The sequence below is a fragment of the Nycticebus coucang genome, chromosome 18 (assembly GCF_027406575.1).
Source record: "Nycticebus coucang isolate mNycCou1 chromosome 18, mNycCou1.pri, whole genome shotgun sequence".
In the NCBI taxonomy this organism is placed as follows: Eukaryota; Metazoa; Chordata; class Mammalia; order Primates; family Lorisidae; genus Nycticebus; species Nycticebus coucang.
This window is the reverse complement of record NC_069797.1, coordinates 40096120-40237981: the sequence shown is the minus strand read 5'-3', so window position 1 is coordinate 40237981 and position 141862 is coordinate 40096120. Positions and strand designations below refer to the sequence as shown.

Here is a 141862-nt window from a genome sequence, read left to right as displayed (position 1 = left end):
CTCCCCTCCTGTCCCCCCGGTGGATTATGTTGTTAAGAGCTTGTGGTTTGTGAACTACTATGATAAGCAGAGCAACTCCTGATGGAAAAGGTGGACAGCAGAGGACAGGGAGGCGGGTATTGCTATGAGTTGAGCACAGAAGGTTGATCATTGGGCTTTCTCTGGAGCCTTGGCGACTGCCCCACGTCTTCTCTGCCCCTCTCTCCCCTCTCTCTCCCATCTGCCTATCCCATTGCTGATACCCACTTTGTCTTCCTCTTGGGGTCACTGTGATGCCCAGGGTGACACTCGTTATTAATCTATTGCCATTGAGGCCATAGTGTGGGCTGATGAGGAGGGTGAATTAGGTTTTCTCACCCCATGGTTGATTGTTCACTCCCGCCCCACACAGGGGTGTCCCCTCAGTGGGCTGAGCAGCACTGTCTGTCTTAGACGTGCACCCAGGGTGCACGTCTAAGACAGACAGTGTACCCAGGGCAGGCTTCGATAAAGCGGAGGGCAGGCTTCAAGAGTCAAGCAACATAATTCTGTTTGCAGCACAGTAAGTTTAAGAATCCTCATTCTAGGACAGTTTAGCCGCCCTGAGACCACCAGCTGTTCTTCCCCATGGTGCGAACTCAGCCCTGCAATAATAGTGCCTGGTCCCCTGGGGCCCTGCAAACCAGGTCTAGCCAGAATCTCTCAAATTGGACCTGCGGTGGTAGGCACTGCACCTGTGTCCCTGAATACATCTCCTAGAACAAGGATATGCAAAGCCCAGGACATGACATTTGCATCACTAAATGAGTGCTGGCCACAGGCTCTGCTCCTCCAGAACAACCTCTTCAAACAGTTTTCCTTTACTATTACTTCATCTCTTTCCCTATCTGCACTGATTCTTTGCTGACTGTAAGAAGGCATCCATGGGGGCCTGGGGTGAACCAAAGCGTAGTCTGGGTGCTAGTGGGTCTATCTGGCTACTCCTTCTGGTCTCCTACTGGCCCCTCTTTGCCAGGAGCTGTATACAGCTTTTTCATGCTGCTCAACATCACTGCCGTCATGATCACACTTATCCGGGCAGCTGTGTCATGTACCCTTTCAAGGGCAAGATTCTAGACCCCAAGTTGCAGAGCCCTTCACTGGGAATGATTTCAGTGAACCACCATCCTCAGTCCTTGTATTTGGAGTTGAAACCAAACACCAAAGTGAAAGAAATTTTTTAAGCAGATACACCTCCATGGAAGGGGGGGGGGTGTCAAGAAAAATTAGCAAGCGACGATATACTCCAGATGTCGGGGTAGGCGTGGGCACACATCCAAGTAGACAGTGGCAAGGAATCTCTTTGGGTCTCTCCTTTTCTTTCCCCTTTCTTGCACTGTTGTCCCCCAGGGGACTGAGAATGTTGCCTCCTCCCCTCTGTCAGGTGGGGGAGTTGTTTACTCGTATTTGTTCAGACCTGGATGTGTCATAGTTTCCAAACCTCATTCGGGGGGGGCAATAACTTATGGTAGTGATGGTATAATGAAGTCAGAGTCACGTGAGGACACTCTTGCCTTCCTTGTGGGCAGATGTCTTCTAAGGGGTTTTCCCCAAACCAGAGCAAGCAAGGTGTTTCTATAATGGTTAAAATCACAGTCGACCGTGGCTTTTGTTCTCATTGATCTGTGAATCTAATTTTGTTCCTACTGTTCCACCCCACCTGTGTTCCCTATTCTGACAGCCTGCCTCAGGGATCCCTGATCTTTCCTGTCTGCATGGAGGGGAGAAGTTACGGTCATACATCCAAGTTGTGGAGAGGAGCATCCATCCAATGCAAATGTCCCTTTCTCCTCTCTGGATGCCACATTTGCATTTCAGTGGCATGTGTCTGGGAGGAATTCCAGGGATTGTCTCTCCACTCCAGGCCCCCTCCCAGGTATGTAGCTGGACTTAGAAGCAGGTAGGAAGAATCGAGTTCCTGGGAAAGTGAGTGGACCCTCTTCTGGGCTCAGTCTCCCCACACAACTCATAAGACAGGTCTAGAGTGAGAAGTGGCAATGTTCGAAGTATGCAAATTGCCTATGGGTTTTAGGATAGAGCACAGGAATCAAGTTGTGCCCACTCTGCCAAACCTCCTTGCCCCTGGACAAGCATTGACAATGGACCTCAGGGCCATTCCAGTTTGTGTCAAGGCAGATAAGCATCCTCACAGATCTTCAGCCCGTGTAGATGTAACCTGAGTCCACCGGGTCAGTCTGGCTGCAGGCGACAGTAGCTCTTTGTTCCCTGAGGGCAGGGCCCAGAACAATTCAGCACCTCTGGCTGGACAGCGCCTTCGGAGCAGGCTGGCGGAGCCTACCTAAGGGAACAACTATCCTCACTCTCTTTAAGCCAGAACTTCTCATTTAGGGGACAGGGCGGTGTTGCCAGGGTGGGCTGTGAGGCCGGAGAGTGGGGGCAGGGGATGCCGGACACAGAGCAGGTGGTATTTGGAGACGGTGGCAGTTTATGGCTCTGGGAGGGCAAGCGTACATGGCCTAGGAACCCTCATCAGGTTGAGATCCCTCTTGGGGTCCTGATTAGGCACAGGGCTTCCAGTAAAGCCCCATCTCCTAAACCTGCCAAGACCAGTCACACCTCCCCTGTGGGGCTCGTGTTGGGCCAGTCCACAGCCACAGCTCCAGCACTCCTGGGCCTGCCTGGCTGGGCCCCTCACCCTCCTGGGCTACGCTCTTTTGGAGCAGAATCACTTGGCCTGTCCCTGGTCTATGCCCACTAGGTCTCGCCAGCCCCCAGCCCAGGCCTACCCCACCTCCTGCACCTCTGCCCCCACGGCTGCAGCACCTGTTCAGTGCCCCCCACACGGTAACAGCAGCTCCATAATTAATCCTTGCCTTTCTTCCCTCACTTAGGAAGGCCTGCAGCTGGAAAGCAGGGCCCAGGGCAGGGTCCTGTGCGAAGGGTGATTCCCGGGATCCAACTGGTGGCTCCAGTCTCAGTCATCAGGCACTTCCCCTGTATCTGCCACCCCTGGTGTGCAAATGACACAGGCTGGGAGAGCCAGGAGCTGGATGTCTGTGTAAGCCACCCTTTCTCCCCTAGCAAATACCGTCTACCTGGGTTACAGGCCCAGAGAGGGGCTGCGAATTGTCCTAAGCCACCCAGTGAGGTAGGGGAAGGCCAGAGCAAGGCAGAACCTGAAGGCGGCAGGGACCTTTTCCCACCTCCAAAAACCTATGGGGAACCCGCCAGCAGCTCAGAACTTAGCTTCTGCTCCGGCTCTGTCCTCCGGGCAGGCATGTGGGCTCTCTGTGACTTCTTTCCCCTTCCTGGCTTTGATCAGGTTATGCAAGGAGCTTCCCTAGAACCTCCAAACAAATTCTCAAGTCTGTCAAAAGAACAAAAATCACAACAAATTTAGTTTAAAGATCTAATGGGCTTTTATTACCCTGTTTACCCGAAAATAAGACAGTGTCTTATTTTAAGGTGTGCTCCCAAAGATGCGCTAGGTCTTATTTTCAGGGGACGTCTTATCTTTCCTGTAAGTAGGTCTTATTTTCGGAGGATGTCTTATTTTCGGGGAAACAGGGTAGTGATGCATCTTATCTAAAGATTTAGAAAAGGGGCTCCCAGGAACTGAGCAGGGGAGGTTGGCTTTATAGGCAGAAAAAGGCTGAAGAGAGTTCAGATAAGGAACAAAAAGAGGATTGGTCTTGTTGCAAATCCCAAGAGCAGCAGCTGAAACAGCCAGATAGAAACCTGGGCTGCAAAGAACAATTTTTCTACAAATTTTCAAATACAGACTCTGGAAGCCAAAGCAGGTAAAAGAGGATTAAGTGACTCCAGGGAGAGCCAGGCAGTGGGAATTTGTAGAATGATATGAAATACTCAGGAAGATCTTTCTACTCCCTGCCCCTGCCCTCTTCTCTCTGCTAGTGAGGGAAAGCCCGTTTGTTAGATATTCAGCCATCCAAGGTTCAGCCAGGCCAGTGCTAGGGGATAGGTGCTCGGAAGTGAATAAAACACAGCCCTATCCTTGTGGTTCTCAGTTCAGTGAGGGAAACAGGTCAAACAGGAAATTATAGCACAGTGTGGGAAGGGGAAAGGCAGGGCTTTGAACAGGATGCTATGTGTGGTACTGGGGAAGCATTAATAGACTCAGGAGTTGGGTGGTGCCTGTGGCTCAAGGAGTAGGGCGCCGGTCCCATATGCCGGAGGTGGAGGGTTCAAACCCAGCCCCGGCCAAAAACCGCAAAAAAAAAAAAGACTCAGGAGAGGCTTGCTGGAGGAAGGATATGTTGAAATTATTCATTGAAGGGCATTATAAGAGACACTAGCTGTCTCCTGGGAAGAGAGGAGGTCAGACAGTAAGTGCCAGGCAGATGCTTCAGGAAGCAGCCAAGTAATTCCAGGAAGCCACGTCCTAGGGTGTTTTGACAGATCTCAATAGCAGTCCGCAAGCTCCACAGATGAAGGCCCATGAGTGTAGCCTTTCTTGAGCTTTGCTTTGCTGTCATCTTATCTAGGAGGATCATCAATTCTGTAGTGCTGGTTGATCAGTAAGCTTCTTTTTTTTTTTTTGAGACAGAGTCTCACTACGTTGTCCTCTGTAGAGTGCTGTCGCATCACAGCTCACAGCAACCTGCAACTCTTGGGCATAAGTGATTCTCCTGCATCAGCCTCCCAAGCAGCAGGGACTATAGGTGCCTGCCTGGTTATTTTTTGGTTGTAGTTGTCATTGTTGTTTAGCAGGCCTGGGCCTGGTTTGAACCTGCTGGCTCCAGTATATGTGATTGGTGCCCTAACCACTGAGCAATGGGCACTGAGCCCTCTTATTTTTTGATTTGTTAAATTCTCTTAAAATTAAGCTTCTTAATCTCACACATTTCTCTTAAATAGTAACAGCAGTTGGCAGTTCATTTCTCCATCAACCAGGAAGGATGTGTCGAGGTTGGCATACTCATCAAGAGCAGTGACTACCATGGCTTCCAGTGTATTGACCAAATCTCAGATATGTGGCCTCCTGGCCAGGCACCTGCAGATTCATGTTGTTGGAGCATTTGCTGTATCCATGGGGGTTGCAGCTTTCTGTAAATTTTCTGTCGCAGATCCACAAAAGAAGGCATATGCAGATTTCTACAGAAATTATGATTCTATGAAAGGTTTTGAGGAGATGAGGAAGGCTGGTGTCTTTCAGAGCACAAAGTGATGCTGGAATATAAAGAATTTCTTTGGCCAGCAGCAGTGGCTCATGCCCATAATCCTAGCACGCTGGCAGGCCAAGGCAAGAGAATTGCCTAAGCTCAGAAGTTTGAGAACTGCCTGAGCAAAGTGAGACCCCCCATCTCTATTGATAATAGAAAAACTAGCTGGGCATGGTGACAGGTGCCTATAGTCCCAGCTACTCAGGAGGCTGAGACAAGACAAGAATTTGGGTTGCTGTGAGCTATGATGCCATAGCACTCAACCCCAGGGTAACTGAGTGAGAGTCCGTCTCAAAAAAAGAAATTTCTTTGGGTTGATGTACACAGAAGTTTGTCACGGACCTGTGTTCCTGAGCTATGATTGTGAGTGATAAATAATCAATTAACAAATAAAAAAATTAGCAGTTAATAAACCAATCTGAATTAATAGGGTAAAAGCTGACTGCCCCCCCCCATAAACGAATAAACAGCTGTCAAGGATGTTACAATCCCTTAACATTTTAGATCATGTTGGCATAAGGCAACGTCAAGAGAAGGCTATTTCCATGTTAAATGCAATTCCCCACCTTGTTCTTCATTCCTTTCTAATTATTATGCCTTTATGCCTTTGCAGCTGAGGATAAATATTTAATTACATTCAACCATTTATATGTCTACATACACAGACAGAACAAAGAGCATTCAATTGCCTGCATACTGTGTTTTCTTTTTATAGATTAAATAAAAGTCCTCTGTGCAGAGGACAGTCCACCCACGTGGGTTGAATGATGTAAATAATCAAGTCTTAGGCACGGCTGGTAGCAATGAACTAAAAGTAGAATTTGTACAGTGCTTTACAGTTTTCACAAATTTTTATACTTCTTACTATATGTCTCAAACTAAAAAAGTACAGCTCAGCTCCAGACTCAGCTGATCAGTAACCACGACCAGAGGGTGGGGCAAAGCACTACCTTTCGGCACATTTCTGTGAAATGCACAGCATGAAAGTCATGCCCACCTTTACCAACTACCTCAGATCACTGAGTAGACATAAAACAGAACTGTTAGAAAGGCAAAATGAGCTACACAAGCATTAAGCGTTTTCATCCTGGCCTCCAGCTAAAAACGCGAATCCCGTGATGACCAGTCTCAGTTGCTGGCATAGCCGAGTTGAGCACTGGGAGCCCAGGGATAGTTGTACGGCTAGTGGGGGAGACAGAAACACACCACCATAGGGTGGCACCTGTAGGCCACATACACTGGGACTAAGGGGTTGGAACCCAGCCGGGGCCTGCTAAAGCAACAACGACAACTGCAATAACAACAAAAATAGCCAGGGGTTGTGGCAGGCACCTGTAATCCCAGGTACTTGGGAGGCTAAGGCAAGGGGATCGCTTGAACCCAAGAGTTTGAGGTTGCTGTGAGCTGTGACGCCACGGCACTCTAGTAATGCATGCATGAGAACCCATGGACTTGATTCTCTTTGAGAGAACGGAAAAGCTGTAGAAAGCGTCACTGATAAATGAAACTTGAACCAAGACTTAAAGGAGGAGCAGACATTTGCCAAGGAGAGTAAAAGGATTCCAGGAAGAGGAAACAGGGCAATGAATGGGTGGGAAGATTGTAAAAGCCCCACAGGGCCAAATGTGTGACTAGGAGGGAACACCCCAAGGTGGACTCTGTGTGACATGCCAGGTACATGACAACTTAAAAAAAAAATCACATCCTTTATGACAAATTGAATGTAACTCAGAGGCTGACATGATAAAAATAAAATGCACAGCAAAGATTTAGATTCTTTACATTCTGCAGGGAAACTCTGTCCTCTTCCTTTTTATTATGATTATTGTTTTGTTTTGAGAGAGTCTCAAGCTGTTGCCCTGGATACAATGCCATGATGTCACAGCTCACAGCAACCTCAAACTTTTGGGCTTAAGCGATTCTCTTGCCTCAGCCACCTAAGTAGCTGGGACTACAGGCGCCCACCACAATGCCCAGCTATTTTTTGGTTGTAGTTGTCATTGTTGTTTGGCAGGCCTAGGCTGGATTTGAACCCACCAGTTCCAGTGTATGTGGCTGGTGCTCTAGCTGCTGAGCTACAGGTGCCAAGCCTATAATAATAATAATAAAATTATTATTATTTTGAGACAGAGTCTCAAGTAGTCACCCGGGGTAGAGTGCCGTGGTGTCCTAGCTCACAGCAACCTCCAACTCTTGGGCTCAAGCGATCCTCTTGCCTCAGTTTTTCTATTTTCAGTAGAGACTGGGTCTAGCTTTTGTTCAGGCTGGTCTTGAACTCATGAGGTCAAACAATCCATCCACCTCAGGCTCCCAGAGTCCCAGGATTACAGGTGTGAGCCACTGTGTCTGGCCCTCTTCCTTAATATTATTGAGAAAATCAGTTAGAAATGAGTCCTTCATCCTTTATCCCTTCATCCCTTTATCCCTTTATCCCTTCCTTCATCCTTTATCCCTTCATCCTTGAAGGGAAATGGCATAAATGACTAACTACCTACCTAACTAACTAACAAGCCTTGCCTAGGATAAAAAACAATGATACATCCAACTGGGCCCCTGTGGTTCCAGCTACTTGGGAGACTGAGGAAAGAGGATGGCTCGAGCCCAGGAGTTTAAGGCTAGCCTGGGCAAGATAGCAAGACCCCTTTCTCAAAATAACAAAAACAAACTAGGTTTGTACATTCAGACAATGGAATATTATTCATCACTAAAACAAAATGTACTAGGAAGCCATGAAAAGACAGAAGAAACTTAAATTCCTATTACTCAGTGAAAGAAGCCAGTCTAGAAAGGCTACATACTGAAGGGTTCAAATTATGTGACATTCTGAAAAAGGCAAACTATAGAGATAGGATGAAGATCAGCCACGGGTGAGCAGGGGGAGGGATGACTAGGTGCAGCACAGGGGATTTGTAGGGCATTGGAAATTGTCCGCATGATGCCATAATGGTGGATACAATACACTTGTCCAGACCCATAGAATGGACAGCACACAGCGCAAACCCTAATGTCAACGGTGGAATTTGAGTAGTGACATGTCAATGTAGGCTCACACTTGTAACAAGTATACTACTGTGGTGGGGGTTGGTAATGCTGAGACTAATCACACGTGGAGGCAGTAGGTACATGGGACATTTCTGTACCTTCTGCTCAATTTTGCTGTAAACCTAAAACTGTTCTACAAAGTAAAGTCTGGGGTGGAGAAGCTTAGCCGACCATTCTACCACTTAGGACTGGGAAGGAGGCCTGAGCGGCAGATTTTATTGTCCTCCAGTAGGTGAAAGGTTTGTGTGCCCACGTGCCATCACCATGTGATGGTGATAGGATCTATACAGGGAAGGACAGACTAAGAAACACCCTTTCTGCCCTGAAATTTGGGGGTTGTACTCATACAGATGGTTCCTGACTTAACGACAATTTAAATGTTTTTTTTTTTTTTACTTAATGATGGTGTGAACCCATTCGTCTTTTCACTTTCAGTACTACTGTCAATAAATGACGTAAGATATTCAACACTTAATTATAAAGTAGGCTTCGTGCTAGATGATTTTGTCTAGCGGTAGTCTAAAGTGTTTTGTGCACATCTGAGGTAGGGGAGGATAAGCCGTGACGTTTTGTATGGTAGGTGTAGTGAATGCATTCTCAATTTATAATATTTTTGGATGGGTTTATTGGGACATAACCCCATCATAAGTTGAGGAGCATCTTTAGTCCTTTTATAGGAAAGGGAAAGTTGATTTGATAATTTCAATTTAATGTGCGTCCTAGAATTTGAACACTATGTTTCTACCTGGCCTCTGGGAATGAAGCCTGAGTTTTTACAATGTTTCTCCTGCTCATCCCTTCAAGTCTCCAACTCTGTCATGGGCCAATCAATTAGGTGCTCAGTAAAAAATTGACAAATAGAATCCCCTGTGCTTTCCACGTGGACGGAAGTTGTTGGTATTGCCTGAATCCAATCTGGAAGTTCCTCCAGGGGCAGAAATGTGCAATCCCTTTGCTCTGAACCTTTAACACCCTTTGTTGGCACCAAAGGAGGGTGCTTGCAGAGCCTGCCACAGTGTAGGACACCCGAGAGGTATTAAAGAACAACTGGATGGATGGATGGATGGGCTGACAGCTCGCTATTGCTGTAAGCTCTGAGGAGCCCCCAGCAGCAGTGAGGTGATCTAGGACAAGGAAGCTCCCACCTGGGCCAAGCTCAGTGTGAACCGACAGCCCAGCCACACTCATGGAGGGAGGCCCAGAGCTGTGAGTGGACATGGCTCCTGCCAGTAGGACCCACCACAATGCCCCACCCTTGGCCATGGCCTTTCTCCTGCCCGTTTTTCTACTAAATAATGTTCTCAGGCTGCCCTCTCACCTCACCTGTGATGACAGGGCCCCCGCTCCCAGAGATCAGGGCTCAGGAAGCTGTTGTTCCTCCATGAAGCATCATTCTGGACTCCCTGCCCAGCCCAGTCTCCCCCTTCCCTTCCTCTTAACTCTGTTTGAAACTCCTTAGGTGGGACGTAGGGGCTCAAAATGATAATACCGGGCGCAGTGGCTCATGCCTGTAATCTTAGCACTCTGGGAGGCCAAGGCAGGTGGATTGCTTGAGCTCACAAGTTCGAGACCAGCCTGAGCAAAAAGCAAGACCCCTCTGTTGCTACTTAAAAATAGAAAAACTGAGGCAAGATGATTGATTGAGCCCGAGTTGGAGCTTGCTGTAAGGTATGACACCAGGGCACTCTACCCAGGGTGACAGCTTGAGACTCTGTCTCTAAAGAAAAAAAAAAAAAGGAAAGAAACTCATCAAAGCAAGAAAGTGTCAGAGGCTGACTGTGAAGCCCGGTCTGATTCTAAGGCTGTGCCTTACATGCAGTAAATCAGGAAGAAAATCAGGAAGGAGGAACCTAATCTCCAAATGTGGACATGCAGTTCTAGGGCTAAGCCTATGGACTTGAGAGGCCTCATCATAAAAACATTCAAGCCTCGCAGCACTAGATAATCATTAAGCCAAATAAACGTGTGCTTAGGGCACCAAAGGAGAGGACACTGCAGAGTCCCTCCTCCCACTTTGCCTTCAGCCATCAGAAAAAGAAAAATCCCTAACTTTTTCTTTTTCTTTTTGTAGAGACACTTTATTGCCCTTGGTAGAGTGCTGTGCCATCACAACTCACAGCAACCTCCAGCTCCTTGGGCGCTGGCCCCATATGCCAGAGGTGGTGGGTTCAAACCCAGCCCCAGCCAAAAACTGGGAGAAAAAAAAAAAAAAAACCTCCACCTCCTGGGCTTAGGCCATTCTCTTGCCTCAGCCTCCCCAGTAGCTGGGACCACAGGCGCCTGCCACAACGCCTGGCTATTTTTTATTGCAGTTTGGCAGGGGCTGGATTTGAACCTGCCACCCTTGGTATACGGGGTCGGTGCCCTACTCACTGAGCCACAGGCGCTGCCCCATGTCCCTAACTTTTTCATTGCTATACTTGGCTTTAGTTGGAGTTTTATTTTTTAATTGTCTTTATCTGCCACGTTCAACTTACATCTGCAAATGATTAAAAAGAATTTTCTTTGGTGTGGTGAATGATTAAAGTTTAAAACTTAAGTGTCATTAGGTATCACCTTTGTTTCTGTCTCAAGAAGACAGTTTTACTTCCATTCATTGCAAATGCAGTTGCCTGATCTGGCTAGTGTTTACTCAGTTGTCCAATAAGAGAACCTTATACTCTTTATTTTAAGCAGTGGAAGGGCCAAGGGGGGTATCACTGTTGTGTTTAGGGTATTACTTGGCATTTTTCCAGCCTTAAAGCCATCACAGAACATGATGAAAATATCCTCTGAAAATATCCTCATACTTCTCAGCCATCAACCTTCCGCCACCTCCTTTTGTTATCAGACGAATAGGGTCCAGCCACCTGTTACTGTCCAGCCAATATGCCAAGCCAGTGTTTAGGTTCAAATAAGCTTTATTATCAGAAGGGCAGCGATTCTAGAGAACAGCAAGAGTAGCCTCTCAATTCTGTTCTGCCCCAGTTATAGTTCTGATAATTTTTATAATGGAAATACCAGGAAATAAACCTAGACAATTTTAACCTTATCTGACAGAAAACAACATCAAAGTAGTCTTCGCTCTAACAATGAAAAGTGTTCAAACAAAATAAAGGTAATTTTCACTTTAACAAAATATCTAAGATAATTGTCAAAGGAAACATTATATTATCAAAGTAACCTTTACTCTACCAGTATCACAACATCTATTGTCTATGTGTGACTATTCCTCAAGTCTCCTTGTTGACAGTCCTGGATGTTAGAGATTTGAAGAATGAATCCATGGACCACACAGATCAGTGATAGGAGAGAATTTATTAGACAGAAAGGAATATAGAAGGAATGAAAGGCAACAGAATCTCTGGCAGTAGAGGGGGAGACCCAAGTGGGAAGTCACACGTGGGTCTTTTGTCTAGGGGTTTATATGCTGTTTGTAAACAGGGAAGTCAGGTGTCCCAAGACAGGCAGTTAGGGGATCTTCAGAGGACAGTGACCCGGGCCTCCACAATAGAAGAGGGTCTTGGACCGGAACCATTATTGTTTGTGGCCTGATAACTGTCATCTCTGGAAAACATAAATTTGGTTAGCAAGGGCAAAAGAGTGAGAGGAGGTGGGTGATTACAGTGTCAATAGAATTTAAAGGAGCAGTTAAAGACAAAGGATTATTGGTGCCAGGTTGGAAACAACAAAGCTAGCAATTCCAAGAAAAAGAATGTTAACACGTTTCTTTCTGGTTTCTAAACAATAACTTCAAATTTTCTGTAGGCTCAGAAGTGTAGGTAGACTGTAATTGATTTTCTTCATTGATTGTTTCTGTAGGAAGTAGTGAGTTCCAGGGCTTTACTCGTGAATGATGTATCCAGGAATCTATTCCAGTAACTTTAACAGCTATAGGAGAAGATAAAATTACTGGGAAAGGACCCTCCCAACTTGGGGTGAAGGAAGGTGAATTGGAGGGAAGAGCTTTGATCGTAACCAGATTTCCAGGAGAGTAGATTTCTTTAAGTGTTGAATGTGAAAATGTAGTTGGGAGATTCTTAAGGATATGTTGAAATTTAGCCAGAGAAGTAAAAGGTTTTACTAATTCTGTAGTCTCTTGGTCATATAATAATTGTTAGTTAAAAAAGGCCACCTGGGTGGCTCCTGTGACTCAAAGGAGTAAGGCACTGGCCCCATATACCGGAGGTGGCGGGGTCAAACCCAGCCCTGGCCAAAAACTGCAAACAAAAAAAATCCACCTATATAATAAGTCAATTAGGCTACAACCAAATCTCTGAGGTATTAACAAATATCCCTGATATTTAAGGAGGCGGCTGTCTGACAGCCGAAGATTGCCTTTTGAATTTTAAAAGTCCAGTGAGGTCATGAGAAGTATAAATAATTAGGTCTCTTTCTAAAGTTAGCTTAGTTGCCTCCAGGGTTAAGAGGGCCTCAGTTGCTACAACTCAAAAGCAGTGTGGTCATCCCTTGGCCACAGTGTCTATTTCTTTACTAAGATAAGCTACAGGTTGTAAAAATGGGCTCTGGTGTTGGGTCAAGACCCCTAGGGCAATTCCACTCCATTCTGTAACATACAGATTAAATTGTTGTCCAGTAGGAAAAGCAGGGGCCCATAAAAGACCATTTTTCAACTGTTGGAATGCCTTATCTCTTTCTGGTTTCCATTCCAGAGTGATCAAGCACTCCTTTTGAGCATTTTAAATTAAAGAATAGTGTGGACTAGCTATTTTACTATATCAAGGAATTCAAAGTCTGAGAAAGCCTGTAATTCCTAAGAAGCCTTGAAGCTGTCTGAGAGTTTAAAGTTGACGGTGAGCCAATATTGGCTCTATTCTTTCTTTGATTAAGGCCTCCCTGTGAAAGCTGGAGACGCAAATAGTGCACTTCAGGCACACATAATTGGGCTTTAGCCTTGGAAACTTTATATCTACAATTAGCCAGAAAGTTTGATAGAGTTTGGGTAGCTTTGTGGCATTCCTCTGGATGTGGAGTTCACAACAAAAGGCCTGCATATTGAATGAGAGTTGCTGTGGGATATGAGAAGTGACTCAAGTCCTGGGCTAAGGGTTGTCCAAACAAGTGAGGGCTGTCCCTAAATCTCTGAGGGACCAAGGTCCAGGTAAGCTGGGTGTTGGAGTCAGAGAGGTCTTCAAAAGCAAAAGGTATTGGGTATTCTGATGAAGAGGAATACAGAAAAATGCATCTTTTAAATCTAGGACTGTGAAACAGGTGGCTTTCAGGGATTTGAGATAATAAAGTATACAGATTGGGAAAGGAATGACTGCTTCATTTATTATGGGGAGGTCTTGCACTAGCCTCCAAGTCCTGTTTGAATTTGGCGCTCCTAGAATAGGAGTGTTATATGGATTGTTGCAGGGTATTAATGATTTCTGTCGCTTTAGATTCTGTATTATGGATATTAGCCCAGTCTTAGCTTCTGCTTTTATGCATGTATGTATGTATTTTGAGAGTCTCACTTTGTCACCCTAGGTAGACTGCCTTGGTGTCACAGCTCATAGCAACCTCGAACTCTTGGGCTCAAAGTCTTGGGCTCTTGCCTCAGCCTCCAAAGTAGCTGGGACTACAGGCACCTGCCATAGCTAGTTTTTTTTTGTAGAGACAGAGTCTCACTTTATGGCCCTCGGTAGAGTGCCGTGGCATCACACAGTTCACAGCAACCTCCAACTCCTGGGTTTAAGCGATTCTCTTGCCTCAGCCTCCCAAGCAGCTGGGACTACAGGTACCCGCCACAACGCCCGGCTATTTTTTTGTTGCAGTTTGGCCCGGGCTGGGTTTAAACCCGCCACCCTCAGTATATGGGGCCGGCGCCTTACCGACTGAGCCACAGGCGCCGCCCTTTTTTCCTATTTTTAATAGAGACAGGGTCTTGCTCTGGCTCAAGCTGGTCTCAAACTCCTAAGCTCAGACAATCTACCCACCTCGGCCTCCCAGAGTGCTAGGGTTATATGTGTGAGCCACTGAGCTGGCTATTAGTTTTTGCTCTTAGAGCAGTGGTTCTCAAACTTTCTAGTGCTGCGGCCCTTTAATACAGTTCCTGTGGGTCATGACCCACAGATTGAGAACTGCTGTTTTAGAGGATATTGTCTTTAATGTAGATAGATGGTGGGATTCTTTAACTTAATTAGGACTGACTGAGCATATTTTGCTCTTCTCACCTGTCCACCAGTAGCCCAGACTTCTGGGTTAATATCTGTCTCTAATAAGGGATCATGTCTCGTATTTATATAATTGGTTGTTTCTGCTTTAATCAGTATCTCTCTTCCCAAAAGAGGAATAGGACTTTTAGACATGATTAGGCAGGAATTAGGGAAGTCAGTCTCCCCAGTTGCAGCTTAAAGGGTGAGACAAAAATTTGTTAACCAGCTTTCCAGACACTCCCTGTATAGTCACAGATTTGAGGATAGAAGACCAGGGTTAGAGGGGAGTACAGAAAAGGTGGCTTTAGTATGCAGGAGAAATTTTATCTTCTGGCCCTCCACAATTAGATAGATACAGGAGTGATGGCATAAGTTGGAGTCATGAAAGACTGCCCTGGGCATCCTTAGTCCAGCCGGGGGAGGGGGAAATGATGTCACTGTTCCCGGAGGCCTCTGCCTCTAGGGACAGGCTGCCCTCCAGTGGTCACCCTTACATTCCGGACAGGTGCCTGGCAGGCAGTGCTGCCTGGGGCAATCTTTCTTAGAGTGGCCGGTTTGGCCACATTGAAAGCATTTGTTCTTAGCTCCTCTGGCTTCCCCTGCCCCTGAATGGTGCCTGTCAGAGAGCCACTACTAGAGCTGTCATCCTTTTCTTATCCCTTGTTTCTTCCTTTTCCTTCTGATCTTGATAATAAAAGACCACTGTGGCTGTTTTAAGGAAGTTTTCCAGATTATGATTAAGGCCTAGAACCAATTTTTGAAGTTTGCTCCTAATGCCTGGGGCTGCTTGAATGATAAATTTATCTTTTAAAATAGTTTGGCCCTCTGAGGAGTCAGGTGTCAACTGACTGTGTTTCTTCAGTGGCTCCCTAAGCTTTTCAAGAAAGGCTAAGGGACTTTCATTCTGTTTCTGGTAAATAGAAGACTTAATTTATAGGGCTTTTTCCTGGATTAGCATAAACCTTCCAGGATACACATTAGAAAATGTTTACACTGCCAATCGCCTTGTTTCTTAGGGTCCCATCCAGGATCCTCAAAGAGAAATGCTCGTCTTCCTGTGGGATATCTGTCTCTTTCTTCAGAAGACATACTACTGTCAGTATTGGGCGTGAACCACAAATCACCCCTCTTTTTAGCCTCATCTAAGACTACATTCTTCTCATTTAAAGTTTGACCTAGCAGTAGCATCACATCTTTCCAAGAGAGGTCAAAGCTCTATCCTAACCCTTGGAGAACATCTATATACTTATCTGGGTCATCAGAGAATTTTCCTAAGTCAACCTTCATTTGTTTTAAAATCAGCCAGAGAAAATGGAGTGAATACTTGCAAATTTCCCCTCTTACCAACCACAGTCTCGACCAGAGGTCACAAAGAAGGATACAGTTGCTTTTTGGGGGTCTCAATGGGACAAGAGGAAACTCCTAGAATAGTCTCCTTGGGTTTTTCTAGAGGCACTGAGGAAGCTATGGGAGGAGTGACTGGCAGGCCTGAATTAGGTGGTGACACGTCTCTCCCGGGAATCCCTGGCCATTTGGAGCAGCTACTGTGGCCAAGACAGTTGGATCTATCTTACAGGTTTTACACAGCTGGGGGTTGTCTCTGAGATAAAAGAAAGCTTGTACCATTTTCTCTCTTTTATAGCAAAGATCTAACCAAAAAATGGGGTGATAACTTAGGGTGCCCTTGAGTGACCATTATTCACCATTGGAGTTGATACTGAGGCCAGGCCTGGGTGTAGAAGAAAATCCTATGTTCTTTTCTCAGCATCCTGTGGTCAAATATACCCCAATGCTTCAGGATACAGCTCAGCAGGGCATTTTCTTGGTGAGACACTATGTTACCCATCGTGGGAAAGAACAGACGTCTAGCCTTAATGAGTCCCACCCTCTGTGTTCCTGGGTCATCAAAGTGAGCCCTTGACTAACCCAGGAAGCCTTCTGCCAAACAAAAGGAAACATCCTTCCAATGTCTGGGGAAAATTCCTAAAGAGCGTGGTTGTGTGGTCTCCCCAGCCCACACACTTGTCTGGATTCAACCACAAATTACCAGTGTAGTGCTCTGCACCCTTGGGCTCTTCTGTGCTTATTACAGCTGGCAGCATGGACTGCTAATCAGGTATGTGGGAGCCTTTGCTCAGAACCTGGAGTTGGTCCCACCTGATGAAAGTGCCGCCCCTTTCTGCACCTGCCATTGAGTATACACCTGTCAATCAAAGAGGACATAAGCCCTGCCTTGGAGATTACTTGAATATGATTGGGCTGGGTGCTCTTTTTTTTTTTTTTTTTAAAGCCTGTATTGTGCCTCTGGGTACATGTAATCTTTAAGCTTTAATTGACAATCTTTATAGGCTTTTTCAAAATTCCCAGTTACAAAGGAAGATAAACATTTTCTTTTCATCTTGGGCAGGTCTTAAGAGCTATGTTTTCTGTCCACCTGTCTTCCTGCAAGGTCAGCCAGGCAGCAATAGTCAAACTCAGTAAAAATCAGGGTGGAGAGAAATGGGTTTGAGAAACATTTAAAAATTTTTGCATTAGGGCGGTGCCTGTGGCTCGAGGAGTAGGGCACCAGTCCCATATGCCGGAGGTGGCGGGTTCAAACCCAGCCCTGGCCAAAAAAAAAACAAACAAAAGAAATTTTGCATTAGAATTAGTCACAACTAGCTGAAGTCTTAGAAAAGCCTGGCATGCCTTTGAACTATTCTGTGTACAAGACAAACAAATTATCATTATTATTTTTTGAGGCAAAGTCTCACAGCGTTGCCCTCGGTAGAGTGCCATGGCATCATAGCTTACAGAAAACTCAAACTCTTAGACTCAAGTCATTCTCTTGCCTCAGTTTTTCATTTTTAGTAGAGACAGGGTCTCGCTCTTGCTCAGGCTGGTCTCAAACTGGTGAGCTCAAGCAATCCTCCTGCCTCAGCCTCCCAGAATGGTAGGATTATAGATGTGAGCCACCTCTCCTGGCCTATGACAGACAAATGAAACTGGATAGAAGAACACCCAGGGTCATTTTCTTTGCCTTTCTTTATTCTTATTTTTTTTTAATTTTCTGTTTTATAAGAAGGGGCTTCAGTGTAACTTAGGGTTTAAGATGTGATGTTTATGGGAACAGCTTCTCCGGGTATTGCCCACTGAGCTGGTTCCACCATCTTTTGTATCCCAGCTTCTCTCTCTGGAAATCTAAAACTTCTGAGAGGGCTCAGAACACTGAGTGATTAGCTTTTATATGTGTTTCCAGGATGAGCATCTTTTAATTAATTTGTGGGGTTATTACCTACAGGTTCACTCCTGCCTCAGGCAGTTTCCCCAGGCTACCCCATGCAGGGTCCTGGTCCCCACGGAAGCCTTGTGGGGGAGTCATTTGCCCTTTGTCTTCAGATCTGATTCTTCTTTTTTTTTTTTTTTTTTTTTTCAATTTTTGGCCAGAGCCAGGTTTGAACCCACCACCTCCGGTATATGGTGCCAGCCCCTACCCCTTGAGCCACAGATGCTGCCCTAGATCTAAGTTTGTTTTTTTTTTTTTTTTTGTAGAGACAGAGTTTCACTTTATTGCCCTTGGTAGAGTGCCGTGGCGTCACACAGCTCACAGCAACCTCCAACTCCTGGGCTTAGGCGATTCTCCTGCCTCAGCCTCCCGAGCAGCTGGGACTACAGGCGCCCGCCACAACACCCGGCTATTTTTTTGTTGCAGTTTGGCCGGGGCTGGGTTTGAACCTACCACCCTCCGTATATGGGGCCGGCACCCTGCTCACTGAGCCACAGGAGCTGCCCTAGATCTAAGTTTTTAAGTCTCTCATTTTTCTAACCATAAGACAGTTCAGCTTCTTTTGCAAACACCCAGAAAAGCCAATTGAATTTAACTTGGGAAGAAAAGGCAACAAAAAGGACCCCTTAAAACACATTTATAGCATCTGAAAAACATTATAAAGAGCCAGTACAAACTTAACCAAATACACAAAGTGGTCTCTTACTGACACTACTGACATGCAGTCATTACCAGATGAAGCATATAAACCACAAGGAGAGAGTAGAGGTCTCTAGAGATAAGCAGAAGAGGTTTATAGGCCGGCAGTAAAGGAGCTGGGAGTACACAATTAGAGGAATTTTTCCAGAGGGCTCTCCAGTGCCATAGGGTCACAACCATTGCTGGAGATGCCAGGACCACTCCATACTGCTTCTGCTTACTCTTTGGCTCTCAACCAGAGAAAGACAGTGGAAAGAGAATGGGTTCAGAAGCCTTCCAACATTCCCTCGAGCTTCTCTGCCTGCTCCCTTCACAGAGAGAGCTTCAACCTTCCCAGGAGTTGTACTCCCTGTTGGAGCCAAGGGGGAATTCAAAGGTTCCTCTCCCAGTAGCCTGTGACCTGTGACCTAAAGCTCAGCAGCTGCTGTAAGAGCTTTAGGGGCTGATGGATGCGAAAATTTTAAGTCTCCATTATCATGACTATGGAAAAAAACAGGATAGAGTTAAGCAGTGGTAGGTACCATCGCTTACCACAGATCTCCAATCCTGGACGAGCACCCCAAAACTATGTTGGCAGAATTTCTTTCTGCAGCCAGTCATTGATCTTGGAGATTATCAAAGCATGAATCCACGGACCCCACACAGATCAGTGATAGGACAGGATTTATTAGACAGAAATGAATATAGAGAGAATGAAAGGTGACGGGGTGGGGTGGGGGGGGAGACCCAAGTGGGAAGTCCTAAGTGAGTTTTTATCTAGGGGGTTATATGCTGTTTGTAAACAGGGCATCTTGGGAGTAAAAACCACATCTGGACAGGAGCTGGCAGACAAAAAACATCTTCCCAGTGTAGATTAGTGAATAAGCATACTAACAAACGGAGGCAGCTCTTCTAGCTCCAGGCAAAGCAGCAGGGGGTGAGCTTCCCACCTCAGGAGGGACCTGCCTACGTGAAACACTGACCAACTGCTTTTCTCCTAAATTTCTTGTATTCAGAGAGTACAGTTTGGAAAAAAAAAAAACAACACCTGGGCAGTGCCTGTGGCTCAGTGAGCAGGGCGCCGGCCTCATATGCCGAGGGTGACGGGTTCAAACTCAGCCCTGGCCAAACTGCAACAAAAAAATAGCCGGGCGTTGTGGCGGGCACCTGTAGTCCCAGCTGCTCGGGAGGCTGAGGCAAGAGAATCGCGTAAGCCCAAGAGTTAGAGGTTGCTGTGAGCCGTGTGACGCCACGGCACTCTACTCAAGGGCGGTACAGTGAGACTCTGTCTCTACAAAAAAAAAAAAAAAAAAAACACCTGCTTACTCAGGCCTAGAAAATGGGGGTCCCTGTTTGGCTCTTAACAGGGTAACCCTGTACCACTATGACTGGCATAGAGAAGGCCAATTTTTCAATCATCTTTTGTTGAAGCGACTATCGAATTACCTTGGCTTCTTTGTTGAAAAGAATTGACCATACAGGTGAGAGTCTACTTCTGTGTTCCACTCTGTTTCATTTTTCTATTATGTCTATTCATACAACAATAAAATGCTGTCTTAGGCCAGGTGTGGTGGCTCATGCCAGTAATTGTAGCACTCTAGGAGGCCAAGGCTGGTGGATGGCTTGAACTCAGGAGTCTGAGTCCAACCTAAGTAAGAGTGAGACCCTGTCTCTACTAAAAATGAAAAACTGAGGCATAGAGGGTCACTTGAGCCCAGTAGTTTGAGATTGCTGTGAGCTATAACACTAGGGCACTCTACCAAGGGTGACAAAGTGAGACTCCATCTCAAAAAAAAAGAAATACTATCTTATTCATTTTACTCTATTGAAAGTCTTGAGAGCTGGGAGTAGTGGCTTACTCCTATAATCCGAGCACTCTGGGAGGCTGAGGCGAGTGGCTTGCTTGAGCTTGGTAGTTCAAGACCAGCCTAAGCAAGAGCGAGAGCAAGAGCCCATCTCTACTAAAGAAATAGAAAGCATAGCTGGGCATGGTGGCAGGCACCTATAGTCCCAGTTACTGGGGAAGCTAAGGCAGGAGGATCACTTGAGCCCAGGAATTTGAAGTTTCTGTGAGCTAGGATGCCAGGGGACTGACTTACTCTGTGGCAACAGGATAAGACTCTGTGGAAAGTAGGAAGGGAGGGAGGGAAGGGGGAGGAAGGGGAAGGGAAGGAAGGCAAGGCAGGAAAGAAGAGAGAGAGAGAAAGATTGATTCTTGAAATCAGATAGTGTTAATTCTCCAGCTTTCCCTTAAAAAAATTTTTTTTATTATTCTAGAAACTTTGCATTTCCTTTAAATTTTATAGTCATCTGGCCAGTTTCAACAGAGAAGCTTTCTGGGAATTTGATATGGATTGCATTTTTCTATGTGTCAATTTGGACAAAACAGACATCTTAATACTGAATCGTTTGATCCATATTCCTTCTTCGTCTTTCTCCTCTCCTCTCCTCACTTTCTTCTTCATCAGCCTGGCTAGAGATTCCTCAACTTTACTGATTTTTTTTCCCCAAAGAATTCGTTTTTGGTTTTATTTATTTTCTGTATTTTCTGTTTCATTGATTTCTGCTTTCGGTTGTATTTTTTTCTCCCTTTGGCTTACTTTGCGTTTAATTTGTTTTTGTTTTGCCAGTCTCTTAATGAGGAAGCTTAAATCATTTATGTGAGATTTAAAATTTTTTTCTGTCAATAATTTAGCATGTTTCTCAACATCAGCACTGTTGATCCTTGAGGCTAGACAGTTCTTTGCTGTGGAGGCTGTTGTTTGTATTATAGGCTGTCTACCAGCATCCCTGGGCTGTAACCATTAGATATCAGTGGTGACAACCCCTGTGACAACCCAAACTGACTTCAGACAGTGCCAAATGTCTTGGGGTGGGCTTGTTCCTGGTCGAGAACAACTGCTATGTTAGGCACTTAATGCTATAAACTTCATCTGTGTCCCACAAATTTTGACATTTTTCTCAGTTAAATAGTATTTTTTAAATTTCCTTTGCAATTTCCTCCTTGGTCTATACTTTATTTATTTATTTATTTTGAGACAGAGTCTCATTATGTCACCCTGGGTAGAGTGCCATGGTGTCACAGCTTTCATCAACCTCAAATTCTTGGGCTTAAGCAATTCTCTTGCCTCAGCCTCCCAAGTAGCTGGGACTACAAGGCATCCGCCACAACGCCCGGCTATTTTTTGGTTGCAGCTGTCATTGTTGATTTTAGCTGGCCTGGGCTGGGTTTGAACCCGCCAGCCTTGGTGTATGTGGCTGATGCCCTACCCACTGAGCTATGGGTGCTGCCATTATTATTATTTTTTTGAGATAGAGTCTTAAGCTATCACCCTTAGTAGAGTGCTATGGCATCATAGCTCACAGCAACCTCAAACTCTTGGGCTCAAGTGATCCTCTTGCCTCAGATTTTCTATTTTTAGTAGAGATTAGGTCTCACTTTTGCTCAGGCTGGTCTCAAACTCATGAGCTCAAGCAATCCACCCACCTCAGACTCCCAGAGTGCTAGGATTACAGGCATGAGCCACCATGCCCAGCCTTATTTTATTGTTTTTAATTTTTATTTTGTTGCTTTTTTAAAAGATAGGGTCTCATTATATTGCCCAGCTTGGCCTCAGATTCTTGGGCTCAAGCAATCCTCACTTCAATCTCCACAGTAGCTTGGATTACAGGTGTGCACCATCATGCCTTGCTGAGCCTATCTATTTTTTTTTTTTTTTTTTTTGGAGACAGAGCCTCAAGCTGTCGCCCTGAGTAGAGTGCCTTGGCATCACAGCTCACAGCAACCTCCAACTCCTGGGCTCAAGTGATTCTCCTGCCTCCACCTCCCAAGTAGCTGGGACTACAGGCGCCCACCACAACGCCTGGCTATTTTTTGGTTGAAGCCATCATTGTAGTTTGGCGGGCCTGGGCTGGATTCGAACCCGTCAGCTCAGGTGTATATGGCTGGCACCTTAGCTGCTTGAGCCACAGGCGCCGAGCTGAGCCTATCTATTTTTTGAAGCATATTTTTTCAAGTATTTGGGTATTTCCAGAACTATTTCTTACATTGATTTCTAATTTAATTTTTTGTATGTAAAGAATATACTCTGTATGGTTTCAATCTTTGTTGAAATTTTGTTATGTTTTATGGTCCTATTTATAGTCTATTTGGGGGAATGTTCAGCATGTACTTGAAAATAATGTATTTCCTCATATTCTTGGGTGGAGTTGTCTATAAATGTTAACTGGTTCACATGAGTTGATTTATGACATGAGTCATTTATGTTCTTATTCATTTTCCCTCTACCATTTCCCTCAAGTACTGAGAGAGGAATCTCCAACCATAATTGTGGATTTATCTATCCCTCCCTTTAGGTCTACCTGTTTTATGTGTTTTAAAATTGTTACTGACACCTACATATTTGGGATAGTTATGCTTACTTGATGAACTGATACTTTTATCTTTACAAATTGTTCCTCTTCATCTTCATAATGTTCCTTGTTTTGAAATCTTTTGTCTTCGGGTAATGTAACTACTCCAGCTTTCTTTTGATTATCATTTGCCTGGTATATATTTTCCCATATTTTAACTTTTAACCTGCCTATTTCTTTATTCTTAACATGGATTTCTTGCATATAGAAGCTGGTTTTCTTGCTTTTTCATACAATATGACAATACCTATCTTTTAATTAGGTGTTTAGAAACCATTTACATTTAATTTGTTGATATAGATGAGTTTAAGTGTATCATCTTGCTATTTCTTTTCATTTATCTCCTTTTCTTGTTCTTTCCCCCTCTTTTCCTGTCTTCTTTGGGCGCGAGTATCTTCTGACACCATTTTACCTTCATTATCATTATTATTATTATTTTTGAAACAGAGTCTCACTTTGTCACTCTTGGTAGAGTGCCATGGCGTCATAGCTCACAGCAACCTCAAACTCTTGGGCCTAAGGGATTCTCTTGCCTCAGCCTCCCAAGTAGTTGGGACTACAGGCACCTGCCACAACGCCTGGCTGTTTTTAGAGACAAAGTCTCACTCTGGCTCAGGCTGGTCTCGAACCTGTGAGCTCACTCAATCCACCCACCTCAGCCCTCCAGAGTGTTAGGATTACAGGCATGAGCCACCACATGCCTGCCTTCCACTATTATTATTGTTTTCTTTTTTTTTTGAAACAGAGTTTCACTTTGTCACCTTTGGTAGAGTACCATGGCTTAGTAGCTCACAGAAACCTCAAACTCTTTTCAAGTGATTCTCTGCCTCGGTCTCCTGAGTAGCTGGGACTACAGGCACCCACCACAATGCCTGGCTAATTTTAGAGATGGGATCTTGCTCTTGCTCAGGCTGGTCTCCAACTCCTGACCTCAAGGATTCCACCTGCCTCAGCCTCCCAGAGTACTGGGATTACAACGATGAGCCACTGCACCCAGCCTTATTATTTTCATATGTACTACAAACCCCACGATGTACTGTTATGTTTGCTTTAAACAATTATCACTTAAAGAGATTGAAAAATGGAATTTTTTTTCCTAATTTGCCTATGCGATCATAATTTCCGGTGCTCTTTTGTGTAGATGCAAATTTCCATCTCATATCATTTTCCTTTTGTCTTAACAACTTTCTTTAACATTCCTTGTAGTATATAGATCTGATAGTGAAGAATTCTCATGGTTTTTGCTTGTCTAAAAAGTCTTTATTTTGTCTTCATTTTTAAGGGATAGCAAAGTAAAAAGTTGGGCAGAGCAGAGTTCCTATAGGTCTTTGCCTTGTGGGAGGTGGAGATGAATTAAGAGGTTTGTGAAAAGCCTACTTGGCTCATTGGGGATCATTAGCGGCTTCTTGGAGAATCTAAAAGGCAGTCTGATGCCTTTGATTTCTGTGTGCCCTGGGGAATGTGAGGTGGAAAGTCTGTGTGGGTTTGCAAGCAGGAGAGGGTGTGAGAAAAACAAAACTGTGGGGTTGTGGGTGGTGGGGTGTGTTCAGAAAACAGTGATGACTCTATTGTCTGTGCTCTCCCAACATTTCTGGGACTGTGGAGAATGCAATCACTCTCTACACCTTTTATAGTTTAGAAGTTCTTCCTGACTGTAGATCATACTGTCATTGTCTAGAGTTGGCAGATGGATATAATTTCACGACTATCAAATAAACTGCAGAGAGTTGAAAACTTGGAACCTTAGGCCTCCTTCCTTTGACTACCACTTGCAACCTCACTTTAACATTTGAACTATTCTCTCTTAGACACCAGAGGGGGAATGGAGGCAAGCTGGTGAAAACGTGGCAGTAGTCCCCTAAAGAGCCCATCGTGGCCATTTAACTTCTTCCATTGCTGGCCCTGGCTCCCTCATGACCTGGGGAGGAATCAAGGCGTTAAGCTTCAGAAAGAAGCTGAGATATAGCAGGGCTCAACCTTATCCATCCCAGGCCTGATGAGGGCAACAGGTGGCGCGTGTGGGGGTATTACATTGATTTGCTCGCTCCATCACAGCAGGAGAGGAAGGTACGAGGAAGTGGATCTTGCCCAAGTTTGTAACCCAAAAGCTCTCGAAGTAGAGTTAAACTTTCATCAAGCTGCAGGTGACCAGCTTCCAGCGGGAACTCCACCCTCCCAGGGCGGTAGCATTTGGAGCCCCCGGTAGGTACCCATCCAGCCGCCCATTGCGCCCTCCCACTCAACACGCTCTTTTCCATCACCTGGGGATGTCCGAGATGCCGGCCAGTGCCTGTACTTGCCCTTCCTCTCCGGGACGGACAGCTTAGCCTCTGGTGCAAGGTGGGCTGTGGGCTGGGCTGGAATCCAGCCACAGTGCGCGCCGCACCGGGGCCGGTCTCGATCTGGAGCGCCCTCTGGCGGCGCTGGGCGCAGCCCTGGGACTCGGGCACGTCTCTAGACGCGGCTCGGCTAGACTCAAATGCGCTGGACAGCGCCTGCCAGGGTTACTTCCTCAACTCTATCCAGGTCCCGCACTGCGCCTCAGGATGACGATGAGAAGGCGCGAGGCAGCCCTAGGTGGCTGCTAGGAAGGGTCTCGTCGGAGTCCAGAGAGACCCAAAGTTCTGCTAAGGGCGGCCGCATGAGTGTGGACATCTAGTTGCTGGGCTTGGAGTCCTATCCATCTTTCTATTCTGCCAGGAGGCGTAAGCTTCCTAAAAAAACATGACTTTGTGTATACCTAAAGTCTGTGGTGGCGTTCAAGGCCAGTAATAGGACATCTATCCAATCTCAACTGCCCAGTGCCCCTGTCTTTGGACCAGAGGTCACTCTTCTGCTTCCCGGTCGATCTACTCCTCCAGGTCTGGGACTAGAGGGAGGCAAGCAAGAAGCCTAGAGGGCAAAATTTAAGGAGCACTCACCCTGAGGGTCCTGCAAGTGCAGGCCAGCACCAGCTCCACCCTAAGAGCAAATTTCCTGCCTCCCCAGTTCCTTTTCTTGTCTTCACTCTAAGCCGTAGGCTCCCAGAGGAGGAGACCAAGTCTACTATTCTATGGGGACCTGGGCACTACAGGGTTCTCAGTTGCAGTTCAACAAACATTTGTCGATGGTCAAGCCTCGTCCTTCTTTCCTCTATGAAAAATGGCCGAGGCTGTTAGTCAGGTGTGGTGGCGCGTGCCTGTAGCCCCAGCTACTCTGGAGGATGAGGAAGAGGATCGCTTGCCCCCAGGTGGTTGAGGCTGCAGTACGCTATGATCGCACCTGTGAATAGTCACTGCACTCCAGCCTGGCGACACAGAAAGACTCCCTCTCTTAAAAAAAAAAAAAAAAGAAAAGAAAAGTCTAGTCTGGGAAGGGCAGGGTCCTGTGTGCCACGTGAGCCAGCAGGTTCTGCTTGGGCCAGTGTCCGGACTTCTCATTTAACAGAGGTAAGCAGATGAGAAGTTCATGCAAGATTCAGAAACTCAGAGCTGGAAAGTAATGTAGCCTCACACATTCTTTTTACACGGGAGGCAACATACATGGGGAGTGGTGATAACCTTCCCCAAGTCACACAGTCAGGTAAAGGTAGGGACAAGTTTACATAACAAGTTTTATAAAGACATGACCAAGGCAGCGAAGGACGCAGGTAACTGATGCTCATCGAGTGAATCGACGCTCTTCTTATGAGGACTGGAACAATGAACAGGATTAATCAATTGCTTTTGTCTGCCAGTAAGTGCTGAGCGCTGATTGGTCGTGGTTTAGGAAACGGAAATAGAACGTGCCTCCGGGCCCCGCGGCTAGAGGCGTGCTCTTGGGGGCGGGCTGGGGACCTGCCGGATGCGAGACATGGCTTCGCTCAATTGCTGCGCGGTAGTCTGCGTCATCTGCTTGGATAAGCCCAAATACCGTTGCCCAGCCTGCCGCGTGCCCTAGTGAGTGAGGAGGTTATGGAGGCTGGGGGAGCGCGAGTATCCGGGCTGGGGGGCCAGGCGGGAGCTGGAGGGCTGCAGGAGGGTCTGCTCGGCCTCGGGCTGACGCTGTCTGTTGTCTGTGTTGTTACAGTTGCTCAGTGACCTGCTTCCGGAAGCACAAAGGTAAGGCCCGGGCTTCTCTGCCTCAGCTCTCGGCCCCGTTTTAGCGCTGCCCGCACTCCTCGCTTGCTGTCTTGGGGTGTGGACACCTTAGGCTGCTGTTCCTCTGAGTCTTGTCGCACTCGACCAGTCCGAACCCCTCGTCCCTCTTGGCTTTCCTGTCACTCGTTCACCGGGAATCTTGTTTCCTGGTGCTTAGTCCCAGGTGTCCCAGACCTCTCCCTTTGCGCGCAACTTTTGCCTGTAAATGCCTCTCCGGATTTTGAACAATCAAAGGCCTTACTTGTTTGCCCTTCCTTTCCTTCTGCGTGCCCCTCTCGTTCTTTAAAAGTAGTCGACTGGGCCGGGCGCACGCAGTCTGTGACTCACCCCTGTAATCCCAGCACTTTCTGAGCCCTGGAGTTCAAGGTTATAATGAACTATGATCAAGTCACTAAACTACAGTTTAGGTGACAGAGCCGAGACCCTGTCTTGAAAAAAAAAAAAAAGAAAAGAAAAGAAACCTACTGCTTTCTCACAAAAGTTGACCTCAGTTGTTAATTCCTCTTAGCATTCTGGTATAGCCTTTCCTTGTTTGGCGGAAAGTGCGCTGGTTAAGGTGAACTAGAGCACTTTCTCTCTTAAATACTGTCTTGTTAGAAATAGGACTGTAGCTCTTTTTATAATAGAGAATTCCTTAATGTATTGAAATAAAAAAAGTAAGTTCTGTGTAAAAAGTAACTGCGTATATGTATCCTCAAATACATGGTTATATACACTTTCAAATCTTTAAGTACTGTTATCTTTAAGTGTGTAATTAAATTATGAAATATGTGCCCCCAGAAGATTCCGTTCTCTCTCTGCTTCTTTATATTTGGATGATTTTCTGTTTTTAACATTAATTATGCATATAATTTTTTTTACATATACCACAATTTATTGATCCATTCATGAGTTGATGGGTAATTATGTATATTTTTGAAGGTGAAATACGTTTCTGCATTTAATTTTTAGAAAGTCCCCGTCTTAGAGAGTAAAACTGATTAGAGAATTCTATCATCCAACAAAGTTTATGATTAAAAGTTTGATGTAGAATCTTTCACATTGTTTCCATTCTTCTACCAGTATATAGAATTAATTTTCTTTTCTTTTTTTTTTTTTTTTGGTCGAGACACAGTTCTACCCTATGCCCTGAGCAGAGGGCAATGGCGTCGTAGCTCACTGCAACCTCAGACTCCGGCTGTGGGCATCCTGCTGCCTCAGCCTCCGAAGCCGCTGGGATTACAGATGCTCGCTGCGGCGCCTGGAGCCGCATTTTTTTTCATGAGTTGGGGTCTCACTCTCGCTCAGACAAGCTTCGAACTCCTGAGCTCAAGCAATCCTCCCGCCTCAGCCTCCCACAGTGCTGGGATTACAGGCGTGAGCCACCGCGCCCGGCTAATTTTCTTTTCAGTTCTCAGAATCTCCGTAATGAAATTATACTCAACAACATCCTTATTTGATTTTATAGTGTAACTTGGTTACTTTTAAAAACCAGTGCCTCTGCGGGGTGTGGTGGCTCACAGCTGTAATCCTACCACTGGGAGGCTGAGGTTGGTGGATTGCTTGAGCTCATGGGTTTGAGACCAGCCAGAGCAAAAGCAAGACCTTGTCTCTACTGAAAATAGAAAAACTGAGGCAAGAGGATTGCTTCAGCTCATAGGTTGGAGGTTGCTGTGGGCTGTGACGCCACGCACTCTACCCAGGGCAGCAGCTTGAGACTCTGTCTGAAAATAAATAAATAAATAATACCAGTGCCTAATACAGTTCTAGACCATTTACTTAAAGAACTGTATGCTATTTCATTATATGGCTGTTATGACCATTATTTATATACTCTCATTGCTAAATCTTTTTAATTTTTAATTGATACATAATAATTATACACATTTATGGTTCACAGTGTGATATTTCAATATGTTTATGTAATGTATAATGGTCAAATTAGGATAATTAGTATACCCATCACTGCAAACAATTTATCATTTCTTGATATCATTTTTGAATGTTAGGAATGTTAAAAATCTTCTCCTAGCTATTGAAAGTATAAAATTATTGTTATCTGTAGTTACGCTATAGTGTGATAGAACACTAGAACTTATTTTTCCTATCTAAATGTAATTCTGTAGCTATTAACCAACCTCTCACCCATCTTTCCTAGTCTCTAGTTACCACTAGACTATTATCTACTTATAAAAGATCAGCTTACTTAGTTTCCACATATGAGTGAGGACATTTTTTTGTGCATACTTTATTTCACTTAACAAAATATCCTCCAGGTTTATCTGTGTTGCGCAAATGACTGGATTTCGTTCTTTTTCATGGCTGAATGCATAGTTTGCCATGGCATATACACCACATTTTGTTTTTCCATTCATCTCTTTTTTAAAAAATTTTATTTATATATTTTTTCGAGACAGAGTCTGACTTTGTCACCCATGGTAGAGTGTTGTGGCATCGTAGCTCACAGCAACCTCAAACTATTGAGCTGAAGCAATTCTCTTACCTTAGCCTCTCAGGTAGCTGGGACTACAGGTGCCCGCCACAATGCTTGGCTGTTTTTAGAGATGGAGGTCTTGCTCTTACTTAGGCTGGTCTCAAATCCGTGTGCTCAGGCAGTCCACCCACCTCAGCCTCCTAGAGTCCTAGGATTATAGGTGTAAGCCAGAGAGCCCTAACTGGCCTTTCCATTCATCTTTTGATGGACCCTTAGGTTGATTCTATATCTTGGCTACTGTGCTGCAGATATCTCTTTGATAATACTAATCTCCTTTCCTTTGGATATTTACTCAGTAGTGGAATTGTTGGATCACATGATAGTTCTATTTTTAGTTTTTTGAGGAACTTCCATACTATTTTTTGTATGGCTGTACTAATTTACATTCCCACCCAAAGTGTATAACAATTCCCTTCTTTTAATACTTGCCAGCCTGTTTTTTTTTGTTGTTCTTTTGATAATAGCCATTCTAACTAGGATGAGATGGTATCTCATTAATGTTTTGATTTGTATTTCCATGGTGATTAGTGATGTTGAACATTTTCATATACTTTTTGTCCGTTTGTGTGTCTTCTTTTGAGAATTGTCCATTCAGATCACTTGCGCAATTATTTTTGGGTGAGACTGTTGATTTGAGATCCTTGTATATTCTGGGTATTAATCCCTTGTCCTATGAATTTGTTTGCAGATATTTTCTCCCATTTTGTAGATTCTCTTCACTGTGCTGTTTCCTGTGCAGAAGCTCTTTTTTTAGTTTGATACAATCCCATTAGTGCTGTGGTTGTCTGTGCTTTTGAGATTTTATTCATAAAACTTTTGTCCAGACCAATGTCTGGAAGTGTTTCCCTTATGTATTCTTCTATTAGTTTCATAGTTTCGGACCTTAAACATTTATATCTTCAGTCCATTTTTCTTTTTTTAAAGAGCACTTCTTATTTATTTATTTATTTATTTATTTTTTGTGACAGAGTCTCACTATTTTTTTGTTGCAGTTGCCATTTGTTTAGCACCCCGGGCTGTCTGTGCATGTGGCTGGCGCCTTAACCACTGTGCTATGGATGCAGAGCCTTTGATAGGGATTTCATTAAATCTGTAGATCACTTTCGGTAGTATGGTCATTTTAACAATATTCCTGGGCAGCGCCTGCGGCTCAGTGAGTAGGGCGCTGGCCCCATATGCCGAGGGTGGCGGGTTCAAACCCAGTCCTGACCAAACTGCAACAAAAAAATAGCTGGGCGTTGTGGCGGGCGCCTGTAGTCCCAGCTACTCAGGAGGCTGAGGCAAGAGAATCGCGTAAGCCCAAGAATTAGAGGTTGCTGTGAGCCGTGTAACGCCACAGCACTCTACCTGAGGGCGGTACAGTGAGACTCTGTCTCTACAAAAAAAAAAAAACAATATCTATTCCTTTTTTTTTTTTTTTTTTTTGTCGCCCTGGGTGGGGTGCTGTGGCATCACAGCTCATAGCAACCTCTAATACTTGGGCTTAAGCGATTCTCTTGCCTCAGCCTCCCAAGTAGCTGGGACTACAGGCACCCGCCACAACACCTGGGGGCTATTTTTTGTTGTTGCAGTTGTCATTGTTGTTTTAGCAGGCCTGGGTTGGGTTCAAACCTGCCAGCCTTGATATATGTGGCCGGTGCTCTACCCACTGAGCTAAGGGCGCCACCCAACAATATTTATTCTTTTTTTTTTTTTCTTTTGAGACAGAGCCTCAAGATGTTGCCCTGGGTAGAGTGCTGTGGCATCACAGCTCACAGCAAAATCCAACTCCTGGGCTCAAGTGATTCTCCTGCCTCTGCCTCCTAAGTAGCTGGGACTACAGGCACCTGCCACAGTGCTTGGCTATTTTTTGGTTGCAGCCGTCATTGTTGTTTGGCGGGCCCAGGCTGGATTCAAATTCGCCAGCTTAGGTGTATGTGGCTGGTGCCTTAGCCACTTGAGCCACAGGGGCCGAGCCAACAATATTTATTCTTATGCCACGTATTTTAGTTTTGCTTTAGTTGCTGCAGTGTTGCAGTGGTATTTAATAAAGAATTGCTTTTATCAGGAATTTTTTTTTTTTTTGAGGCAGACTCTGACTCATTAGGATGCTGTGACATCATTAGTCACAGCAATCTCAAACTCTAGGGCTTGAACAATCCTCTTGCCTCAACTTCCCAGTAGCTGTAACTACAGGTGACTGCCACCATACCCATTTATTTCTACAGACGGGGTTTTGCTCTTGCTCAGACTGGTTTCTAACTCCTGAGCTCAGGTAATCCACTTGCCTCAGCCTCACAGAGTGCTGGGATTACAGGTGTGAGCCATTGCACCTGGCCATCAGGAATTTCTAATAGCCACATCTGTGGGACACTTTTCATTTGTCATCTTTCTTGATTCCTATGAATGTCTATTGTGCTTAACTTTTTTTTTTTTTTTTTGAGACAGTCTCACTCTTGCCCAGGTGAGTGCCCTGGCATCAACCTAGCTAACAGCAACCTCAAACTCTTGGGTTGAAGGGATACTCCTGGACTTAGCCTCCTGAGTAGGACAGTAGAGAGATGGGACTACAGGCGCCCGCCTCAACACCCAGCTAGTATTTCTCTTTTTAGTAGAGATGGGGTGTTGCTCTTATTCAGGCTGCTCTCAGAACTTCTCAGTTCAAGTGATTCGCCCACCTCAGCTCCCAAAGTGCTAGGGTTACAGGCATGAGACACAGCACCTGGCTTAATTGTTCCCTTCTTGATATTTTCCTCTGTTGATCCGGGAGATACTGCTGCCTGGGATGCTCTCCTCCCTTTCTCCCATCCAAGTACTAGCCAGCCCTGACCTTTAGCTTCTGAGATCAGATAAGATTTGGGGTGTTTGGTGTGGGATGGACAATGACTCTCTTCCCTTTGTGAATGGTGTTTCTCAGAATCTTTTGATGGATTCTCTCCCTTTACCTGCCTACTGAACTTGTTCTTGGAATGCTGTCCTTGATTGCATTCCTGGTTTATTTCTTTCACATCTTTTTTTTTTTTTATACAGAGTCTCACTGTGTCACCCTTGGTAGAGTGCTTTGGTGTCACAGCTCACAGCAACCTCCAACTCTTGGGCTTAAGCGATTCTCTTGCCTCAGCCTCCCAAGGAGCTGGGACTACAGGTGCCCGCCACAACGCCTGGCTTTTTTGTTGTTGTTGCTGTTGTTGTTGCAGTTGTCATTGTTTAGCAGGCCCAGGCCGGCTTCGAACCCACCTGCCTCAGTGTATGTGGCTGGCACCCTAACCGCTGAGTTACAGGCTCCAAGCCTCTTTCACATCTTTTAAGTCTTTTTTTTTCCTTTCTGACACCCAAATCTATAGCTCCAACCTCTTTTGGGGCCCCTAGAAACAAATGTTGCTGTTTTGTGCTCAAGTACAACTAACCCTGAAAATGCACCTCTCTTTTAGTCCCTTTTGCTATATTCTTTACATTTATAGCACAGTTTTAGAGGTAGACCTCAATTTAAATTCTCCCTCTGCCACTTACTAGCTATGGACCTTTGACAGATTTCTTTATTACAAGAAAACTTAATCCTTTCTGCTTTTCACCTGTTAAGTGGAATTAGGTGTCTCCATGTAGGCTAAGTGGAGTGGCTCACACCTGTAATCCTAGCACTCTGGGAGGCAGAGGTGAGTGGATAGCCTGAGCTCACACATTTGAGACCAGCCTGAGCAAGTGTGACAACCCCCCATCCCCCCAACCCATCTCTACTAAAGATAGAAAAACTAGCTGGGCGTTGCGGCAGGTGCCTGTAGTCCTAGCTGCTCAAAAGACTGAGGCAAGAGGATTGCCCAAGCCCAAAAGTTTGAGGTTGCTATGAGCTATGATGCTATAGCACTCTATCCAGGGCAACAGAGTGAGACTCCGTCTAAAAAAAAAAAAGTTTGAGGTTGCTGTGAGCTATGGCAACACCATAGCACTCTACCCAGAGCCACAGAGTGAGTCTCTGTCTCAAAAAAAAAAAAAAAGGTGGGGGAGAGTCTCCATGTCATGGGGCTTGCAGTGAGATTCTATATATCTCACTGTTTACCTGGCACAGAGAGAAATGGAATTGCCTTGCTAGAAGCAGGGTTAGGAATCTGGGGTTCTGAATACTTCCCTTTTACCCTGCAGCCCTGTTGGATCCCTCCAGGAACCATAGCAATTTTTCTGGAAAAGCAAATTGGAGCAATACACTCCCTAGTTGAAAATTTTATGGCTCTCTAGCATGAAGGACCAGTGTTCTTAACCTGGGTATTACTGTCCCTAGGGAGACAAATTGTCACTATGTGTTTGTTCTTATAGTAATTAAGGAGAGATAAGTTGTACAGGCACACCTCAGAGATATTTCGGGACCCCTGCAGTAAAGCGAATATTACAATAAAACTAGTCACACGCATTTTTGGTTTCCCAGTGCATATAAAAGTTATTTTTACACTATACTATAGCCTATTAAGTGAGCAATAGTATTATGTCTTTTTAAAAAAGTGCTTATGTAAAAATACTTTATTACACTGAATTCAGTGGCTCATGCCTGTAATTGTAGCACTCTAGGAGGCCAAGGCAGGTGGATTGCTTGAGTTCAGGAATTCAAGACCAGCCTGAGCAAGAGTGAGACACTGTCTCTACTAAAAATAGAAAAGAAAAAACTAGCCAGGCATGGTGATGAATGCCTGTAGTCTCAGCTATTAGAGAGGTTGAGGCAAGAGGATCACTTGAACTAGGAGTTTGAGGTTGTTAGGAGCTACAGTGACACCACGGCACTCTACCCAGGGTGGCAGAGTGTTTAAAAAAAAAACAAAAAACACCCAAACTTTATTGCTTAAAAAGTGCTGTCATCTGAGGGCAGCGCCCGTAGCTCGGTGGTTGGGTGCCAGCCACATACACCAAGGCTAGCGGGTTTGAACCCGACCCAGGCCAGCTAAAACAATAAAGACAACTGCAACAACAAAAAAATAGCCGGGCATTGTGGCAGGCACCTGTAGTCCCAGCTACTTGGGAGGCTGAGGGAGGAGAATCTCGTAAGCCCAAGAGTTTGAGGTTTCTGTGAGCTGTGATGCCGCAACATTCAAGAGGATTGCTCAAGGAGTGCCAGGGCAACAGCTTGAGATTCTGTCTCAAAAGAAAAAAAAAGTGCTATCATCTGAGCCTTCACCAAGTTGTAATCTTTTTGCGGGTAGAAGGTCTTGCCTCAGTGTTGATGGCTGCTGATTGATCAGGATGGTAGGTCCTGAAGGTTGTGTAGCTGTGACAATTTCTTAAAATAAGGTTATAGTGAAGTTTGCTGCATCATTTGACTCCTTTCGTGAAAGATTTTTTTTGTAGCATGCAGTGTTGTGTGGTAGCATTTTACCTACAGTAGAACTACTCTCAAAATTGGAGTCAATTTTCTAGAACCGTACTGCTGGCTTATCAACTAAGTTTATGTAATACTCTTCTTTATTTTTTTCAGACAGAGTCTTACTTTGTTACCCTTTATAGAATACCGTGGCATCATAGCTCACAGCAACCTCAAACTCTTGGACTCAAGCAATTCTCTTGCCTCAGCCTCCAAGTAGCTGAGAGTACAGGTGCCCACCACAACACCCATTTTTTAAATTAATTTTAATTTTAATTTTTATTTATTTATTTACTTTGAGACAGTCTCAAGCTGTCGCTCTGGATAGAGTGCTATGAGCTCCAATTCTTGGGCTTAAGCAATTCTCTTGCCTCAGCCTCCCAAGAAGCTAGGCCATTTTTTTTAGAGACCAAGTCTCACTCTGGCTCAGGCTGGTCTTGAAACTGTGAGCTCAGGCAGTCCACTCACCTTGGCCTCCCAAAGTGCTAGGATTACAGGCATGAGCCACCACGCCTGGACTATGTAATATTCTAAATCCTTTGTTATCTGTTCAATAACATTCACAGCATTTTCACCAGAAGTAGATTCCGTATCAAGAAAACACTTTTGCCTAGCTGTAGTGGCTCATACCTGCAATCCTAGCACTTTGGGAGGCTGGTGGGAGGATTGCTTGAGGCCAGGAGTTTTATTAAAAAAGTATAATCACAAAAATATAAAAAAAATTAAGCAAGTGCATCCTTGTCCCAGCTGCTTGGGAGGCCAAAGCAGGACTGCTTGAGCCCAGGACTTGGAGGCTGCAGTGAGCTCTGGTGATGCCACTGTACTCTAGCCCTGGTAACAGATCAAGACCCTGCCTTAAAAAAAGAAAAGAAACCATCTTTGCTCCTCCATAAGATTGCTGTGATGTCATAGCTCACAGCAACCTTAAATTCCTGGGCTTAAATAATCTTGGCTCAGCCTCCCTGAGTAGCTGAGACTCCACGTCTGGGTAGTTTTTCTACTTTTTAGTAGAGATGAGGTCTTGCTCTTGGTCAGGCTAGTCTCAACCTCCTTAGCTCAAGCTACCAGCCTCAGCCTCCCAGAGTGTGAGGATTATGGGCGTTGAGTCACCACTCCTGGCCATCTGTTCAAGTTTTGTCGTGAGATTGCAGCAAATTGGTCACATCTTCAGGCTCCGCTTCTACTTTTAGTTATCTTATGGTTTGCACAGTAAGATATCTGCAGTTACTTCCTCCAATGAAGTCTTCAACCCCTCAAAGTCACCCATGAGGACTAGAATCTACTTCTTTCAAACTATTGTTGACCTCCCCTCATGAATTATAAATGTTCTTTATGGTATCTGAAATGGTGAATCCTTGCCAGAAGGTTTTCAGTTTACTTTGCCCAGATCCATCAGAGGAATCACTATGTATGGCAGCTGTAGTCTTATTAAATATGTATTTCTTAAATATAATAATAAAATTTAAAAGTTGAAATTTCTAATTTTTTCCTTATTTTTAAGAGATAGGCTATTGCTCTGTTGCCCAGGCTGGAGAGCAGTGCCATGATCATAACTACTGGGCTTAAGCAATCTTCCCACCTTAACCTTCTGAGTAGCTTGGACTATAGGTGTGCATCACTGCACCCAACTAATTTTTTTTTTTTTTTTTTTGTAGAGACAGAGTCTCACTGTACCGCCCTCGGGTAGAGTGCCATGGCGTCACACGGCTCACAGCAACCTCCAACTCCTGGGCTTAAGCGATTCTCTTGACTCAGCCTCCAGAGTAGCTGGGACTACAGGCGCCCGCCACAACGCCCGGCTATTTTTTGGTTGCAGTTTGGCCGGGGCTGAGGTTTGAACCCGCCACCCTCGGCATATGGGGCCGGCGCCCTACTCACTGAGCCACAGGCGCTGCCCACCACCCAACTAATTTTTAAAATTATTTGTAGAAATGGGGGTCTCACTATATTGCTCCAGCTGGTCTTGAACTGTAGGCCTCAAGTTAGCCTCCCACCTTGGCCTCCCAATGTGCTGGGATTATAGGCAAGAGGAGCCAGTACACCCAGGCTGAAATTATTTCTTGGTCTGTGGGCTGTAGAATGTATGTTTTGTTAGTAGGCGTGAAAACACTGTTAATCTTGTACATCTCTATTAGAGGTTTTGAGGGACTAGCTGCATTGCCAATGAGCAATAATATTTTGAAAGGAATTGTTTTTTTCTGAGCAGTAGATATCAACAGAGGGCTTAAAATGTTCAGTAAACCATGCTGTAAACAGATGTACTGTCATTCAGACTTTGTTGTTCCATTTATAGAGCACAGGCAGAGTAGATTTGGCATAATTGTTAAGGGCCCTAGGATTTTAGGAATGGTAAATGCATGTTGGCTTCAACTTAAAGTCACCGGGTACATTAGCATCTAACAAGAGAGTCAGCTTGTCCACCAAGTATTCTGAAGCTTTGAATCCAGACACTGCTTTCTCCTGTTTAGCTAGGAAAGTCCTGGATGGCATTTTCTAGCAGTAGAAGGCTGTTTTCTCAGCCTGGAAAATATGTTTAGTGTAGTCCCTATATCAGTTGATTTTAGCTGGATCTTCTGGAAAACTTGCTGCACCTTCTACATCATCATTTGCTGCTTCAACTCCCATTTCTGTGTGATGCTAAGATGACTTCTTTTCTTAAACCTCATGAACCAGCTCTGCTAGCTTCCAGCTTTTCCTCAGCAGTTTCTTCACCTCTCTCAGCCTTCATGTAATTGAAGGATTAGGCTTTGGCTTAAGGAGTATTGTGTCTGGTTCTGTCTTCTTTCTGGACCACTAAAACGTTCCCCTTGTCAGTAATGAGGCTGTTTTGCTTTCTTTTCTTTCATGTGTTTATTGGAGTAGCACTTTTAATTTCTTTCAAGAACATTACCTTTGCATTTGCAGCCTGACTAACTGGCTCAGCTTTCCATATGCCTTCCTCACTTTCTAGCTTTGATCCAAAAAGAGAAACATATGACTCTTCCTTTCAGTAGGAACACTTAGAGGGCGTCATAGAGTTATTAATTGGCCTAATTTCAATCTTGTTTTGTCTCAGTAAATAGGGAGGCTTAAAGAGAGGGAGAGAGATGGGAAAACACAGTCAGTGGAACAGTCAGAACACATACATTTGTTTATATTTAGCTGTCTTACATGGGTGTGATTCATGGTACTCCAAAATAATGATAGTAACATCAAAAATCACTGATCACAGATCACCATGTAATAATAATGAAAATTTGTGAAATATTGCGAGAATCCTGAAAATGTGCTACAAAGTGAGCTTATGCTATTGGAACAGTGGTGCTGATAGACTTTCTTAATGCAGTGTTGCCACTGCATTTGTAAAAAACACAGTATTGGCTAAGGCGCCGGCCACATACACCAGAGCTGGCAGGTTCAAATCTGGCCCAGGCCTGCCAAACAGCAATGACAATTACAACCAAAAAATAGCCGGGCGTTGGGGCGGGCGCCTGTAGTCCCAGCTCCTTGGGAGGCTGAGGCAGGAGAATCACTTAAGCCCAAGAGTTGGAGGTTGCTGTGAGCTGTGGTGCCATCACACTCTACCCAGGGCGACAGCTTGAGGCTCTGTTCTAAAAAAAAAAAACAACAAGAAACGAAAAACACATATATCTGTGAAGTGTAGTAAAATAAAAAAAGTTCAGCTGGGCACAGTGGCTCTCGCCTGTAATCCCAGTACTTGGGAGGCTGAGGCGGGTGGATTGCCTGAGCTCACAGGTTTGAGACCACCCTGAGCCAAAGCAAGACCTCGTCTCTAAAAATAGCCAGGTATTGTGGCAGGTGTGCTATAGTCCCAGCTACTTGGGAGGCTGAGGCAAGAGAATCGCTTAAGCCTAGTAGTTTGAGGTTGCTGTGAGCTATGATGTCACAGCACTCTACCGAGGGTGACAAAGTGAGACTCTGTCTCAAAAACATAAAAACATTTCAATAAAATGTGGTATACCTGGTAATGGGTGCTGGGGTCAAATATACGTTCTGCAATGTGTAAGACTGTTTACACCACTGAAGGCTTTCCTGCCCTGAATACCAACAGTGAGTGCCCTTGTTGAAAGACATTGGTTTTTTTTGAGACTCTCATTATGTCACTCTCTGTAGAGTGCTGTAATGTCTCAGCTCACAGCAACCTCAAACTCTTGGACTTAAGTGATTCTCTTGCCTCAGATTCCCAAGTAGCTGGGACTACAAGTGCCCTCCCCAGTGCCTAGCTATTTTTTGGTTGCAGTTGTCATTGCTGATTTTAGCTGGTCCAGGCTGGGTTTGAACCCGCCAGCCTCGGTGTATGTGGCTGGCACCTACCCACTGAGCTATAGGCATTGCCTGAGACGCTGGTCTTAAGAAAAAAGATGAACCTCCTGGATTTGCCATTCTTTTGCTCTGGCTTTCTCTTGTGCCTCTGCCACCTGCCAGGCCTGCCCTACAGATCAACTGCAGTTGTTCAACATCATCTCCTTGAACCTGACCTTATTCGTTCAAGTATCCAGTCCAGGCATAGACCTTTCCTCCACCAGGAGTGCTTTTCCTTCCATCTGGCAAAGCCTCGTCCTCTGAGTCCTCTTGGTCTTGCCTCTTGCCCCTCTGGATAGACTTAGATCAGATCTTTCTTGCCTTATCCATATCTTTAGCAGTCATCCATTAGCCTAAACCATGGGTCCTCAAACTTTTCAAACAGAGGGCCAGTTCACTGTCCCTCAGACTGTTAGAGGGCCGGACTAGAGTTTAAAAAAAATCTATGAACCAATTCCTGTGCACAGTGCACATATCTTATTTTGAAGTATAAAAACAAAACGGGAACAAATACAATCACACCGCCACATGTGGCCCGTGGGCCATCGTTTGAGGACCCTGGAAGGTAGTCATGGTGACGTGCTTTTGTGCACAGTCATGCATTGCTTAATAGGGATATGGTCTGAGAAATGCATTGCTAGGAGATTTTTGTCCTGCAGACATTGTAGTGTGTTTATACAAGCTTAGATGTTACAGCGTACTACATGCCTAGACTGTTTGATATAGCCTATTTCTCCTAGGCTGCAAACTGTATTGAATACTGTAGGCAGTTGGAAAATATTAACAAGTATTTATATATCTAAACATAAAAAACATGCAGTGAAAGTACAGTGTTATACTCTTTTTTTTTTTTTTGCAGTTTTTGGCTGGGGCCGGGTTTGAACCCACCACCTCCGGTATACGGGGCCTGTGTCCTACTCCTTTGAGCCACAGGCACTGCCCTACATTGTTATACTCTTATATGACCGTGTCATATATGCTGTCTATGGTTGACTGAAATGTCATTATACAGCACATAACTGTATTCTCAGTGGCTTATAGTACATGCAAATTTGGTATCTGAAACTGCTGAGAAAATCATTTGTACCACTTAATCACAGTGAGAGTCCTATGGGATTAGGCAGGGCAGAGATGATGGAGACAGGCCCTTGGGGTACATGAGCCCTGCTTCCGCAACCCTTCTGCCAATCTCAGCCTGCTTGTGATTTTCCTTATACGGGTCCCTGATTTGATCTCTCACTTCTCCAAACCACCTCTACCTCATTCACTCCCTTACACCCCTATAGGCTTCTCTAGATGCTGGCTTGGTGGGGAGGTGTGTCCCTGTGACTGAGATACAGGAGATGGGGGTCTAAGATTTGTGTCTCTTTCAGAGCAGTGCAACCCTGAAACTCATCCTGCTGAGAGAAAAATAAGATCAGCTGTTCCTGCAAAAACTAGTAGGCCTGTGGAAAATAAAGGTGGGTTGATCGACTTCAAACAAAGCTAGAAGGTAGTGAACGATGCCCCATGATCATATCAATGTACACAGCTATGATTTAATAATAAAAAAAAAAAAACAAAGCTAGAGGAGTTTCAAATAAAGTCAAAAGGAAGGGAAAGGGGAGACTGGGCTGGGCAGGGAGTCCAGAATGATGCTTCATGGAGGAACAACAACAGCTTCCTGAGCCCTGATCTCTGGGAGTGGGGGTCCTGTCATCACAGGTGAAGTGAGAGGGCAGCCTGAGAACATTGTTTAGTAGAAAAATGGGCAGGAGGCAAGAGAAAGGCCATGGCCAAGAGTGGGGCATTGTGGTGGGCTCTACTGGCAGGAGCCATCTCTACTCACAGCTCTGGGCCTCCCTCCGTGGGTGTGGCTGGGCTGTCAGTTCACACTGAGCTTGGCCCAGGTAGGAGCTTCCTTGTCCTAGATCACCTACTGCTGCTGGGGGCCCCTCAGAGCTTACAGCAATAGCAAGTTGTCAGCCCATCCATCTATCCAGTTCTTTAATATCTCCTGGGTGTCCTGCACTGTGGCAGCTTCTGAAAGTACCACCAAAGGGTGTTGAATGTTCACAGCAAAGAGATGGCTCCTTTCTGCCCCTGGAGAAACTTCCAGGTTGGATTCAGCCAATACCAGCATTTTCTGTCCATGTGGAAAGGCGATTCTATTTGGAAGGTTCGAACAGAGAACCCAGTTTATTGACCCGTGATAGGGCTAGAGCCATGAAGAGGGGAGAAAGGGTAATAAGCATCACAAAACCAAGCTCTATCCCATAGACCACAAGGAAACATATAAAGTATGTGAACACTAGGATGCATTTGTTAACATTTCCAATTCTTCTTTCACTTACCTTCCTTTTTCTTAAAGAGGAGTGTTAATCACAAACTCCAGAGAAGAGAGAGGATTTTGGTTTGTCTATACCTGCATGTATACACCACCCACTGTCACAGATCTGTGCATGTACATAGTCTTGTCTGTTGGCGTAGTTGCTAAAGTCTGCCCAGGCCTCGAAGTTGACTGTACTATGTATCCCTAGATGATGATTCCTTGGTAGCTGATTTTCTCAATAGTGATGAGGAAGAAGACAGAGTTTCTTTGCGGCATTTAAAGAATTTAGGTAAGTCTTTGCTGTGCTTGTTCATCTCAGTAAAAACTGAGATGTTTTTACTGTTATATGGAATGTGATTTTTAAAAAGTTATTAAATCCTTCAGTGTGGCATGCAGGGCCCTTCTTCTCAACCAACTGATGCTGGAAACAGACAGGATTTGACACCTCCCAACATGCCCACAATTCTATTCCTTCTGCCTGGAATCCTACTGGTTGGCAAAATTCTGCTCCTACTTTAATGCTTGATTCAAGGTTTCTTTTCTCAGGTGTTTCTGGACCTTTTGGCTTTCAAAACTAGGTAGGTGCTTTTTGGCTTTGCAAATGCCTTGGACTTAATATACCACTCTCATTTTATGGTAGTTTGTCTCACATACCAATTTGTATGGCAGGGACCTGTATTTCTACAACCTTAGGGCTCAGTTAACAGTCCAGCCACTAATGCAGACTAGTAATCACACAGCTTGATTTTTTCTTTAGGGGGAAGTGGGTGTTGATAATGCCCAGCATTTTGTACCACTGCTTATTCAATCTTTATAATGGTTGTTACATATCTATAATGAATGGGCTAATGTAGTTCCTAGAGCATTGCATTATCTTCATTCTTCCATTTCATAGAATCAGGCTGAAAAGGCTGTGCTTTGTACTGAGTCCTATGCTTATGATTAGTTAGGCTGGGTTGGACTTGAGCCAGTAATAGGTGTGAAAAATTTTACAAAGTACCATACAGGTCTATGTGTTCACTGCCAGTTCTGGTGCACACTGGATCACCTGCTTGGACACTGTTCAGATTTGGTATAACTCTTCAGCACTGAGAACCTTCATGCTTATAAAGAAAGAAAGTACACCGACAACTTAATGCTATTATTCTATGTATTTGTGCCGATGAGGTATTCTTAGTTGAAATGGTATGAAGGTAATTACAAGATACCAACAGTAATCTGTTACTGTATTTAACTTGGAAATCATTTGATATGCTGATCCCCCTTTGTGTGTGAAGCTGTGAGACACTGGGGTTTCTCTGTAAGTTTAAAGGTTAAGGGGTGTAGTCTCTTCAAAGTTCTGTTTGAAACTTGGCTTTCCGCCATCTCCATGTGTTCTCACTTGACTAAGCCTGTTCTTTTTTTCTTGATTTTTAAGAGGAATCAGCAGCATTAAGAAGCTTATTGCTTAATCCACACCTCAGACAACTGATGGTCAGCCTTGATCAGGGGAACGACAAAGCAAAGCTCATGAGAGCCTACATGCAAGAGCCCTTGTTTATGGAGTTTGCAGACTGCTGTTTAGGAATTGTTGAGCCATCCCAGAATGAGGATTCTTAACATGGATTATTGTGCTGCTTGCTCAAGCTTGCCTCCCAGAGCTTACCCACTTCTCCTAGGAGACCGCTGGTGTGGGGGCCCTGAGGAGGAGAGGTGACTTCCAAGACATAGACTGGCTGATGGAAGTTATGCAGATCCTCCACCTCTGGGCTCATGTTTCAGGCCCATATCACAAACCTTGACATTCAGATGGTTGTTTTTAAATGTTTTATTTTTGGTATAGTTATGATAGACAATCATAAATGATACCAGTTTTATACCCATTTAAGTTAAAAACTTTATCAGTGTTAATGAAATGTGCTGATTCTCGTACGTTGCATTGTTCATCTTTGTTCATAATTTCGAAATTACATTAAATAAATAATTTACTAAATACTAAGGTTTCATCCCTTTAAAGAACTAAATGCAACCAAATTCCAGAGCCAGTTTTAGGGTTGGCCCAAAAGTGTTTATGGGGGAATCAGGGCCCCCACTGGAGTGACAGACAACACTTTAGGATGGACATTCACATCTGCTGCCAAGTTTGGAGTTCGGAGTCTAAAGGCAATAAAGTATGGCAAAGTTCTCTGTGGCCCTGATGGTTTTTAATCCTGGTTTAGTAACTACCAGCCTGATGTCCTGTCTGTGCCTGATGTAGACCAGAGTGCCCCAAGCCCACCGGTGGCCTGGACACACAGCCCTGGCTTGTAGGCTGTGAAACCACTGCTGTCACGTGTGTGGGGTCGCTGTGCTATGGTAATAGTTTGGCAGCTATATGTTTGTTAAATGTCTTTGGCAAGGCAGCTGGCAAGAAAAGGCCTTGTGAGGATCAAAGGCACCAAGGATCACCCAGCCAGATGAAAGCAGAGGGTGAGAAGAGGTCACACATGGGTCAACCTGTGTCTTTCCAGCAGAATCTGATTAAAACCAGTAACATTGTAGGGTGAAGATTCAGGGCAGATGTCGGCATAGCGCAGTGGAGACTTTCTGTAGTGAAACTTTATTGAGCCCTAGGGAAAAAGAGAGATGCAGTTTAGCCTCAGTTCTCAGGAGTCCCAGGGCCTAAAAGGTACCTTACAGAGTGCATGACAGAATTGTAAGGAGTTGTGGACAAGTATTGTTCTCCTTATTCTAAAATAGTGGCAAAAGCCCAGGAGTGGTGACTCACACCTGGAGTTCTAGCTATTCAGGAGGCTGGGGCAGGAGGATCACTTGAGCCCATGAGTTGGAGGCTGCAATGAACTATGATTGTGCCACTGCACACCAGCCTGGGCAACAAAGAGAGAGACTGTCAATCAAAATAAAAAATAGTGGCAAAGTCCAAGGCAATAAAACATAAAATTTCAGATCCATTCAGTGCAAGACAGATGAGGAAACACTTGTGTACCCAGCAAGGTTAGGGATGGACCTCATTTCAACCTCAGTCCTGCTTCCCCTGGGTACTCTAAGGCTTTGCTTCCTGCCTTCTACAGTGGGGCAGTGGAATATGAAGAACCCAAAGCCGTCATGAGACAGAACGGCCAACTGTCATATACAACCTACCTGAGGCAGTGCTCGGATAGATGTGACACCAGCCTGGTCTTGTTGTGCTGTCTGGATGGTGTAGTTACTGGAGCTATCCCTGGGAAGCTGAAGGCAAGCCCAGAATACCAGTTTCCTCTGAAAGCCATGTACTCCTGTAGCAGCATTGGCCAGGACCAGTCCCAGCGGCCAGAGGCGGATTATTGCCCTCAAGAGCCTAGTCTCTACCAGGGGCAAGGAGTTTGAGCAATGGGGAGCTTGAGGGAAGTCTTTTTCTTCTATACCGTCCAGTTCTTTAGAAGCAAGGAAGGCCATTCTGCTCTTAAAAATGGAAATTGAAACTATCTTTAATACATTAGATAAGTAAACATCTGGCTGCAAATAGATGATGCCCTATACTAAAATGTTTCCAAGTGGAAGAAGTCTGTACACCCTAGGCAACTGGGCCTATACCTTACATATGCTAGTTTATAACAAAATTAAGTCTTATTGAGATGAAACCAATGTGCCATAAAATTCACTCTTTCAAATAGACTACTTCATGATGGGTGTATTCCCGGAGTTGCTTCTTCTACTCTTTACCTTCACAACCTTGCTGCAGTGTAGACAGTGTCATGCCCATTGCATACATGAGGAACACAAGGCTCAGAGAGTCTGAACCACCTGCCTGTCCTTGGGGCCACCCTTACTCCACCCAGGTCTGTCAGGTTCCAGACTCTATCCATTGCCCACGCCGACTCCTTCGGGCACACTTACTCTCCACTTCTGCCATGCACGCTTGATGGCTGTGGCAGCAATGTGTAGCCTCTGGATGTGTTTCCGAGCTAACCAGGAACGAATGGCTAAGAGGTTTGTCCAAAAACAGGAAAGAGATAATAAAATGGTCATTAGAGCTATCAGTTGCCTTTCATTCTGTGGATGTAAATGAAAAATAGAAAAAGAAAATACAGCTTTCTGTAACATGGCTCTGCAGCAACACCAGAGTTGCTGTAAAAGTTTGAAATAGGCTGGGTGTGGTGACTCATGCCTGTAATCCTAACACTCTGGGAGTCTGAGGCAGGTGTTGCTTGAGCTCAGGAGTTCCAGACCAGCCTGAGAAAAGGTAAGACCTGGGAGGCTGAGCAGGTGGATTACTTGAGCTCAGTTCAGCCTGAGAAAAAATGAGACCCTGTTTCTACTAAAAATAGAACAAAAACAAAAACTGGGCACTGTACCAGATGCCTGTAGTCCCAGCTTCCTGGGAGACTGAAGTAAGAGGATTACTTAAACCCAAGAGTCTGAGGTTGCTGTGAGCTATGATGCCTTGGCACTCAACCAAGGGTGACAAAGTGAGACTTGTCTCAACAACAATACAAAGTTTGAAACTGTGTTTTTTTCAGAATGGCTATTTTGTGCTATGACATAAGTAAGGTTCTAAAGTCAATACATAAAGCAAAAGTTGGTTTTAAAGACATTCCTCAAATTGCCCCCACACTTGGAAATAGCTATACTTGGAAGGGCCGGTGAAAAGCTGGGACTGGCTGAGGCCCAGCAGTAACCTCCCATCTCAGGTGCAACTCAGGGAACAGGAGGGGGTCTGGATGGTCTGTACCTCTTAGAACTGTCTTTGATTTGAAAATCCTCAGACGAATTTGCTCACTTTATGAGTCTGTAATGTGACACTAATATGTAACCATTGATAAAATTATTGGATGGGGAGCTCGGTGCCTGCGGCTCAAGCGGCTACAGCGCCAGCCACATACACCTGAGCTGGCGGGTTCATATCCAGCCCGGGCCCGCCAAAACAATGACGGCTACAACCAAAAAATAGCTGGGTGTTGTGGTAGGCGCCTGTAGTGCCAGCTATTTGGGAGGCGGAGGCAGGAGAATTGCTAAAGCCCAAGAGTTGGAGGTTGCTGTGAGCTGTGACGCCATGGCACAGGGCAACTGCGATACTCTGTCTCAAAAAATAAAAATAAATAAATAAATTTATTGGATGGTAGGAATTTGTATTCTCTTAAAACCTTACTATATTCTGATTATGTTATAGTCATGTTCAGAAAAGTGATTATTCTATTAAACACTGCTTATACATTTTGATTCTAGAAAATTAAAAAATTTAGAAACAGGTTCAGTGCCTGTAGCTCAGTGGTTAGGGTGTCGGCCACATACACCGGGGCTGGCAGGTTCGAATCCAGCCTGGCTCTGCTGAACAACGACAACTACAAAAAAAGAAAAATAGCCAGGCATTGTGGTGGGCGCTTGTAGTCCCAGCTACTTGAGAGGCTGAGGCAAGAGAACAGCTTAAGCCCAAGAGTTTGAGGTTGCTGTGAGCTGTGATGCCATAGCACTCTACTGAGGGCAACATTGTGAGACTCTCAAAAAAAAAAAAAAAAAAAAACTCATAGATACATAAAAATCACCTGTTACATGAACCTGGATGGTTTTACAGTATTATAGAATTTTTTTAATCCCTATACCCATAGAAATACACCCTTGACATGTAGTTTGACGACCAGGTATGAACATACTGAAAGTTATTTTGTGTTAAATTCATAATGATTGTTAGAAAATACCTAGCTGCGTAATTTAGCCATGATTCCACTGCTATTAGATATCTGGATTGTTTCTAATATTTTTAGTTTTTAATAAGACTGCTGTGAACATGTTGGTTCATACATCTTTTCCTCTGATGAAATCCTGTTGGCTTTTATGTTACCCTTAAACTCATCACAAGCCCTAGAGACCAGCAGGTAATAATCTGAGTTGTAATAAAGGGAAAAGAAATCTTGGAATAAAAAAAAAAAAAAAGAAATCTTGGAATAAACAGCTATTTAGGTCTGAGAAACTCACAGCCTGCACTACCTACAGAGTCCCTATTTGTGGTGTGACTTGGTTTCCAATGAAATGGTGAGATATTATGGCTGAGGTGGACAAGAAGTTCTAATACTAGGGCACCACAAAGACCTGTAACTACCTCTTCAGGCTAGGACAGTCAGCGTCAATAGATGGGGACTCAATCTGTTGCAACTGCTGACAGTAGCCCTGCCCACCTACCTGCCTGGATGAGCACTGCGGCCCTCCTCTGCCTCTGTTGCTTTCTGCGCTGGTGTCGCCTCCAGCCACCCTGAATGCAACGGGCACACTGTTCCAGCACCTGGGCACGCCCACACTCCAGAAGCTCCAGCTGGGACAAAGGGCATCCACTGAGGTCCTCAGGCTCTCCTCCCCCTTCCCTGAGGAGGACCCAGTCCCTGTCCTGTTGAGGAAAATATACAGCTGGCTTCTATAATCTCATCCCCAAATCAGCTTACCACAGAGTCAGTCATGAACACCTTGGTCCTGCCACAGTGCACTTGGGCTGGCATGGCTGCATGTGAGTCACCAGGTGTAGCTGCTGCCCGAGTTAGAGCTGGCAGAGTATGGAGAATGTCCTGGAGAAGAGACTGAAGTGTGGCCTCCTCACTGTGTGGAGAATGTCCTGGGGGAGGAGAGACGGGCCTCATCAGTACCTGGTCATCTCTACATGCCTCTGTGGTCTTAAGAAACTGGCTTTGGCCTCCTTACCACTCTCTAGACCTCTTTTCTGTTCTTGGCTCTAGCCATTTCCTTCTCCTTCCCTTTTTGGGCAAGGCTACAGGTAGCCCCTCTATTGTCCCTCAGGGCCTTGGCTGTTCTGAGGGGTCCTGGAATCCCCACTTTCTGCTGTGCCATAGGGTGTCCTTCAGCCTCCATCACCATGAGTTCCTTTGGACAGGCTGGCGAAGGGTATCTAAAGCTACTCCTTTGGACCTGGAATCCAAGGCTGCTCAGCTAGCAGTAGTTTCCAAGGCCCCAAACATCCTGAAGGCCAAACAGGGCAGCCAGGCACTCCCAAAGCCTCTCACCCTTCATCCCACCAGGTATGGGAAAAGGGAGAACAAATCTCAGCCCTGTGACGGCCCAGCAGGTCCCACTGCCTGCCCTCCCACACCGTGCAGGGCTGACTCCTGCACAGGGAAGATTTACCTGACGGCTCTGACCACCTTTAGCTGCCCAGTGCCTCTGTGGAGAAAGAGGCTGCCAAAGGAGATGCCGAAGATGAGAAACAGCAGCAAAACAACCAAGGGCCAGAGGGGCTTTGGGGAAGAGACACGGAACAGAAGAGCAAACCGTGAAGAGAGGGGAAAGAAAGAAGAGCGAAAGGAAAGTGATAAAACTCTGCCCAAGAGGGGGAAAAACCAAAGCAGAACTGTCTCAACAGGGTCTTAGGAGCCTCGGCGTATGCTGGGTGGGACAAGGGGAACAGCTGCCTCTTCTCCCTCCACCTGTCCTTGGAGCCTCAGTTATTCCTACATGCCAATAACCCCCAATTGGGGCCACAGCCCAGACCCTCCCCTTAAGATTAAAGCTTGCACAGGTGCCTTACAGACGCCTCCAATGGACAACTCCAGGGACTTGGAGATTGTCAGCCATGGCAGGGCTTATCAGCTTTCCCAAACCTGCCTTCCTCTTGCCTTCCCACCCCACAACTACCCCTGAGCCAGGCCAAGTTAATTTTCTTCTTTCCTCCCCCTCTGTATCTAATCAAGTGCCTATCAAGGCTGACCAGTTTCTGCCTGGGCACAATGGTTCACATCTATAATTGAAAAGGTGGGAAGACTGCTTGAAGCCAGGAGTTTGAGACCAGCCTGGGCAATATAGCAAGACCTCATCTCTATAATAAATAAAACAATCCAAAAGGCTGACCAGTTTCTTCCAAATGTTTCCTACCCGTGCCCACATCTTTGGCTTCTCTCTACTGGGGCAACTTCCCGGCCTCATTCCTACAGCCCTCCATGGGTTTCCAATAAGCAGAAGGTGACTTGACAGAGTCACTTTCTCTCTCTCCTGCAGTGCCCCATTTGCACAGAGAATAAAGTCTGGCGTCTGAGAGTGGGCCCTACCTGTCACCCTAGCCTCACCGCCACCATTCTCTGCCCTAATGAGCCAGCAACACTGAATGGACAGGCTCCTCACCCACTCTGCTGTCTCAAGCCTCCAGGTCTCTGTTTAAATTACCTTAGTCATGTGGAACGTCCTTTTCCTGGCTGATCCAATTTATCCTAAGAAACTACTTCCTTCAGGAAGCCTTCCCCAATTCACACCTCACCAGCACCACCCATAGCATCCTCTTCATAGTTCTCCCTTTCCAATTTCCATGCTATTTTTCAGTCTGCTTTCTCTACTGAACCAGGACTGTAAGGGCAGAATTGTTTTATTCACCTCTGAACCCCCAGCCCCTTGGCCCTGAGGGTAGGTGCTCAGTAAACTATGATTGAACAAATGACTAATGAATGGGCCCCACTCACCAGAGCACCCTACAGCAGCATATGGACTATGGGGGCCAGAGGATGTGCGAGGATGGAGCCTTCTCAGTAACTCATATCTTCCCACAAAATTCTGGTGAGAGACCCTAGAAGCCAAAGCAGGTGGAGGAAGAGAATGACTTCATCTGTGGGCCAAGCACATCTGCTTAGCAATGCAGTAAGGTGCTACCCTGACTACCTCACTGAATAGATAAGGATGTGGTTCTAGAGGGATTACTAGAGTCCCTTTCTGGGAAGCCCACAGAGACCATTTTAAATTGGGTCTGCTCTTCCTGCTGCCTTGGTCTACCAAAACAAAGCACCTTATTCTTTTAATAGGGGATTTGCAGCCTGCCTTCTTCCAAAGGGGCTGACAGGCTCTCCCAGGCAACCAGGACATTCATGCTTGGCCATATCTCCCATCTGACCTCTGACTCCAAAGCCTCGGCTATATCCTCCTGATTTCTCTGCTGTCCTTCAAGGCAAATATTTCTCTAAACAGCTGCCGACACCTGCCACTTGCACTTCCTCCTCCCAGTTGCCTGTCAGCCCTCCCAAGAGTCTGGCTTCTGCCCCCAACACTATGCGAACATGGCTCTTATCACGGCATCAGCAAACCACCAAACCCAGAAGTCTGTATTCTACCTGGCCCTTGGGCAGCAGTGGCCCTCTCCCTTGTACAGCACTGTCTCTCAGCCTCCAGGACACCAAGACCTGGGCTTCCTCCTGCATCCACGACTCCTTCCAAGTTGTCCTTGCTGGCTTCTTGCCATCCACCATCTCTAAATGTGAGCATTCCTCAGAATGGCCTCAGACTCTCTCTTCCTTGCTCATGGTGCTTAAAACCCATTGAGGACAGACCCCATGTGCCCTTCCAATTATTATTATTATTTTTTTTAACCCTAGCCATTAGAATACCAGGGAGTCTGCTGAGCCCTGAGACTATCTCGCAGGCATCTCAAACCTGACAAGCCATAAGAATTCCTTCCCCACTGACCCTCCAACCTAGGCCTTGCCCAGAACAACCCATTTCAGTAAACTTGTCCCCTGATGCATCCACTTACCTTAGATAGAAACCTGCAAGTTCCTTCTGCAACCTGGAAGTTGACTGCTCTCCTGTCTAACACCCTGTAGTCAGTCACTGTCTGCTCTTTCTATTGTGAACCATACGCCAATTTAACCCACTTTTCTTCATTTTTTACGCTCTTTCATACGCCATTACTCTGTTCATAGGCCTGGGACAGCCTCCTCACTCCCTTTTATCCTGATCCTACATCCAATCTCCACACAGCAGCCAAAGGGATCTTCTTAGAATATGAAGGAGATGGCACCACTCCAACCTTGCATCATCCATTGCTCCCATTGCATTCAGGACAAGCTGCAAAGACCTCTAAGGCCCTGTTGAGCCCTCCTCTCTCCTACTCCAAGTTCTCTGTGCTTCAGTCCCTTTAGCATCTCTCAGTTCCTAACCTGGGAGCTTTATGCTTGCTGTTCCCTCAGTCTGGACTATTCTTCCCTCTTCCAGATCTCCCCACGCTGACCCTCGCCTTCCCCCAGGTCCGAGGTGCTTAGAGGGGCTCCTCCCTGACCAGCCCAAAAATCCCCTTCCCTATTAGTCTAAGAGCACTTTTTATTTCTTTCCTAGCACCAATAATAACTTTATACTAATTTATCTAAGGAATGTATACCCCTTCCAGGTTGCAGAAGGAACTTGCAGGTTTCTATCTATTCACTCCAAAGGTGTACAGATTCACCTTTCTTATTCACTGACATACTCCCACTGACACGTTGCTGGGTACAGAACAGTGCACGGTAAGTCAATGGGAGCTGCTCCTTGAGCTGCAGGTCGGTGCCTACAGACATGCCTCTTTCTCTTCATCTCTACATCCCACTCTGAGTTGGGCAGGCTCTTGTTTGGCTTGAGTCCTGAGCACTACCCTGGAAGTGGCCCTGCTCCCAGTAATGATCAGCCCCATTTACCGGATGGGAAAGCCAGCAGCACTGATATGGATGGTCTCCACGAGGCCACAGGCTTCAAGCTGGCTCAGGACCTGCAAGGTGGGGAGACATCTGTAACTCCGGGCCAGCAGGCCAGAAATGCCATTCCTTCTGTCTTTCTGAGGCCGTGGGCAGCATGGACCTGCAGGCTCTCCTGAGGCTCAGCTAATGGGGCTATCTCCTTGGGGTGGTTAGATATCACGGGACCTTGGAAAAAAAATCTCAGCTAGGCATGGTGACTCACGCCTGTAATCCTAGCACTGTGAGAGGACCAGCCTGAGCAAAAGCGAGACCCCCATCTCTACTAAAAATAGAAAAACTGAGGCAAAAGGATCACTTGAGCCAGAGTTGGAGGTTGCTGTGAGCTATGACACCACAGAACTCTATCCAGGGCAACAGCTTGAGACTGTCTCAAAAAACAAAATAAACAAAAAACTCTGCTAGAGGGGCGGCACCTGTGGCTCAAAGGAGTAGGGCGCTGGTCCCATAAGCTGGAGGTGGCAGGTTCAAACCTGGCCTTGGCCAAAAACTGCAAAAAAATAAAACAAACAAACAAAAAAACCTCTGCTAGAAAGGGCCCTGGAGGTCCCAAGTCCCCTTCAACTAATGTATGGCATGTGGTACAGCTAGGGCAAGGCATGGTCCTGGCTCTGTCTCATCACTTCACTCCATGTGGTAGGGATTCACTACTACACACTGCAGTCCAAGCACATTTCTAGACTTGTTTTAAAAATTTGCAGGCATTAGAGTGGTTCATAACAGAGGAGCAGGGGAGGTTATACTGTGAAAATTCTGTGACCTGAACTCAGGTCTTGACTGCACAGCCAAGTGGCCCTAGCAACAAACCCTAAGGCCACATCTAACATGTGACTGTGGGACACTCTCCATCACTGTCCAGCACTCATACCTCATACACATCCCTTAGAGCCTAATATCCCAAGAAAAAGGCAGCTGCTGGGCCAGAGTGCTTTTGTGCAATACCTCCAGTCAGAAAAGGCTGCAGTGTGCTTGGACTGTAAGGTGACACAGACTTTTGGCTAATCACAAAAGATCCCCATTCCTCTGGGTGGTTTCAGTCCGTCAGGGCACATGGCTTGGTGAGTGGAGAGCAAGATGCACTGGAGCCCCTACTTGCCTCCCTGACTAGGCCGCTGTGCATGGTCCACCCAACCACACGCGACTGCTCTGCCACAGTAGAGGAGATGAACCCTCCCTAATGTCAGGTGCAGAATGAGAGATCCTCTGAATATTCCCTTTGGAGTGATGTCCTGCCCTTCATCCCTCCAGGGTCTTGGCCAAATGGGGCTTGGTCAAAGCAGCTCTGGTCCAGTGTTAGTTACCTCTTCCCGGAAGAAGGTCTGTGCCTGGCCTTGGCTGTTGGGCTTGATGCAGCGAATGTAGTGGGGTGTGGTGCTGTGCAGGACCTGCAGGAGCTGCTCCAGGGAGGCCTGCAGATGGGAGAGACCACAGGGTCAGGCAGAGATAGGGGCTGCGAGAGCCTTCAGCTGGGCCCTGGCTAGTGACTATATCAAGCACCTCCGGCTGCCCTCCCCAGGATCCTGGACCATGGGTACTGGGGATGACTACTGGAGGCTTTGGCTTCACGGAGCCAAAGCATACCCCTCTCCTCCCCTTCCACCTATCCACCTCTGCCTCCTGGGAGCCTTTTGGAACTGTGACCCTCACTTAACTGGTCTCCCTCAATCTGATCCTCCCCTCCATCCCCAGAGCCATCTTCTTAGAAGAGAACAATCTCATAGCCATATGCCATTCATACAAGCAAAAGCTCTTGTTACAAAAGCCCATCCTGTGTGCTGGGGGCTGGGCAGGCAGTCTGCTGGGTCAGAGCTCGGTCTAATGGGCAACACACACACACTGATGGCTACCCTCAGTGGTGTGTCTGAGGCTGGGGCAGGAAAGTGGTAATTAAAGCTGGTTTCCCAGGGTGCCTTCTCAAGGAGATGATGTTAAGGCTGAAATCTGATGGGTGAGGAAGACTACTCTATGAGTCCTGGTGTAGAGGGTAGGAGAGAGATGGAGTTGCAGGGCCAGTGGCCAAGAGCATCCCAGGAAGGTGGAGCTAAGGGCTGAGGGATGGTAGGAGACAGATAATGGTGGACAACGTTGAGAGAAGTGAAAAATATGCTCCACCTGAGAACAGGGTTTGAGCAGGAAGCTAAAGTTGGGAATGGGCCAAGTCACAAAGGTTCCTGTAACTGCTGTTCTCCTGTGACGACCCTATCAGCACCCCACTGTGTCCCCACAGGCCCCTAGGCTTCCCATCATATCATTATTCCTGATAGTCGATTTGTCTGCTTCCTGTCTCTGTCTTCCACACTTAAATTCCATGGGGACTGGGACCACATCTACTTGACTTACCATTGCTCCCAGGCTAACGGCACCAATCCTGGGAGGTGCTCAATAAATATTTGGAACTAAGCACCTCAGTGAATGCTACCAGACCCACCTTGAACTTGGATACCACGGTTAACACAGGGACTCTGCTCTGGACAGAGGACTCCTCCTGGGTCTTCTCTTTGGGGTTAGTAGGAAAAAGCATCATGAGCAGGGGATCCTGGGATTGCTGCAGAAGCACTGTCAGCTCAGGGGGCACAGGGTCCTATTGGGAAAGGGCAAGGGCAGCAGGTGAGGCCATGTGGAGTGGCTGCACAGGCCTGCTTGTGGGCTGGCCTCCACTGCCCACCCCAGCTGCAGAAGAAAGGGAGAGGGCAAAACCTGAGTCCAAGAAAAGAGCTAGTCTACTGCATGACCAGAGACCTGGAGACCTAGCCTAATACAGGTCATTTTCAGGAAGGTCATGCTTGATTAGTGGAGACCACAGGCTGGTGGACCCAAGATGGTGATCCTGGATTCTGTGACATGTTCGGCCGAGAGCAGATGCGTGGTGAGAAACTACCATGTATTTGTGACAATGACTCAGCATATTTTTTCCCCAGACCCCCCACCCCCCCGACAGAGGTCCAGTCCTCACCTTGTTCTTCTCCACCAGGCCTGCTGTGTGGTACCGCACAGGCCCTGCGTAATGCACCACAATAAAGCTGGGCTCCCGGCTGAGCTTATTGTGGCCCAGGCATGGGCTGCCTGCCAGGGCACTCTCAATGCGTGTCTGGAGCTGGGCTGCACTGCTTGGCCGATTAAGGCGGCATTCCTGTGGGGGTGGGAGTGGGCAGTAAGCCACAAAAACAAGAGGGTCTCACCACAACCCTCACTGTCCTCACCTGTGGCCCCCCCTGGCAGCAGAGTTGTCATAGGCATCATAGTGACCCCAAGGGGAGGAGACAGAGAACTAGCAAACCCATTTAGCAGACTGGAAGAGAGGAGCAGAAGATGGCAGGTGAGTCATCAGGGCCCCAGAAAAACCAAAGACCAACTATGGTGCTCAGTTCACTAGCTAGACCCCCACCTCATTTATGAGGGCACAGATGCTGATGGGGTTCCCCTCGATGAGATCCAAACAGGACTGGTTGTCCTGATAGTTGACAAATGACCACTCCAGGCCTTCAACTGCATATTCCTCCTAGAGAACAAAGTGGGGGTAGGGTGGGAGAAGACAGATGTGGTCTGAGGTCTAGACGGGCCATCCAAAGCTGGCCATAATGCATTCCAGAATAGCATCAAAGAAGGAACAAAAGCATATCAAAACATTACACTCCGTACATACGGTTATTAGTCAATTAGAAATAAAATATAGGCTAGGTGGTGGATGTCTGTAATCCCAGCACTTTAGGAGGCTGAGCTGCAAAGATTGCTTGAGGCCTAGAGCTTGAGACCAGCCTGAGCAACATAGTAGACCCCACCTCTACCCTAAAACCCCTAAAACTTAGCCAGGTATGGTGGCACATGCCTATAGTCCCAGCTACTCTGGAGACTGAGGTGGGAGGATCACTTGAGATAGGAGTTCAAGATCACAGTGAGCTATGATTGTGCCACTGCACTCTAACCTGTGGCACAGTGAGACTCTGTCTCAAATAAACAGATCAAATAAGAAGTAACAAAAAAGCTTCTAATCAGAACCTAGGCTGGGGCTGCAGGGGTAAGAAGAGAAATTAGACCGAGAAGGACCACCCCACCCTACCCCATTCTCACCTGCTGCGCCTGTAGGTAGTGAGCCACAAAGTGCTGCTGCAGCTTCTCATTAGCGTAGTTGATGCACAATTGTTCCAGACTATTGTCAGGAAATGATTCAAATCCATATACATCCAGCAGGCCTGGAAGGATAGCAGAGGACCCACGGGGCTATTGCAGGGAACAGATAGGGCATGGGAACCACAGGAACCCAGAGTGGCTGGGGGCTGGGCCCCTGCTCATGCCTCGTACTTGGCAGCCTAGGATGAGGTTGAGTGAACATGACAGCCAGGAGTGAGCAGAACATACCTTCTCTGCCCCCTTACCCAGGGTATTTCTCTTCTCCTCCTACCCACTCAGAGCTCACAGCAGACAGAAAACCCAAATGAGGTGTAAGATATAGCCCAAAACATCAAACCTACTTTGAGTCTGAATTCTCTGGTCCTGACCAGGCCTCTCCTGTGAGGAAACCATATTCCAGGGAACATTTTCTGGGTCAAATCTAGTATGAAGGGCCTTGGTTTCACCAGCCTAGTTGGTGCCGAGAATTCCACCATCCCATAAACAAACTGCACTGGTGTTTTTAAGCTGTACTTCCTACCTTACCTGACTGTCCCATCCAGGATTACAATGATGTTGACCTTGGTCATGTTTTCCAGGACCCTTCTAATCTGGCTCTTTTCCCTATCCTCTACTACTCTCTTGTGATTGGAACTGGGTCTCTGAGGGAGAAAGGGACCTTTACAGACAACGCACTCTCTGAGTCTATCTGTAGAGCTATGGACAGGTCAGATGTGGGTACTGGAGAGCAGAGATCTTACCCAAACACTGGTGGACAGATGGGAGAGGAGACAGGAACAAAGACGGGCAAGGAGCTTTCCCCAGTCAGAGTGGACCTAGGGCTCTACTGTTCTTTTCTGGAGTGTTCCAAGCATGCTGGGCCCTTATTACCTATGAAAGTGGTCCATGAGCCTGGGTCTGCACAGATGCTGCTGTTGATCACTGATACCAGCCAGTCAAACAGCCTGTTGGGGAGAAGAGAGTGAACTCTGATGAGAGAGGGTCAGGCTGAGCCAGAGAGTAATAAAATTGCTCCCCAAGCAAGGGTGCTACACTGGAGGTCCCTGTATTCTGAGCGTGATGGGTTAAATGCTAAATCTTCTCTAGCTTCCCTGCCCATCTTGTCTTCCCCTACTACAGATGCAGGCTATGTGTACGCATATTCCCAAGTACACATAAACCTGGCCTATCCTCTGGGCAAGACTAAACACAGGACCAGCTCAGCTCCTGAGTGAGGCAAGAAAGGGGTCTACATCAGTCACATGGACTCTTGACTGTAAGGGGCTGAAAAGCAGGTCTGGATGTGGGTCAGAGTTCACTGATCTCTTTTGCAAAACCACTTGTGGAGCCCAGAGCTCAAGGCCCTGCTACATCCCTGACTCCATCCTGCACAGGGGGATCCCAAATCACCACAATGGCACCTTCCACTCTGGAACCACCCCCAACCCAGAGAAGATGATGTCACTACACAAGGTGGTGACATGTACACCACTCAGGAATTTCTTCCTTTCAATTCTTGTTAAATTGCTCTACAACTTTTTTCTATTTAGTAAATAAAATGACTCTCCTTTTGCCAAGGAGCTTCAAATGCCCATTTGAAGTACCAAAATGAATGACTTAGCCTTACAATGACTTGATGATTTCCATGTGTAAAATACTCTGTCACCCTTGGTAGAGTGCTATGGCATCATCATAGCTCAGAGCAACCTCAAACTCTTGGGCTCAAGTGATCCTCCTGCTCAGTCTCCCAAGTACCCGAGACTACAGGCACCTGCCATGATGTCCTGCTAGTTTTTCTATTTTTAGTAAAGACAGAGTCTCACTCTCAGGCTGGTCTTGAACTCCTGAGCTTAAGCAATCCACCCACCTTGGCCTCCCAGAGTGCTAGGATTATAGGCATGAGCCACTGCACCCAGCTTTCCATGTATAAAATGTTCTATGGGTAGAAACTGACCAACACTTTATCTACTTTTTGTTTGTTTGTTTGAGACAGAGTCTCACTTTATCACTCCTGGTAGAGTGCCATGGAGTCATAGCTCACAGCAACCTCTAACCCTTGGGCTCCAGCAATTCTCTTGCCTCAGCCTCCCAAGTAGCTGGGACTGCAGGCGCCCACCACATACCTGGCTATGTTTTTTTAGAGGCAACGTCTTGCTCTAGCTCAGGCTGATCTCGAACTCATAAGCTCAGGCGATCTGCTCACCCTGGACTCCCAAAGCGCTGGGATTACAGGTGTGAGCAAGATATGGCCCAGCCTTTATCTACTATTTTGTACTAACTTGTAGGCAAAGGACTTAAAAACCTTTGACCTGAAAAAAATTTTTTTTGTTTCTTTTTAGCCTTGAGTAGCTAACAATGATTTTTGTGTGTGTGTGTGATCAAAGAAGGCAAAGAGTTGGGCGGCGCCTGTGGCTCAAGGAGTAGGGCACCAGCCCCATATACTGGAGTGGTGGGTTCAAGCCTGGCCCCAACCAAAAAAAAAAGAAAGAAAGAAATTGCAAAGTAGGCAAAGAGCCAAGATTTTTTTAAAATTTCATGTAACTTCAAACTCCTGGGCTCAAGAAATCCTTCTGTTTCAGCCTCCCAAGTAGCTGGGACTATAGGTGTGTGCCACCATACCCAGCTTATTTTTCTAGTTTTTGTAGAAACAAGGTCTATGTTACTCAAGCTGGTCTTCAACTCCTGCCCTCAAGTGACCTTTCCACCTCAGTTTCCCAAAGTGCCAGGATTATACCCAATGCAATTAGCTTGACCTGAAATTCTGATCTGAAATTAACTTTGAGGCAGTGGTAACTAGTGTCTTGCTGAAATGGTTTCAGTGTGGGCCAGCTATCCTGGGCCATTTTCAACTCAGAGGATCTTGTTCACTCAGCAGTTTGAGAAGGTTATCAAAGCAGGGACGCTCTTCCTAGAAAGGTGCTCAAAGTCCCATATGTACATGCTTACACACACATTTTCATAGTTTGTCCCATAATTTCAGAGACTTCTGGGCTTTTTGAACCCTTACAAGGTCCCCTGAATATTCTTAGAACCTAACCACATGGCCAGAGGGCAAAGGTACCCATGTAACCCTAGCAGAAAAAGGGAGCCCCACCTTCACCACCATGCTGGGCTCCCACTTGCCACATGCTGTGTTACTCAAGACTGCCGGGTAAGCCTCTGGCTCTACCATCATCTATCACATTTCCCACGTTTCTACATAAGGCCTAAGTACCAGGGTACAGGAAGACAGAAGAGCCTATTCACCTAAAGGTCTGAAGCTGGAACTGCCAAGGCCCCAGATCCCTTTGGGGCTTGCCTTGCCAATGGAGAGCTGAGCAGGCTTTCCCTATCTAATGCCAAGGTCAAAGCAGGTACTTGTACTTTAATAATGAGCGGAATCATTGCCAAGAATGTGGCAACTTCCCCACTCAATACTCTGAAACAGAGGCTTAGGGAAAACCTGGGAGCCATGCCCTGCTGTCCCCAGGTGTCTGAGAAGCAGGGAGAGGAACCCCTTTGCTTCATCTGGCATCCCCCACCTTGGGCCTGTGCCTATGGCCTTATGGTATATGGCCCAACTCCAGACAGGGAAAGAACCTGTGGGTAGGGTAGAGTACCAGAGTAACTGCTCACCGTGCATAGACCAGTTTGGCTACACAGTCTCTGCGGGTGTCACACTCTGTTTGGGAGCAGGGCTTCCGGAATACCTGCTGCTGCCTGCCTGCCCTGATGGTTCTAATCTGCAGTGTCTCCAGCAGCATGTCCTCTGGGAGCTGCAGCAGTGAGGCCGAAGTCCTGACAGAGCCTGAGAGGGGCAAATCCTCCTTAAGCAAATCCCCCTCCTTTGAAACAGTCCTCTTCATGTGGCACTGTGAACTCATCACAGTGGACCCAGGACTTGCTCAACTGGACAGTGGAAACACAGGTTTTCATGGGCAAAGAGACTCACCAGATGAGTCTTAGTGGACTCCACTAAGTGGCAGAGTCAAGACTTGAACTCAGGTCTTCTATGTTCCAGTCCATACTGCCTGCCACATGTGTGACAAAAATCACTTTATAAACCCAGTGACTCTTGTGTTCTCATTAAGATGGGGCCCATACCATCTGCATCAGCAGAGATGGCCTGGGGGCATAAATCATCCAGGGCAGGGCCCTATAGTGGATGGCTTAATTAAGGCATCAGATTCAAAATCTCACCCTCTGGCCTCACATTAATCCTACCAGTGCAGCCTTCCAGGCTACTTCCCTGACAAGACCTGCCCTACTTCCCACCCCTGCCCCTCACACTTGGCACTGTCCATCAGTTGGCAGGGCTGGGCTTCATTCTCTGAGTCAGCGAACTGGATATCGCCAAGGTGCAGCAGCCCAGCTAGGACCTGAGGGGCAGAAAAGCTCAGTCAGGAACAGAGGGGGACACTAGAGGGCCTACTGTGGGAAGGGCCTCTCCTGCTGAATGTCATCATGGCAATGGAAGGATGAAAGCTCCTAAACATTGCCTAGTTGTGCCTACCTCTGCCAGGCACAATTCTTTACAAATTACATGCATCACCTCATTCAACTTTTTTGACAACCTGAGGTAGGTGGTATGATGACATCCATGACAAATGTGACCAGGAGAGGTTCACAAGTAAAGACACATTCTTTCTGAGGAGAGGTGCTTAGAACCCAGTCTGACTACAGACGCCTCCCAGGGCAGCCAGTGGGGCCCCCATCCCACCTACCATATGTCTCTCTGCCTCCCACTCTCTAAGAATAGACTGTGTGGGAACACCACTCCTCTGGTAGACGCCAGCCAGGGTTACTCCTGTGCATCTGCAAGGAACTTCACTCTGGCTCCCTTTAGCCCTTCTCAGCCCTGTTGGGATTCTGACAGCCCAGCCTGGGGGAGGAACTGTGTCATTGGTCTGTATACAGTAGGTGCCTTTTTGCCTTTTCTTTCAATGATCCACAGAGATAAACCCTCAGGGTCTATAGAAAAGAGACCTCTGGCTGGTCGCCCATAGCTCAATGGTTAGGGTGCCAGCTACATGCACCGGGGCTGGTGGGTTCTAAACTGGCCAGGGCCTGCTAAACAAACAAAAAAACATAGCCAGGCATTGTGGCGGGTACCTGTAGTCCCAGCTTCTAGGGATGCTGAGGCAAGAGATCACTTAAGCCCGAGAGTTTGAGGTTGCTGTGAGCTATGACGTTACGGCACCCTATAGAGGGTGACAAAGTGAGACTGTCTCAAAAAAAAAAAAGAGACCTCCCACCCTCAGGCCCAGCAACTCTGAAACCCTTGGGCCTGGGTGCTCAGGGAAAGAGTCATAAGTCTAGGGAAGGGCTTTATGAAAGGGGCTACCTATTGTCTTTGCCAAATATAAGTGGCAGAGCTTTTCTTCTGACCTTAAAGATGTTGTTCTGGGTGGGTATATCAACGCCCAAATGGAGCATGGCCTCTCTGGTCACCTCAAAACAATCCTCTGAAAAAGAATCCAAGTCACAGTCCAGGGTCAGGGCCAGAGGTCAGCAGAAGAGGTAAGGCAGGCTCTGTAGAGTGGGTGGATATGCTGGGCCAGCCAGGGAGTGGGAATCCCCCTACCTTCCAAGGTCCTCTCTGGGTTGGGTAGCCAGGAGAAGACAGCTCCCTTGGGGAGGTGCCACTGGAGCCTCTCATCCGCGCTGGCTCCTTTGCAGATCTGTAGGGAGACATGGGTGGTGGCTGAGTGAGGGTGTGGGGGAAGCCCTGGCCTGCATAGTCCTAGGAACAGGATGAGTGAGAAATGGTAGCAACACTACAAGGCTAAGAGGTCCCTGCAGAGTCCAGGGCAGGCAGGGGGCAAAAGAAGCCACACACCTCTGGATATCTCCAACTTGATGCAAAAAAACTCCCCTGTCTGGGAAAACCTGCAGCCTGATGAAGAAAGCACAGCTCCTGCCCAGGGAGCCTCTAGTCTTGACCTGGGAGACATACTCTTTACCTAAGTATGCTCCCAATCTGACAGCAAGGGAGCAAAGACTATCTTTGCCTTTGGAGACCTCCAGTCTGATGGAAGAGGCATAAGTCTAGGGAACTCTCATTCTGTTGGAGGAACACTGTTAAAGGAGCAGTAGCCACTCTATGAAAATCTTAGTCTGATAAGGGTGACATGGTCCCCACCCTTTGAGGCTAGTCCCAGCCTCAAAGACCTTTTGGTTTGATTGGAGGAAGCAAAACACCCTCAAAGGCAAAACTGTGCTGGGAGCCAAGATGCAGCGTGAGGCAGAGCTGTTGCGTATAGTTTGAAGGACTAAGAGGTGGCAGCGCTGAAAGCCAAATGAAGGGGCCAGGCATGAAGCATCCTGAGGGTTGGCAGGTCAGAGACGCAGACCCATCCTTGCCCTGCATCTGGGGCCTAGAGACCTCTTCTGGCACTAACCTGGTAGAAGATGTGGAAGTTCCTCTCACTGGAGGCCTGGCAGGCCACTCTAGTTTTCTCCAGGAGGTAGGTCTGGACTGCAGCTCCAGTCATCTGCTGGGCCCTGAGCACACACAGGCCAGAGCCTGTTAGCTGCTCATTAATCCCCCAGCCATTTATTCAGCATTTACTGTGTGTCCATCTGCTGTCACCTAGCAACTTCCTGCCAAGCTCTTCCATTTAGCCAATGGTGTCATGAGGGCTGGGGACCACTAGGAATGTCCATGGTGTCCTAGAACATTGCACTGCAGCCAGCTGAGATGGCCAGGGCCAAAGCCTTGTGTATCACTTTGCCCCATCCCAAGACAGGAGCAGAATCCCCCGTCTCTAGCTCAGGGATGTGGCCCAAGGAGATAGTCATTTATGTAGAAGTCCCTGTGCACGCAGGGTAGCCAGGACAAGCACACTACCTCAGGGTCCCTAAGATGGGAGTAGTTGTAGTTCTTCAGTTTAAAGTTCACCCTTAGGGGTCATGGATCCTAAAGAATCCCATAAACATACATGCCAAGAAGAGCAGGCTTTATCTCATAGAGGTGGCCCAGGGTAGACTATTTTGTTGTTACAGTTGTCACTGTTTGGCAGGCCCAGGCCACTTTCAAACCTCCCTGACCCCAATCCTCCCACTAGCCAGGGTGACACAGTAGCTATTACCTGTTCAGCTGGAGCTGGATGAACTTCCCAAAGCGACTGCTGTTGTTATTCCTCAGTGTACACGCATTCCCTGCAGATCACAGCTATGTTTATACCACTCCCTTGCTGGTATAAACGGAATTCTCATGGGTCAAAGTGGCTGCAGGTATGCTGGGGATCATGCCTTATCTTCAAGTCACCTAAAAGGCCCCTTTGTTGGTTTTCATGTTGCAGGGGACAGGTGTAGGGAATGGGCACTCAGGCTTGAGTAAGTGGGATTCAGGAGAATTAGAAGAAATTCCTGACAAGGGACTGGAATGAGCAAGCCTAAGCAGTCAGGGACTATCTTCTGTGAAGGGAAGAGTCAAAACCAAGCTGTCACTATTGGCTGTAGATAGTAAGGCACATCTGGGCTCCACTGCCAACATCAACACTAATTGCTGTGCATCCTTGGACAAGTGCCCTTCTTTGAACCCTAAAGAAACTGGATAGATAGAAGCCACAAGGTACTCTCCAGCACAATGGTCACGTGTGTCTAGGCTGGAGGAAGATAATCAGTGCACCACCCCTATTAGAAGGTCACTGAAGGGCACCTGGGGGTAGGTTGAGGATCCGACAGTGGAAGATATAATGATCCTACAACCCCAAAGAGAGGGTCTCAAAACATTGTCCTAGAGGAAATGGGACCAACGTAGTATGCAGAGGACACTGAACTCACCAAAAGCTTCCATGACAGGGTTGGAGTTCAGGATCCTCTGTTCAATCCTCTCTGCAATCTTGTGGCTCTCGCAAGATGTCGGCGAGGAGGCCACTACAGCGTAGAACTTCATCAGGCAGCGGGATGTCCATGTCTGCAGCAGAAACAGCCCCATGGGAGCCATTACTGACGTCCCTTCCCTCTTCCAAGCCTGTCTGAGGGAATGGTGACCACCAGAGCTCTCTTCTCCACCATGCATGTTGCTGACCACATGAGTGAATGCTGAATTCAACTGTGGCCTTAGGCAAGGCACTTCTCCTGCATCTGTAAGTTGGGGGCCCACATCTCTGCTTCTCCCAGCTCCAACTCGGTATCCTTTGAAGTCTCACAGCTAATGCTGATTACTCTGTGGCAGCACTGAGTTGTAGAGACTTTCTTTGCATTTTCTTGAAAACCTTACAGATGTAGTAATAATTATATAATTTTCCTTTTTTTTGCCGTTTTTGGCCAGGGCTGGATTTGAACCTGCCACCTCTGGCATATGGGGCTGGCGCCCTACTCCTTTTAGCTACAGGCACTGCCCTGTTCTTTTTTTTATTATTATTTATTAATTTTTGTTGTTGAGACAGAGTCCCACCCTATGCTCTGAGCAGAATACCATGGCATCAGAGCTCACTGCAACCTCAGATTCAAGCTGTGGGCATCCCCCTGCCTCGGCCTCCAGAAGCTCCTGGGATTACAGGCGCTCACTGTGGTGCCCAGCTGGGTTTTTCCATTTTTTAGGAGTTAGGATCTCACTCTCGCTTATGCAAGTCTCAGACTCCTGAGCTCAAGCAATTCTCCCTCCTCAGCCTCCCACAGTGCTGGGATTACAGGCATGAGCCACCGTGCCCAGCAATATACAATTGTTTTTAAAATGATGAAACCAAACCACAGAAAAACTTCAAAATTTATTGAAGATCACACATCTAGTTGATGACAGGGCCCTGATTTATAGCCATACTTGATTAAATTCTTACTCTTTTGTGCTTGATCAGCTGAAATCAGGTATATGAAATCAGGTATATTTTCATTCGTATTTTCAGCTGTTTGAGGCTAGGACACAGAAACATTTGTTGCTAGGGCATGAGATACAATTTTTTTTTTTGGGACAGAGTCTCACTATGTCACACTTGGTAGAGTGCCATGGCATCACAGCTCACAGCAACCTCAAACCCTTGGGCTTAACCAATTCTCTTGCCTCAGCCTCCCAAGTAGCTTGGGAGTAGCTGGCAAAGAACTGGAATGAGCAAGCCTAAGCAGTCAGGGACTGTCTTCTGTGAAGGGAAGAGTCAAAACCAAGCTGTCACTATGGGCTGTAGACGGTAAGGCATATCTGGGCTCCACTGCCAACATCAACACTAACTGCTGTGCATCCTTGGACAAGTGCCCTTCTTTGAACCATAGGTGCCTGGCACAACGCCCGGCTATTTCGTTGTAGTTGTCACTGTTGTTTGACAGACCGGGGCTGGGTTTGAACCCGCCAGCTCCAGAGTCTCACTTTGTCGCCCTCAGTAGAGTGCCATGGTGTCACAGCTCACAGCAACTTCAAACTCTTGGGCTTAAGTGATTCTCTTGCCTCAGCCTCCCAAGTAGTTGGGACTACAGGTGCCTACCACAACACCCAGCTATTTTCAGAGATGAGGTCTTGCTCTGGCTCAGGTTGGTCTCAAACTCATAAGCTCAGGCAATCCACCTGCCTCAGCCTCCCAGAGTGCTAGGATTACCGGTGTAAGCCACCACACCTGACCTCTTATGATTTTCTTAGTAACATTTTCTTTTCTCTAGCTTACTTTATATAATGCAAATAACATACAAAATATGTGTTAATCAACTGTTTATGCTATCAGTGAGCCTTCTGGTCCACAGTAAGCTATTAAATTTCTGAAGTATTAAAAGCTGTAAGTAGATCTTCAACTGGGTGTGCAGTAGGCATCCCAGCCTCCATGTTGTTCAAGGGCCAAGTGTACAGCCAACCATTTGATATTGTACTATAGCTCTTGGATGCACGTCTCTGTTTTACCCTTTGCATAATCCCTGTTTACCAATTGTCAAGTTCACTAATGTATTCTTCTGCGTCTAGTCTGTGTGGCAGCAACCCTAAGCAGCCACCTATCCAGAAGGGAGAAAGAGACCAGAGAGCACTAGGAAGGGCATCTCCAAGGGGGGGAAAAAACGACCTAATTAGTGTGCCAGTTTGATAGTTGTTTTTCAGCTCTGGTGACAAGTCTGATAGTAAATTAATAACATGCATATAGTAATTAAGTGAAAAAAATGGGGAATTTATTAAGTAGAAGGAAAATAAAAATTATATAAGAAAGGAAATATATGGTTTTGCTATCAACAATAAGTACATCATATAATAATGTAAATAAATGTGAATACTACGTTTTAATAAGAAATTGTGATATTATTACAGAGTATTTACTTGGCAACAAGGAAATAAGAGGTAAGTCCTTATCAAAATTGAAAGTGAACAGATAAGGTCCAAGCCCAAAAAGTCAGTTAACAATTTAAGCACGTGGTTTAGAAATATAAATGTAAACAAATAAATAAATAAATATAAATGTGAACAGCCAAATAAATTGATAAAACATGTGAAAGCAGCTGCCTCCAGAGAGAAGAAATTAGGTTGAGAGATAAGAGGCAAGTTTGCTATTTTTCTTGGTAAGCCTTGTAGTATTGTTTGATTTTTTGAGTTAGATAACTACATTACTATTAAAAAGAAATTTTAAAGGGCCAGACATGGTGGCTCATGCCTGTAATCCTACCTCGGCGAGAGGCCAAGTTGGGTGGATTGTTTTGAGCTCAGGAGTTGGAGATCAGCCTGACCAAGATTGAGACTCCATTTCTACTCAAAAATACAAAAACTGGCTCAGCGCCCATAGCTCACTGTTTAGGGCGTCAGCCACATACGCCAAGGCTGGTGGGTTCAAACCAGGCCCAGGCCTACTAAACAACAATGACAACTGCAACAAAAAAATAGCCGGATGTTGTGGCGGGCTCCTGTAGTCCCAGCTATTTGGGAGGCTGAGGCAAGAGAATCGCTTAAGCCCAAGGTTTAGAGGTTGCTGTGAGCTGTGACGCCATAGCACTTTACCAAGGGCAACATAATGAGACTCTGTCTCAAATATAAAACAAAAAACAAAAACTAAAGCAAGATCACTTGGGCCCAAGAATTTGAGGCTGCTGTGAGCCATGATGACACCATGGAGCTCTATTCAGGGTGACAGAGTGAGACTCTGTCTCAAAAATAAAAATAATTATAAATTTTAAAAATATACCAGGCCCAGCCCATGGCTGCTCAATAGAGGGTTACATCAAGTTCTGCTTTACTGGGTCTTGGTCAGGTTCAGTTTCAGTTCCCCAAGGCAATTCTAGGTAACGATCAGCTCTGCTAAGAGCTAGGCTTCAGCAATCTTCATATAGCTCCCAGAGATTCTCTCCTAGCCCACATCTAGGTGTTCATCCTCACAACTTACTATCTTTGTTTCCATGTCTATTTTTCTCAGTGGACTAACAAATCTCTGATCCTTCTCCTGCCAAGGCCGTAGCCTGAAGCCTAGAATCTGGCAAGTTCTCAGCAATCCTCTCATAAGAGTAAAGACAGAGGGACGTTATAGTCTAAAGCAGGGGTCCTCAAACTACGGCTCGCGGGCCTCATGAGGCGGTGTGAATTGTATTTGTTCCCGTTTTGTTTTTTACTTCAAAATAAGGTATGTGCCGTGTGCATAGGAATTTGTTCATAGTTGTTTTTTTTTAACTATAGTCCAGCCCTCCAGCGGTCTGAGGGACAGTGAATTGGCCCCCTATTTAAAAAGTTTGAGGATGCCTGGTCTGAAGAATCCCTTGTGGAGATGAAAGTGCTAACAAAGGGCAAGGCAGTGTGGTAAGACTTGGCAAGAAGGTGGGGAGACCATGGCCAGTTGTCTCCTCTGACCACCTGTGCAACTCCTCACTTATCTTTGTGCAACATTCCATCTCACCTGTTGTGGTTCTGCCACCCAGGAGACCACATGGCCACATCAGGAGCCTCCGTCCTCCCCTGCATTGAGTTTCAGGCCCAATGTACTGTTCTTGCCACTATCGACAGCCCATAGGGTTTAGGTGGTCTGCTGTGATAAACCCTTTCCAACAGTAACCCAGTTACTTTTGGAGGACCCCTACGCTGTGCCAAGCCTCCACCAATACCTTATGTGCAGTGGCTCATTTAACTGTCACAGAAGTGCCATGAGTCAGGTGTTGCTCCTCCCCTTCTTCCCATTTTACAAGTAAGAGAACTGAGAATTTGGCAGGAGCTAAGTACCTTTCTGATGTGCTCTTAACCACTATGCTGGAATCCTCAACAGCTGACTTTTGTTTCTAGTTGTGTCAGAGCTGGGAGAGACCTCTGACAAGAAAATGAAGGGTTGGGAAGTTAGTATCTCACCCAAGTTGACAGCAGAGCTGATGGCAGAGCCTGGACTGAAATCCTGTTTCTTGACTTCCGGGGCAGTCTTGCTTGCCCACCATTTTGCCCTGATCCCTACTTTGACACAGCCTACTTGGGAATAACTAGGCAGCCAAAGACTCCACAAGAAATGACTGTCTGCCCACCTAGCTAGTCATGAGGGACAGGGTGAGAAAGAGGTCCTCTTACCTTTCCAGCACCACTCTCTCCACTGACAACAATAGACTGATTGACCGGCTCAATCAAGCTCTTGACATTCCTGTAGGTCTGTTCACCCACAGTGAACACATGAGGCTTCAGTTTCTGAAACACCAACAAGTGAAAGGTCTTGTGAGGGGATGCCTACTTTCAAGAAGTGACGAAGCCCATGACGGCTGAGATGAGGAGGCTGCCAATAGCAGTGCCAAGACGCTTTTTCCAGAAAATTTCTGGATATTAGGTCCAATTGTAGGACCCCAATGGTGGCTTTACCCACTCATTTCTCAGGCTTGAAGCAGTACTGGTCTTGACTTGTGTGTGACCGTAACACTTCATACTTTTTCATCTTATCTTCCTTTAGTAGTCTTATTCTGTGCATATTATTATGTTATTGCACTTTGAAGTTTGCAAAGAACTTTGTTTTTTGAGACAGAGTCTCACTCTGTCGAGCTGGCTAGAAGTGCTGTGATGTTATCATAGATTACAGCAACCTCAAACTCTGGCTCAAGTGATCCTCTCACCTCAGCTACCCATGTAGCTGGGACTACAGGCACCCACTACGATGCCCGGGTAGTTTTTCTATTGTTAGTTGAGAGGAGGTCTCACTCTTGCTCAGGCTGGTCTTGAATTCCTTAGCTCAGGCAATCCACCTGCCTCAGCCTCTCAGAGTGGAAGAATTACAGGTTTGAGTTACCACACCTGGCCACAAGGAACTTTGTTACAAATTACTGCTTAAGTCGTCTGGGACTTGAAGAGAAACTTCTCTGAAGAAGACAGGCACACGGCCTACAGATATATGAAAAAATGCTCATCATCCTTAATCCTCAGAGAAATGCAAATCAAAACTACTTTGAGATATCATCTAACTCCAGTAAGATTAGCCCATATCACAAAATCCCAAGACCAGAGATGTTGGCGTGGATGTGGAGAAAAGGGAACACTTCTACACTGCTGGTGGGAATGCAAATTAATACATTCCTTTTGGAAAGATGTTTGGAGAACACTTAGAGATCTAAAAATAGATCTGCCATTCAATCCTATAATTCCTCTACCCAGAAGACCAAAAATCACATTATAGCAAAGATATTTGTACCAGAATGTTTATTGCTATCCAATTCATAATTGCTAAGTCATGGAAAAAGCCCAAGTGCCCATCGATCCACGAATGGATTAATAAATTGTGGCATATGTACACCATGGAATATTATGCAGCCTTAAAGAAAGATGGAGACTTTACCTCTTTCATGTTTACATGGATGGAGCTGGAACATATTCTTCTTTGTAAAGTATCTCAAGAATGGAAGAAAAAGTATTCAATGTACTCAGCCCTACTATGAAACTAATTTATGGCTTTCATATGAAAGCTATAACCCAATTATAACCTAAGAATATGGGGAAGGGAAAGAGGGAGGTGAAGGGGGGGAGGATGGGCGGATGGAGGGTGATTGGTGGGATTACGCCTACGGTGCATCTTAAGGGTAAATGCAAAACTTAGTAAATGTAGAATATAAATGTCTTAACACAATAACTAAGAAAATGCCAGGAAGGCTATGTTAACCAGTGTGATGAAAATATGTCAAATGGTCTATAAAACCAGTGTACGGTGCCCCATGATCGCATTAATGTACACAGCTATGATTTAATAATAAAATTTAAAAAAATAAGATAAAGAAGTCTGCATCGTTGGATAGCTAACCCCATTTTACAGATGAGCAATTTAAGATTCAGAGGAGTTAAATAACCTTTCAAGGCCACTTAGCAAGTAAGCATATGCATGAGATTTGAATTCCAAAGCCAGTGTTCTCCTTTCCTTCAATAAATATTACTTGTCCTCAATGCGGTGGGCATGAAGCTAAGCACTGAGGAAACAGAGGGGACCATGACCTGGCTTGTGCCTTTGAGGCAGGGGAGATAGTCAGCGAGATGGGGGCACTCAAGACAGACTTCCACTGGACTCATTTGTACACGTCTAGAAGGCCAGGTCATTTGCCTAGTCAGCCCAGCCACCATGATAACTTACCTACAGCTTTCTAAGGGAGAAGGCACACGTTCTGGATAGGGTCAGAGCCATCCCTCTCTACATCTAGCCTTATTCCAGCCACCCGTCACCTGGAAAGTTACAAAGCCTCCCACTGTTCTCTATGCCTCCTGTCTCACCTTCCTGAACCTGACTCCCAGAGTAATCATCCCCCTAGTAGGTTCTGTTCACAGTCCCACCTCACCTGGATGAAGATGCTCTGTGAATTCTGCCTGTTATGGTGCTTCAGACCCTTCACAAATAGCCCTCACTTCTCATCTTCCCACCCTCATCTTCTGAATGCCTCTCCTCCTGCTCTCGCCTCTCCTTGAACACATCATGCACTTTAACACCAACATGAGAATTTCCTGCCTGCACCACCACCAACACCACCCTCTACCCACCAAATAATTTATTCTCTTCTCAGTAGAATAATTTATGTTTCTCAGTAAAGATGAGAATCTTCTAGGGCAGTGATTCTCAACCTGTGGGTCGTGACCCACAGGAACTGTATTAAAGGGTCATGGCATTAGGAAGGTTGAGAACCACTGTTCTAGAGCAATCCTTATTGCATGTAATTTTATTCTTTTCTAAAAAGTTGTTTGTTGGGTGGCACCTGTGGCTCAGTGAGTAGGGTGCTGGCCCCATATACCAAGGGTGGTGGCTTCAAACCTGGCCCTGGCCAAACTGCAACAAAAAATAGCCAGGCATCATGGCGGGCACCTGTAGTCCTGGCTACTCGGGAGGCTGAGGCAAGAGAATCACCTAAGCCCAAGAGTTGGAGGTTGCTGTGAGTTGTGATGCCACAGCACTCTACTGAGGGCGATAGAATAAGACTCTCGTCTCAAAAAAAAAAAAAAAAAGTTGTTTGTTAAATATACAAATATGCCTTTGTAGATTTCTTCCTATTAATAATCCTACAAACCCTGGCTCGGTGCATGTAGCTCAGTGAGAAGTGTGCCGGCCACATACACAGAGGCTGGCAGGTTTGAGCCTGACCTGGGCCTGCTAAACAATGACAACTGCAACCAAAAAAAAAAAAAAAAAATAGCTGGGCAATATGGAAGGCACCTGTAGTCCCAGCTACTTGGGAGGCTGAGGCAAGAGAATCGCTTAAGCCCAAGACTTTGAGGTTGCTGTGAGCTGACTCTACCGAGGTGACGACACAGTGAGACTTTGTCTCAAAAAAAAAAAAAAACAAAAAACAAAATCCTACAAACAGGAAAAAAATAATCCTTTGCTTTATGTCCTACTATAGTTTCCAAAGCCAGTTAACAAATATTTATCCCCTACCTTGCATCTTCTATCCTATAGTCAGTATTTTTTGGTTGGTTGTTTGAGACAATCTCAGTTTGTCAACCTCAGTAGAGGGCTGTGGCGTCACAGCTCACAGCAACCTTAAACTCTTGGGCTCAAGCAATCCTCTTGCCTCAGCCTCCTGAGTAGCTGGGACTACATACACGCACCACAATGCCCAGCTACTGTAGTGAGTTCTTTATGAGTCTAAAATTTTTCAAGCTCCTGTTGGGCAGGAGCTTTGAATGACTACATGGCTGTCAAATAGATATGGATGGGAAAATTGCAGGGAGGCCCAGGGGGTGGCGGGGAGTCCTGAGGACACAGGAAGTGGCTGAGCCTTACCTGAGGCTGAGGTGCAATATGGTACTCTCTCATCAACTCTGCTGAGTAGAGCTCAGGAACAGGCTTGAAAGGATTCAGAGCCACCAGGGTGCAGCCAGCATTTGTGTAGAATGTGTCTGCCATGTACCGGGCCTGCAGGCACCTCAGGACTGAGACAAAGATGCCTTTAGCAAACATTGGCTCAAATATACACAAAACCATACACACAGACACACATCTACCTAACAGCCCTCTTTCTGCAATTAGCCAAGTGTCATTAGATCCTAGCAGCTCCCTGATGAATAGATGTAAGATCTAATTAAGATGAGGCTCAAATCTGGAACGAAGTCTATCCTGGGGATTGCAAGTGCAGCTAGCTGCCAGGCTCTCTCAGGCAGAGGTCTGGAGCATCCCGTCTGGCTCTAGGTCAGAAGTGCTGCCTACTTTGGTCTGACTGGGGGAAGCTGTGTTGAATACCTTAACCACCTCTTGGAAATAGTGTTCTTGAGCGAGAAGCCCATACCTGTCTCTAGTGTCACAGGATTCACCCTGGTGAGGTCATCCACCTGATACAATGGGGCCTCCCCGCCCAAGAACTCCTGCAGGTCTTCTCTGAGGGATTCTCCATCTTGGGCATCAGGGCCCTGACTGTGGCCATTGACCTGGAAGAGAAGTACATAAGGGCCATCAGAGCTGGGACTCAAACTAACTGGTAGCTATATAAGGGTGGGCACCTGTATAGTAGCAAGAGAACAGGTCTCTAGTATTACAGTCTGGTTGGGTTCAAATTTCAGTTCCACCACTTATTAGCACTGTAAGTCTGCACAAGTTACTTATGCTCTTTAAGCCACAGCTTCTTCATTTGTAAATAAAGGAAAATAAACTCAAGTCACGGGGCTATTAGGAAGAAAAGTAAGAAGAGACATAAAAAACATTTGGTTAGTGCTGGCACACAGTATATACTCAATAAATGTTATCCCATCTCCTTTGTCAAGAGCTCCAGCCAAATCAGCTTCCAAGGTACTAGTATTACTGAGCCTGGCAGAGGTGAGGCCCAAAGGGCCTGCTATAGGAATACTGCAAAGGAAAAGAAGTACCACTTAGGCACTTTTGGAAAGAGACCATTCGGCTTGTGATGAAAAACAGCTGTACCTTCCCATTGCTTTCATTACCTCTTGGGGCTTAATGAATTGGTTCCCTCTGTCCTGAGTCTACTTGAGAGAAAGCCTGGCTCAGAAGGCTGTTTGAGATCAAGAATGGGCACCAAAGGAACAGGCCCCTCCTCCCTTGCTCATCCTTGATGCCAATACTTTCCACATGTTTCATCTCCCCACTTTCCTCCCATGGTCTCATTTCTCCTCCTATCTCTCTCAAGGATGCAGGAAAGATGGGGGAGGAGGAGAAGACAGGCATCTGGCTGAAATATGCTTTTGAAGAAAGAGATCTGCAACATGACATGTGTGAATTTACAATGAGACTGGTGAGGCTAAAAGTTCAAACCCCTCAGACAATAAGCCAAGGTGGCAAGTTTCATCTGAGAGGCCCAGTAAGGAGTTTCTTCCAAATATGTTGCCTTCTCTCTGAACTCTGGGCCCCACCATAATGCACAAGGCAGGCTTTTGACCTCCAAAATAAATACTGAGGTTAAAGTATGGCTGGATCCATGCAAATCCTTCTGCTCTAGTGGGGAGTGGGGGAACCAAAAAACAAACAAAACTCCCCCAACAACTCAGCCACAATTTATGAATAGTTCTGATCCAACTTAGAGAGGCACCTGAGTGCAACGATCAAGAACCTGGATTTGGGCTCAGTGCCCGTAGCTCTGTGCTTAGGGCACTAGCCACATACACCAGGGCTGGCAGGTTCGAACCCGGCCCGAGCCAGCTAAACAACAATTACCACAAAAAAATAGCTGAGCATTGTGGTGGGTGCCTGTAGTCCCAGCTACTTGGGAGGCTGAGGCAAGAGAATTGCTTAAGCCCAAGAGTTTGAGGTTGCTGTGAACTGTGACGCCACAGCACTCTACCAAGGGTGACATAATGAGACTCTGTCTCAAAAAAAAAAAAAAGAACTTGGATTTGAAAACTACATTGCCTGGCTCCAAATCCTGATTCCACCACTTATTAGTTGTATATTTTTGTGTAAGTCTCATAATCTTTGTCTCCCTCAATTTTCCTCATCTGTAAAATGGAAATGGTGATAATAGCTACACTCATAGATACGAATAAGCACATAAGCACAAAAAGGGTTTAGAAAGGCATCTGAAGGCCTGACAAGGTAGCTCATGCCTATAATCCTAGCATTCTGGGAGGCCAAGATAGGAGGAATACTTGAGCTCAGGAGTTCAAGACAGACTGAGTGAAAGCCAGATCCTGTTTCTACTAAAAATAGAAAAAATTAGCTGAGAGTTGTGATGGGTGCTGATAGTCCCAGCTACTCAGAAGGCTGAGGCAAGAGGATCCCTTGAACTCAGGAGTTTGAGGCTGGTGTGAGCTATGAAACCATAGCACTCTAGCCTGGGGCAACAGAATGAGACTCTGTCTCAAAAAAGAAAAAAAGGCATAGGCTCAGCACCTGTGGCTCAAGCAGCTAAGGCGCCAGCCACATACACCTGACCTGGCAGGTTCGAATCTAGCCTGGGCCGCCAAACAACAATGATGGCTGCAACAAAAAATAGCCAGCGTTGAGGCAGGCGCCTGTAATCCCAGCTACCTGGGAGGCGGAGGCAGGAGAATCGCTTGAGCCCAGGAGTTGGAGGTTGCTGTGAGCTGTGATGCCACAGCACTCTACCCAGGGTGACAGCTTGAGGCTCTGTCTCAAAAAAAAAAAAAAAAAGGCATCTAGAATGTGCCAAAAAACACCAGCTATCATTCTTCTTTTAAAAGAATATGGCTCTTTTATCTCACATCTGTAATTAATCCTAGCACTCTGGGAGGCTGAGGCAGGTGGATTGCTTAAGCTCAAGAATTAGAGACCAGCCTGAGCAAAACAAGATGCCATCTCTAAAAATAGCCCTGCTCTGGGGCAGGCACCTGTAGTCCCAACTACTTGGGAGACTGAGGCAAGAGATTGCTTGAGCTGAAGAGTTTGAGGTTGCTGTGAACTATGATGCCTCAGGACTCTAGCCTGGGCAACAAAAAGTGAGACTGTCTCAAAAAAAAAAAAAAAAAAAGAAAGAAAGAAAAAAATGGCTCTATGGCTCTTTCATTTGCAAGGGGTTGATAATATATCAAAGGGCTTAAAGCTATGCGTGCCCCTTAAGCCTGCAATTCTGCTTCTCAAAAATGATCCTACATAAAGGCCAGAAAAATGTTAATATATAAAGTCATTTATAATTGAAAAAGAACTGAAACTACTATTTCTAAATAGTAGACTACTTAAATTCTATTAAGTACATCCATACAACAGAATAAAGCATATTACAGAAAAGTATAATACCTTTAAATGTATATTTAGTGGAAAAAATCCAAAACGTTCTCTAAAATAGAGAATATTTTCTATTTTAGAGAATATTATGGATTTTTTTTTTTTTTTTTTTTTTGTAGAGACATAGTCTCACTTTAAGGCCCTTGGTAGAGTGCCGTGGCATCACACAGCTCACAGCAACCTCTCCAGCTCCTGGGCTTAAGCGATTCTCTTGCCTCAGCCTCCCGAGCAGCTGGGACTACAGGCGCCCGCCACAGCACCCGGCTATTTTTTTGTTGCAGTTTGGCCCGGGCTGGGTTTGAACCCGCCACCCTCGGCATATGGGGCCGGCGCCCTACTCACTGAGCCACAGGCGCCGCCCAATATCATGGATTTTTATGTAGCTTATCTCTAAGTAGTATGATTATAAATAATTTTAATATTCTTTTGCTTATCTGTATTTTCCAAATTTCTGATAATGAACGTGACCTTGAAAAAGCCATTAACCTTTCTGAAACTTATCTCCAAAATGGAACTATAAGAACACTGTATAGATACATACTGTACCTTTTCCATGGGGATGCTATGAGGATTAAATGAAACAAGAATCCTAGCACTCTGGGAGGCTGTGGCAGGAGAATACTTGAGCTCAGGAGATCAAGACCAGCCTAAGCAAGAACAAGACCCCATCTCTACGAAAAGACAGAAAAAAAACAAAAATAAAAACTAGCCGGGCATAGTGTTAGGTGTCTACAGTCCCAGCTACTCAGGAGGCTGGGGTAAAAGGATTGCTTGCACCCAAGAGTTTAAGGTTGCTGTGAGCTATGATGCCATAGCACTCTACCTAGGGTGACAGAGTGAGACTCTGTCTCAAAAAAAAAAAAAAAAAAAAAAAACCCAAACCAAGTTAAAAATAAAAAAGCCTGGAGCACACGGTTGTCTTGCCTGCTTCTCTCCAGCCTTCAAGCCTGTTTCACACACCATATAACTGGGATGCTGGGTGAAAGTTTCTACCACAGCCATGGCTTACCTTGCTGAGTTTCAGGTACTAACCCACCTAGGACTCCACTAGATTGTGAACTCCTTGCGAGCACATACCATCTTCAACATGCCTCAGCATAGTGCCTAGAAATACTTAGTAAAATAAAAATTCAGCAGATATGTACTGGTATTCTCTCTGGACTAGGAGCTGCACATGAAGAATGTGGGTATCAGACAGAGTCCCACAGTAAGTAGTGACTTGGAATCCTATAGGCCTGGGGCAAATAGCAGCATTTTCAGACAGGCAATGGCTCAGAATAAGGGTGGGCTTCATGCACTCCATGATCCTTTCATCAGAATCCTATATGTCTACAAAAGTTATCTCCCACATTTTTTCAGAGGTTAACCTATTTGCCTAGACTACTTATTTTTCTTCTCCACTTGGCTAATTTCTTCTTATTCTTTAAGGCTCAGCTTCAAGGAACAGATCCTCTTGGAAGCTCCAGGCTTCTACAATTGATGCCTCAACAATTCAGGTGGCTGGGGTATCTCACTGAACTCCCTATGTAGAGTCACAAAGTACCTTAAGGATTCCCTTACCTATCCCAAAGAAAAGAGCTAAAAACCACAAGAAAAATTCAAATTAGAGATCAGGAAGAGCTTCTTTCTTTCTTTTTTTTTTTTTTTTTACTATTTCCATTTTTTATTATCAATATAGAAATCTGAATTCAAAATAATATGGTTATATTTAGAATAATGTAATAATTATCTAAAGTAAATATCATGGGCAGCGCAGGAAGAGCTTTTTGATGATGAGTAAAAAGCATTGGAGTGACGCAGCAGTTCTCAACCTGTGGGTCGTGACCTCTTTGTAACAATGAAAATACACTGCAGCATTGGGAAGGTTGAGAACCACTGAGCTAAATAGAGAAAAGAAGACCTTTACAGGGTTTTTCCCTTCCTTCAGGTGAGGGGAGGATAAACTTCAAACAAGCAAAAGATACCTCAGATGCTTGCAAGTCTGGTTATCCAAGGAGGAGGTTTTACCTGCTGGAGCATCTTTCTTCAATGTGGTCAGCCAGGGTTCTGAGTCGCAGACACAAGGAATGCTATCCACCTGGTCATGGGGCCTTGGGCTGGGACATGGCTTCAGCAATGGGTTCAGTTCTGGAAGAATCTGAGACGTGTCACCTCAGAGCCTACCGAATAAGAGAAAAGACACGGGCCATACACAGGTGACTCATTCCTATTCCTCCCACCAAGCAGGATCAACTAAAATGAGAAGCAGGGCAGGCCTGGGCAGAGAGTGAGGATCTGTCCTTTCCCTTGCCAACCAGGAAACAGAGGAAACTTTAATAGCCTCCAGAGGCTCACCAGGCCAGTTTTATTACAGGGTTAGGGTTAGGGTTCGGACTGGGGCTGCAAATCTTCTAGTCATTATGCCTAGAGTCAATCATGATGCTCTAGGAAAGCAGTTGTGTAGTACGGGAATCATAGCTCAGCTATGCACTGAGTGTGTGATCCTGGGTAAACTACATCACCTACCTTAATACCTCACCTTGAAAATGGGGTTAAATCGACTTCACAAGGAGAGGCCGGGAAGGTCAATGAGGTCATGGTTTGAAAGAATCATACAAAATGCAATCCTGAATATTCATTCAGAGGGTGATTATTGGTAGCCCTACAACTAAGGGTTGATAAGCTATTTGAGAGCACTAATCAGGTGGAACAGTACAGTGTCTACTTTAAGAAGGTGAGGATTTCAGGGGAAGGGAATCCATCTGAGAGAAAAGGTGTTTTGAGGCTGGGTCTAGGACAGCATCTGAGAATTGCTAAGTAAGTTTTCCAGACCTCAGCACTTCCCTTAGCAAGGAGGGATAAGGATGAAGGGTGCCTGTAATGGATTAAATCTGGTGGGACTTTCTTGAGGCCCCAAATACATCTTTAAAGAACCCAGAGACAGAGACTTCCATGGAAACTGGAAACAGGACAATTCAGGCAGAAAAGGACATCAATGCTGTATTGGACATATTCACCTGACACTGGTGGGACTCCACCCAAGAGACAGCCATGTGAAGACCTCAGGAGCTCAAGGAGAACAAACTCCTTCAACTGAAAACTAATCTTAAGAGGTACGACCACGGGAGATCACAATAGATGGTGGGGTTAGACTCCAAAGCCCACAACCCCCCTGAGGCAGGTCACGAAAACACTCTAAACCTTATTGTTTCCTCCCTTGCAAAATGGAATAATAATACCCAAACCACACAGGGCTAAGGATCAAATGGGCTAATACCAGTGAGAGTGCTTTGCAAATATTATGATGCAGCGTCAGCTCCCAGCTGGCGTCAAGTCTGATTAGGGCGGTTTTCTCTAGTTCTCCCAGCTCCTATTTCAGTTGGCTGTGTAGTTTCCAGCCAAGAATTTGTGGAAAGGGTGTGACCACTGTGGGCAGAAGGGAGGCGGTAATGAATAGATGTAACGAGTCAAGGCAAGTAGCAGCCTGATCACTGGTTCCTACTCCTCCTCAGCCTCAGTTTCTTTCTTGGCAGGGAGAAAGAATGGGAGGGCAGACAAGAAGGGCTGGGAAATGGTCCCGGTAGCCCGGCCGGCCCCGCCCCCAGGTTCCAGGCGGGAATTGAGGATTCCCGGTCCTGGAGACGTGCCCGCCAAGTCCAGGGCTGGGATGCCCTCTGGAAGCACCTAGCATGGGTAGAGTACGTCCTTCCCAGAAAGGTGGATATGACCCTAGCCAAGGACGCTGCTGTCCTGACGCCTCCGGGGAATAGCCGCCCCCTCCGCGGATCCTGGGCAGGGCAAGGACCGGGGCTCCCTCCCCCCATCCCGGGCCACTCCCCGTCAGCAAGGTGGAAAGGTGGAGGGTGACCGTGAAAGGTCCTTGTTCTGAGACAGCCAAGAGCTGGGCTCTCTCCTTCTGAGACAAGAGAGGGTCAAAAAGAAAAGGTTAGAGAAAGGAAACGGCGTTCTGGAAAGGGCACGGGCGACGCCCCCTTCTTCCTCAACTCTGGGAGGCAAAATGACCTTCCCTGCCCCTTCGGCGTCACGGAGGGCTTTCAGATCTGGGCTGGGGGTGGCACTCACCGGTCCCACGGCCCGAGCCGCGAGCGCACTGGTCGGCCGGTCTGACTGAAAAGGCGGGTGCGCCGAATGAAGCGGCGAGAAGAGCCCGAGAAGGGAGGGAAGGATGGGGCGGGAGCGAGCCCGGAGGAAGGAAAGCCGGGACCGCGGGATCTCCCGGGTCCAAGTTTGCTCTCGGCCCGGGCGGCTCCTCCCCTAGGGCGGGGCGCGCACACGCGGGGAAGGGCGCACGTGGCCCGCCCGGGACTCGGGTCTGGGCTTGCAGGTCTAGGTTAGGGCGAGACAGTTGGAGTTTCGAGAGTGAAAAGGCAGCGTCCCGCGTTCTGAGGGGGAGAAGCGAGGACAGCACGGTTCCCCCAGGCCTCGGGGCACCCCCAGGGACGTGTGTTCTTTCAACAGAGGTTGCCGCGGCGGAATCTTTCACGGGTTTCTCAGACCCCTTAACACTGACAGGGCCTCGCCGTGGAGTCTGAGGGGCCACTGTGAGCCACATCTTTCCCCTTCTAGGCGCTCTTCCCACGGACCGACTCAAGGCCCGAGAGCGTTGTGGGGAACAGGCCCGAAATACATAAGGAAGGGCGCCGTCCAGCACGGGGCCGCGCGGAATCCGCCAGCCCGGAAGAGCAGCCTGCAGTGCGTCGGCCGGAAGCGTCACCCGGAAGGCGGAAGCGGCCGGCTCCCGCGTGGACCCGCGGGTGCCCCGGGAGGCTGGCGGCGCGGCCCACTTAGACAACCCTCTGCTCTCAGGGAACCGACGCTACTTGGAACACGTGAGGTGCAAGGGCAGGACGCTGCCAGGGCGGGCGTCTGTCAAGAAAAGGACTTTTATTTTTGAAAAGGCAACCGATTTAGGTCTGTACCGTGAAGTATTGTTGCAGGTTCCAGACAGGCCGTAATGCACGCACGCAAGCATGCATTTATACAGCGTGGTTGATGTTTGACAAGCACTTGTGTTGGTCCAGTATGCCGCTTTTCAGACACTGATATGTGATAGAGAAATGTTTAGTATCCATTTAAAACAACACGAGTACATGCTGTATGTCCGTTTTTAATGCACCTGTGCATAGGTCCTATGCACCTTAATTTGAAGACAGTTGTCTGTAAATGAAGGAACTGCCTGGAGCTCAAGAAATCACTGCAGGGATCAGTTTTGTACTGAAGGCAGTAGGTTTAGAGAGGCTCTAAACAGAAACCAAGGCTCCCGAACTTCCAAGTATACTTGTAGCTACAACCCACCACCCCATCACCCCCGAATTTGGCATACAGTCAGTAACGTGTATTCAATTTTTATTAATCTTTGTGACAAACACTATGCTCTGAAATAGAAAGTCCTGTCTGACAATCATTCCATGCTTCCGGGTTTATATACCAAATTCATTTTCTGTGTGAGTCTGTCTTGTACTGAGAATAGCTATAAAGATCTCTAGGCCGATTGCGGTGGCTCACGCCTGTAATCCTAGCACTCTGGAAGGCTGAGGCAGTGGATTGCCTGAGCTCACGGATTTGAGACCAGCCGGAGCAAGAGCAAAACTCCGTCTCTAAAAATAGCTGGGCGTTGTGGTGGACGCCTGTAGTCCCAGGTACTTGAGAGGCTGCAACAAGAGAATCGCTTAAGCCCAAGGGTTTGAGGTTGCTGTGAGATATGATGTCACGGCACTCTACCAATGGTGAAAAGGTGAGACTCTGTCTCAAAAAAACCAAACAAACAGTAATTTCATACTATGACATTCTTCATACATCAGGTTTAAATTTCTTCCTATAATACTTGGAAAGGGAATCACAAGCCCTAGGTTTGAAATTACTAGGGACTAAAGTTCTGCTCTGAATTCTATCATAAGAGTATAATTAAGTATGTAATATACCAATTTCACAAGAATGTTGCTTTCCACACATCCATTCCTTTGCTCTTGTTTTCACAGAAAGAAAAAAAATGTCTCAAAAACAGATGAAGGAAGCTTTTGTCAGTAACCTCAATGGAACCAACGTGCTGGAAATCACCCAGGGCTTGTGTTATCCTGCATTCTGTATCCTGTGTAGAGGGTTCCTGATAATTTTCTCACAGCACTTGTGTTCTTGTTCACATACCTGGAAAACTAGATTCTTCACTGATTTTATTGTCCTAATACTTCCCCTGGTGGCCACCTTGACCATTTTGTCTTCATTTATCCTCCTTGAGCTTCTTGCTGTGATTATCTTTGGGGCAGGGCTGTTTTATCAAATATACCAGAGGAGAACTTGCTATGCCAGAGAGCCTGTCCAGAAAATCCTTGAAAAATTCTTCACAATCAGTCTAGAATCAGAATACATTCCAGCCATCTCCTGTTTCCGTGTAATTAACAGTGTGTTTACTGCTATTGCTATTTTGGCTGTGGACTTCCCACTTTTTCCCAGAAGATTTGCCAAAACTGAGCTATATGGGACAGGAGCAATGGATTTTGGAGTAGGTGGCTTTGTTTTTGGGACTGCAATGGTTTGTCTAGAAATCAGAAGGAAAGACTATATCAAAGGATCCAGATTTTATTATTTTACAAAGTCATTGTACTCTGTTTGGCCATTAATGTTCCTAGGAATTGGACGATTAGTCATTATAAAATCCATAGGCTATCAGGAACATGTAAGCGAATATGGAGTTCACTGGAACTTTTTCTTCACCATGATAGTTGTGAGAATGATAACATCTCTACTGTTGATTATTTTTCCTTTAAATAAATCCTGGATTTTGTCTCTCAGTATTACTGTATTATACCAGCTAGCTCTCGACTTTACCCCACTAAAGAGGTTAATTTTGTATGGCACTGATGGCAGTGGCGCAAGGGTTGGTCTATTAAATGCTAATCGAGAAGGAATAATCTCTTCTTTGGGGTATGTGGCAATACACATGGCTGGTGTGCAAACAGGATTATATGTAGGTAAGCACAGATCACGTATCAAAGACTTGATAAAAGTAGCCTCTTGTCTTCTACTGGTAGCTATTAGCCTCTTCATATCACTCTACATAGTTCAAGTAAATGTAGAAGCAGTATCTCGAAGAATGGCCAATTTAGCCTTTTGTATTTGGATAGTTGCTTCTAGCCTGAGCCTCCTTAGTAGTTTATTATTGGGTGATATAATTTTGAGTTTTGCCAAATTTCTAATTAAAGGAGCTCTAGTACCATGTTCTTGGAAACTTATCCAGTCACCTGTCACAAATAAAAAGTATTCAGAATCTCAAGTTCAAAGAAAGGAACCCAGTCTTTGCTTAATCACAGCTCTAAATAGAAAACAGTTATTTTTTTTCTTGCTGTCCAATGTAACAACTGGTGTGATCAACCTGATGGTAGATACATTACACAGCAGTACCTTATGGGCCTTGTTTGTGCTCAATCTCTATATGTTTACTAACTGTTTAATTACATATGTACTATATTTGCAAGATAAGACTATAAAATTTTGGTGATAAATGATATGATGTCTCTGTATTTGAGCAATAATTATTGGGGAAGAATAAATATTACATGTAAGGAAAATGTGCTTTAGCACCCCAGTGTTAAACTATTATAAAATTAGTTTCAATACTCTATAACAGTAGTGATGCTTAATATTTTAATTATATCTCAACATTAAAAGCAAACTCATAGTGAAGAAGCAAGGCCCTGAGACTTTTTAGAAATTAATAAATGTATATATTATATATATATATTTCTTTTTTTTTTCTTTTTTTTTTGAGACAGTCTGTGTCACCCTGGGTGGAGTGCCATGGCAACATCATAGTTCACAGCAATTTCAAACTCTTGGGCTCAAGCAATCCTCTTACTTCATCCTGCAGAGTAGCTGGGACTATAGGTGCCCACCATGACGCCTGGCTAGTTTTTCTATTTTTAGCAGAGACTAGGGTCTCACTTTGCTGAGACTGGTCTTGAACTCCTGAGCTCAAGCAATTCACCTGCCTTGGTCTCTCTAGGTGCTAAGATTACAGGCATGAGCCACCAATTCACTTTGCCTGGACGAATGTCAATATTTTAAAGCAACTTTAGAGTTGTGACCCTGGAAGATTGGATGGTGAGAAGGATTTTTACTTTACATTTTAATACAACCTTATGCCATTCTTACTGTATATTTTATAATGTTTACATTAAATGAAATGTTTAAAACATTTCAGTGTTAATTGTGGATTGTCAATTTCTCTTTCTTTGTTTCTTTCTTTTTTTAGAGACAGAGTCTTTATTGCCCTCGGTAGAGTGCTGTGGTATCACAGCTCACAGCAACCTCCAACTCCTGGGCTTAGGTGATTCTCTTGCCTCAAGAGAATGAGGACTACAGGTGTCTGCCACAACACCCAGTTATTTTTTTGTTGCAGTTTGGCTGGGACTGGGTTCAAACCCGCCACCCTCGGTATATGGGGCCAGCGCCCTACCCACTGAGCCACAGGCGCTGCCCATTACGTCTTTATTTTAATTTTTTTTTTTTTTTTGCAGTTTCTGGCCAGGGCTGAGTTTGAACCCACCACCTCCGGCATATGGGGCTGGCATCTTACTCCTTTGAGCCACAGGTATCACCCTCTTTATTTTAATTTTTAATAAAACATAAGAATAAGAAGAAAGCATGTGTGGGGGAATGTGTTTGGTTATAAATCTTTTTTTTCCCTCACTTTCACTCTGTTGCCCTGGATAGAGGGCTGTGGCATTATAGCTCACAGCAACCTCAAACTCTTGGGCTCAAGCAATCCTCTTGCCTCAGCCTACCAAGTAGCTGGGACTACAGGTACCTGCCAAAATACCCAGAGACAGTGTCTCACCCTTGCTCAGGCTGGTTGGCTTCCCAGAGTGCTAGGATTATAGGCATGAGCCACTGCATCCAGCCTATAAAATCATTTTAATTGAGTTCTTTCTGTATTACAAGCCATCCAGGACAGGAATGTGCTTGTGGTCACTGTTTGCTGCTCCCTGTTATAATACTGAGCCTAGAATTGTGATCAGTTATCAAAATATACATTTATGGCTGGGTGCCTATAGCTCAGCGGCTAGGGCGCTGGCCACATACACCAGGGCTGGGGGGTTGGAACCTGGCCTGGGCCTGCCAAGCAACAATGACAACTACAACAACAATGAAAAAATAACCGGGTGTTGTGGTGGGTGCCTGTAATCCCAGCTACTTGGGAGGTTGAGGCAAGAGAATCACTTAAGCCCAAGAGTTTGAGGTTGCTGTGAGCTGTGAGACAGAGCACTCTCTCCATAGCACTCTACCAAGGGTTACAAAGTGAGACTGTCTCAACAAAACAAAATAAAAATATACATTAATGTCACCATAAAAACTGCCCGTTGCTTCCTCTCATGTCTTACAACACATATAAACACTTATAAATATGTGTACCCTTGTTACACTCCTTTATGGAAACTCAGGGATCCAAGGAGATAACCCTCCCCGGCATGTCCCTACAGAGGGGCTGGAGGGGAAAAATAACAGGACTTTCATCCTACCATCTGGGTGTCAGCTTCAAAGGCAGACAAAAATCAAAACTTTGGTCCAAACTTTGAAGAAAAAAATAATCCTTAAAAAGTTTTAGAGAGCTTGTTTTCCTAAGTGGATTACAAGTGAAGGTGTAATAAGGCAACTGGAGGTTAGGCAGAGGAGGCAAGAGGCAGTTCAAGGCCAGTACCCCTTCCTTTAAGCTTTGGGTTTCCTAAGAAAGGACTGGAGGCTCCCTATGCTTCACTAGACTGGCCCTACCCTAGCTCTCCCTGCTCTGGATCCTGCCTGTGACTCAATTAAAAGGAACAAAATAAAAAGTACAGTATACAAGGTAATAGCATGAGAAGGAAATTTAGATTACACCCATACCATTATATCATCTTGCTATAAAAAGCTACTTAAAACTTTTTTTTTAGACAGAGTCTCACTACATCACCCTCTGTAGAATGCTGTGGCATCACAGCTCATAGCAACCTCAAACTCTTGGGCTTAAGTGATTTTCTTGCCTCAGCCTCTCAAGTAGCTGGGACCACAAGCGCCCGCCACAACGCTTGGCTATTTTTTTGTGCAGTTGTCATTGTTGGTTAGCTGGCCCAGGCCAGGTTCGAACACACCAGCCTGGGTGTGTATGGCTGGCGCCATAACCACTATGCTACAGGTGCCAAGCCAAAACTATTTCTTTTGCAAATAAGTGTAAAAAGATTAAAATATTTGGTCAACTAGAAATATTGCTAGGCACAGATGTCTGCAATTGCATTAAAGTATAATACACAAACAAAAATAGAATGCTTCATGAAATTGCCTGTCATCCCTGCACAGAGGGCATGCTAATCCTCTCTATATTATTCCGATTTTAGTTTATATGCTGCTGAAGTGAGCACAGAAGAAAATATTTAAAATCAAAGACAGGCTCAGTGGCTCATGCCTGTAATCCTAGCACTCTGCGAGACTGAGGCAGGTGGATAGCTTGAGCTCACGGGTTTGAGACCAACCTGAGCAAAAAGGAAGATCCCATCTCTACAAAAAATAGAAAAACTGAGGCAAAAGGATCTCTTGAGCCCAAGGGCTGGAGGTTGCTGTGAGCTATGATGCTATGGCACTCTACCCAGGGCGACAGCTTGAGACTCTGTCTCAGAAAAAAAAAAAATCAAACACATATGTGTTATGAAATCAGAAAACAGTTAAATGCCCAAAGAATGGCTCACACCTCTAATCCTAGCACTCTGGGAGGCCAAGGTGAGTGGATTGCCTGAGCTCACAGGTTCGAGACCAGCCTGAGCCAGAGTGAGACCTCATCTCTAAAAACAGCCTGGCGTTGTGGCGGGTGCCTGTAATCCCAGCTACTTAGGAGGCTGAGGCAAGAGAATCACTTAAGCCCTAAGAGTTTGAGGTTGCTGTGAGCTATGATGACATGGCACTCTACCAAGGGTGACAAAGTGAGACTGTGTCTCCAAAAAAAAAAGAATAAATATGGTTTGCCAAGAGTGTTAAGAATTGATCTAGTGGGTGGCACCTGTGGTTCAACCGAGTAGAGCGCTGGCTCCATATGCTGGAGGTGGCAGGTTCAAACCCAGCCCTAGCCAAAAACTGCAAAAAAAAAAAAAAAAAGAAAAAGGAATTGATCTAGTGAAGCATCAGTTTTCCCCACAGATGGTATTTTTTTTGTTTTGTTTTCGGATGAGATGAGGGAGTTAAACTGTATGTGTCCACAGCACTGTTTCTCAACCGTTTTTAATCTCATGGCACACTTGACCCTATAAACTACCATGGCACAGTTAAATTATGTTGATAAAAAAAAAAAAAAGTAAAAAAAGAATATGTCTACTGTGCTTTGAACTTCTTTCAAAAATAATTTGGTGGATTTCTCCCTGGTCAGGAATCTCAGCCCACCTGTACTCTAGGTGGAATAAAGGCCATTTTAACTGCAAAAAAAAGAAGAAGAAAAAAAAGAAAGAAAAAAATGAAAATAATTTAATTAATAATCTTTAAAAATTTTTGCAGCACACGGGTTGAAAATCACTGGTCTAGGCTCAGCACCCGTAGCACAGTGGAAGCTGGCGGGTTCAAACCCAGCCCGGGCCAGCTAAACAACAATGACAATAAAAAATAGCTGGGTGGTGTGGTGGGTGCCTGTAGTCCCAGCTATTGGGAGGCTGAGGCAAGAGAATTGCTTAAGCCCAGAAGTTTGAGGTTGCTGTGAGCTATGACACCACGGCTCTCTACCGAGGGCAACATAGTGAGACTCTGTCTCAAAAAAGAAAGAAAAGAAAATCACTGGTCTAGAGGGTGGGAGGATGTGAACAGCAGAGAGCAGTTTAGGTAGGATGAGTCCCTCAGCAAAAGTTCTCTAGCACATATTGAAACTGAAAGAGGAGTGAGACTCAGAAAAAGGACAGAAAGCTGGAGAGGCAGGCAGGTGCCATATCAGGCAGGCACCTACCATACATGTTACAGGGAACAAGGACCTCTGAGAAAAAAGTCATCAAGTACCTAATAAAACTATGGCTATATTAAGATTTAATAAATTATTGTCTTGAATCATTTAAAAACTCTTAAGATCTGTGGACTGGCTGTTCAAAATCTAAAATTTTAAGAATCCATAAAGTCCTTAGTTTTTAATTATAATATTCAATATTTATCATTTAAAGTGAGCAAAAATAATTTAAATTTCCCTTTAGTTCTATTTTCTTTTTTGAGACAGTCTCAAGCTGTCACCCAGGGTAGAGTGCTGTGCTGTCATAGCTCACAGCAACCTCCAATTCTTGGGCTCAAGTGATCTTCTTGCCTTGGTTTTTCTATTTTTAGTAGAGACTGGGGGGGGGCGGGGGTGGTCTCATTTTTTGCTCAGGCTGTTCTTGAGCTGGTGCTCAAGCAATCCACCCACCTCAGCCTCCTAGAGTGTTAGAATTACAGGCATGAGCCATCGTGCCCCCTTTCATTCTATCTTCAAGTAAAAGTTTGATTATTTCAGAAATATCTAGGGTCAGAAGGCTTTAATTAATTTGGTATTTGGTAATCTGAATTATTTGTGTAGTGTAGAGCAGGTGGAGCCTTCTCTGATATTAAATTGTAGATTTGTTGATTTAATTAGTTGCCTCCAAATTGGTTGAATTTATTTTAGTCCTTAATTTATTTATTTTAGTCCTTAATTTGTTAAACATGACTACTATACTAATTAGTTTGCTTTAATTTGTTAAATTGATGGCTACTTTGGCGTTTATGTGGCATTTTGTAATTGCTAAATTACATTTGGATTTAATCTACTATTGAAAGAAATTTTCCAAAATTGTCCCCCTAAAGAAATCAGTATGCCAAATAGGTTATATGTGAAAACAAAAATCAGATTTTTATTTTCAATTGAAAAGCAAGATTTATGAAATTTAACCATTAAGATTATAGTATGTAAATTAAGCATGACTGAGAAAGGTGATTGGTTTTCCTGCTAACTATGTCACAGAGCCAATACCCACAATTTACCTGTTTGAACACTCAGAGGGCAGAAGGGCTCAACCATATTGTTCTTTCATTTAGAAAAAGTAAATTAAAGTAAGTTATATGATGGTTAATGATCATGCTGTCTAATTGGTCTGCTGCTTACTGTTACTGTTCCTTCATCCTTTTCTAGGTCTTAAATCTCTCTCAGTAAATTCATGTCTCAACTATTACAGATATTGAATAACAACTTAAAAGAACAAAATTTACTCAGTATGGGTGTTATTTTTCATCTCCAATCTGAAAGTCATGTAATACAAAGCTAATGAAATAGCATTAAAAAAAATAGAAGAATTGATAAGTAAAGACCACTCTGATTTCATTCTAATTTACTGAAGAGAAAGATTCAACATTTTTTTTTTTTTTTTGTGGTTTTTGGCCAGGGGTGGGTTTGAACCCACCACCTCCACATATGGGACCGGCGCCCTACTCCTTGAGCCACAGGTGCCGCCCATGGATTCAACAAACATTTACTGAGTCTGATGTAAACAAGTATAGGTGCTGTGATTAAAAAAACTAGGACAAAGTTCCTGCCTTCAAGGAGCTTATATTTTAACCTTTTTTTTTTTTTTTTTTTTGAGATAGTCTCACTTTGTTGCCCTGGGTAGAGTGCGGTGGCATCACAGCTCACAGCAACCTCAAACTCTTGTAGCTGGGACTACAGGCATACATTATATTTAAACTTACATACATTATTTTTCCTTAAAAAACAATGAGTGGCTCGACGCCTGTAGCTCAGCAGCTAAGGCGCTGCTAGGTTTGAACCCAGCCCAGGCCTGCCAAACAATGACAATTACAACAAAAAAATAGCTGGGCATTGTGGCAGGTGTCTGTAGTCCCAGCTATGTGGGAGGCTGAGGCAAGAGAACTGCATAAGCCCAAGAGTTTGAGGTTGCTGTGAGCTGTGATGCCACCGCATTCTACCGAGGGCGACACTATATAGTGAGAGTCTGTCTCAAAAAATACAAAACAAACAAACAAAAAAGCAATGTAAGCAGGGAAAGTGTATATTTTTAACAGATACAATAGAGCTTTAACACTGTCAGTTCCCAAAAAAGAAAACCAATTCACAGATCCACAGATTTGGACTACAATGGTAATTTAAATCCTAGATTTTACTACCATTTAAAACAATGTGGGGCTAGGGTGCTATTGTTCGTGCCTGTAATCCTGCATCCTGAGAGGCCAAGGCAGGAAGATCTTGGGCCCAGGAGTTGGAGGCTACAGTGAGCTGTGGTCATGCCACTGCACTCAAGCCTGGGTGACACAGAGACCCTGTGGCTAAAAACAAAACAGAAAACCCAGTCTGGCTATTATAGTGAAAACAACAAAAGATCTTCTAATCAACTATTGCTTTCTAAGTAACTATCAATTTTTGAAGACAGAGAAAGGAGAGGGAAAGAGAACAAAGTGAGGATTGAATTAAGAATAATATAATCTGGCATAGGACTTTAGCCTATCTATGACCTTCAGAAAGTAACTAACGCCCGTCATTTTAATTTTTTTTGAGACAGTCTCAAGCTGTCACCCTGGGTAGAGTGCTGTGGTGTCACAGCTTACAGCACCCTCAAACTCCTGGGCCCAAGTGATTCTCTTGCCTCAGCCTCCTAAGTAGCTGGAACTACCGGCACCGGACACAATGCCCAGCTACTTTTTGGCCCAGGCTGGATTCGAACCTGCCAGCTCCGGTATATGTGGCTGGTGCACTAGCCGCCTGAGCTATAGGCGCCAAGCCCCATGATTTTAATTTTATACAATTAGAAACTGGAGCCTGGTTAGTACAGTCATTGGTAAAAATGCGAAAAAGAAAAGAAAAAACAATTATAAACTAGGGATATCCATCACATATATACCAACCAACGCACAGTGTCTCAGATGATGACAGGTATTTCGTCTAAATTTTATTGAGAATCAATGTATAATCTGTTATATAAGTCATATGAAAACATATAGGTAGACAATTTTCAAACTCATCCTAGATCCTAGAAAAAGCGCTACATACCTCATTGGTGAATATCACTATGGTCACCTTTGAAGCACTCCCCTTGGGAAGCTGTGTACAGATGTCAGTGCCGGGTTCATCCTTCAAAGCAATTTTGGAACTCTCTCTGGAATGGCTATCAGAGCTGTCATTGTACAAGGGCTGACAATTAAGTTCGTGAACTCATCCTGGAAAAATTGCTTTGAAGTGTGAACTAGGCGCTGGCTTTGCAAGGGGAGTACTTCAAGGGTGACCACAGTGATGTTCAGCAACAAAGTGGCACTTTTTCTAGGATCAATTCTCAAACTTAATTGTCCGCCCTCGTACATTGCTCCCTAGGAGCTTACATACAATCTACAAAAATAAGTAATAAAAGTAAGTTGGTACTCTTCTTTTAAACCTAGGTAGCTTGAAGAATAGACATATTTATGCCTGAGTTTTGTGGCTGATGTCTTGTACTTTGGGGACCTGGAGAAAAAGAATGGTATTTTGCTGATAATTTATCACATCTCCATCACTACAACTGTTCTTTATTTTTTTCCATTCTTTATTTCCTAGGTACTAGCAAAATGTATTTTGCTGTTGATTGCTTTCCTTTCCTGACAATGCCAATATCAAAATTAAAAAACAGGTTACAACAGGCTTTTTTTACGTAGCACTTATTAGAATTTTGTCAATTAGAAGTAAGCTCTCTAGGGCGGCGCCTGTGGCTCAGTGAGTAGGGCGCCAGCCCCATATGCCAAGGGTGGCGGGTTCAAACCCAGCCCCGGCCAAACTGCAACAAAAAAAAAAATAGCCGGGCGTTGTGGCGGGCGCCTGTAGTCCCAGCTACTCGGGAGGCTGAGGCAAGAGAATTGCGTAAGCCCAAGAGTTAGAGGTTGCTGTGAGCCGTGTGACGCCACGGCACTCTACCCCAGGGTGGTACAGTGAGACTCTGTCTCTACAAAAAAAAAAAAAGAAGTAAGCTCTCTAACAGTAGGTAATTTTTTTTTTTTTTTTGAGACAGAGTCTTACCATGTCACCATCCCTCGGTAGAGTGCTATTGCATTACAGCTCACAGCAACCTCCAGCTCTTGGGCTTAGGCGATTCTCTTGCCTCAGCCTCCTGTGTAGCTGGGGATACAGGCACCCACCACAACGCCCAGGTGTGTGTGTGTGTGTATATATATATATATATATTTTTTTTTTTTTGCAGTTTTTGGCCAGGGCTGGGTTTGAACCCACTACCTCTGGGATATGGGGCCGGTGCCCCACCCCTTTGAGCCATAAGCGCTGCCCCCAGGTATTTTTTTATTCTAATTGTCATTGTTGTTTAGCAGGCCTAGGTCGGGGTCATACCCACCCGCCTCAGTGTATGTGATGGGTGCCCTACTCACTGAGCTATGGGCACCAAGCCAATATAGATCATTTTTATTTGAAAGTAATAGGACAATACACAATATTTGTTGCAGTACAAGTAGTTATAGCCAATGACAGACCAACAGTGAAAAATAAAAATAGGTGCCTACTCCAGTACTAAGAAGATGAACAGTAAAACCTAAAAATCATTTTGTCATAAAATAGTTTTCTAAGCATTTTCCTTTGAAAGTAGTGTATTTGCAGTACTCAGACTAATCCTTGAGAAAGAACAATTTACCTTGCAAATTATCCTTAGGATCATGTATTCATTGAAGGCCTATCATATGGTGAAGCATTGTCTAAAGATACTAATAAGTGTACTCTGTGGACCTAAAAGGCAAACCCAAATCAGGGAAACTAAAGTCAGGTGGAGAGAGATTGTCATGATCCTCTCATTTCATTATGGATTTAATGTCTTTTCTAACATTTAGATTTAAGTTCCCAGGGTGAATGCTCTGTTTTTTGCTAGCACCTGGTGTGTGTTCAGTAATGAAAGTAATCAAAATTAGCACATATATATTGAGCTTGTCGTTTTTCAATGTTGTTTACCACCCATAAACCTAACAAAGTTTAAAAGGTTTAAAGTAGGTACATTAATAGATGTAGCCTTTATAAGAGCACCTCTAGATCTTAAAAATCACAGTATTCTTTTTTTAAAAATTTCTTTTTAATTATTTTTTATTAAATCATAACTTTGTACTTGATGCATTTATGGGGTTCAGGGCACAGTATTATTTTTTCTTAGGAATAGTTTTACATAAAATACAAGATTCTCTTCATAGTGCCCACATTTTTTCTACGTAGCCTACCCTGTCAGGAACATGCATATCCTATATGCCTATAGATTTAAGCTAATGATCACACTGTTCTGCTCTCCCAACATGGCCAAAAGACATAAATACTTAACTGGATAATCACACCTTTGGGATTGAACAATGGTTCTTCCAGTTTATTATGTCACCTACCCTAACAGTGACCACACAATGTCACAAGGGAACATGGCTAAGGATGCACTATGGGGTTTTTTATTGTGAATCTCTTAAGACTTCAGGTGACGACCAAAATACTTTTTAAAGGTCAGTATTACAGCTCTAGCCTATTCTACCAAGAAATATAGATCTCTCCTTAAGATGCGACAGTTTTAAGAGCAGTAAATGGATTTATCCTTAAAATGGCCAGAACATTCATAGGCAAAATACCTTCCAAAAACTATTTTAGCTTTTTACTACAGAGCTCCAAAGCCTTCAAGGTCAGCACTGAGTACATGCGGCAAGCAGTTTGGCTTCTGCGAAGATGGTCAGAGGGAAAGGCCTTTGGCCAGTACCAGTACTTTGCCCAAGGGAGTCCCTGTGTTAATATTAACCCAGACCAAGAAATTCTTTTAGCTAGGACACACACACAAGCCACTGTCCAGTTTTCTGTTTGCTTCCAGTGTAACAACGACATCATAAAACTGACAGCTCTTAAGTATTTTTGGTCTCCTCGGCGGGATCTCTATGCAGTCCTAGATGGGGAATTAGTTATGCAGCTGGCTCCTGGGGAATCAGTGTGTCAAGTCCCTTTCCTTCTCCAATTTTCCCGCCGTGGAGAGCGGAGTGAGTGGTGTCAAGTACCAGAAAACCAGGCCAGAGTTTGTGTCTCACTTCCCCCCACCAGACACTTGTCTCCCTTTTCTTCAGTCCTGCCTGTCGCTCTCACCGACCTCGGCAGCCTCAGACCACTTACCCAGGTCTTCACTAGGCCTCCACCCCGAGTCAGCCCCGAGCGAGCTCGGCTCGGCACCCTTCGCCCTGGGGGGCGCGGTTCTAAGTTCCACACAGCTGAGGACTGAGGTTTAAACCTACTCATTCCTCCTACAAGTCGTGTTTAGGATTTATTTGAGTAGCTAGACTCGAACGAGGACGCCGGTCACCCATACAGAACGTGCGGGGAAAACCCCCCACTCCCCGGGCGAGGATTTCGAAAGCCCCAACCCCACAGCACCACTTGACGGTCTCGCGAGAAGAGGCGGGGCCCCGCCCGGCGCTCCGGGCCCCTCCCGGCCCCACCCTCCCCACGTCCCCCGCCTCCCTCCCCCACTCCCCGTGGCGCGAGCGGCTGACTGAGCCTGGAGAGGAAACGGCATTCGGAGCCGCACTCCCGCCCAGGCCGGCCCTGACGCGGGCCTCGTCAGCCGGTAACGGGGAGCAGAGGTGGGGGTTAGGGAGGCGACCACGAAAACGGTGAAGGTCAGGACCGAGAGCCCTCCTCCGAGAAGGGTGAGAAAAGGGTCTGGGATGCCCCCACCCAGGACTCCGCAGAGCCTTGGCAGGGTCGACCCCTCCCAGGGGCGGGGTCGCGCTGGGCAACTGCAGCCCAGGGGACTGGCTGGGCGGGGCACGTCAAGAAAGGGGGAGAAGGGGTCAGCTGTGGGCGGAGGGCATCCCGGCGGCAGGTTGCGGGGAGTGGGCTGTAAAGCTGATGTCAGGGGTGGGGGCCTGGAGGCGGGACTCCCTTGACGGGCGGGGGAAGCCCCAGGACTGGCCAGTCCCTTCCGCCTCTCCTTTGGACCCGGACTAGAGGCCGGCTGTCCGGCGGGGGGGTGGGGGCAGCGGTGCGAGGGGGCGGGTCTCGGCGCTGCCTGGTGCTGATTGGCTGAACCCGTGTAGAATCGGGTGATGGGAAACGCAGCCCAGCTTTCCCGTCCCCTCCCGCTCGGCTCCCTCCCGCCCGTGGCGAATGTGCTGCGCGGCGGCGGGTGCTTACGCTCGCGGGGTTTGGCTGTTGCAGGCAGGAGCTGGGAGGAGGCGGCAGCGGCAGCGGCAGGAGCAGCGGCGGCGGCGGCGGCGGTAGCTGGGAGGAGGTGGTGACGGTGGCAACGGCAGCGTCGAGGACGATGGCGCGACTGGTGGCAGTGTGCAGGGACGGGGAGGAGGAGTTCCCCTTCGAGAGGAGACAGATTCCCCTCTACATAGACGACACCCTCACGGTGAGCGGGCCGGGCCGGGCTGGGCCCGCCGCTCCCCTGGCAGCTGTTTCCCCTCCTCCCCTCCCCCAGGCCGAGCGCTGCGTACTGGAGAAAGAGTGTGTTGCAACTCCTAGGCGAGGCCTTCTCTCCGGCAGGCCCCACAAACTCGCCTTTGCAGTGGGTTGCTGGGTAACCTCTGCTAGCACCAAGCCCAGAGCTCCGTATGCTCGCTGTCTTCTCTCTGGGTTTTCCTTTCTTTCTGAATCTTCTTCTTTTACCTTTCTCCTGTAGGACACCCCGCTTTTACCCTCGGACAGGGGTTGAAGGATTTTGGGCGTTTAGGGCCTATCCCTTACAGAAAGCACCTCCCCTCAGGGAAGCTTAATTACCTAGAAATGTCGCAGCTACACGGCTGTATTTTTTCTATTTCAATACCGAAGCTTTCACTATCAAAGCTTAATTACTGAGGGCAGAGTGACGTACTCTTGCACAGTAAAGATTCCACTAAAATGATTTGATTCCGTTATTAGTAGTTTCCGATGGCCTAATCAATTAAAACTCTTGAAATTATAGTATTGCTAGGCCATGACTCTTCAAAACGGGCTTTTGGTACATTATTCTTTAGTTTACAGATAGCTTATTTTTTATAAAGGAAGCCAAATTATTGCATGTGTAAGAGTACTATAAAAAGCTGATTGCTCATCTTAGTCAAGACCCACTTCTAGGTAGTTTTCCTTTTTAGAGTAGGTTTTAGTGTAGGTGGTGGTGTAGCGTTACCGACCCTCTGTTCTGTTTTGCTGTACTATTTCCTTTAAAAGGAAATGGCTGAAATTTGAATTGAATCTTGAACAGGAAATGAGTGCAGTTGCTTTGCACTATTTCTTAAGAAATGAAATGAACCTTTTTGAATATCTTTCAAATCTGCATTTTGATGATGCTGAAGCTTTCGATCATACATTTGCCTTGTTTTGATACGGTGCACCTAAGTCTCTTCATCTTACCACTTTTGCCTTTTTTGCTATATAAAGACAGCTGATCGATTTTTTTGCAAATACCTATTGAAGATTTATCAAATTTTATATAAAATGCAAGTCATTGTAGAGATGCCAGTCTATGCCTTTCTATTTGCCAGTCTCAATTAAGACTTGATTGAGCTGCAGTACTTTTAAAAAGATGAGAAGAGCTATGGAATGACTGAATTTATTAAAACTTTTTAGGTGTCAGCATCATATTTTATAGAAAAAGAATGATTTGGCCTGACATAAAGTAAATTGTGTTTGTGTTGATGTATTACAAATTACTCTCATGTCTTCATAATGCCTTCTGCACTTTATACATTAGAAATATAATGGACTGGTATTTAAACAAAACTAGCATTCTGATAAAATTAAATGCTGCATTCCTCATTTTGAAAACTGATAGGAAGTTACGTGTTGATATTTTCTCTCTTCTCTCCCCTGCTAACATAAACACTTTAAGTTTGATATCAGTCTTTAAAGCTTACTGTCCCAGAAAGGCTTTGAAGTTAAAAAAAAAATCAGTGGGTTTGGATATAAGATTACTATTGAGTATATAGTCAAAACATAGGGAAAATGAACATAAATTTAAGTATTTACAAAATTTTAAAAGATACTGATCCTCCATATATTCACATAACCACCTTTAATGTGAATGCAGCCCATTAATACATCTGTCATATAGCACTTTAAAATGGCCAACTTCTTAGGTACTTTTATACTGTATTCTCTCCAAAATGATGTGAATTTCTGAAATTTTCCATTGAAACAGATGTAACCTTGCACTGTGGTTTAGTATGGCACTTGCTTTGCACTGTACCTGGTGGGTGAATTTCGATTTTATTGTATTGTGGACTTGTGACCAAGGCAAATAAAATTTAAGCTTACTTAATTTAAATATCTCAAAATAGCATTTTATTTAGGAAAAGGTGCAGTTTTTCTTTGCTTTGGATTGGGTTTTTATCACTAGAGAATGAGTGAGACACTTATTTATCTTGAAACTTCTGCACAGTCATTGAATACTGTTTAGTGAATGAATGTTAGTCAAAATACTTGTCAAGGATGCACCATATTTAGAGAAAAGGTTTGTTTCTGGATCATTCTACCAACTAAACAATTTAAAGGAAGAATGTAGAGCAAAACACTTACTGGGGGAGAAGAGGGAAAGAATAGACCTGTAGTAGAGGTTTGTGCTCTGCACTGATCCATTGATAAGTGTTAGTGGCAGTGTATTCCTGAAGTTAACATTTGGTTGGTCTTTGTTCCTAGGGTCCATAAGGAATGCAGGGAGGAAACATTGCCTGATCTTTATTTCATATGATAGTCTTAGAATTTTGTTAGCATCTGAATGGTGCAGTCTAGTTACAATGTTTATAGTTCATAGTCAGTTACAAATTTTATCATTTCGGTACAAGGGAAACTAGCCTTAGTAGTTAAATTGGTGATTTTAATTTGGATTTGTAAAATGGAATTAAAGCTTATATGTAAAGAAGTAGCCACTTCTTTCACGTAATATGTTGTATCCATGTCTAAAAGATTCCTATAATAGTATAGTGGATTTGAACACCCGAGTATAGTACTCTTAACGTAGGTGTATTTGAGAAAATCCCTATTAAGTAAGCAGGTGTAATTTTTAGGGAACTTATTACAGAGTATGGCTAAAATTCTGGTTAGTATTATTAGAATTATCAAGTAGCAGACACACGGAACACAGATTTTATTTTATCTATTAAAAATTTTTGTTTTAATTACAGTTTTGAAGTTTGGCATGGTTAACTCAGGCCTGTAATCCCTAGTACTTTGGGAGGTGGAAGGATTACTGGAGGCCAGGAATTCAAAACCAGCCTGGGGGCTCAGCGCCCGTAGCATAGTGGTTACGGTGCCAGCCACGTACACCGAGGCTGGTGGGTTTGAACCTGGCCCAGGCCAGCTAAACAACAATGACAGCTGCAACAAAAAATAGCTGGGAGTTGTGGCCGGCACCTGTAGTCCCAGCTACTTGGGAGGCTGAGGCAAGAGAATTGCTTAAGCCCAAGAGTTTGATGTTATGGTGATCTGTGATGCCATGGCACTCTACTGAGGGCGACAAAGTGAGACTCTATCTCTAAATGAATAAATAAAACAAAAAACAAAACCAGCCCGGGCATCACAGGCAGACCTCATCCTTACTCCATAAAAAAACTCCAAACAAAAAGAATTAGCCAGACACAGCCGTGTACACCTAAAGACCATCTTCTTGGGAGGCTGAGGCAGAACTGCTTGAGCCCAGGAGTCTGAGGCTACAGTAAGCTATGATCATGCCACTGCACTCCAACCTGGGTGAAAGCAACATTTCTAAAAACAAAAATCAAATGATTTTTAAGCAAGTGGGGTTTCAAAAAAGTTGGAATAAAAATACATAGTATAGGGTGGCACCCGTGGCTCAAGGAGTAGGGTGCCGGCCCCATATACCAGAGGTAGTGGGTTCAAACCCAGCCCGGGCCAAAAACTGCAACGGCAATAAATAAATAAAGGAAAGCCATATACCCCTTAAAAAAAAAATACATAGGGTGGTGCCTATAGCTCAACACAGTAGGGCACTGGCCCCATATGCCAGAGGTGGTGGGTTCAAACCCAGCCCTGGCCAAAAAAAAATACATAGTATATATTCTTTAGAAAATTGTCTCGAAAACTTACACTTCCCAGAGATTAGCAGCATTTAGTGTAATTCCTGTCATAAACACACACATAGTTGCGGAGTTGAGATATATTGGGTTCTGTAACATTTTGTATCTTTTTTTTTTCTTTTTACTAAATGCAATATTGAAGACTTTTCTTCTTGTCACTAAATGTTTTTAATAGCTGTATAATATTCCATTGTATAACATTCCACACTTCAATCATCTTCCATTGTGGAATGTAGATGTGGTTCCAGTTTTCACTGAATAAGCTATAAGTATATAAGTAATGTAGACATTTTTGCATTAAAATGTATTTTCTCAGGCTTTTGGAAGTGAAATTACTGGATCAAAAGATAAGCACCTTTTATAAAGTTCTTGGGACATATTGTCATAATTGCTAACGATATTTTTGGCATGTAGTTTATCCTCCAAATTCAAACCAATCTAAATGGACTAGAACCTCTGATAAGAGATTTTAACTACCTTACACTTTAATAGATAATAAATGGTAGCATATCCACTATTTAGCATTTGTTAATAGTTTGGCATTTTATGTTTTCTTTCAATTCTTGAAAAAAAAAATTTTTTTTTTTTAAGACAGAGTTGCGCTGGGAGTGCCATGGCCTCATCATACGGCTTAGCAACCTCAAACTCTTGGGCTTAAGCAATCTTTTTGCCTCATCCTCCCGAATAGCTGGGACTACATGGGCCTGCCATGATGCCCAGCTAGTTTTTGTACTTTTAGTAGAGACAGGGTCTGGTTCTTGGTCAGGCTGGTCTCGAACTCCTGAGCTCAAGCAATCCACCTGTCTTAGCATCTCAGAGTGTTAGGATTATCGGCATGAACCTTTGCGTTCAGCCTCAATTCTTGATTTAATGTTTAATTTTACCAAGGGTGATAGATGTTAGGAATGGTATGTAGACGAAGAAGTAAGAGTAAAACCAAAGTGACAGTGATTTTAATAAATAGGGACTTAATATTGTTGGTTAGAATCTATGAGAATGTGATAAAAACAAGTATTTTTGTGGTCAGGAGAAACCAGGACACAAGAGTGAAAGTAGGTAATGGAGTCAATAAACTTTATAAATCCAGTAATTGCGGCACAATGACGTGCTCTATTTTTGGCTAGCAGTGGATAGACAACCTCATCATGAAGCTGAATGCTCATGATTCCTGTGTGAAACCATACCTGAAATACTGTCATCCTTAGGTGACTTAGAATTTTTTTTTTTTTGTGGAGACAGAGTCTCACTTTATCACCCTCGGTAGAGTGCCATGGCATCACACAGCTCACAGCAACCTCCAACTCCTGGGCTTAAGCGATTCTCTTGCCTCAGCCTCCCGAGTAGCTGGGACTACAGGTGCCCGCCACAACGCCCGGCTATTTTTTGGTTGCAGTTTGGCCGGGGCCGGGTTTGAACCCGCCACCCTCGGTATATGGGGCTGGTGCCTTACCAACTGAGCCACAGGCGCCGCCCCAGGTGACTCAGAATTTTGAAGATTAAATCAAGAAAGTGATTTTAAAGAATGGGTGAAAATAGGTTTACTAGCCTCTTTACTTTCCCCTTTTTCTTATTTTCATCTCTTCAAACATTAAACAGCATATAGTGATTTGACAGAAAATAGTAAAGTGGAAAAGCCGTTGTTCTAAGTGTTTGAAAAGCAAGGAGTAATTATTTAGTGAGTGCAGAGTCTCCGGGTGATATGGAATAAATACGACAGAAAGTTTAGTATTATCTAAGTTGATGAAACCCAGGAGAGATATAAAAATAGGTTAGATTGTTTTTTTGAGGCAGGGTTTCAGTTTGTGCCCTGACTAGAGTGCTGTGACATCATAGCTTATAGCACCTTCAAACTCTTGGGTTCAAGTGGCCCACTTTCCTCAGCCTCCAGAGTGTCTGGTGCCCACCGCAAAGCCCAGCTAGTTTTCCTATTTTTTTCTTTCTTTTTTTTTTACTAGAGATGGGGGTCTCACTTTTGCTCAGGCTGGTTTTGAACTCCTGAGCTCAGGTAGTCCACATACCTTGGCCTCCCAGAACAGTAGGCTTATAGGAGTGAGCCATTGCACCCAGCCAACCAGGGGTCCTCAAACTACAGCCCGTGGGCCACATGAGGCAATGTGATTGTATTTGTTCCCATTTTGTTTTTTTTACTTCAAAATAAGATACATGCAGGGTGCATAGGAATTTGTTCATAGTTTTTTTTTTTTAAACTATAGTCCAGCCCTCCACCGGTCTGAGGGACAGTGAACTGGCCCCCTGTTTTAAAAAGTTTGAGTACCCTTGGTAGACATTGACAATCTTATGCTAGGAAAGTGAAAATGAAATGATTTGAAATATTTTTTTAAATTTTAACCCTGTTCCTTATCGATTTATAATAAGGACTCCTAAAACAAGTATTATCCATATAATTATAATTTTTTACACATCCTGTGTTAGGTCTCAGTATGTAAAGTGTACTCTTTGACTTCTGCTTTGATTTTATTTATTTATTTATTTATTTTTGAGACAGAGTCTCACTTTGTCACCCTAAGTAGAGTATCACGGTGTTATAGCTCACAGCAACCTCAAACTCTTGGGCTCAAGTATCTCTTGCCTCAGCCTCCACAGTAGCTGGGACTACAGGTGCCCGCCACAACACCTGGCTATTTTTAGAGACGGGGTCTCGCTCTTGCTCAGGCTTGATCCTGTGAGTTCAGATAATCTAAATTCCCGCCTTGGCCTCCCAGAGTGCTAGGCTTACAGGTGTGAGCCACTACACCTGGCCTTTGATTTTTACTTCATTTTTATGTTTTATTATGGAGAGAGAGAGTCACTCTATTGCCCTGGGTAAAGTGCACTGGCGTCACCATTGCTCATAGCAACCTCAAACTCCTGGGCTCAAGTAATCGCCTTGCCCCAGCTTCCTGAGTAGCTGAGACTACAAGCTCCTACACTGGTGCCCGGCTAATTTTTCTATTTTTAGTAGAGACAGAGTCTCCCTCTTGCTCAAGGCTGGTCTGGAATGCCTGTGCTCAAGCAATCTACCTGCCTCACCCTCCCAGAGTGCTAGGATTATAGGCACGAGCCACCATGCCTGGCCACTGCTTTGATTTTTAAAATAATGAAGTAGTTGATCAGAGTAAAAATAATCAAGCCAGTATTTAGGATTTCACCAGGCTGGAGAGTCTTTGATTTGGTTAACTAAGGAATATTCATTGACTGTTTATTAAATTGATAGCTTTGCTCTTAAAACAGCATATGTAATTGTCTTAATTTTTATTTATTTATTTTTTTTAAGACATAGTCTCACTGTTGCGCTGGGTAGAATTCCCTGGCGTCATCATAGCTCACGGCAAACTCAAACTCTTGGGCTCAAGAGATTCTCTTGCTCTAGCCTCCTGAGTAACTGGGACTATATATGTGCACCACCATGCCTGGCTAGTTTATAACTGGATGGGGTCTTGCTCTTGGTCAGGCTGGTCTTGTACTCCTGAGCTCAAGCAATCCATCTATCTCAGCCTCCAAGAGTACTAGGATTACAGGACTGACCCACCACCACCAGCCCAATTGTCTTAATTTTTTTAATGTGGCAATTGTTAATGAGGTAAAATACTGTGTATTGAGCAACTGAAAATGCAAATCAAGGTATTGTTTAAATGGTAGGTTCGAGGTGACTTGCAGTGTTCTGTTGAGTTACATAGTTCTAAAAGTTTGTCCTACAACATATACACTTTTTATGACTTAACAGTTAAAATTTCTTTGTGACTTATTCTCTGTGATGATTCCAGAAGACATAATGTGTGTCAATTGAACTGTTAGGGAGTTTTTTTTGTTTGTTTTTTTTGAGACAGCCTCAAGCTGTTGCCCTGGGTAGAGTGCCGTGGCATCACAGCTCATAGCGACCTCCCACTCCTGGGCTCAAGCGATTCCCCTGCCTCTGCCTCCCCAGTAGCTGGGACTACAGGCCCCCACCATAACGCCCGGCTATGTTTTGGTTGCAGCCGTCGTTGTTTGGGCCTGGGCTAGATTCGAACCCACCAGCTTAAGTGTATGTGACTGGCGCCTGAGCCACTTGATCCACAGGCGCCGAGCCAGAACTATTAGGTATTTTAATTATTCTATCAGTTTTCTGGACCAGGATTATTATTATTATTTTTTTTTTTGAGACAGTCTCACTTTGTTGCCCCAAGCTGGAGTGCTGTAGCATCATAGCTCATAACAACCTCAAACTCCTTGGCTCAGTCCTCTTGCTTCAGCCTTCCAGCTAGCTGGGACTATAGGCACCTGCCACCACACCTAGCTAATGTTGCTATTTTTTTTAGTAGAGACAGAATGTCTTGCTCAGGCTGAACTCCTGAGCTCAAGCAATCCCTTCTATTCAGTCTTCTAGAGTGCTAGGATTACAGGCATGAGCCACGGCTCCCAGCCAGACCAAGATTTCTAATACAGTTATCATTAAATATTTTCATGAATCTCACTGGACCATGTTAACTATAATAAACACCTGGGCAGTATGAATCATTAGATATTTTGCCCATTTATTTCATTGTCAGGAGATCACTTATAGCATTAAAGTAGACTAGGGTCTTAAGTTTTACTTTGTACCGTTGGTAAAGTTAATGTATGAAAGTACTTAGAACAATGCCTGTGTATACTTGAAGCATACTATCTGTGAAGTTATGTTAACTGTCCTAATTATAACATTTTGGATGTAATTGTTTCCAGGAGACTGGAAACAAGATAATTGGAGTTGGTAAACCTGAAAATTGGATAATTAATCTTTAAAACTGTGAGATATAGACATTTCATCTCTATGTATGAAAGAAGGAACTTCCAGAAGGGTAAAAGCTACTGAGATGGAAACATATCTATGAACATGGTATAATGAATATCAAATGAGAAGCAAGGACCATTATTCCCTGCTAATATATAGTATATGTGCATTTGGGAAAGGTAGGAACACATAAAAAAGACGTCTGTTGTTCCACTCCCTAGAGATAGCCACATCTAATATATTATGTATTTTATTATTTTATAAGATACATTATACACATACAAAAATTTGAATCATATTACTAATGCAGTTTTTGATTCTGTGAAATATAGTGAAGTCCTCTAGATTGTTAAGTTGGTGTTTGCATCAGTGTCCTTCCTCTTAGTATGTCTGTTTACCTACTTCACATGTCTAGTATTCCTCCCTTACCAAATCAAGAAAAGATCTTATTTTTATTGATTATACTTGCCTTAGTTGTTTTCTTTTTCTTCTCCTTTTTTTTTTTATTTTGAGACAAGAGTCTCACTTTGTCGCCTTTGGTAGAGCTTTGTGGCATCATAGCTCACAGCAACCTCAAATTCTTGGGTTCAAGCAATTTTCTTGCCGTAGCTGGGACTACAGGCGCCCGCCACAATGCCCAGCTATTTTTAGAGATGGGGGTCATTTTTATTTTTTTCTTTATTTTTTGAGACAGAGCATCAACCTGTTGCCCTGGGTAGAGTGCCGTGAGCAACCTCCAACTCCTGGGCTCAAGTGATTCTCCTGCCTCCGCCTCCCAAGTAGATGGGACTACAGGCGCCTGCCACAACGCTAGGTTATTTTTTGGTTGCAGCCATCAATTGTTGCTGGATTTGAACCTGCCAGCTTAGTTGTATGTGGCTGGCGCCTTAGCCGCTTGAGCCACAGGCGCCGAGCCTAGAGTCGGGGTCTTGCTCTGGCTCAAGCTGGTCTTGAATCCGTGAGCTCAGGCAGTCCACCTGCCTCAGCCTCCCAAGTGCTAGGATTACCAGGAGTGAGCCACCATGCTCGGCTTTTTTTTTTTTTTTCCTAAGATAGAACCTCACTCAGTTGTCCCAGGCTAGAGTGCCATGGCATTAGCCCAACCCACAGCAGCCTCAAACTCCTGGGTTCAAGGAGTCCTCCTGCCTTAGCCTCCTGGGCAGCTGGGACCGCAGACACCACCACAATGCTCAGCTGATTTTTCTATTTTTAGTAGAGATGGAGTCTGGCTCTTGCTCAGACTGATCTCAAACTCCTGAGCTTAAGGGATCCTCCTGCCTCAGCCTCCCAGAGTGTTAGGCTTATAGGGGTGAGCCACTACACCTGGCCTGCCTTAGTTGTTAATGAGGCTTTATTATTATTAGAACAAGCATGTTTTAAATCTCTCATTTCTTTTTTTTTTTTTTGTAGAGACGGAGTCTCACTTTATGGCCCTCGGTAGAGTGCCATGGCATCACACAGCTCACGGCAACCTCCAACTCCTGGGCTTAAGCGATTCTCCTGCCTCAGCCTCCGAAATCTCTCATTTCTAATGTGGAAAGGAAGAAATGGTCACCTTCTGTAAAGAAGCAGGTCTTTGGTTGGGCGCTATGACTCATGGCTGCAATCCTTGCACTCTGGGAGGCTGAGGCATGTGGATCACCTGAGCTCAGGTGTTCAAGGCCAGCCTGAGCAAGAGTGAGACCCCATCTCTACTAAAAATAGAAAAACAAGCTGATCATTGTGGCAGGTTCCTGTAGTCCCAGCTACTCAGAAGGCTGAGGCAAGAGTATCACTTGAACCCAAGAGTTTGAGGGTGCTATGAGCTAAGACATCACGGCACTCTACTTAGGGCAACAGAGTGAGACTCTGTCTCAAAAAAAAGAAAAGAAAAAGAAATGAAACAGGTCTTTGTGGTACTGGTTGGGGAAGAAGAGAATTTTTTTTTTCTTTTTTTGAGACAGCACCTCTGTTACTCTGGGTAGAGTGCCGCAGCATCATAGCTCACAGCAATCTCAAACTCTTGGGTTATCCTCTTGCCTTATCCTCCCGAGTACCTGAGACTACAGGTATCTGCCATGACACCTGGCTAGCTTTTGTATTTTTAGTAGAGGCAGGGTCTCCTTCTTGCTCAAAGTGATCTTGAACTCCTGAGCTCAAGAGGTCTACCTGCTTTGGCCTCCCAGGATACTAGGGTTATAGTCCTGAGCCACAGTACCCAGCCATTTTTTTTTTTCCTTTTTGAGACAGAGTCTCTATAGCCCTGAGGGTAAGTGCGGCAGCTTCATCACAGCTTGCAGCAACCTCATAGTCCTGGGCTCAAGTGTTCCTCCTTTCTCAGTTTCCCAAGTAGCTGGGTCTACAGGTGCACACCACAATGCCTGGCTAATTTTTCTATTTTTAGTAGGTGTGTGTGTGGGGGGGTCTCACTTTTGATAGGGCTGGTCTTGAATTCCAGAACTCAAAGTGATCTACCAGTCTTAGCCTTCCAGAGTGCTAGGATTGAACTACAGGGGTGAGTCGCTTTGCCTGGCTTTTTTTTTTTTTAATTTCAGAAAAGAAGGATATTTTTAAGACTACATTCAACTATGTAGGGATTATTTTTGCCTCAGATGGATCTTTATCCTGACTTTAGTCTGGGTATGTAGGAGTTTGTGGCCCGAATCATTTGGAAATAGTTTGTCTAAGCATAGTACATGTGTGTTTTTCATTGTTTCGAAGGCTACTGTTTTTTTCCCCTCCATATATATATATATATATATATATTTTTTTTTTTTTTTTTTTTTTGTAGAGACAGACTCTTACTTTATCGCCCTCAGTAGAGTGCCATAGTATCACAACTCACAGCAACCTCCAACTCCTGGGCTTAGGCAATTCTCTTGCCTCAGCTTCCCGAGTAGCTGGGACTACAGGCGCCCACAATAAAGCCTGGCTATTTTTTTGTTGCAGTTTGGCTGGGGCCAGGTTTGAACCTGCCATCCTCCATATATGGGGCCAGCGTCCTACCCACTGAGCCACAGGCACTGGCCTCCCCTCCACATTTTAACATCCCTGCCTCAGTAGGTCATGTAATGGGAATCACATGACAAAGCAGTATGTATGCTAATTACAAATTCCCATTTTGTGGCATTACTGGAATATCCTTCAGCTTCATATCCCTTTCCCTCTAGCAGTGGATTTTGGTAATTAAATAAGTACCCCAATGTGCCCTTTTTTATAATTAATACATACATAAACTATGTGCCAGGTTCTGTTCTAAAATACAGATACGTAGATTTTTAGAAAACAGTTACAAGATTATATTCCATAGTTAAGAGAAATAAAAATATCAGGTTATTTCACTTATTAAATAAAATTATTAACCACTACAATAAGCACATTAAAATATAATTTAATTCTTAAAACCACTCTGTGAGATAGATATTCAAAATTATTTAATCTTATTTTATAAATGAGAAAATTGAGAATCAGAGGTTAAGTCCCTTGGCCAGAGTTAATGACACAGATTATAAGTGGTAGAGTTTCTGTTCTAACTCCTGTCTCCTTGACTTCAGTATTCCTGCTTCTAATGATTATACCATACTAGCTTTAGAAACTTGTATGCTTGGACTTTTTAAAAAGTTTTTTTTGGGGGGGGTTGGGGCAAATCTGGCTTTTAGGGGTCTATTTCTGTTTTAGGAGTTTATAAAATAGGCTATATAAAGTTTTTGAAGGGGGGCGGCGCCTGTGGCTCAAGGAGTAGGGCGCCAGTCCCATATGCCGGAGGTGGCGGGTTCAAACCCAGCCCCGGCCAAAAACAAAAAAAAAAAAAAAAAGTTTTTGAAGGGGATAAAATAATTTATTTCGTCTTTCATTTTAAGATGGTGATGGAGTTTCCTGACAATGTGTTAAATCTCGATGGGCATCAGAATAATGGTGCACAGCTGAAGCAGTTCATTCAGGTAATAGTTTTAAAAGTCTATTTTTAATGGTATATGCATGTTTTAAAGAGTCATTTAGCTGTATTAATGTTGTTTTACTTAGGGTTCCTTAGGTCTTAATATTGCCCTGAAACTGCTTTTTTTTTGAGAGGCAGTATCACTCTGTTGCCCAACCTAGAATGCTGTGGCCTCAGCCTAGCTCAAGGCAACCTCAAACTCCTGAGCTGAAATGATCCTCCTGGCTCAGCCCCCAAATAGCTAGGACTAGAGGCATCTACCACAATGCCCAGCTAATATTTCTATTTTTAGTAGAGATGAGGTCTCACTTTTGCTCAGGCTGTTCTAAAACTCCTGAGCTCCAGCAATCCACCTGTCTTGGCCTCCCAGAGTTCTAGCATTACAGGTGTGAGCAGCCGTGCCTGGCCTGAAATTGCTTTCTTTTTTATTTATTTATTTATTTAACTTTTAATTTTTTATTTTTCTTTGAGACAGAGTTTCACTATGTCTCCCTTCGTAGAGTGCGTGGTGTCATAGCTCATGGCAACCTCAAACTCTTGGGCTTAAGTGATTCTCTTGCCTCAGCCTCCCAAGTAGCTGGGACTACAGGCGCCCCCCACAATGCCTTGCTTTTTTTTTTTTTGTTGCAGTTGTTTAGCTGGCCTGGGCTGGGTTTGAACCCACTACCTTCAGTGTATGTGGCTGGCGCTGTAACCACTGTGCTACGGAAGCTGCCGAGCCACTTTTTTTTTATTATTGCTATAGTAAATATATGTAGTTATGTCATGTCAAAGAGAATTGTTGGTGTTGTGTTAATATTTTACATGTCCATAAAGCCTTCTTTCCCTACTTTTTTTGAAGATAAACTATACAACTTTTCTTTAAGAATTTTTGGTGTTCTGGACGGTGCCCATAGCTCAGGGGGTAGGGTGCTGGCCACACACACGGCTCAGACTAGCTAAAACAACAGTGGCAACTGTCACAAAAAAAAGTAGCTGGGTGTTGTGGCAGGCACCTGTGTAGTCCTAGCTACTTGGGAGGCTGAGGCAAGAGAATCGCTTAAACCCAAGAGTTTGAGGTTGCTGTGAGCTGTGACACCAGGGCTCTCTACCCAGGAGGACAGCTTGAGGCTCTGTCTCAAAGGAAAAAAAAAGAATTTTTGGTTTTCTTCTTTACTAATTGTACTAATTTTTTTGGTCAGGTAAAAAAAAATCCTATATTGTAAACTTTCTGATTTCTATTTAATCCTGAGAAACACGATGCCTTGTATAAGTACACTTAAATACACCGTACAATTGTGCTTTTATCCATGGGGAATTGGTTCTAGCACTTCATGGAAACCAAAATCCTCTGATGCTTAAGTTCCTGATAAAAAATGGTGTAGTATTTTCATGTAACCTATGTATATCCTTCCTTATGCTTTAAAGTGTCTTTAGATTACTTATAATACGTAATGCAATTGTAAATCCTATATAAATAGTTGTTAAATTGTATTGTATAGAGACTAATGACAAAAAAAAGTCTGTGCAAATTTAATACAGATGTAGTCATTCATTTATTTTCCCCCAAATATTTTCAGTTAGTTGGTTGAATCCATAGGCATGGAACCCATGGGTATGGAGGGCTGACTAAAATTAAGATAATGGGGTGGTGTCTGTAGCTCAGTGGGTAGGGCGGCGGCCACATACACTGAGGCTGGTAGGTTTGAGCCCAGGCTGGGCCTGCTGAACAACAATAACAACTGCAACTAAAAAATAGCCGGGCATGTGGTAGGTGCCTGTAGTGCCAGCTACTTGGGAGGCTAAGGCAAGAGAATCACTTAAGCCCAAGAGTTTGAGGTTGCTGTGAGCTGTGACGCCATAGTACTCTACCGAGGGCTACATAATGAGGCTCTGTCTCAAAAAAAAAAAATAAGAAAGAAAGAAATTTAGATAATGGAAGAAAGCTTGTTATTTTACTTCAGTGCTTCAGTTTCTGCTTTCAGAGAAAACTTTGAAAGGTTGTTTGTAAATGTGAGAAAATGCTTATTAGGAATTATCGTACTTTCCCTTACTAAATATGCCAAGGAAAACAATTCTATTTTCCCATCTTGTTTTTGGTAAATCTGGAAGTGTTAATTGTAGTGTAACTATAACTCCATTAAGTAGAAGTTACTAGAGTTCATTTCTCTACATCTGTAGTTTTCAGTCATTTTCTGCCTTGTAACAACTAACAGATAACATTCACATGCATAGTGTTACTCACTGCAGGTTCCTACGTAAGTGATGTAAGCCTTGTTCTTTCCCTCAGTCTATATGATGTCTGTCCATAGCTCTGAGTTGAGAATTGGTTCTCTAAAGGTTCACTATCCTAACTTGACTCTGGTAGCTAAACATAGTGCATTGTTAAAGGTTGAAAAGAAGACATGGTAAAGCTGCGGTGTGTCTGTCTTCTTTTTTTTTGAAGTGCCATTACTAGGCTTACTGTTTATCTAACCAGCCCTAAATTTCTAGATAGAGTTTTTGCTTACCTGGGCAGTACAGCTTAGCTCTGACATCCTAAACAGAATTTTTTATTCCCTAGATTTTAGCAACAAGGGGTTTTGTAGCAACCTCAGTACAGCTTGGATGGAGCTGACTACGTTGCTTTTTGACTAAGTTGCAGATAAGAGATAGCCCTGCTCAGGTTGTATTTACTGCACAAGTCAGGAACCAATGGTAATGAAAGGGTAATTTTGTTTGTTTTTTAAGGACTCTTCATTTTTCTTTCTCTATTTCTCTTAGCGACATAGTATGCTTAAGCAACAGGATCTAGGTATTGCCATGGTGGTGACATCACGTGAAGTCTTGAGTGCACTTTCTCAGCTCGTCCCATGTGTTGGCTGTCGTCGCAGTGTGGAGCGCCTCTTTTCCCAGCTTGTAGAATCTGGAAATCCTGCCCTTGAACCCCTAACAGTAGGGCCCAAGGGAGTCCTATCTGTAACTCGAAGCTGCATGACTGATGCAAAGAAACTTTATACGTTATTTTATGTACATGGGTAAGTATAATCAATTAGGAGAAAATGAGTGTGTTAAATTTTTATTTCTTTTTTTTTTTTGAGTTTGTTAAATTTTTACACAGCTTGGTTGACAGTGGCACCTTTTTTACTAAATTTGGTTAGGACAAAGATTGAGTATTATTCAGCAATTTTATTGAGTAACTTCATTACTCAATTACATTATGACCGAATGTAAAGTTCCTGCTTTCATGTAAGAAGCAGTAAATATATCATTTTTCAGATATAAGTTACAAAGAAAAACCAGTAAGGAGAATGGAGACCAGGCTCGGTGGCTCACGCCTGTAATCCTAGCACTCTGGGAGGCTGAGGAGTGGGGATCTCTTGAACTCACAAGACCAACTCTGAGCAAGAGCGAGACTCCATCTCTAAAAATAACTGGACGTTTTGGTGCCTCTAGTCACAGCTATTTGGGAGACTGAGGCAAGAGAATCACTTGAGCCCAAGAGTTTAAGGTTGCTGTGATAATGCCATTGCACTCAACCCCAGGGCAACCAATTGAAACTATGTGTCAAAACAAAACAGAAAAACAGGAGAATAGAGAATGGGTGGGTAGACTTGACTGTGAAAAGTGATCAGGGAAGGCCTCTCTGATAGAGTGACATTGAATATAAGGAAATGAGTGAGCAAACCCGTAGATACCTAGGGAAAGGCAGAGAAGGAAGGAAAAGCGAGTATAAAGATTTAGAGGTTGGGGTTTTATTGGCAAGTTTGAGGAACAGTAATCAAGGAAGATTACTTGATTACTTGTGGCTGGAGACAGACGAATGAAGGGAACCGTAATAGAAGATGGAGTCAGAAGAGTAATAAAAGGTCCAAGCATGTTGCTCCTTGTAGGTCATCCCTAGGTCTTTTGTTTTTACTCTGCGTGAGGTAAGCAGCTTTGGGAGGGATTCGAACAGGTAAGTGCAGAGACTGTCTTAAAGTTCAGCTTACTTTGACCTCCGTATTGAGAATAAGGCAAAGCAGAGACTAACAGGCTATTTAATGATCCATGGGAGAGATGATGACGAGTTGGACCAAAATGGTGGCCAATGGGGAGGTAGTGAAAAATGGTAGGATCCTAGCTATGTTTTCAGGAATGAGCCAGCAGGATTTTTGGACAGATTACTTGTGAGCAAGGACATTAAGGATGATTATTAGATTTGTGTTCTAAAGAATGGACAAATGGCTTCCACTTACCGAAAGAAGTGAATTTTGTAGAGCTCACTTCTGGGTGTGTTAAGTTTGAGGTACCAGTTGAATAGGTAAGTAGAATTTAGAAAGGTCTGGCTTAGAGTTATAGATTTGTGTCGTACTAGGGAGTATAAATAGGAAAAGAAGAGGTCTGAAGACTAAAGCCTGAGGTTTTCTGATTTAGAGGTGGTGGTAGGAACTTTGAATTTTTACTTTGTCTAAGGAAAGAAGCCTTGGCATGTTTTTGAACAGAGGAATAACATCTGATTTAAGTTTTAAAAGTATCACTTTGGCTGCTGAGAGAAGCCTAGAAGGAAAAAAGGGCAAAGGTTGGCAATAAGGAGACCGTTTGAAATCTGCTATTGCACTTGACTAAGCTAAAGACTGGTGGGTTGGACAAGGCTGATAATAATGGAGGTCATAAGAAGTAATTTGATTCTAGATGCATTTAAAAATTAGAGTTGATGGCTCAGCGCCTGTGGCTCAAGCAGCTAAGGCTCCAGCCACATACACCTGAGCTGGCAGGTTCGTATCCAGCCAGGTCCCACCAAACAATAATGGCTGCAACCAAAAAATAGCCAGGCATTGTGGCGGGCACCTGTAGTCCCATCTACTTGGGAGGCAGAGGCAAGAGAATCTCTTGAGCTCAGGATTTGGAAGGTGCTGTGAGCTGTGATGCCACAGTACTCTACCCAGGGTGACAGCTTGAGGCTCTGTCTCAAAAAAAAAAAAAGAAAAAAAAATTAGAGTTGAGAGGCTTTGCTGATCGGTTGGATGATAGAGTGTGAATAAAAGCAGTACATGTTCTATCTTTGTATAAAAATTCAGTTAATGGTTCTACATCAAGGATATCATTTATTTATATAATGTTTTGGGGGGGTTGTGTGTGAGTTGTGTGTGTTTCTAAGAGATGAGGTCTCTGTTGTTCAGGATGTCTTCAAACTCATGAGCTCAAGTGATCTTCCTGTATCAGCCCCTGCACCTGACATATTTATGTAATGTTTGGCAAGGGAATATGGCTGAGATTCAGGCAGTAGTCAGTTATAAAATACGGATCTACTGCCATATGTGGGGATACAGGGATGAGTGTGAGACTGATGCAGTCTTGGGGAAAGAGCATGTTGAATAGAGCAGGTCTTTTTCAACATTGTGACAGGCTGAGGATGGAGAGAGAAGATAGACTCTTCTGGGTTAGAATTTGATGAGAAATTTTCAAGGTAGGTGATGTGTCCGTAATACTTTAAATATACTTCTCCGTACAAGGCAGTAAGTACAGATTTTTAAATTTGAAAGAAAAATGAACATTACTTAAACCCCGAATGGTTTGTTTTTAATTAGGTCCAAACTAAATGACATGATAGATGCTATTCCAAAAAGTAAGAAGAACAAGAGATGTCAGTTGCACTCCTTAGATACACATAAGCCAAAACCTTTGGGGTAAGTAGAATTGAATACCAAGGTGCTTTGTCATTGTTTAGATTATAAATGTTGTAATATGTAAAAGAAGTATGCTGCTAGTTTTAATTCATTAATTGGTCGTACTCTGTGGTCAAAATAACCAAAATAAATATGTGCCCTCATTCTTTAGAACTTTTTGGATTGAGACTATATAAGGTCTCAGTACAGATTTTTTTTAAATTTTGGATTAATATGAGGGTACATGAGAGATTTCATTTTTTTTAAGTTTTTTTCCTTATATTAAATATTTTTTGGAAGGAGGTTGAGATCTTTGTGGAAATTTATGTACCTAATAAGTTTTCAAAGTACTGATTCATTCTTTGACCTGTATAATAGTCATAATGTATAAATTATTTTTCTTACTTTCTTGTCTCTAGGTCTCCCTAATAATTTATCAAGGGATTAAAAAAAAAGGTCATGAACATTATGGTACAATATGTAGTTATGTAACTAATTTGTAGTTTTCTTCTTGGTTAGATGCTACAATGTCCAAGGCTGCTTTTTTCCCATCTCCCAGCACAGTGCCACAGTTGTACCCTACAAAATTGCTTGAGGTGGGGATGGTAGGGAGAAGCCATGGAATTTGAAGGGCGTTTCTAAGAAGTCACTTCTGTTTTGTAGAGAATGGGATATACTGCTGACTTAATTTTAAGAGTTAATTTTTGAATATCTCATTAATGTCATTGGTAGTAGTATTGTATAGACATTTTCCTCCCTGATACAAAGACCTGGATAATATTTTTTCTTTATAGCAAATATATTTACACTGCTCCAAGTGGTGCAATAATCTGTTAAGGTTTTTTTTTTTCTATATTGAGGGACAGAACATAGCTTTAAATTTTTATTATGAAAACTGTACTATACAAGGAAGGACTATATACAAAGACCAGCCTCTCCCATGTATTTTCACTCAGCTTCAGCAGTTACCAAAACTTGCCACATTTGTTCATTTATCTACGTTTTTCTTTGCTGAAGTATTTTAAAGCAAGTCCAAGGCTTCATGTTATTCTCTTACATACTTCCCACATGCATCTAAATACTGTATATGGACATTTTCTTTCTTAACTACAGTGCCTTTATAATGCCTAACAATTAACTATAACAATCTAATACCCAGTTCATATTCAGATTACTTCTATTGCCTCTAACAGTTTTTTTTTTTAATTAAATCATAGCTGTGTACATTAATGCAATCATGGGGGGTTTTGTTTTGTTTTTTTGTTTGTTTTTTGAGACAGAGTCTCACTATGAGGCCCTGGGTAGAGATCTGCTGTGGTGTCACAGCTCACAGCAACCTCAAACTCTTGGGCTTAAGCAGTTCTCTTGCCTCAGCCTCCCAAGTAGCTGGGACTATAGGCACCCACCACAACGCCCAGCTATTTTTTGGTTGCAGTTGTCATTGTTGTTTGGCAGGCCTGGGCTGGATTCGAACCCGCCAGCTCTGATGTATGTGGCTGGCACCCTAGCTTCTGAGCCACAAGCGCTGAGCCCTCTAACAGTTTTTTTTGACATTGGTTTGTATGAATTAGGAGACAGACAAAAACCACACATTACATGATACCTAAATGTGGGAGGTGGGCGGCGCCTGTGGCTCAAAGGAGTAGGTGCCGGCCCCATATGCCAGAGGAGGTGGGTTCAAACCCAGCCCCGGCCAAAAACTGAAAATAAATATATATATGTGGGAGTACTGTGCACATAGTAAAGCTCTACACACTTGGGTGGCGCCTGTGCTCAGTGGGTAGGGCGCCGGCCCCATATACTGAGGGTGGCGGGTTCAAACCCAGCCGTGGCCAAACTGCCACAAAAAAATAGCCGGGCGTTGTGGCGGGCGCCTGTAATCCCAGCTGCTCGGGAGGCTCAGGCAAGAGAATTGCCTAAGCCCAGGAGTTGGAGGTTGCTGTGAGCTGTGTGATGCCACGACATTCTACTGAGGGTGATAAAGTGAGACTCTGTCTCTACAAAAAAAAAAAAAAAAAGCTCTACACACTTTAAGTAGTTTCCTAAGGATAATTTTTTTACATGCTTGATTTATCAATATCTTTAGAGAATTCCCAACTATAAATGCAGAATTCAGTCTGATTATCACATTAGAAAATGACCTATTAGCTGAAGGCACAGAGTAATGTGGTATAGTAAAAAGCCTGCCTTCTGGTTCTTTTTGTCTCATTATGCATATTTTTCATTGAGGAACTAAAAAGCATCAGGCATCCTGACATCTTACACATCTGTGCTCATTTCTGCCTTCTTTCAAAGACCTGTTCTACTACTACTTTGGCTTAGGATTTCTTCTCTTTTATTTTCAGTGACTTTGCTTCATCAGTTATCTACTTTTAGTATTATAAATTGACATACAGCTATGTTTTCCTGTCTTTCAGCTTAGAAACAAAAAACAAACTTCCACAGACTTCACATCCCCCTCTACCTATAGTCCCACTACATGGGATGTCAGATGTTTTAGAAGGCTGTATTCTGAGTATGGAATTAGTATGAATGGACTTAGTTGATCTTGAGCAGTGTCCCTTGATTGATATAGCTTCAGTTATTCCTGCATGCTGTGTGCATAGCAGGCCAAGACTTCCCGCATCCACCCACCTTGGACGGCCGCCATCACTGTAGGCTTCTGTGACTTTCCATTTTATGTATTTCCACTATTTCCCCCACTTTTTTTTTTTATTTAGACTTTTTCCAGAGAAAGTATAATACAGTTGATTGCTGATCCAGGTCAACCTTTCTGAGAGTGTTCTCATATTCATACAAGTAAACCCAGGTTATTTTTTCTCTGGGTGTAAGTTTGAGATTTGAATGAAAAGTCTAGGCTAGCGTTTTAGGCCTTATTTTAGAGAATGGTATTTAAGCTCACCTAGGGAAGGAGTAGAGTAAAAGAAAGTAATGCATGGAAATTTAATTTAATGGTGGGAAAGAAGCCAGCAAAGAAACTCAGGAGAATGGCCCAATAGGTAGGAGGAAACTGAGGTAAAAGTTTTTCAAAGGAAGTCTGGTCAGCTGTGTTGAATGCTGCCAAGTTAGTGATGACCCAAAACTGAGCACTGGATTTAGCAACACTGAGATAACTGGTAATCTTGATGTGCAGAGCTAGTAGTTGAGTGGAAACAGAATCCAGGTAACAGTGGATAGAGAAGTGAATGCAATGTAAGCATATTGTGGATTAAACTGTGAATGGAAAGTATGGGAACAGAAAAAGGAAATAGGCGATTTTTTCAGAATACTTGATCTTGAGAATAAAATGAAGGTGTGAGGTCAGGAGATTATAGGTAAAATCCTAATTTCAACTGTAGAATTTTTTTTGCAGAGCTCTTTTTTAGAATAATGCTTTCACGTTCTGACAATATAATAATTATTCCCCAGCTTTGATGTTTTTTTATGAACCTTTTCCTCAATTATGATAACTTGAGTTTGAGAGAAAAAGAAGAAATATGGGAGTTGAGAATAGAAGAATGTAATATGGAAGGTAGAGCAGGAGTTGAGGTTTTTATTGTCAAAACAAAGGGGAGCAAATCCTTGGTCTGAGCCATTGTGAGGGGGGAGTATGCAGCTGAATTGTATGTATTCTTTTATTTGGGGCAGAGGGTTGAGAAGTACGTGTTTAGCTATATGGAGTAGGTTAAGTAAAGAGTCAGAGATTTTTCCATCTCAAGCATCCAAGGTATAATGAATTCCTAGGACTGTAGTGAGACCTGCAGAAGAACAGGCAGGAGCCAGTTCAGAATCGTGAAAAATCAAGAAGACTATCATTGAATGGAATGTAGACACACATTTCGCTTGGAATGCACATCTGCAACAAAGCAAAATGCATGACCAGCGCCATTGAAACCTGTGGGGGAGGGAGAGTCTGGGAAGTTTTTAGTAAGTTTTTAAAAAATTATTTGTATAGTACTTATTAATTTAGATTGTGTAAAGTGTTCTACTTAGTGTTTTCTTATTTTAGTAAATGTAAAAATGTATTTATTATAATTAAATTAATCTTTGACTTTCCTAGTTACTTGTAAATATGAAGGTAGATAAAAGTTTTGTTGCTATGGACTAGCTATAAAAAGGAATGATTTTTTTTAAAAAAAAATCACTTAATGATTATATTAAGTAGATCAAAACTTACTGGAATTTTTAATTTGTGAAAGAAGGATTCGTGTATTATAGATTAAAATACTAGTTTATAGTATTTTTCAGTCCTTTAATTTTAGAACATTCCAAGTATATTTGCTGATAAAATGTTTAGTATATTAACCATTTGCTATCTTGATAACTGTTAATGATGTTAAATTGTATCAGATAAATTTGATAGTCAAGCAGAAGTTTGTATATAAAGATGTGAGCACATGTTTAAGTAACATTTTAATGTGATTAAAATGAGTACGTAACCATTATATATAGATTTATAAACTTATCCTACTAATATCTTAATTATTAAAAAATTTGTGATTTTAATTTAGACTGTAGAAGTTATGACTTCAGATTATCTCAGTGTCACTAAGCTTTGTACTATACTGTACTACAGTGAAGGGAGCAGTAGCAGTGTCAGTTCAGAGAAGTTAAGTACAGATAAGAGAAGTAGTGAAGACCACAGGAAGGACAGCAAGTGTAGGATCATTTTCCATTATGGACCTTTCCAGGGAACAGCCAGGTAAAATCAAGCAATCCTTTACTCTGCCTTTTTTTTTTTTTTTTTTTTTAATGTTCTACCTTTATGTATTTATTCCTCCTTTTCACTACTATTTGTTCTTTCTACAGAGGTTGTTGGATGGATGTATGGGAACTAATGTCCCAGGAATGCAGGGATGAAGTAGTTTTAATTGACTCTAGTTGTCTTTTAGAAACACTAGAAACGTATCTGCGAAAACACAGGTGAGTCTAATGGTCATTACGGTTTAGTGTGAAAGGTGCCTTAGCTGTTAGTCACTTAGAGTGACCTATCACTGACCTTCTTGGCATTATAGTACTCTAGCTTTCCTGTTAATACGTAGTACCAGGTACTAGGCAGAGCTTAATGTCAAGGCAGGCTGTACCTTTGTGAGGTGACTCTCATTATTAGCCTGGTGTGGAGCCAGCATCTCCTTTTTTGTAATTTTTACTTCTTGGTTCCAGACCAGCTTTTCTTTTCTTTTTTTTTTTGAGACAGAGTTTCACTTTGTCACCCTTGGTAGAGTGCTGTGGTGTCATAGCTCACAGCAACCTCAAACTCTTGGACTCAAGCAATTCTCTTACCTCAGCCTCCACAGTAGCTAGGACTGCAGGCGCCCACCACAAGGCTTGGCTATTTTTAGAGACAGGGTTTTGCTCTTGCTCAGGCAATCCACCCACCTAGGCCTCCCAGAGTGGTAGGATTACAGGCATGAGCCACCGCGCCTGGCCTATGATGGCATTTTGAAAATTGCCGATTAATTACAATTAATTTAGTGATTTTTCATTTACTAACATTTTTAAGTATTTCTTCTTTAACTGTTTGTCAAGACCTAAAAATGGTGTTGGAATATGTGTGCTTCATAACTGTAAAAGTAACTTCAGATTTTTCTTTTTAGAATACTACTATTACAAAGGGATTTTCTAAGTGTCATTAACATTTGGAAATTCACACGGGGGGAGAGAGTGCAGTAGGAAAGGAAACTGGTAAGGGAGCCATCTAGAGATGATGTTCTGGGGGGAGCTGCGTTTATAGTTGTCACGTTTGGTTTGTGGTGGTATGTTTTTTGTTCTAGGAACAGATACACACTATTACTTTGGAGGTACTTCTAAAAATCATAGGTGAATGATAAAAACCTAGTGTTACCAAGATTGATGTTTGTTTTATGTGGTAGGAAGGTAATGACTTAACCTACTTACAGAGGTTTTAAGTGTTTTTGTTTTTTCAGTTATAAACTTTATTTGCCTTTTTGGTTGCATTGTATCCAAAACTGTAGAGAATATATTAATCACTTGCAGTTTTGAGGGGACTGTACAGACATAAAACATAAGTATTTCCTTATTAAATATTAATTGGTCCACTTAAGAGATGGCTTTTTGGGGTGATAAATTACTAGTTTTCAGAGCTAATATTTTGCCATTTATCATAATGGTTGTAGATATTTCCTGTGTTTGGGGACAATGTTTTATGTTTTTAAGAAGGTACAGTACATTTTATAAATGTCTTAAGGGTAGAGAGAAAGCATGGTTAACAGTAATTAAGAGAGATGTCATTGGGCGGCCCCTGTGGCTCAAGGAGTAGGGCGCCGGTCCCATATGCCGGAGGTGGCCGGTTCAAACCCAGCCCCGGCCAAAAACCACAAAAAAAAAAAAAAAAAAAAAGAGAGATGTCATTGAATCAGTTCTGCTGATTGTAATTTTGTATAACTTACTTTTCTGTGCCTCAGTTTTTTTCTGTTTAAGAAAAACACGATAGGCTCAGCGCCTGTGGCTAAAGTGCCAGCCACCACCTGAGCTGGTGGGTTTGAATCCAGCCCGGTCCTGGCAAACAACAATGACGGCTGCAACCAAAAAAACAGCTGGGTGTTGTGGCAGGTGCCTGTTGTCCCAGCCACTGGGGAGGCGGAGGCAGGAGAATCGCTTGAGCCCAGAGTTGGAGGTTGCTGTGAGCCGTGATGCTATGGCACTCTACCCTGGGTGACAGCTTGAGGCTCTGTCTCAAAAAGAAAAAGAAAAAAATGATAATATGGGGTGCAGTGGCTCATGCCTATAATCCTAGCACTCTGGGAGGCCGAGGTGGGTGGACTGCTTGAGCTCACACATTCAACACCAGCCTGAGCAAGAGTGAGGCCCTGTCTCTAAAAAATAGCCAGACATTATGGCAGGCGCCTGCAGTCCCAGCTACTTGCTTGAGCCCAGGAGTTTAAGGTTGCTGTGAGCTGTGATGTCCTGGCACCTCTATCCAGGGCAACAAAGTGAAACTCTGTCTCAAAAAAAAGATAACCAGACTTTAGGCTATATTACAGGTCCATAGTGATCAAAGCAGCATAGTATTGGCACAAAAATAGAGACATTGACATTTGGAACTAAATAGAAAACCGTGAGATAAAACTAACATCTTACAGCTACCTGATAAACCAAATAAGAGCATACACTGAGAAAAAGAATCCCTGTTCAATAAATGGTGCTGGGAAAACTGGATATCCACATGTGAAAGTCTGAAACTGAGCCTGCACCTTTCACCACTCATAAAAATTGATTCAAGATGGACAAAAGATTTAAGCCAAGGCATGAAGCAATAAAAATCCTTGAAGAAAGTGTGGGATAAACACTTGAAGATATTGGTCTGGGGAAAGATTTTATGAAGAAGACTTCCATGGCAATTGCAACAACAACAGAAATAACTAAATGGGACATAAACTGAAAAGCTTCTGTGCAGCTTAAGGAGACAGCAACCAAAGCAAATACACAACCTTCAGAATGGGAGAAGATATTTGCATATTACAAATTGGACAAAGGCTTGATGACTAGGATCTACAGAGAACTCAAATTAATCAACCAAAAAAAGCTAACAATCCCATTGATGACCGGGCAACAGACATAAATAGAATCTTCTCTACGGAAGACAAATGAATGGCTAACAAACATACAAAAAAAAAAAAATGCTCATTGTCCCTAATCTTCAGATAAATGCAAATCAAAAGCACCCTGAGATAACCACCTCACCCCAGTAAGATTAGCCCACATCACAAAGTCCCAAAGCTGCATATGCTGGTGTGGATGTAGAGAGAGGGGAACACTCTTACACTGTTGGTGGAACTACAAACTAATACAGCCTCTTTGGAAAGAAGTATGGAGAATCCGCAAAGATCTCAAATTAGATTCCCCATTTGACCCTGCAGTCCCACTACTAGGTGTCTACCAGAAGAAAAAAAATGATTTTATCATAAGGATATTTGTGCTAGATTGTTTATCACAGCTCAATTTACAATTGCCAAGATGTGGAAACAACGCTCAGGAATGGATTAACAAATTGTGGTACATGCACACCGTGGAATACTATTCAGCTATAAAAAAGATGGTGACTGCACATCTTTTGTAATATCCTGGGTAGAGTTGAAGCCCATTCTTCTTAGTAAAGTATCACAAGAATGGGAAAGCAGTTGTCCAGTACTCAATACTAATATGAAACCAGTAGATGATCTGATCCATGCCCAAATAGGAGAAAAACTCACTTCAGTTCAAGTTGGGGGCAGAGGTAATAAGGGAAGGGGAGGGGATTGGGGTGCTCTCACTGAATAGGCAAGGGGTGGCTCACCCACACCTTTTGTGTGTGAGACATAACCACAAGAGGGGCCCTACCTAACAAAATCAAATTTTTTTGCCCTGGTTGTTTGTACCCTCACGTTAACCTGAAATAAATTTACTTAAAAAAAAATGGTAGCATGTTAATTACTGCTAATAAAAGGTTAGAAAGAACATAAGGTTTAACAAAAAAGAAGAAAATGATAGTACTGACCTTAATTGGATTTATAATTGGAGTAAATTAAATTTGTTGTGAGGGTTGATCATAGTAATTTAGAACAATATCTGGCACATAGTAAAGCACATTGGAAAACATTTAGGTGCCATATCTGCAAGTCCTCAATCCTTCTTGGGTTTCCTGTTCTTGTTTTAAGCACTGTTTGAGTTTTTGAGGTATAGTCAGTTGAAAATGATTTACATACATCTAACAAATGTACCTTTTTGGCAGTATTTACATTTTTTTCTTAGCAATTTATAATAAAGATTTAAAACACTACTTAGTTAAGTATTATGGTAGAACATCATTAGAAGTGTTAGGAAACTGAAATCTCTGCCTTAAAAACTTTTTTTAGGGGTGCCTGTGGCTCAAAGGAGTAGAGCGCCAGCCCCAAATGCCAGAGGTGGTGGGTTCAAGTTCAGCCCTGGCCAAAAATTGCAAAAAAAAAAAAAGTTTTTTTAAATTTATGTGCAGTGTTACTTTTGCAAATGGTAAAAGATCACTGTCATTCTTATGGTGTTCATGTGGTATTTTTAACTTGTACAATTTGGTTTATAGCAATAAAATAGAGAAATATTTCAATTTTTATTATGGTAGGACTCTGTAAGTTGACCACCTAAGGGACTGTAACAAACTGGTCAACATATGGAGATGGAAGGAACCAGGCATACAGTACAATTGTGTATATGTACTTTCTTGCACAGCTTTTATTAGAGAAAATTATATGAAATCATACATAATTCAAACAATATATACAGTATCATACAAAATCAGGACAGTTATTGTTTTCTCATGGTTTAATCATTCTTTCTGAAAGAAGAGTCAATCTTGGTCTGTTTCTTATTCTTATACAAACATAAGTCAAGAAGGCACTCTGGCGACACTGCCTACACCACTCAGCATAGTTGGGCATTTTCCCACAAGTGACTTCAACTGCATTATCAGATGTCTGACATCCTCTTCTTTGGAGTCTGCCGTTTCTGTGTCTTCACTTGTTTCTTCCACTTCATCAGCTGCTTCACTTTTACGCTGGTCTGTACTTCAGTTAGTATTACTTGGAAAATTGCTTCTGGTTCAGGTTCATTACAGGGCGCTACCTCATCATCCATTGCAACAAAACCTTCAAAATCTACTTCAAATTCTGCCATGAGAGATGAGCTTTCTGATGTGGCCAAAACATCATGCTCTTGGGGTGTGACAAATCCAGCTTTCTTGAAACACTTCTGTGTAGTTTCTGGCTGAACTTTATTCCAAGCAGAACTGACCCAGAGGACAGCATCCAGAGTGCTAATTAATGCAGCAGATGAAGTTGCTTCCACAGGTGGGCCACAGGTTTGTGTTTGAGTAATGACCCACTGCAGGAGCTGGGCTTGGTAGTGCATTTTAAATGTTTTGATGTTGCCTTGGTCCTCTTAAGAGGCTGGATTTTTGAGATCATGTTTGGAGGCAGAACTTTCATTGTCACATTTGTGAGATGACTGACTTGAGGGGTGGCCGGGACAGTTGTCTGCTGTCAGTAGACAACTGTTTCTTCTTCATTTCTCGGTTAATACCCCTTACCCACTCCTCTAATAGGGCACTAGTCATCCAGGCACATCTGTTTGCTCTCCAAGTGACAGAGAGGTGTTTTGGGCTTCAGGTACTTTTTTTTTTTTTCTTAACTTTATAAATTTTCTTTCTCTGTTTCATAACTGCATATATTTAAGTGCAAAGTTCTTTCTCATTTCCAAGAAAATTACTATTCTAATAACATTCCAATTCCAACCTCCATCCAAAGCAATATAAAATGGAAGGTTTCTCTATTTTTTTTTACAATATAGCAAGCTCTTACTTTTCATAAGCAAAATTACATATGTGATGAATAGCATTCCCCAATTTAGATGAAGATAATTAAAATTTCTATGAAAAAGAACAAAATTTGAAACATTCCAAAAGGAAAACAAATTTCTGAGTCACCCAAATATAACAGGAACACAAAAAGGTTATGGACTGGTGATTTCCCCCACATACTCCGCCTCCCACTACCGTCTTCAAACATAGGGTAAAGAAACAACTGATTTCGCATGGACCAGAGAAGTTGATAGAAGGGGCCCCGGTGGTGTACTGGTGCTGTGTCCCCCTCCCCCTGGCTGCAGCTCCTGCTCACTCCTCCCCCTCCTAATCTCTCAAAGCCTCTTCATACACGTATGAGAAGGACCTGGGATCCCTCTTACTGATCTTAGCCACATACTCCAGGACTTTCATCTTGGTGGTTTCAGCATGGGCCCTCGGACCCCACAGGAACTCAGACTGCACAGGATCTCTGTGGGGCACCTGCTGGTACGCCAGGTAACCTTCCTGCACCCAGTGTTGGGTGATGAGCTGCCGGGGCTCCCCATAGATGAAGTGTCCCCCCCCATCATGCCCAGTGCTGCCCAGATGACCTCCTCTGGGGCACTGTTGCCCTCCCAGAAGATGAAGCCCAGGATGATTATCAGGAGGCTGACTGTGGGCAGGCTGTGCTCATCATCCAGCTCCTCATGGTAGCTGAGGGTCATCGAGGTGACAAGGATGTAGCAGTTGCTGGATGGATCCACTTCCTTCACGTTGATACCGAAAACCAGCTCCGAGCAGTTGGAGGCTGCCCTGAAGATCTCCGTGAAGTGATCTCTGTATTGTTGGATGATAACTATTCATCATTTCTTCCTTGGTGTTCGGCTTCTTGATTCGATACTTGAGGAGCATCAGATGAATCAAATCAGACATCTTATCTTCTATGGCACCTCGCAGCGCCTCGGGGTTTTCTGGTTCCTGGGTGGAGGGGCTGGCCCCTCGGATCCCTAGCTGCTGATGCCTCATCAAGCTGGTGCCCTTCGCCAGTGAGAGGGGAGGCTCTCGCAGCAGCTGCCCGCTCCTCCAGGGGGCCTGGGATCACAGCAGAGGAGGCAGCAGCCGCTTCCTCCTCCTGAGCCCTGGGGTCCTGCACCTCTCTTTGGGCCTGACGGCCCCGATTCTGCTCATCCTGGCCGTCAGACATTGTGGATCTGGTCAGCGACTGAATTAGGAGCGTATGTTCGCAGGTTTTGATTCCTGACAGAGCTGGATCCTCTCCCCTCCACTATCTCAAGCCTGGAACTTGGATCAAGTGGGCTTCAGGTTCTTAAATGCCTATGGCTTTACTGATTTCTCAGTCACCAAGGGCTTTAGTTTCTCTCCAGTTGAGCTACTGCAAAGCAGAACTGTGAAATGTTCTTTGGAAAGTTTTCCACTCTCAGATTTGTCACCCTTCATGATAAGGCTCCTGGCGGGTATCACCTTAAAAAAGAGTGCATTCTTAGTGTTGGAGATGTCATTGTCATCTTTGAAGGCTCTGGAAAAATCTGGGAATTTTTTAATGAACTCTTCCACAACTTCTCGTGGAACTTCATTAAGTTCACCAAATAAGACTTTCTGGGAGATCTCATGTTGCAGTTTAAATTTCTTGAGCCAACTATGTTGTGCTTGGAAATCTGCCATCCTGAATTGCTGTGCAAATTTTTTAGCAACTTTTTAGATTATTGGCCTGGCCATTCGGGCATTTAACTGCCCTCATTTGTTTGAATCAATTTAATATGCTTCATTGACTTCATTGAGAGACATTTTTCTCTACTGTAGGTTTCTGCTTTCCTTACCTTCTTTCTCCATGTACTAACGTTTTTGGATGTTGTTAACTGTGTTCTTACTAACACCAAAAAGTTCTGCTGTCTTTGCTGCTTTCCAGAAAATGTAGAATATCAACCTTTTCTTCAATCCTTTGAGTTCTTTCCTTTGGCTACAATGTCGCTATTAACTGTAAAATTTTTCAGTAATTGTAGAATGTACCTACAATTCAGACCAGTCCTTTGTGTTGAAAAAAATCTTCTACAAGGCATGATAAACAATAGGACATTGGGCCTAATTCAATACATGGTAATAATAAAACTTTTAAAAACAACTTCTACTAAAGAAAAATCAATACCACTAAGGGGAAAAGCCAACACCTTTTACCCCTTGATGTAGAATGGACTCAACTGGTCAGGTTGTAAAGGGTAAATTGTTTTTTTGAGACAGAGTCTCACTTTGTCGCCCTTGGTAGATAGAGTACCAATGGTACTCAAACTCAAACTCTTTTTTTTTTATTTTTGAGACAGAGTCTCACTATTTCACCCTTGGTAGAGTGCTGTGGTATCACAGCTCACAGCAACCTCCAACTTCTAGGCTCAAGCAATTCTCCTGCCTCTGCCTCCCAAGTAGCTGGGACCACAGGCGCCTGCCACAACACCTGGCTATTTTTTTTTTTTGCAGTTTTTGGCCAGGGCTGGGCTTGAACCCACCACCTCTGGCATATGGGGCCAACACCATACTCCTTTGAGCCACAGTCACCGCCCACGCCCAGCTATTTTTTGGTTGCAGCCGTCGTTGTTTTTGGCAGGCCCGGGCTGGATTCGAACCCGCCAGCTCAGGTGTATGTAGCTGGTGCCTTAGCCACTTGAGCCACAGGCGCAGAGTCAAGAAAGAGGTTTTTATTTATTTATTTATTTTTTTTGTAGAGACAGAGTTTCACTTTATAGCCCTCGGTAGAATGTAGTGGCATCACACAGCTCACAGCAACCGCCAACTCCTGGGCTTAAGCCATTCTCTTGCCTCAGCCTCCCAGGTAGCTGGGACTACAGGCGCCCGCCACAGTGCCCGGCTATTTTTTTGTTGTAGTTCGGCCCGGGCTGGGTTTGAACCCACCACCCTCGGTATATGGGGCCAGCGCCTTACCGACTGAGCCACAGGTGCCGCCCAAGAAAGAGGTTTTTAAGCTGAGAGATGATCATATGTGTTTTAGAAAAATTATTTTGGTGTGAGAGATGCATTAGTGTTAGGAAGAGTGAAAACAGGGAAGATAGTTAAGAAGCTTCTTTAAATTTGTCTAGGCAACTTAAACCAGATTAGAGGGAATTGAAAAGAAGGGGCCTCCAAGAGATGTAAGATAGACAGAATTGATACCAGTTAGCTCTACCTTCATAGGGGAATGTAGGCAGAAGTTGGAATTAACAGAGGTTTCCAGCCTGGGTGACTTTGTGAATGGTGATATTCTTACCAGGGAATGGAAAAAGAATAGTGTTGCCCTTGGGCAGTAAGTTTATGGTGTTGTCTATTGGATCTCTGTGATGTCCCACCATTTTTCAGGATTGGTCTGCTGCTCAGACAAGAGCAGAGAATTGAACGGAACTGTAAGAGTTATGAGTCATCTTTTATAGAGGTGTTGGTCGATGCCGTGGAAGTAGATGAACTCACTTGGGAGATGAATGTAAATCAAGATTTTCTTGTTTTGCCATAACTGATCTTCTCAGTCAGTTACTGTTATTGTGAGCTTGGCTTTTTTTTTTTCAACTGACTAGGTTCTTCTTTTCTCAAGAATTCGAAGAAATGAGGCTATATTCTTTTTTCTTTCTCATTGATTAATATTTGATTTCTAAAAGAAAATTAATTTCCCCTCCACGTTCACAAGCTTTTCTATACTTTTGCCATTATATATGCTTAAGTTTAAACCACATTTCTGTGTGTTACCTATATTATATCTGTGTATTGAGAAGTATTCATTTTTCAGAAAGAATTTAACATTTTGGAAATTGCCAGTAAATTAAAAAATATACATAACTACTTTCTGGTTCTTCTCCCTACCCCCAAATGCTTAGCTAGTGATGTATTAAAATGTCCTAGTAGGGAGCGGGGGGTGAGGCCTTAGTGTGTGTCACACTTTATGGGGGCAAGACATGATTGCAAGAGGGACTTTACCTAGCAATTGCAATCAATGTAACCTGGCTTATTGTACCCTCAATGAATCCCCAACAATAAAAAATAAAAAATAAAATGTTCTAGTAGGCTGGGTGCGGTGGGTCACGCCTGTAATCCTAGGCCGAGAGGGTGGATTGCTTGAGCTCATGAATTCAACACCAGCTTGAGCAAGAGCAAGACCCTGTCTCCACTAAAAATAGAAAAACAGGCTCCGCCCCCGTAGCACAGTGGTTACAGCGCCAGCCATATGCACCAAGGGTGGCAGATTCGAACACAGCCCGGGCCAGCTGAACAGCAATGACAACTGCAACAAAACAATAGCCGGGTGTTGTGGCGGGCCCCTGTAGTCCCAGCTACTTGGGAGTTTGAAGCAAGAGAATCGCTGAAGCCCAAGGGTTGGAGGTGGCTGTGAGCTGTGACGCCACGGCACTCTACCGAGGGTGACTTAGTAAGACACTGTCTCAAGATAAATAATAAGTAAAAATAGAAAAATGGAGACAAGAGGATCACTTGAGCCCAAGAATTGGAGGTTGCCCTCTACCAGGGCAACAGCTTAAGACTGTCTCAAAAAACAAAAAAAGCTATAGTAAAAATTAGAATCAAGGTTTACTGGTTCAAGATGCCATCTATTTTCCAAGGCTGGAAGGAAAGGTAACTAAGCTAAGAGTCATTGGTTTGTTGGCTCTCTTATTTTATTTCTGACCTGTACAAATAAATAGTTCTTGAAGTGGAAATGTACTGGTCCTTGGCAACTAATATTTTGTGGGCATGTGTTTAATAAAATAATGGGTATTTGTCTATCTCATTCTTTTAGGCCAGGTGTTTCTCCAGTTTAAAAATCTTTTGCAAGCAAAGATATAGATACATTCTTGTAGTCCCTAAATTTGTGTTTACCTTACGCATGTATATTTCAAATGTGTATATGGCAGCTTTTGTTAATGCTCTAGATGGGAGGGAGTGCCATTGTCTAGTACATTGTTATATGCAGGATGAAATAGTTACACAGCCAGTTCTGAAGTTTGAGGTTTTTCTTTTCAACAGGTTTTGCACTGATTGCAAAAATAAAGTCCTTCGAGCATACAATATCCTTGTTGGTGAACTTGATTGCAGCAAAGAAAAGGGCTACTGTGCTGCACTTTATGAAGGCTTGCGGTGCTGTCCACATGAACGACACATACATGTTTGCTGTGAAACAGACTTCATTGCGCATCTTTTGGGTCGTGCAGAGCCAGAGTTCGCAGGAGGGTATGAGTATGTAATTTGCTAGAATGGGCCATCTAGCGCTTTGCTTCATTTTATTACTGAAAATTTATTTCCATCACCTTCTGCCTCAGTACGTATGATATATGTATAAATTACAGTGTGCCTGTAAAGTTTTTTATTTTCTTTAAAATATATATTTATTAATTGAGTGAAAATAGGGAAAAACTGTTCTTGGAGGTTTGTTTCAGTCCTTTGCTCCTCTTTGCTTGAAGGGAGGTAGGCTTTTTTGGCTTTCATTATTATAGATTATCATTTTCATTTGAAAATGATTAGAAGAGATTTTTCTCACTCCATCCTTGCATTATCATGTTTAAATTTTATTCACCATGATGGTTTTTGCATAGGACGTGAGATCTTTGCAGCAGGGGTTAAGAAATGCTTTCCTGAATGTAATTCATGAACTGTGTATAATATATTATTATTAAATAGTATAAGAACCTAAAATGCCATCTCTGGCTTTTTTGTGAAAATAAATATTATTTATAGATTAAATCAAACCCATTTGCCTTTGTGTTTAGTGTATCAACTCTCATCTGAGTGCCTGCTTACTGCTAGACATTTTAGAATACAAAGACCTCTTTAATCAGTGAAGTTCTGTGAACTCTTTCTAAAGACTGGCCTAGGATGGCTGTTGCCCATGATGGAATCACTTGGCATTGCTTTTCTCCATTCCCCCTCAAAACCAAACAAATGAAAAAAAAAATTTGTTGTAATTGGAAAATGAAAGGAACTGTCATGCCTGCTATGAGCTAGATACTTATATATGACTTCCCTGTGACTTAAAACCCATCTCGTTAAAGCCAGTTCCTGAATTACCTTATTTTAACAATATTAGGACTAAGTTCTACTTGCATGTGTATTTCTCATTGAGTATGTACATATGTGCTTGTATATTTTTATACATACATTAATTGAGTGTAAATGTATAACTAATTGTCTTGTTATCAAGTTGATATTATGGTTTATAAACCATCTTTTGATGTTTCAGTTAAGGGTATCAGGAATTAATGTGTGGTTTGTTCTTCTTTATAGGCGAAGAGAAAGGCATGCTAAGACAATAGATATAGCTCAAGAAGAAGTTCTGACCTGCTTGGGAATTCATCTGTATGAAAGACTGCATCGAATCTGGCAAAAACTGCGGGCAGAAGAGCAGACGTGGCAGATGCTTTTCTATCTTGGTGTTGATGCTTTACGCAAGAGTTTTGAGGTAAGGATGATGGCCATTCCATTGTCCAAGATAGCTTAGTCAAGTTATTGGACTGAATCTTAATTAAGCCTTTAGTACCTCAGAGGCCTGTGATCCACTGATACGTTTCACAGCTTTGGTGGGAGGGGTTCTGGAGAAATGGGACTTAGAAGACAATTTTGGACTTTTCTTTATTTTTTGACCCTATTACTCTTCCAGCCTTGATTTTTAATCTTTCTCCAATTAGAAAACTGAAGCTGATGATTAAGAAGATGCTGCTATGAAACATAACTAGTGAAAAGTTAAATGCAACCCCAAAATAAGAAATTTAGAAACCTTTAATGAGTCTTAGTGACTACTGATGTCTATTAGTATGAAGTAAATACTGTGAATGCCGTGATGTAAGAACTACTTTTAGAAGCACACTGAAGGCTCTTTGTAATGCTAGTATTGGGCTTAGTGCTTGTGACTTGGTAACTTTTTTTTCAGTTATACTCTATAGAGCATACATACTCGGTTAGTGAACATTTTATATATAAGGGCTTGGTTGTAACCTTTTACCTGGGTCATTGGTTCCTCTTGAAAATAGGATGAAAGTGGGGCGGCTCCTGTAGCTCAAGGAGTAGGGCGCCAGTCCCATATGCTGGAGGTGGCGGGTTCATACCCAGCCCTGGCCAAAAATAAAAATAAAAGAAAAGAAAATAGGATGAAAGCTCTGAACTCTTTTTTTCCAGAGTCCATCCATGAACTTTAAGTACTCTCTTCTGGGGAGTCAGGAGATTTGTACTAGTTCTTGGTGAAGAGATGTCTTACTCCTTTTCTTATTGTACGTGTATATGTTCAGCAATTAGATCATCTAATCAGGGCAGATAGTCTTTTTTTTTTTTTTTTTTGTAGAGACAGAGTCTCACTTTATCACCCTCGGTAGAGTGCCATGGCATCACACAGCTCACAGCAACCTCCAACTCCTGGGCTTAAGCGATTCTCCTGCCTCAGCCTCCCGAGTAGCTGGGACTACAGGCGCCCACCACAACGCCCGGCTATTTTTTGGTTGCAGTTTGGCCAGGGCCGGGTTTGACCCGCCACCCTCGGTATATGGGGCCGGTGCCTTACCGACTGAGCCACAGGCACCGCCCGGTAGTCTTTTTCTTATGTGAAGAAATGAATGGTACATTTTGCTGTGTTAAAATTCTGAAACTTAAAACTAGAATCTTGCTAGTTTTGAATAGGAAATAGGAATGTGTATAAGTATGCCTTTTGCATAGGGATTAGTTGTTAACTTCCTGAGATTTTTAAGACTGTCATCATTTGGGCGGTGCCTGTGGCTCAAGGAGTAGGGCACGGGTCCCCTATGCCAGAGGTGGTGGGTTCAAACCCAACCCCAGCCAAAAAAAAAAAAAAAAGTCATCATTTAAGATTACAGAGTAAGATTTTTTTTATAGGGACTATCTGGCAAAATTGCAGCATGAAATGCTAGTTCTGTATGTATGATATTTAAATTTAACCATTGAGAATTTCCATTGAAAATAAAGGAAGTTCTGGCCAATATTCACTCTAATTTGTTATATTAGATGACTGTTGAAAAAGTACAGGGTATCAGCCGATTGGAACAACTTTGTGAGGAATTTTCAGAAGAGGAACGAGTAAGAGAACTCAAGCAAGAAAAGAAACGCCAAAAACGGAAGAACAGACGAAAAAATAAGTGTGTCTGTGATATTCCTACCCCCTTACAAACAGCAGAGGAAAAGGAAGTAAGCCAAGAGAAGGTAGTATTTCTTAACATCAACTCCTAAGTGTTGTAGGTACTGCTTTTAGATAGAAGTACTGTTGTGTCTTGATTATCTCTGGGGGATGGATTCCAAGACCTCCCATAGGTACCAAAATGTGCAGGTGATCAAGTCTCTGATATAAATTAGTGTGATATTTGCATATAAGCTATAGACAGCCTCCCATATCCTTTGCATCATCTCTAGATTACTTACAATATTGTATACAATGTAAATACTGTGTAAATAGTTGTTACTCTGTATCATTTAGTCTGCATGTATTCAGTATAGACACAATTTTTTTCCCAAATATTTTTGAGCCTTGGTTGGTTGACTTTATAGATTTAAAACTCATGGATAAAGAATGATGACTGCATTGACTTTTGCTAGATGTGGGCTTTTTTTTTTTTTTTTTAAGATAGAATTTTGGGCGGCGCCTGTGGCTCAACGGGTAGGGCGCCGGTCCCATATGCCGGAGGTGGCGGGTTCAAGCCCAGCCCCGGCCAAAAATAAAAAAAAAAAAAAAAAAAAAAGATAGAATTTCAAGTTGTCGCCCTCGGTAGAGTGCCATAGCGTTAGAGCTCACAGCAACCTCAAACTCTTGGGCTTAAGTGATTCTCTTGCCTCAGCCTCCCAAGAACTGGAACTACAGGCACCCACCACAACGCCTGGCTATTTTTGTTGTTGTTGTTGCTGCTGTTGTAGTTGTCGTTGTTGTTTAGCAGGCCCATGCCGGGTTCAAACCCACCGGCCCCAGTGTATGTTGCTGGTGTCCTAACCACTGAGCTACTGGCACTGAGCCAGATGTGGGCATTTTTACTCTGCTTTTCCAGATGTGAGCTCATGCAGTTTTGTTTGTTTGTTTGTTTTTTTAATTTCAGTGTGCTTGTTCATTCTTCTTTGTTTGAAGTACTCCTTTTTTGTTGATTTTCTTCTTTCTCCTGCAGTGCTGGCTGTTTTTGATGTTGTTGGTAGAGACGGGGTCTTACTCTGGCTGACTGCTTCTCATATGGATTTTGAACCTCTGAGCTCAGGCAATCCACCCGCCTCGGTCTCCCACAGCGCTGGGGCTATAGGCGTGAGCCACCACGCCCGGCCTCATGCAGTTTTTATATTGACTTTTATCCTACTGCAGTCTATATAAGCCAGAACTATTGTTATTTTTTAAAACAGGGTTTTTGCTCTGTTGCGCAAGCTAGAGTGCAATGGCATCATAGCTGACTGCAACCTCAAATTTCTGGGCTCAAGAGATTCTCCTGCCTCAGCCTCCCAAGTAGCTGAGACTACAGGTGTGTGCCACCATACCTGGATAATTTTTTCAATTTTTGTAGAGACAGGCTTTTGTTCTTGCTCAGGATGGGCTTGAGCTCCTGGCTTTAAGTGATCCTCCCTGCCTTGGCCACAATTTTTATTTTTTAATTTTTTTTGTAGAAATGGGATCTTACTGTGTTGCTCAGGCTGGTCTTGAACTCCTAGCCTCAAGTGATTCTCCCACCTCCGCCTTCCAAAGCATTAAGATTACAAACATTAGCCACAGTGCCTGGCCATAAGTCAGAATTTTTAAAATTAAGATGCCCATGGGCGGCGCCTGTGGCTCAGTGAGTAGGGCGCTGGCCCCATATGCCGAGGGTGGTGGGTTCAAACCCAGCCCCAGCCAAACTGCAACAACAACAAAAAAAATAGCCGGGCGTTGTGGCGGGCGCCTGTAGTCCCAGCTGCTCAGGAGGCTGAGGCAAGAGAATCGCGTAAGCCCAAGAGTTAGAGGTTGCTGTGAGCCGTGTGACGCCACGGCACTCTACCCAAGGGCGGTATAGTGAGACTCTGTCTCTACAAAAAAAAAAAAAAAAGATGCCCAATGAGCTTTTGTTTATGTGAATTATATTTATTAATATTTACTATATTAAAAATTAAAGACATTTAAAATTATTCATTCAAAAATAATAAGCCCTATTGTTGTAAGTTAACCAAATAAAAATGTTTGAAAAGTAACTTTTCCAAACAAAACAAAATGAGAGTGAGAAGAACGGTATTATTTTATAGTTTTTACAAGTTATCTTTCATGTTTGTACTTAAAAGGAATCAGCTGGATTCTTACATCTGCTTCTGCATTCAACCTGTTTTTCATTTGTTGGCTTGGTTTAAGCATGTGAAGAAAGTCTAGTAGGGAAAGGGAGAAGTATTTTAATATAAACCTTTTCAGATAGTTGTGGATATTCTTCATTGATACTACAACTTGACTAGTAGTAGTTCCTGAAAGTATAATTGCAACATGGAATCTAATACTTTATCAATGACCTTTTCCTACTTTCTGTTAAATTAAAATCCATTGGACTGTATTGTGCTTTGAATAGATCTTTTACTCATGCATGATTTTGTGACATTATGCATTGGAATTCATGCGAAAGATACTGGTTCACTGAGTTCAGAAAAGTCTTAAGTATTTGGAACCTTTAAGTTCACAGTACTGTTTGCAAGGTTTCAAATGTCTGATTGTTATTTCAAAGTTTGAATTTTATCATTGACAACAAATACTGTCCATTGTTTCCCTTGAAGTGACAGGCTGACTTCATTTGGTTTTGAGAAAATGCCTGCTAAATAATCAAGTCCGAATAACCATCGTTTATCTTTGAAGTGCAATTGATGTTCCAGGAGAAAAAAAAGAGTTCAGCTTGCAGCTCAGAAAGTTGCCCAAGTATTTTTCCTTGAGACAGCCATTGTACTTTGATATGTAATAGAAATGCATACTAAAATAGTTACATAGACTATTAAAAATTTATTAATATTTTTATCAGATAGAAGCAGTTCTGCTAAAAAAAGAAAAATAAATTGTGTTTACCACTTCATCAGACACATTTCATTAAATGAAATATCCTTTTATTTTTGTTAAAAGTACTTGACAGTTGGAGAATACAACTGTTAGTATACACTTTTGTTGGTACTGTCTTGATTTCTAAGACACCATCAACTTTACCCACCATTAATTTTGCACTATTAGTGTTAAGTTTCAATACATTGAAAAAGGTAAATAGCATCTTAGTATTTGATGAAGATAGTTCTGACCTAGGTAACAAGGTCAGCAGACCCACACTTTGACTTATTTATTTATTTATTTATTTATTGACAGAGTCTTACTCTCTAGTCTTACTCTCTACTTTCAAACTCCTGAGCTCAAGCAATCCACCTGCCTTGGTGTGACCCAGTGCTCTCTGCCAGACCCACACTTTGAGAAATGCTCTCCTACACTTGCCTGATTACATTAACTCTTAACTCGAGTTTAGTTGGTTCACAGTCTTGAAGTAAATTAATAATTTTTCATGAGGATATTCTTTTCAATTGTTAACTTTATAACTCCTACCTAATTAGTTAATGTTAAGGAAATTAAAATGTAGCCATTGTGGAGGTAAAGCTTTTTACTGTTTTTTTAATGTGATACTTACAGGAAACAGACTTCATAGAAAACAGCTGCAAAGCCTGTGGCAGCACTGAAGATGGTAATAGTTGTGTAGAAGTAATTGTTACCAATGAAAATACATCATGTACCTGTCCTAGCAGTGGCAATCTTTTGGGGTCCCCTAAAATAAAGAAAGGTAAGTAAATAACTTTTCAGAATTAACTTTTAAGGGTGGCGCCTGTAGCTCAAGTGGCTAAGGCACCAGCCACATACACCAGAGCTGGCAGGTTCGAATCTGTCCTGGGCCTGCCAAACAATGACAACTACAACCAAAAAGTAGCCAGACATTGTGGGGGGGCGCCTATAGTCCCAGCTACTTGGGAGGCTGAGGCAAGAGAATCACTTAAGCCCAAGAGTTTTAAGTGGCTGTGAGCTGTGACGCCACGGCACTCTACCCAGGGCAATAGCTTGAGGTTCTGTCTCAAAAATAAAATAAAATTAATTTTTAAGTCTATTCTTTCTTTCTTTTAAATGTAAGAACTTTTTAGAGAGTCTGAAATCTAGAATTAAAAAACTGCTTTATAGCTCCAAGAATATCGTATAGTTCAAATATTTAATGTTTCCTGTCTCATAATAGTCTTTAGCTTGTTATTGTTTTACAGAAACAAAAAACTATAAATTCTTAATCATATTTTCATTATTTAATTTTACTTTCATAAGCCATCAATTTTGAGTTTTCTATGGTCCATAGTTGGTGCACTCTTTGTGCTCATATGTTTCTTACTGTGTTAATTATACCTTTTACTTGATTTATTCTCAGGCTTGTCTCCACACTGTAATGGTAGTGATTGTGGATATTCATCTAGCATGGAAGGGAGTGAAACAGGTTCCCGGGAAGGGTCGGATGTTGCCTGCACTGAAGGCATTTGTAATCATGATGAGCATGGTAGGTTCAGATTGAGCTTCTCAATTATTTCTATTATATGGCCAATTTAAGAGCATAAATAAAGATTATTGATTCTTGCAGGTGATGACTCCTGTGTTCATCATTGTGAAGACAAAGAGGATGATGGTGATAGCTGTGTTGAATGTTGGGCAAATTCTGAAGAGAACAACACAAAAGGAAAAAATAAAAAGAAGAAAAAGAAAAGCAAGATGTTGAAATGTGATGAACATGTAAGTGTCATAAATTATAATAATTAAACCTTTGCTGTTGAAGGGAGAGCACCCTATTTTCCTTGGAGTGGCATATTTTTTGGTTGTAGTTGTCATTGTTGTTTGGCAGGCCCAGGCCAGATTCGATTTACTTTTTTTAGAATGAGTACTTTATACAATTCCATTGGTTGCTCATCTTTTTGTTTTTTTTTGGTCTGGCCTGGGCTTGCCAAACAATGACAGCTACAACCTTTGGTGCCCTCAGTAGAGTGACTGTTAGCGTCACAGCTAACAGTAACCTCAAACTCTTGTGTGCTGTGGGCTTAAGTGATTCTCTTACCTCAGCCTCCCAAATAGCTGGGACTACAGGCCCCAGCCACAACACCTCGCTATTTTTTTGTTGTTGCAGTTGTCATTGTTGTTTTAGCTGGCCCAGGCTGGATTTGAACCCGCCAGGTTCAGTATATGTGGCCAGTGCCCTACCCACTGAGCTGCAGGCACCGCCTGTTGCTCATCTTGTGAGAGAGAGAGAAACGTGTGTGTGTGTATGAGAGATGGATGTGATGATTTGTGTGTGGGTGAGAGAGATCTGGTTATTTGTGTGTGTGTGTGAGAGAGAGAGACGTGGTTATTTTTCCAGTAGCCTGTGTGAATCATAAATCTAAGTCATTCTTTTCATAATACTTTTAAATTTATTATATAGTAGAGCAATTTGTTTAATACTAGTTTTCCCATTTGTAAAGTGGAGATAACAGTTCCCGTAGTATCGGGTTCTGTGAAGGTGAAGTGAAAGTGTATAGGCAGATTAACATAGCGTCTAGTACGTAGTAAGGGCCGAGTAAATGTCAGCTGCTAAAGGGTTAAGACTCTTTGGTCAGAATATTTTTTTTCTTCAAAGAGTAATTGCTATTGTTCCCTACCTTTTTACCTGGGAAATCCTTTGCTGTGGTTTCAGATCCAAAAGCTTGGAAGCTGTATTACAGATACAGGTAATTGTGAGACCTCAGGAAATACCGTGCACACAGTTTTTCACCGCGACAAGACCAAAGATGCACATCCTGAAAGCTGTTGCAGCTCTGAAAAGGGTGGGCAGCCACTGCCTTGGTTTGAGCATAGGAAAAACGTACCACAGTTTGCAGAACCTACAGAAACGTCATTTGGTCCTGATTCCGGAAAAGGTGCCAAGAGCTTAGTTGAACTCCTTGTAAGTAATCTATGAAGTCTTGTAGATAACTGTTGCCACATGGGGTAGATGCGGGAGGAAATGGTATTTGAAGGCTTAAGGTGGGTAAAGAGGTTTTTAAGCAATTAAGGGTAGTATGTTTTTATTCTTTGGGAAGTTCATTTTTACTCTCCCACTCATGGTTTATGTAACCACTCTGGAGCACATTTTCTGTCTTCTTTTCTCTCAATAGAGGAAACTGCAGGTGTTCCTCAAATTACGGTGGGCTACCTCCCAAGAAACCCACCGTAAGTCAAAAATATCATTAAGTTGAAAATACAGGGTGTCCATAAAGTTCAGCACACTATTTTAAATTGTGTACCAACTCTATGGCCACCCTGTATTTTTAATACCTTAATAAATCTATTGTGAAATGGAAAAATCATAAATCAAACCATCATAATAAGTCCAGATGCTGCTTAACTTACAATTAGTTATATCTCAATAAACTCATTGTAAAGTTGAAAAATCATAACTCACACCATTTCAAGTTTAGGACTATCTATGGTTGGAAGAAGGGGATAGAGATAGCATAGGGTGTAGGAGTCTGCGTCCTTGAAGAGGGTTATTGTAAGCAAACTTTGCCTTTCTGAGTGGCGATTTATGATAGCCAGCCTTCCAGACAGAAAATGATATAGAATATAAACTGTAGTCTGCTCTCTAGATTACTTCCTTTAGGTGTCACCTAGGATAAGTGTAACTGAGCTTAGAAAATCTTTTATAAACGACTCTAATTCCCTGAGACTTTCGAGGAATTATTATACCATATTTCAAGTGACCAAGTGCATAGTGTGTGTGGTAGCACATGGAAGAAAGAGAAGAGGGGTATCTTTTCCTTAATACTTAGGGGTTTTTTGTTTGTTTGTTTTATTGTTGTTGTTTAAGACAGAGGCTCACACTATATTGCCCATGGTAGAATGTCGTAGCCTCATACCTCACAGCAACTTCAAATTCCTGGGCTCTAGTGATCTCTTGCCAGAGCCTCCTGAGTAGCTGGGACTACAGGTGTAAGCCACCATGCCTGGCTAATTTTTCTATTTTTAGTAGAGATGGAGTTTGGCTTCTTGCTCAGGCTAGTCAGGAGCTCAGACAATTTACCTACCTCGGCCTCCTAGAGTGCTAGGATTATAGATGTGAGTCACTGGGCCTGGCTTGTACTTAGGGTCTTAATGGAACCAAATCCTTTGGAACACTAGCAGTTTTGTTGTTTTGTTTTTAATGGTTATAAAGTTTAATAGTGACACTATGTGACTTATTTCTTAAGTTTAAATAAAGTTTCAACTTAGGATCAATTAGAGATAAGTCTAGTTATTTAAAATTTGACGGTTGTAACCATCTCTAGTCATTTATTTATTTATTTATTTGCAGTTTTTGGCAGGGGCTGGGTTTGAACCCGCCACCTCCAGCATATGGAGCCAGCACCCTACTCCTTTGAGCCACAAGTGCTGCCCTCTAGTCATTTTTTAAAGGCAAAGATGTTGTGTTATTCTGGTAGGCTCATAGACTTCTAGGATAAATTTTAGATTCAGAGTTTTAAATCCAGTTGAGTTGGATTTCATTCTCACTACTTTCTACAACATGACATGATGCTTATTCTGAAAACACTCCAATTAAAGGCTTTATATGACTGAATTGAAGCTGAAAAGCTGGACTTGAAGGCATCAGTATAGCATTTTGCATTTTAAATTTAAGTCATACTCTTAACTACTGCTTTAATTTGCAGGATGAGTCTGAATGTACTTCAGATGAGGAAATCTTTATCTCACAAGATGAAATACAGTCATTTATGGCTAATAACCAGTCTTTCTACAGCAATAGAGAACAATACCGACAGCATCTGAAGGAGAAATTTAATAAATACTGCCGCTTAAATGATCACAAGAGGCCCATTTGTAGTGGCTGGTTGACAACGGCCGGAGCAAATTAAATAAATAAAATAGCTCTGTCTTTCAATGAAACTCTCAAGATGACTACTGCGCCTTCTCTTTCAAAAAACTCTTTAATTTAGTGACTTATGGCAAAATTTTATCTTAAATCAATGTGATTCTTTCTTGTTTTGGGAGACGGTGGAGGTATCCTCATTAGTTCTTTCTTCAGGCTTGTGTCTTTAGTTGTGTGGCTGTGCAGGCCTGCCATATGATTTAAGCCATCTCTTTTCATTAAATGTTTCTCTTCCTGTGAGACTTACTAAAGCAACTTAGTGGCAAAAGTAATGTTGTACTTATACTTCTGTACAGAAATGACAATGAGCTGAATATATGGTTTTACAAAGTAGACATCCACTTGCAAAATGTTTGGATGTAATGTTAAAGCGCAATGTGCAAATTTAAAAATAAAGAATATTTATTAATACGCACAGTAAAATTTGGTGTACATGTTTCTACTTAATGTGTAGCAGTACTTTAGTATTTGGTACTGATTAATGATGTTAGAGAGGATGAAGAGCAAATGAGGATAGAGATACAGATTGTTAAAGACAGATGAGAGTTGACAGCGGAGGAAAGCAGTTTCCAATCTTCTGTTTTGAAAGAATAAATCTGCTGCAATACCTTTAAATACTGGCTAGCATCTTTCTTGTGAGACATTAATTGCTCTTATGAGAAGTTTCCTAATACATTACACACCTCTTAAATTCAGAGGTTCATACTGACCAATGAAAACAAAATTTGGCAGAATTTCAACCAAGAGATGCCTGATGAATTATTTACCAAGCATGTAAGACAGCTCAGAAGGCTGTACTGGGAGCTAACCAGGTTGTGGTCCATATAAGTGCATATTTAGCCTTATCTGGTCTCCAACATTAAAGTCAGTGTGGCCTTACTACTGCTTTGACAAGCTGTCAGTATTGAAGGAGAATGATTTCCCTGGGAGAGTAGAAGTAGCTTTTTACTGCCATTTAAAAAATCAAGTCAAATAGCTCAATAAACACATGTTTAGAGCTTTGTGTCTGTCCGTTTATAATACTTGGTGGGTAGCAAACAAGTGGTGAGGCAGTCAACACCTCTGTGCAGTCAGGATGGACTGAGTATTAGGGGTTTTCAATTAATCAAATTTCTAATCACATTTAAAGTGGGCAACAGTAGAAGCTTAGTGAGATTTAATTTTTATATTTGATGCCATTTCTTTGATCCATTTCCTGAGTTATCTTTCGGGTCTAAGTGCTGTCACCATTCCTCTCTGACCCTTGTTCACTTTCATTGCAGAATCCATAAAGAATAACTATGGGCCTCTTAACAGCCCTAGCTCTGAAGTCTTACTGCTCTTCATTACTGTGATCATCACGTGTTCTTTTGAAATTCCCTAAAAGTTGGTTTTGTTTTGTTCTTTGCTCTTGGAGTCAGAAACCAGCCATTAACTACTAACCAACTACTTGGTTAACTTTCTGGGTGGGAGTCTGTTTGAAGATGCATTTTCTCTGGAAGTTTGGCTTTATTGAGAATGCAGAAATGAGGCAGTTTTCAGCACGTAATGGAACACCCTCAGTAGCCATAGAGTGAAGTGAGCTCTATTGTGAACAAAAGCAACAGCCAGAGAAGGGAGAATGCAGTCAAGACAACTAGTTGAGGAGCACATCCCTGGGCTGAGACTGGACTGCCTGTCGTCCAAACCCACGTTTCACCCCTTTCTGCCTTAAGCTTTGGCATGCTACCATGGGGTGGGGTTGGGGGACTAGGACAGTTGGAAACAGCCATTTAAGAACCGAATCCCTCAATTCCCGTGTACTGATACAGGTGTTTCCATTTTTAACCATTGTGGCTAGTAAGGCCAAGGAACCAGGTAAGGTGAATAAGAGTCCTTTTCAAGGTCACACAGCAGAGATGGCAGAGACACTGGCCTTATCTGGGCTGAGTCCTAGCCGTCGGCCACCGGCCACCGGCGGGCTTGGGAGTGCGTTGGAGTCACCTTAAGTGCCTTTTAATTACTCATCCAATGATAGGAAAGGGAAGCTTTAATATTCCCTCCTCGGGTCTGCAGCAAGACCCTTCCTATACCAGAGGAAGGAGCTCCGCAGAGAAGAGGACCGCAAGCTACTGCTGGCCAGCACCCCTGGAGCGGGCGAGCGGGCGAGCGGGCGAGCGCGCGAAGGGCGCTTTTGTTCACAATAGAGCTCACTTCACTCTATGGCTACTGAGGGTGTTCCATTACGGGCTGAAGGGGCGGGGCCTGGTTGCACGGGGCGGGGCCCGATGGGGCAGGGCGGGGCGGCTGCGGCGTCTTCCCGCGGGATGCTGCCGAGCGCCGAGGACCGGAGGGTGGAGCCCGGGCCCGAGGCGGGGCAGGATGGGGGTGGGCCGAGGCGCGGGTCGAGGCGGAGCTCGGCCGCCGGCAAGTTGGTGGCGTCCGCTGGCACGGGTACTAAAGAGCGTCGGAGCTTCGGCGACCCGGGGCAGAGCTCCGCGATCCAAGTGCCAGGCTCGTCGAGCGAAGTGGGCGGGCGGCTCGGGACCATGGCCAGGACCGGCATGGAGCGCTGGCGTGACCGGCTGGCCCTGGTGACCGGAGCCTCGGGGGGCATCGGCGCGTCCGTGGCTCGGGCGCTGGTCCAGCAGGGACTGAAGGTGGTGGGTTGTGCCCGCACCGTGGGCAACATCGAGGTAAGGCCCGGCCGGGGAGGGGGGCGTTCTGGGAGGCGTTTCCGCGGGGTGGGCTCCGGGGCCGGGGAGGGGCTGCTCTCGCTGGGCCTCCACCCCCGGGCCATTTGCAACGGGCTCTGGTAGGGAAGGGCTGTTGGAACTCTTAGAGCGGCCTTCTACCTTGGCTTTAAGTTCCACCGTTTAGGGAGCCATTTTCTCCGGACGGTGCCTGCCCCAGTGTACCAATCTCTTGACTCCTGCATCTGCCCAGAATATTGGCCTGAGAAAAGGGGAAGCCAGAGATGGGGGTCTAACTAGGCAGCCAGGGAAAACGAAAGAAGTCTTTTCGCTCCAGAAGCTAGGCTGGCTACTGGATTGCTTCCTGTGGTTCCCAGAACTCACCCACCACACAAGGCAAAGTGGTTAACCAACCAGATGAGCAAGAGCCAGAAGTTCTGAATTTTTGACCCAGGACTGACGGAGGAGTTAGGACA

General features: G+C 44.0%; 5 protein-coding genes and 1 non-coding gene across 27 annotated transcripts in view; 4 read left to right on the top strand and 2 right to left on the bottom strand.

Moving 5' to 3' along the window:
- The first annotated feature begins 26485 nt into the window (after window positions 1–26485).
- ZNHIT3 (zinc finger HIT-type containing 3) lies at window positions 26486–43198 on the top strand. The gene is made up of 5 exons (XM_053570202.1): window positions 26486–26617; window positions 26748–26779; window positions 40287–40373; window positions 41433–41513; window positions 42642–43198. The coding sequence occupies exons 1-5, from the start codon at window positions 26523–26525 to the stop codon at window positions 42821–42823; spliced, it is 477 nt and encodes a 158-aa protein (XP_053426177.1). The 5' UTR covers window positions 26486–26522; the 3' UTR covers window positions 42824–43198.
- Window positions 43199–43356: 158 nt separating this feature from the next.
- On the bottom strand, window positions 43357–79507 carry MYO19 (myosin XIX). 12 transcript variants are annotated; one of them, XM_053570192.1, is made up of 26 exons: window positions 79332–79507; window positions 77277–77428; window positions 75816–75940; window positions 72367–72505; window positions 71865–72013; window positions 68198–68311; window positions 63541–63673; window positions 62844–62913; window positions 62154–62256; window positions 61337–61433; window positions 61141–61217; window positions 60041–60131; window positions 59389–59560; window positions 56665–56738; window positions 55735–55856; window positions 55052–55165; window positions 54620–54796; window positions 54095–54247; window positions 52968–53075; window positions 51610–51680; window positions 49633–49736; window positions 47617–47783; window positions 47360–47489; window positions 45080–45165; window positions 44345–44644; window positions 43357–43812 (listed from the first exon to the last, which is right to left on the bottom strand). In XM_053570192.1, the coding sequence occupies exons 3-26, from the start codon at window positions 75822–75824 to the stop codon at window positions 43684–43686; spliced, it is 2889 nt and encodes a 962-aa protein (XP_053426167.1). In that variant the 5' UTR covers window positions 75825–75940; window positions 77277–77428; window positions 79332–79507; the 3' UTR covers window positions 43357–43683. The 12 variants fall into 12 exon arrangements, 7 of the variants coding, with proteins under 7 accessions (XP_053426167.1, XP_053426165.1, XP_053426168.1 ...); XM_053570190.1 differs by lacking the exon at window positions 75816–75940; XM_053570193.1 differs by lacking the exon at window positions 75816–75940 and having other exon boundaries at window positions 47360–47429.
- On the top strand, window positions 79144–86713 carry PIGW (phosphatidylinositol glycan anchor biosynthesis class W). Of its 3 annotated transcripts, XR_008375633.1 has the most exons (4): window positions 79144–79193; window positions 79836–80180; window positions 81248–84466; window positions 86128–86713. XR_008375633.1 is itself a non-coding variant. In XM_053570200.1 (2 exons), the coding sequence occupies exon 2, from the start codon at window positions 81259–81261 to the stop codon at window positions 82762–82764; it is 1506 nt and encodes a 501-aa protein (XP_053426175.1). In that variant the 5' UTR covers window positions 79529–80180; window positions 81248–81258; the 3' UTR covers window positions 82765–84480. The 3 variants fall into 3 exon arrangements, 1 of the variants encoding a protein (XP_053426175.1); XR_008375632.1 differs by lacking the exon at window positions 79144–79193 and having other exon boundaries at window positions 79529–80180; XM_053570200.1 differs by lacking the exons at window positions 79144–79193; window positions 86128–86713 and having other exon boundaries at window positions 79529–80180; window positions 81248–84480.
- LOC128571372 (U6 spliceosomal RNA) lies at window positions 85551–85657 on the bottom strand. Its single transcript, XR_008375800.1, has one exon. It is a non-coding gene; the product is annotated as a U6 spliceosomal RNA (small nuclear RNA).
- Window positions 86714–93698: 6985 nt separating the features above from the next.
- Window positions 93699–139158, top strand: GGNBP2 (gametogenetin binding protein 2). 5 transcript variants are annotated; one of them, XM_053567990.1, is made up of 14 exons: window positions 93699–93905; window positions 94417–94615; window positions 106866–106946; window positions 109685–109938; window positions 112471–112569; window positions 117337–117450; window positions 127853–128056; window positions 129107–129281; window positions 130832–131026; window positions 134466–134613; window positions 135238–135363; window positions 135445–135593; window positions 136528–136776; window positions 138518–139158. In XM_053567990.1, the coding sequence occupies exons 2-14, from the start codon at window positions 94523–94525 to the stop codon at window positions 138719–138721; spliced, it is 2091 nt and encodes a 696-aa protein (XP_053423965.1). In that variant the 5' UTR covers window positions 93699–93905; window positions 94417–94522; the 3' UTR covers window positions 138722–139158. The 5 variants fall into 5 exon arrangements, with proteins under 5 accessions (XP_053423965.1, XP_053423966.1, XP_053423964.1 ...); XM_053567991.1 differs by having other exon boundaries at window positions 127853–128062; window positions 130832–131011; XM_053567989.1 differs by having other exon boundaries at window positions 127853–128062.
- A 1926-nt stretch (window positions 139159–141084) lies between these two features.
- Window positions 141085–141862, top strand: part of DHRS11 (dehydrogenase/reductase 11) — an 8687-nt gene continuing 7909 nt past the window's right edge. For 2 of the 5 annotated variants that reach the window (XM_053567985.1, XM_053567984.1), the window contains exon 1: window positions 141087–141389. In XM_053567985.1, the coding sequence (XP_053423960.1) occupies window positions 141243–141389 (147 nt within the window). In that variant the 5' untranslated portion in view covers window positions 141087–141242. Of the gene's footprint in view, window positions 141390–141862 lie in introns of all 5 variants that reach the window. The other 3 variants (XM_053567987.1, XM_053567986.1, XM_053567988.1) reach the window with 3 other exon arrangements.

Coding starts and splice junctions, on each gene's coding strand:
- GGNBP2 (XM_053567989.1), top strand. CDS start 94,523: ATGGCGCGACTGGTGGCAGTGTGCAGGGACGGGGAGGAGGAGTTCCCC. Junction 109,939..112,470: donor ACGTTATTTTATGTACATGG/GTAAGTATAATC, acceptor GTTTTTAATTAG/GTCCAAACTAAATGACATGA. Junction 117,451..127,852: donor ACGTATCTGCGAAAACACAG/GTGAGTCTAATG, acceptor TCTTTTCAACAG/GTTTTGCACTGATTGCAAAA.
- ZNHIT3 (XM_053570202.1), top strand. CDS start 26,523: ATGCGAGACATGGCTTCGCTCAATTGCTGCGCGGTAGTCTGCGTCATC. Junction 26,618..26,747: donor CCAGCCTGCCGCGTGCCCTA/GTGAGTGAGGAG, acceptor GTGTTGTTACAG/TTGCTCAGTGACCTGCTTCC. Junction 41,514..42,641: donor GCGGCATTTAAAGAATTTAG/GTAAGTCTTTGC, acceptor TTGATTTTTAAG/AGGAATCAGCAGCATTAAGA.
- MYO19 (XM_053570190.1), bottom strand. Junction 68,312..71,864: donor ATATTGCACCTCAGCCTCAG/GTAAGGCTCAGC, acceptor TTGGTGTTTCAG/AAACTGAAGCCTCATGTGTT. Junction 54,797..55,051: donor TCTGTGCCCTCATAAATGAG/GTGGGGGTCTAG, acceptor CCACCCCCACAG/GAATGCCGCCTTAATCGGCC.
- PIGW (XM_053570200.1), top strand. CDS start 81,259: ATGTCTCAAAAACAGATGAAGGAAGCTTTTGTCAGTAACCTCAATGGA.